This window comes from Dromiciops gliroides, chromosome 2, assembly GCF_019393635.1.
Source record: "Dromiciops gliroides isolate mDroGli1 chromosome 2, mDroGli1.pri, whole genome shotgun sequence".
NCBI lineage: Eukaryota > Metazoa > Chordata > Mammalia > Microbiotheria > Microbiotheriidae > Dromiciops > Dromiciops gliroides.
Window position 1 is genome coordinate 521,974,365 of NC_057862.1, and position 140,098 is coordinate 522,114,462.

The following is a 140,098-nucleotide window of genomic DNA, read 5'->3' on the forward strand; positions in this document are numbered from 1 at the left end:
ACTCAAAAATTACTGGAAACAATTAACAACTTTAGCAAAGTAGCAGGATATAAAATAAATCTACATAAATCATTAGCATTTCTATAGATGACCAACAAAGTCCAGCAGCAAGAGATAGAAAGAGAAATTCCATTTAAAGTAATAGTAGACAATATAAAATACTTGGGAGTATACTTGCCAAGACAAACTCAGGAACTCTATGAACACAATTACAAAACACTTTTCACACAAATCAAATCAGATCTAAATAATTGGAAAAATATCAATTGCTCATGGATAGGCTGAGCTAATATAATAAAAATGACAATTCTACCTAAATTAATTTACTTATTCACTGCCATACCAATCAGACTACCTAAAATATCTTTTATAGAGGTAGAAAAAATAATAACAAAATTCATCTGGAAAAACAAAAGGTCAAGAACATCAAGGGAAATAATTTTTTTTTAATGCAGAGGAAGTTAGGTTAGCTGTATCAAATCTAAAGCTTTACTATAAAGCAACAGTCATCAAAACTATCTGGTACTGGCTAAGAAATAGAGTGGAGGATCAATGGAATAGGTTAGGCACAGGAGACACAGTAGTAAATTACTTTGGTAATGTACTGTTTGATAAACCCAAAGCCTCCAGCTTCTGGGATAGGAACTCAGTATTTGACAAAAACTGCTGGGAAAACTGGAAGATCATATGGCAGAAACTAGGGAGAGACCAACATCTTATACCTTATACTAAAATAAGATCAAAATGGGTACATGATGGGGGCGGCTAGGTGGCGCAGTGGATAAAGCACCGGCCCTGGATTCAGGAGTTCCTGAGTTCAAATCCGGCCTCAGACACTTGACACTTACTGGCTATGTGACCCTGGGCAAGTCACTTATCCCCCATTGCCCTGAAAAACAAAAACAAAAAACAAATAACAAAATGGGTACATGATTTAGACATAAAAGGTGATACCATAGGTAAATTAGGAGAGGAAGGAATAGTTTACCTCTCAGATCTTTGGAAAGGAGAATAGTTTATGACCAAATAAGAGATAGAGAATATTATGAAATGAAAAATGGATGATTTTGATTACATTAAATTAAAAAGATTTTGTACAAACAGAAGCAATGCATCCAAAATTATAAGGGAGACAGAAAATTGAGAAACAATTTTCATAGGCAGTACTTCTGATAAAGGCCTCATTTCTAAAATATATCAAAAACTAAATCAAATTTATAAGAATCCAAGTCATTCCCAAATTGAGAAATGGTCAAAGGATATGAACAGGCAGTTTTCTGATGAAGAAATCAAAGCTATCTATTGCCATATGAAAAAATACTCTAAATCACTATTGAATAGAGAGATGCAAATAAAAACAACTCTGAGGTACCACCTGACACCTATCAGATAGGCTAATATGACAAAAAAGGAAAATAATAAATGTTGGAGAAGTTGTGGAAAAATTGGAACACTAATGCATTGTTGGTGGAGCTGTGAACTGATCTAACCATTCTGGAGAGCAGTTTGGAACTATGCCCAAAGGCTATAAAGCTTTGCATACCCTTTGACCCAGCAATACCACTATTAGGTCTTTTTTCCAAAGAGATCATAAAAAAGTAAAAAGGACCCACATGTACAAAAATATTTATAGCTGCTCTTTATGTGGTGGCAAGGAATTAGAAATTGAGGGGTTGTCCATTCAATTGGGGAATGGCTGAGCAAGTTGTGGTATATGAATGTAATGGAATACTATTGTGCTGTAAGAAACAATGAGAAGGCAGAATTCAGATAAACCTGGAAGGACTTGCATGAACTGATGATGAATGAGATGAGCAGAACCAGGAGAACACTGCACACAGTATCAACACATTTTGTGTTGATCAACGGTGATAGACTTCATTCTTCTCAGTGATTCAATGGTCCAAGATAGTTCTAGAAGACTCATGATGGAAAATGCTCTCCAAATCCAGAAAAAAAAAGAGCTGTTGAATCTGGATGCAGAACAAACCATACTATTTCTATTGTTTTTGTTTTTCTTTTTGACGTTTTTCCTTTTTGCTCTGATTCTTCTCTCATAACATGTCTAATACAGAAATATGCTTATTTTGATTGTACATATATAACCTATATCGGATTACTTGCTGCATCTATTGAGATAATCATATGATTTTGGTTAGTTTTCTTATTGATGTGGTTGATTATGTTAATAGTTTTCCTAATGTTGAACCAGCCCTGCATTCCTGGTATAAATCCCACCTGGTCATAGTGTATTATACTGGTGATCACTTGCTGTAATCTCCTTGCTAATATCTTATTTAGGATTTTTGCATCAATATTCATTAGGGAAATTGGTCTATAATTTTCTTTCTCTGTTTTGGCTCTGCCTGCTTTTGGTATCAACACTATATTTGTGTTATAAAAGGAATTTGGTAGAACTCCTTCTTCAGCTATTTTTCCAAATAATTTGTATAATATTGGAATTAATTGTTCTTTAAATGTTTAGAAAATTCACCTGTAAACCCATCTGGCCCTGGGGATTTTTTCTTAGGGAGTTCATTAATGGCTTGTTCAATTTCTTTTTCTGATATGGGCTTATTTAAGGATTTTATTTGATTATATTTGATTATATTTTTGTAAATATTTATCCATTTCATTTAGATTGTCAAATTTATTGGCATACAGTTGGGAAAACTAAAAAAAAAAGAATGGAGTAAATTGAGCCTTCCTTAAAATGACAAGCAATATTTATTTAAAATCAAATGTATAAATTAAAAAATTTTTGTATAAACAGAAGTAATGCATCCAAAATTAGAAGGGAGGTAGAAAGCTGGGAAACAATTTTTGAGGCCAGTACTTCTGATAAAGGCCTCATCTCTAAAATATATAGGGAACTAAATCAAATTTATAAGAACCCAAGTCATTCCCCAATTGAGAAATGGTCAAAGGATATGAACAGGCAGTTTTCTGATGAAGAAACCAAAGCTATCTATTCCCATATGAAAAAATGCTCTAAATCTCTAATGATTAGAGAGATGCAAATAAAAACAACTCTGAGGTACCACCTGACACCTATCAGATTGGCTAAAATGACAAAAAAGGAAGATAATAAATGTTGGAGAGGCTGTGGGAAAATTGGAACACTAATCCATTGTTGGTGGAGCTGTGAACTGATCCAGCCATTCTGGAGAGCAATTTGGAATTATGCCCAAAGGGCGATAAAGCTGTGCATACCCTTTGACCCAGCAATACCACTTTGGGGTCTTTTTCCCAAAGAGATCATGGAAGAGGGAAAGGGACCCACATGTACAAAAATATTTATAGCTGCTCTTTACATGGTGGCAAAGAATTGGAAGTTGAGGGGAGGCCCATCAATTGGGGAATGGCTGGACAAGTTGTGCTATATGAATACAATGGAATACTATTGTGCTATAAGAAACGATGAGCAGGAGGAGTTCAGAGAAACCTGGAGGGTCTTGTGTGGGCTGATGATGAGTGAGATGAGCAGAACTAGAAGAACATTGTACACAGTAACATCAACATTGAGTGTTGACCTACTGTGATGGACTATATTCTTCTCACCAATGCAATGGCACAGAAGAGTTCCAGGGTACTCGTGATGGAAGAGGATCTCCAAATCCAGGAAAAAAAAAAAAAGAAGAACTGCAGAGTATAGATGCTAAATGAACCATACTATTTCTTTTGTTTTTGATGCTGTTGTTTTTTTTTCTATTTTGAGGTTTTCCATCATTGCTCTGATTTTTTTTCTCTTATAACATGACTAATGCAGAAATAGGATTAATGTTATTATGTGTGTGTATATATATATATATATATATATATATAACCTATATCAGATTACCTGCTGTCTAGGGGATGGGGGAGGGAGGGGAGGGAGGGAGAAAAATCTGAAATTGTAAAGCTTGTATAAACAAAGGTTGAGAACTATCTTTACATGTAATGGGAAAAAAATAAAATACTTTATTAATTTTTTTAAAAAATAAAATAAAATAAAATGTAATCATTAACTGCAATAGGGATAAACAAGAAGCCTTCTCAGTAAGTTCAAGGGTGAAGCCTGGATATCTACTATAATTATTATTCAATATTGTATTAGAAAAGCTAGATATAGCAATAAGACTAGAAAGAATATTCAAAGATTAAAATCAGTAATGAACAAAGAAAAAAAAAGAATAGGACCATTTCACAGACTGAACTATTGCCCACAATCACTCAGACATAACACTGATCCATATAAACTTCAAAACAAATCTTATGGGGCAGCTAGGTGGCACAGTGGATAAAGCACCGGCCCTGGATTCAGGAGGATCTGAGTTCAAATTTGGCCTCAGACACTTGACACTTAATAGCTGTGTGACCCTGGGCAAGTCACTTAATCCTCATTGCCCTGCCCCCCAAAAAATTCTTCATTAGATCTCACTCCAACATATACTCAAGATTTCCAAACTGTGTGGAAATAAAAGTTCCTAAAATGTAGAGACCTAGCAAAAGAAAGCAAACAAAGTTGAAACAAAATGAAGTGCATATCATCTCCACCATCCTGAATGCTGCTGGCCTGTATCAAGGTTGCTCTCAGTCTATAGAGGGTAATCTGTCATCCTTGAACTTTTATTCAACTACACAAAAAAGCAATCTTCTCCTACCTTTGCAGTAGTTCCCAGAACATTAAACACAAAAGAATAGTAGCAGAACAGAAACTTGTCCTGGGACCATTTCAGTGAGATCTAAGTTCAGATCCTGCTTCAGATATTTACTATCAGTATGACCTTGGGCAAGTCACTTAAATGCTGTCAGTTTCCTCAACTCCAAAATACGGATAATAATAGCATCTCCTTTGCAGGGTTGTTGAGAGGATCAAATGAGATATTTGCAAAGCTCCTTGCACAGTTCCAATCAGCTAGGTGGGCAGCTAGGTGCCACAATGGGTAGAGCGCTGGGTCTGGAATCAGGAAAACTCATCTTCCTGAGTTCAAATAAGGCCTCAGACAATTACTAGCTGTGTGACCCTGGGAATGTCACATAATCCTGTTTGCCTTGGTTTCCTCATCTATAAAATGAGCTGGAGAAGGAAATGGCAAATGACTCCAGTATCTTTGCCAACAAAATTCCAAACAGAGTCACAAAGAGTTGGATGGGAATGAAACGACTGAACAACAAACAAAGCATGGTGCCTGGAACATAGAAGGCCTGATATATATGTTCATTCCCTCCAATCTCCAGTACACAGCAGGTGCTTAATAAATGTTTATTGAGTTATTGACTTGCCCAGGGTCAGATAGGATGTCTGAAGCAGGATTTGAACTCAGATCTAACTGACTCCAAATCTATCACTTTCTCCACTATTCTGTATACCTAGGGGAGAGGGACTTTCTACATTGAGAATTCTACACCCTGATGAAATCAGTTCTGAACCCCTCAAAAAGTACAGAAAAGATGAGGTATGATTATTAGGAAAGAGAATCCTAGAGACCACAGCACTCTACTAACCTGGACACTCCATGAAAAGAGAGATTGTACTTTCATCAGCACCTAAAACTATCCCCTGTATACAGTAGGGCCTTAATAAATATTTGTTGAATGAAAATACAAATTAAAAGTAAGGTCTTTTGGACTATATTCTCCCATGGTGGCAGCCATTGATTTCTAGGTCAACACTGAATGACCTAATTAATATGTGTGAAAGGGTTGGGTAAAACTTGTTCAGTCAGCTTCAAGAAGATGACATGTGCAAAAATGCACATGTTACTCTGGCAGAGTAGCAGAACTCCAGGAAGAAAGAACTTCCCCACCCCCGCCTGGCCTCCTCCCCATCAGATTCGGGCTCTGCCTGCCAGGAACCCTTGTTACTAAGTTGAGTCTTCCCAGCTTAGACCCAAAGAGGAAGCAGCAAGACAGGGGCTCATCGTGTAGGCTATGTGATGTGAGGAGTATGGCCAGAGCCAGACTATGGCATGCTCTGGGGATGCCACTGACAGGAAACCAGGTGACAGGAAGCTGACCTTAGCTAAAAAACTACATTCATTCTTTCACCAGCCCCTCCTCCATGCACAGTGTGGACATGGTCAGGGACAGGTCTGTGAATGAATGGCACATTGTTCATCTCTCAAGGAATTACAACCCGGGAGCCACACAAATTTCTTGATGCTATTTCAAAGAATCTAAGCCAATACAAAAAGCATCTATTGAGAATTTCCTAAGGACAAGATACAAAAGGCAGTGTGGCATAGTTGATAGACTAGAGGACTTGGAATTGGGAAGACACATCTCCTGGCTGTGTGACCGTAAGCAAGTCACTTATTTCAGAGGTGTCAAACCCAAGGGTCAAATGGGGCTTTGCAACTCTCCAGATTAAAACATAATTGGGGGTCAGCTAGATGGAGCAGTGGATAGAGCACCAGCCCTGGAGTCAGGAGTACCTGAGTTCAAATCCAGCCTCAGACACTTAACACTTACTAGCTGTGTGACCCTGGGCAAGTCGCTTAACCCTCATTGCCCCACACACACACAAAAAATGTGATTGGGAAATCTTTAACAAAATAAATTAAAATGTCAAAGAACATAGGTAATATTAACATGTGGTTTTCTAAATTGATACCAAGATCCAGGGATTTTTATGTATGGATTAGTAGCTCCTCTTTCTATGAGTTCATCACCACTGAGTTACTTAACCTCTCATGGCCTCAATTTCCTCATCTGTAAAATGAGAGAGGGATGACCCCTAAGTTCCCTTCTATGACCCTATTATCCTATGAGTAGATTAAGATGCTTTTTGTTCTTGGTCAATCGTTTTAGTTATGTCTGACTGTGACCCCATTTGGGGTTTTCTTGGCAAAGAAACTGCAGTGGTTTGCCATTTCCTTCTCCAGCTCATCTTATGGATGAGGAAACTGGAGCAAATAGGGTTGTGACTTGCCCAGAGTCACACAGCTAGTAAATATCTGAGGTCAGATTTAAACTTAGGTCTTCCTGACTCCAATTCCAGTGCTTTATCTACTACTTTATCTAGCTTCCCCTAGAGTAAGGTGCTAAAGACTTTTTATTTTGGTGTAAACCTATGATTTCACCAGTATAGGAGTTTCCTGATGAGGAAATTCCCTCTTATTAATAGAGCAGCTCAGCAAATGTTCTCTAATTTACATATAGTCTTAAAGAATGAAATGCCTGGGGTACTAAAGAGTTAAGTGACTTGCCCAGAGTTTCCCAGAATGCAGAGGGGCCCCTGTACAGTCAGGGTGTGTCAGAGGGATGGCATGAACCCAGGTCATTCTGACTTCAAGATCTCTCATCCATGACACCACACTGCCTGTAAGGAGAAGGACATACAAAGACAAAACTAAAGACAGTCCCTGCCTTCAAGGAGTTTACCTACTACTTGGAGTAGGTATTGAAGTAAAATAAAGATCATGCCAAATAAAAGAGTACAGATGATAAACATCTAAGTGGGAAGATAATCAAAGTACCTTGTAGTAGATCTGTAAAGTGAGAATAGTGATATTTATACTACCCATCTCAAAAGATTGTTCTAAAGTAAGCAGTTCATAAACCATAAAGCCTTATGTAAATATGAGTTCTAACCATGGAATTTTCAGAGATTGTGAGAAACTCATTTCTCACAAACAACTTTAAGAGGTCAGCAGTATATTATTATCCCCATTTTATAGAGAAGAAAACAGAGACCCAGACTTCAACTGGCAGAGTAGTTCAATTGGAAGCATACAGGTGGGAAGCTAAAATTGATGATAGGAAGAATGTAATTTCCCCCACCAGCATTACCATTAGAACCCTGAGAGAGTGAGATTTGGCACTGACTACTCTCTCTAAGAACTCCAGATCCCTCAGCATGAATGCATTTTGGATGAGCCAACCAACCCAGAGATGGAGAACCTAGAGCAAAGGGGGATGTTGGTTCCAGGTCAGGGTTACATAAGGATCACCTTAACTTTCTAACAGTCTATCTATTAAAAGAGCAGAATGGGCTCCTTAGTGAGGTTCAGAAAATCAAAGAACCTCAGAGTTAGGAAGGAATAAGGTCACCTAATCCAGCCTATACCTGGAGAAGAATTCCTCATACCCCATACCAAAATAGTCATCTAGCCTTTGATTAATAGTCGCCCCTCACTAGCAAAACAGAAGCTAGATGCCTGGTTTTAGAATATTTTGTAGAAGAATAATAGGACCATAGACTTAAAGCAAGAAGGGACTTAAAGGTTATTAACGTCCAACCCTCTCATTTTATAGATGAAGTAACTGAGGCTCAGAGATGAAATGTTATGTCCAAAGCCAAAAAGATAGTAAGTGTCAGGGGTAGGACTGGAACCCGTATTCTTTTATTCTAGACCCTCAACCCTTTCCATCGGTCCATATTGTTTCTTTTAAAGGGATTCTTATTCAAGTATAGTTTGAACTAGATGGTTCTGAAATCCCCTTCATCTGTGAGTCCTTAATCCCTTGAAAAGATGACCACCAAAGTACTCTCCAACTCAAATTCCCTGGGATTCCAAACTGTTCCATAATATTTCCAAGATATATGTGTATATGTGTATAGATATACATGTAGTTTAAGAACTACACTAAAGAAATGTTTATAAATCTAGAACTCCATAGATGAATTACAACTAAAAGAAAACATCTCTGGGAAATGAGATGGCTGTGATTATCTGGACTCTCTCTCTCTCTCTCAGAAAATTCACTTTTTTTAAGAGAGATTTATGGGTTTTTTAATTAATTTATTTGTGAATCAGTAAATTTAAGCAAAACGAAACAAGTTGAATAACAGAATCAAGGAGGCTATAACCTCCAAGAGTTCCTTTGATGTAAGAAGCACTGAAAAAGTCTGTATGTTTAGAAACTGACGTCAATACCCTTTCCCTCTGCCCAGTAAAAAAAAGGAGCTTCAGTGTGTACTGCCAACATTCTAGAGTTTAAATGCTAGCTTTTAGTGCTTATGGTAGGTAAAGTTGGGTTAGTTCTAGTCTTCTGACAAAGGCATCATAGACTAGTGAATAAAACACTGACTTGACCTCAGAAAGACCTGAGTTCAAATCCTACCTTGGACACCTCATATGTGTCATTAAAGCAAATCACTTAGAGTCTCAGTCTCAGGTTCCTAATCTGTAATAGCACTTCTCTTACAGGGTTGCTATGACGGTTGAATGAGATAATGCATTTAAAGTATTTTGCAAACTTTAATATGCTATATAGATGTCAGTTTTCAATTCCTGGCTCCCCCACTTATTAGCTCTCTCACCTTGAGTAAGTCACTTTTCCTCTCTAAAACTCAGTTTCCCATCTAGGGAATAGGGATTGTAATGTGCACACTATCTACCTTTTAGGGTCACTCTGAGGCAAGTCTTTTTGAAGGCAAATTGTCACATAAATGTAGATTATTATTAGAACCAAAATGTGGTCTAGGAAAAAAGAAGCCTGAATTTTTATTCAAAAGACCTTCATTTACATACTGGCCTCAGACACTTACCAGCTGTGAGACTCCTGGAAATCCACTCGATGCCTATTAACACAGTAAGGGTCTGGATAGAGCACCGGCCCTGGAGTCAGGAGTACCTGAGTTCAAATCCGGCCTCAGACACTTAACACTTACTAGCTGTGTGACCCTGGGCAAGTCACTTAACCCCAATTGCCTCACTAAAAAAAAAAAAAAAAAAAACCACAGTAAAGGTCTCCCAAGGCTCTGTCCTGGACCCTCTTCTCCTCTCCCTCTAAACTATTTCCCTTGGTAATCCCATGTTCTCCCATGGATTCAATTACCATCTCTATGCAGAGGATCTACTTTCCTAGACTGTACCTTTCCGCTGACCTCCAGTCTTACATCTCCAACTATCTATTGGACATCTCAAACTGGATGTCCTGTGCACATATTAAACATATCTAAAGCTGAACTCATTATCTTTCCCTTAAACCTTCTCTTCTCTTGAATTTCTCTATGACTTCTATCACCATAGACAGCATCACTATCTCCCAGCCACTCAGGTTCACACTATACATGTCATCCTCAATTCCTCACTCTCTCTCACCTCCCACATCCAATCAGTGGTAAACTCCCATCTATTTTACTTCCATAACATCTCTCCTATATACCCCCCTCATCTCCTTTGCTGCTGTCACCATTCTGGTGCAGGCCCTCATCACTTCATACCTGAACTATTGCTAGATGCTGCTGGTGGGTCCCCCTGTCACAAGTCTCTCTACACTCCAGTCAATCCTCTACTAAGTTGTCAAACTGACCTTCCTAAAATGTAGGTATGACTTTCTCACTCTCGTAGTTGATAAACTCCAGCAGCTTCTATTACCTCAAGGATCAAATATAGAATCTTCTTTGAGTGTTCAAAGACTTTCATAACCTGGCTTGTTCCTACTTTTCCAATCTCATTATATATTACCCCTCTGTACCCCACGACCAAGTGCTCCATGATCCAGTGACACCAGCCTGCTTGCTGTTTCCTGAACAAGACATTCCATTCTTTCAACTCCAGGCATTTTCTCTGGCTTTCCTCCATGCCTAGAATGCTCTCTCTGCATCCTCATCTCTATCTTCTGAATGCCCTGGTTTCTTTCAAATCTCAGCTAAAGTCCAGCCTTCTGTAAGAAGCCTTTTTCAGTCCCTCTTAATTTTAGTGCCTTGACTCTATTGATTATCTCCAACTCTGTGTGTGTGTGTGTGTGTGTGTGTGTGTGTGTGTGTGTGTGTGTGTACACATTCCTGTGTACACACAGGATCTTCATTCCTGTGTATACACACATACACACTTTTTTGTTGAGTTGTTTTAGTCCTATCTAACTCTTCATAACCCTATTTGGGGTTTTCTTGGCAGAGATACTGGAGCGCTTTTCTATTTCCTGCTCCAGCTCATTTTATAGATGAGGTAGATGAGGAACTGAGGCAAACAGGGTTAAGTGATTTACCCAGGATCACACAGCTAGTAAGTGTCTGAGACCAAATTTGAACTCAGTTCCTCCTGAATCCAGGGGCAGAACTCCATCCACTACACCACCTAGCTGCCCATCTATATCTATATCTATATCTATATCTATATCTATATCTATATCTATATCTATATCTATATCTATATCTATATCTATATCTATATCTATATCTATATCTATATCTATATCTATATCTATATCTATATCTATATCTATATCCATCTACATCTACACCTACACCTACACCTATACCTACACCTACATTTTATATATTGCTGTTTGCCTGTTATCTCCCCTATTAAACTGTGAGCTCCTTGAGAGTAGTTTTTTGCCTTTCTTTGTTTCCTTAACATTTAGCACAGCAACCTAGGAGGGGCTTAATAATGCTAGTTGACTGATTAACTAACTGACTCTGGGCAAGTCATCTAATGTCTCTGAGACTCAAGTTTCTTCATTCATAAAATATGGCTAACACATGCACTACCTACCTAGCCAGCCTGTTGTGAGGAAAAGGCCTTATCAATTGTTAAGTACTAGGGGGAAAAAACTGTTAGTAATGGACGAAGCAGGCCAAGATGAATGAGATTTTCCCTGAAAAGACCAAACAAACTGTTAGAATGGAATGTTTGACCTCTGGCTTTAGGGACTTGGAGTCCAGCCTGAAAAAAGACACCTTCAAAGCTCTGAGGTCTACCCCAGAAAAACACTGCCATCAGTCAGTGGAAGAGGGTGAGATGATTCCAGGGGCGCATTGGTTTTGCTCTGGTAAGAGAAAGCATGGCCACTGAGACCACAGTTCATTTTGCTTGGCTGGGGTTGTCCTCTCCCAGATGGGAAGGCGAGCCTCATTCCTGATTACCTGGAGCCATTTGGATCCCCGGAGTCTATGACAACAGTTTTAGTGAAGTGTTTTTACAGCAACCTAGTGGAGAAAGGTCAATGTTTTTCAGGTGAGGAAATGAGGACAACAGGAAGCCAAGAAGTTTTTCTCAAAGTCACGGTGAGTCAGCTGTAGAGTTAGGACTTGAGGAAAATGTATCCTGAGTCAGGGACCTTCGCTAAGCCCACTGAGTCACACTTCCTTCTGCGAAGTCCCAGGGAAATGGAGTGGGGGTGGTTTAAAAAGAAAATGGAGAAGTAATAGAAGTTTCAAAGAAACAGATTTCAGCTCAAAGAAAAGACACATTATCCACCAAGAAGTAACCCAAAATTGAAATGGGTCGCCTCACAGGATGATGCATTCCCAATATTGAAAGTCTCCAATAAGAGGCTAGATGACCAATTATTGAAGATGTTCTAAAAGGAAAGTTGGATTAGATGACCCTTTAAGGTCCCTTTCAACTTTGAGATCTTATGATACTATGAAGTCCACCTAAGTGAGCAATATAAAAACTACCCCCAGTGAGCAGGTGGAGCTACAATTTATTAACCTTTGCAGTATTAGGCATTCTTTAGAATCACAGAATGCAAGGTCTGAAATGATCCCAGGGTCTTAAGATTTAGAGACATAAAAGCTCATCTAATTCACAGATAGGGAAGCTGAGGCCCAGGGAAGGGAAATGACTTGCCCAAGTTTATGTACTCCAGTCAGAGCAAAAATTTAAACACAAGTCCTTGACTCCCAAAATTCAGTTCTTTTTCCACTGTACCACACAAATTTGCATGACCTTAAAGATCATTTTTCTAGAGGCAAACTGAGGCCCAGAGAGAGCAAAGGGCTTGGCTGAAGTCATAGAACTAGTAAGGTGAAGAAAGAGCCAGGAATAGGAATCAAGTCTCCCAACTCCCTGGCCAGGGCTCTTTCCACTACCTCATATTGTTTTTTGAGGCTAACACTGTAATTTCCTGTTTCTCCTTCCTTCTCTCTGTCCTTATTTCACCTGTCATCAGAGATGTTGCTTGTTGGTTAGGAATGTGTCATTAATAAGAAGACCTGGTCTACATAGTAAGGGTGAGAGCCCACCACTAACTTCCTGGTAGAAATCTCAATCTGGATAACCTTTGGCACCTCAAACTTAACATGCCCAAAATCTTTCTCCATAAGACAGTCTTTCCTACAATCTTTCCTAGTTCTGGAAGGTGCATCACCATCTTCCCAGTTACTCAGGTTCATAATCTTGGAATTGTCTTTTACTCTTACAGTTCTTACATGTCCCTCCCACCACCACCTCATATCCAACCACAGGTCAAATCTTGTCAATTCAACCTCCATAATATCTCTCGTTTTCATCAAGCAAGTATTAAGTGCTGTTTGCCACACATGGTCCTAAGTTCTGGGAATAAAACAAAAAAGTAAAAAGCTGTCCCTGCCTTCACATGGCTTATACTCTAATGGAAACGACATATTTGTGTGTGCAAATATGTGTGAGTGTGTATGTATGTATGTGTAGATATACATATATACATATGTGTGTGTTTATACACATACACATACACACACACATATGCTGAGTTGATGAAAGATAGTTTTAAAAATTGACCCTCACAGAGTCATTACTCTATTCAGGTTTTCCTCACTTAATGCCTAGAGCAGGTCTTCCATTTTTCAACGTCATTCAACAAGTGTTTATTAAGCACTGACTATACTAAGTGCTGGGGATACAAAGAAAGGCAGAAAAATGCAGTTCTTGTCCTCCAGGAGTTTCTGGAGGAGACAAACATGTACCCTACCAGACATTTTCTTAGAATGTTTTTAAATACATAAAATAAAGCACATAGGATTCCAAAGGAAATCAACTCTAGTGAGATAGTTTTCAAAATAATTTAAAATAAAAAGTTCACAAAGTCTAGGTTGAGAACCCTGAGCCTAGAATATTATAATACCCCCTAATTAGTCTCCTTGCTTCCAGCATCTCCCCTCTCCTCTCCAATCCACTCTTCATACAAATGCTAAAATAATCTTTTTAAGGGGAAAGTCTTAAAATGCCACCCCTCTATTCAAAGACCTTCTTATTGCCTAAAATATTAGCTCCCTAACTTGATAATTAAGGCCCACCAAAATCTAATCCCAACTTATCTCTCCAGCCTTCTTTCATATTACTTCCCTTCATGCTTACAAGCAAACGAGTTCAGTGGAGGACAGCAAGATTATAGTCTGATACGTTCCAAGCTGAGAATAGTCCAGAAAAGGGAGAGACAGTTTGTTGGGAAGGTAGAACACAACTTCGAAGCTCTTGTTGGCATCTCCAGAGAGAAGGAGAAAGCTTTGATATAGGCTAACAATTGTCTAAATTATTTGTCCACAAGAAAGGAAAGGGACGAAACATTTGTTGAATAACTGCTATGAGTCAGGCACTATGCTAAGTGCTTTACAAATATTATCTCATTTGATCCCCACAACAACCCTGGAAGGTAGGTGCTAATATGATCCTCATTTTACAGATGAGTTAAGGATTTTCTTAGGATTACACAGCTACTAAGTGTCTGAGGCTAGATTTGAACTTGTCTTCCTGACTCCTGGCTCAGCACTCTATCCACTGTACTACCGAATTGCCTCCTAGCAAAGGTTCCTTGTCCTTCCACATAGTGCGGTCCACTCATTTATAGCAAAAACTTGCTAAGACTGCAAGAGACATAAGCCTATCTTTATCTGGAAATAAACCGCATTATAAAGGTACTAACTGCAAATGAACAAGATTTAAGGGAGAAACCATGCAAGATGTGATAGGAGAATTGTTGTTGTTTGTCCTTCATTCTCAAAGAAGACCATGACATCCGGGTAATGTCATGACTTGCACTGAACTGGATTTAAGAGAGGGAGGGCTGTGCAAGGTCACTAATCTCAATCTTTCCTCCAGAGCCATCTGGGTCCGGTGGCAAAATATAGATCAGAACAACTGGAGATGACCCCAGATGTTTAAGGTAAATGGGGCTAAGTGATTTGTCCAGGGTCATACAGCTAATAGTTGTCTGAGGTAAAATTTGATCTTAGGTCCCCTTGACTACAAAGGCCAGTGCTCTATCCACTGTGCCACCTAGCAACTCCAATAAGGGAACACGCAGAAGTGAAGAAAGGATAAATTCACCAGGGCCATTAGCAATATTCTGTCCTGGCAAATCATTCTTTAAGGAAGTCAATGAATCAGATAAGGTTCCAACCACTTGTAATTATATTCAGTTGGAGATAGCAAGTCCTTTCCCTTGTAATTAGCTAAGCCCTAACACTCTCATGCATACCCTTAATAAGTCCCAATACTCTCCAAGGGACTCAAAAGCTCCCCAATTCTCAGACCCAGAAGAATGTACAATAAAAACAATATTGTAAAGACAAATGACTTTGAGAGACTTAAGAGCTTTGAAAAACACAATGTCCAACTACCATTTCATAGGACCAATGATGAATCATGCTACCCACCTCCTGACAAAGAAGTGCAGAATGAGACATAGATTTTTGGGAAATGGCCAGTGTGGGAATTTGTTTTGCTAAAGTAAGCATATTTTCATAAGGGTTTTCTTTTTCTTTTCCCAATGCAGAAGGGGAAGTGGAAGAGAGAGAAAATAGATTTTGGTTCATGAAGATAATTAAATTTAAATAAACATTTTGGAAAAAAAAGAAAAAGTTCACAGTTCTCCCCACAGCTTCCACCTTCTGTCATACTCCAGTCTCTCATTCCAGAACTATTTTTCTTTTTGTCAATAGGAAATACATCTATAACAAGAGGTAAGACACAAGACTTATGGCCCTCAAAGGGGCTGAAAAGACAGTGAGGTTTCATAGACCCCAGCTCCTTAAACTTAGACCCCCATATGGGATCACATAACTGTATTTTTTTCGTGAAAAATTTGGCAACAGTAAAAGATTATGTGTACCTATTTTATATACTATGGACCTGTGTGCTATGTAAAAATTTCTCCAGTGAAAAGGGGTCAGGAATAGAAAAAGTTTAAGAAGCCCTGCTCTAACTTGATGGACCTGGAGAATGACATCCATAGTTAACCTAGCATTTGACAAAGTATTGTTTTCAAGGGGGAAAAATAGGGGATATAGATTAGACAATACTGCAATTAGTTGATTCTGAGCTGGTTGAATGGCCAGATTAAATCTTTCCAGACTTGTACATGACTCCCCTTCACACAATGTGAGGTCCAGACAAACTGGCCTTTTTGCTCTTCCTTACCCACATACCCCACGTGCTATACCTCCATACCTCCTCCCTTCCCCATCTTAGAATCTCTTGTTTCCTCTCAAACTCAGCTCAAGTGCCATCTTCTACATAAAGTCTTTCTCAAGCCCCCCAGCTGCTGGTGCTCTCTCCAACAAAATTAACTCATATTTGTTTTGTATTATATACATCCATGCTGTCTCCCTCAATAGGATAGATGAGACCTGACTCCTGGCATATAGCAGCCACTTAATAAATGCTTGTCCTTAATGGTTCAATGATAATTGATAGGAGATCTCCAGGGAAGTGCCCCCAAGGATCTCTTCTTCGCCCTTTGCTATTTAACATCTTTATCAATGATTTGGATAAAGGCCTAGGTGGCATGCTTATCCAGTTTGGAAATGACACAAAGCTGAGAGAGATAGCTAAAGCACTGAATAACAGTCAGGATCCAAAAAGATCTCGGCTGAATCTGATAAAAATCAAGTCACATCAACAATAATTAATTGAGCACTTCCTATGTGCCAGGCACTGTGCTAAGCACTGGGAATACAAATTCAAGCAAAAAAGAAAGATAGTTCCTGCCTTCAAAGAGCTTACATTCTAATAGGGGGAGAAAATGCACAAAAAGGAGCTGAAAATGTAGTGGAGGCAAAGGATGTGCCAGAGCCAGTTCAAACTAGCTAGTGAATGCCCAAAGAGCTATGAAATGATGTCTTCCCTTTGACCCAGCATTACCATTACTAGGTCTGTATCCTAAACAGTCCCCCCCCCACCCAGAAAAAAAGGAAAAGGACCTATATTTATAAAAATATTCATAGCAGCTCTTATAATGATGGCAAAGAATTGGAAATTGAGGGAATGTTCATCAGTTGGGAAACAAACAAGTTGCAGAATATGATTGTGATGGAATACTATTGTGCTATAAGATGATGAGCAGGATGGTTTCAGAAAAATCTGGAAAGACTTACATGAACTGATGCAAAGTGAAGTGAACAGAACTAGGAGAACATTATAGATAGTAATTGCAATTCTTGTACAATGCTCAACAGTGAATGACTTAGCTATTCTCAGCAATACAAAGATCCAAGACAATTTTGAAGGGCTTTATACACCTCCAGTAAAAGAACTGAATTCAGATCAAAGCATGCTGGGGTGTTTTTTTTTTTTAACTTTCTTTATTTTTCTTATTTATTTGGGTTGGGGTTTTGGGGGGGGGGCTCTGTTTTCTTTCACAACATAATTAATATGGAAATATGTTTTGAATGCATTTGAATAACCTTTATCAAATTGCTTGCCTTCTCAATGATGGGGGAAAGGGAAGGAGGGTAGGAAAGAATTTGGAACTCAAAATTGTAGAAGAAGGTTAAAAATTGTTTTTGCATGTAATTGGGAAAAAATAAATATTTTTTTAATTTAAATTAGCTAATGAGAGCCAATTGTTAAATTTTCAAGGTGATCATTTACACCCCAGAAATCAAGAAATGTTATAAATCAGGATTTAATCTATTGTTTTGTTGATTATATAGACTTAAGAAAATGTTAATAATGAGCCTGGGTGGAAGGCTTCGTATCAAAATCTAAAAACCAAAGATGGCTGGTCTGGACTCTTCCCCAAAATAGAAGTTCCAAGAAAAATTCAGCAACAGGAGAAGAGGGCCATATAGGCCAAGGGAGAAAGCATCTGAGGTAGCAAAGTCCCATCTCCAAAATAGATGCCCATAAATTGGGGAATGGCTAAACAAAGTATGGTACAAAATGGTAATGGAATATTATTATGCTATAAGAAATTATTGTTATGAACACAGAGAAGCATACTAGCTTCTGACTGCCCCCTCCCCCAGTATGCCCTCCCTTCTTTTACCCCTCCCTCCTTATCCCCTTCCCCTCCTACTTTCCTGCAGGATTAGATAGATTACTCCACCCAATTGAGTGTGTATGTTATTCCCTCCCTGAGCCAACTCTGATGAAATTAAGGTCTTTGAGCCAATGAGTGTAAAGCTCATTCATTGCCCAGTTTAGATAGATTACTCCACCCAATTGGGTGTGTATGTTAATTCCTCCTTGAGCTAACTCTGATGAGATTAAAGTCTTTGAACCTTTTCTGATGAGTGTAAAGTTAATTTTCTGCCCTGCTCCTCCCTCATCTCTCCCCCCACTCCATAAGCCCTTTCCTCTTTCATGTGGGATTTCACCCCATTCTACCTCTCCCCTTCCCCCTCCCCCAGTGCATTCCTCTTACCCCCTCAATTTTACCCTAAAGATGTCATTTTGGGACAGCTAGGTGACACAGTGGATAAAGCACCCACCCTGGACCCAGGAGGACCTGAGCCCAAATCTGGTCTCAGACACAAGATACTCACTCACTGCTCAACCCAAGACATGTCACCCAACTCCAACCCCCCCAAAAAAGATTAAAAAAAATACTTTACAGATATTATCCCTTCATAATCAATTCCCATGTGTGCCCTCTATCTAAATTTATTTCTATCATCTGCCCTAATACTGAGAAAGTTCTTATGAGTTATATTTATCATCTTCCCATGTAGGAATATAAACAATTTAACCTTTTAACATCCCTCTTAATTTCTTTTTCCTGTTTATCTTTTTATGCTTCTCTAGGTTCTTCTATTTGGAAGTCAAATTTTCTATTCAGTTCAGGTCTTTTCATCACAAATCCTTGAAAGTCCTCTTTTTCGTTGAAGTCCCATTTTCCCCTTGAAAGATTATACTCAGTTTTGCTGGATAGGTGATTCTTGGTTGTAATCCCAACTCCTTTTCCCTCTGAAATATATTCCATATCCTCTGATCCTTTAATGTAGAAGCTGCTATATATTGTGCTCTTCTGACAGTGGTTCCACAGAACTTGAATTGTTTCTTTTTGGCTGCTTGCAATATTTTCTCCTTGACCTGAGAGCTCTGGAATTTGGCTAAAATATTCCTGGAAGTTTTCATTTTGGGATCTCTTTCAGGAGGTGATTGGTGGATTCCTTCAATTTCTATTTTAGCTTTTGCTTCTAGAATATAAGGGCAATTTTTCCTGACAATTTCCTGGAAGATGATGTCCAAGCTCTTATTTTGATCATGGTTTTCAGGTAGTCCAATAATTTTCAAATTGTCTCTCCTGGATCTATTTTCCAGGTCAGCTGTTTTTCCAAGGAGATATTTCACATTGCCCTCTATTTTTTTTATTCATTTGGATTTGTTTTATTGTTTCTTGATTTCTGATAAGGTCATTAGCTTCTATTTGATAAATCCTAATTTTTAACCAATGATTTTCTTCAGAGAGCTTTTGTACCTCCTTTTCCATTTGGCCAATTTGGCTTTTCAAGCGGCTGACTTTTTTTCATGACCCTCCTGCATCACTCTCATTTCTCTTTCCATTTTTTCCTCTACTTCTTTTACTTTATCTTCAAAGTCCTTTTTGAGTGCCTCTGTGGCCTGCGACCAATTCATATTTTTCTTGGAAGCTTTGGATATAGGAGCCCTGATATTGCTATCCTCTTCTGAGGGTGCACCTTGATCTTTCTTGTCACTAAAGAAACTTTCTATGGTCCTTACCTTTCTCTGTCTGCTCATCTTGCCTATCTTTTTTTTTAATAAAATTTTATTTTCCAAAATATATGTAAAAACAAATTTTAACATCATTTTTAAAAAAAAAAATTGTTCCAACTTCTCTTCCTCCTCTATTCCCACCCCCCACCCACTAGAACTCAAGCATTTCAAAATAAATTATACATGAGTAGTCATGGAAAACATTCCCACATTAGCTAGGTTGTGAGAAAAAAACAGTCAAAAAACTCCCAAAACTTCAGACTGAGGAATTGTCAAAGAGAAAAAAACATTTTTTTAAAAAATGTGTTTCCAGGGGCAGCTAGGTGGCGCAGCGGACAGAGCACTGGCCCTGGAACCAGGAGCACCCGAGCCCAAATCCGGCCCCAGACACCCAACACCCACCAGCCACATGACCCCGGGCAAGCCACCCAACCCCAATTGCCTCACCAAAGAAGAAAAAAAAAAAAGAAAAGAAAAAAAATGTGTTTCCATCTATTTTCAGATACTATCACTTCTTTCTCTGTAGATGGGTTGCCATTTTCATAAGTCCTTCAGGGTTATATTGGAACATTGCCTTGCTGAAAATAACCACATGCTTCCCAGCAGATCATTTTACACTATTGCTGTTATTTTGTATACAGTGCATTTCACTCTGCTTCAGTTCATGTAGGTCTTTCCAGGTTTTTCTGATAGTATCCTGTTCATCATAACCTAAATAAAGTACCTTAAAATTAACAAAGAATTTTCTTCATATTAGCCCAGCAAAGTAGGTACCATATTTTTTGCCATTATATTCAATCATCATAACTATTTCCCTCCATCCTATTCCCTTCCCATGATATTTACTCTATTTTCTATTTTCTTTTAAACTATTCCTCCTCAAAAGTGTTTTACTTCTGACTGTCCCCTCCCCAACTCTGTACTCCCTTTTTTTTCACCCTTCCTTCCTTATCCTCTTCCCCTCATACTTTCCTGTAGGGTTAAATAGATTACTCCTCCCAACTGGGTGTGAATGTTATTCCCTCCATGAGCCAACTCTGATGAGTTTAAGGTCTTTGAGCTAATTCTGTGTTCCAAATTTTCTTCCTCCCTCTCTCCTCAACCCTCCCTATGAAATCAAGCAATTCAACATGTCATACTTATGCTGTTATGCCAAACATCTTTACCTTCCTTGAAAGTATTTTGCTTTTTACTACTCTCTCCCCGAATCTGCCCTTCACTCCTTCCCCTCCCCCCCCATCTCCCTCCCCTCCCTCAGGGCAAAAATATATTACTATGCCCACTTGAGTATGTATGTTAGTCCTTCTTTGAGTCAATTCTGATGATATTAAGGTTCACTCACTCCCCAACTCCTTCCCCCTCTTTCCCTCCCCTCCATAAACTTTTTTCTTATTTCCTTCATGTGAACAACCTCTCCCCAGACCATCTCTCCCCTTCCCCCTCCCCCAGTCTATTTCTCCTACACCTCAACCCTATTTTAAGGATGCCATTATGGGTTAGTTAGGTGGCACAATGGACAATGCACCAGCCCTGGACCCAGGAGGCCCCAAGCCCAAATCCGGCCCCATACATAAGACACCCCACAAAGAACAAAACATAACATCCCTTCGTATTCAGTTCAGATCTGTGTCCTCTGTATTATCTTCCCATATAGGAATGTTAACAGTTGATCTTTTAATATCCCTCATGAAGTCTTTTTCCTGTTTATCTTTTTATGCTTCTCCAGGGTCTTGTATTTGAAAGTCAAATTTTCTATTCAGTTCAGGTCTTTTCATAACAAATGCCTGAAAGTCTTCTTTCTCCTTGAAGTTCCATGTTTGCCTCTGAAAGATGATGCTTAGTTTTGCTGGGTACGTGATTTTTGGCTGTAGTCCCAGTTCCTTTGCCCTCTGGAATATCATATTTCTCTTTCCATTTTTTCCTCTACTTCTTTTACTTTATCTTCAAAGTCCTTTTTGAGTGCCTCTGTGGCCTGCGACCAATTCATATTTTTCTTGGAAGCTTTGGATGTAGGAGCCCTGATATTGCCCTCCAGTCCTTTAATGTAGAAGCTGCTAGATCTTGCTTTATCCTTATTGGAGCTCCACAGTATTTAAATGCCTTTTTTCTAGCTGCTTGCAATATTTTCTCCTTGACCTGGGAGTTCTGGAATTTAGCTATAATATTCCTGGAGGTTTTCCTTTTGGGATCTCTTTCAGGAGGTGATTGGTGGATTCTTTCAATTTCTATTTTAGCTTCTGCTTCTAGAATATCAGGGCAATTTTCCCTCACAATCTCTTGGAGGATGGTGTCTAAACTCTTGTTTTGGTCATGGTTTTCAGGTAGTCCAATGATTTTCAAATTATCTCTCCTAAATTTATTTTCTAGGTCAGCTGTTTTTCCAAGGAGACATTTCACATTGCCTTCTATTTTTTCATTCAATTGGATTTGCTTGACTGTGTCTTGGTTTCTCATAAGGTCACTAGCTTCCATTTGTTCAATCCTAATTCTTAGGCAATTATTTTCAGCAGATAGTTTTTTAATCTCCTTTTCCATTTGGCTTTTCAAACTGTTGACTTTTTTCTCATGACTCTCCTGCATTGCTCTCATTTCTCTTTCCATTCCTTCCTCTCTTTCTCTACATCTTCGTTCTATCTCTCCTACTTTCTCTTCAAAGTCCCTTTTGAGAGCTTCCATGGCCTGAGACCAGTTCATATTTTTCTTGGAAGCTTTGGATGTTGGAGCTTTGACCCTATTATTATCTTCTTCTTCTGAGGATGTATTGTGGTCCACCTTTCCCCCAAAGAAGTTTTCAATGGTCTTCTGCTTTCTCTGCCTACTCATCCTGGCTTACTATTTCTTGGCTTTTTACTCCTTAAAGTGTAGCGCTACCTCCAGGACACACTGTTCGTGCTACAGCGTGGCCCAGGGGGTGACTGGGCTTCTTCTCAGCCTGCCTGGCTTGTGAGTAATCACAGCCACTTTCTCTTTGACCCGGAATCAGAAGTCTGATTGAACTCTGATTCTCTATGGTCGGAAGCTTGGCGTGCTTTTGCCCCTCCCCGACTTGGCCACCACCACTCGATTCAGTCCACTGGTTCAGACCCAGGGCGCTTTGCCCCAACTCCAGTAGATACTTCCTCCACTTCACCCCAGCCTACCGCCGAACCCCCTCACCAGTCCGTAATCGGAGCCTCAGAAGCTGCTGGTGCTGAAGACTCTGACATGCGCTGGAAGCAGCGTCCCTGGCTGGGTCCGGACCGCGTGCTGAGCTGTTCAGCCTGATCAGCAGGTGATCAGAATTGCCCTCTTTTGCAGAGAAACAGTCTCACTCTGTCCTTATGTGCATTAGGCTGTTCTGGGTTTTGATTTTTACCGCATTATTTGGGCGTGAATGGATGGGTTTATCTGGAGCTTGTGGGAGTCACAGCCTCTCCTCCGCCATCTTGGCTCCGCCCCCCCCCCCTCCTTGCCTATCTTTTACTTGACTTTTAACTCCTTAAAGTGGAGCACTGTTTCCAGGCTGCACTGTCCCAAGCTTCAGGGGGTCCCAGGTGGTATGATTTAAGGAGGGGTAGGTTCTTCACTTGCCTGACCTGTTCCCTGGTCTGTAGATAATCTCAGCCCAACTTGCTAATTAACCAGACAGCAAAACTTTGTGTGCTGTGGTTGTTAGCTCCAATGAGCCTGTGCCTCTCCCCTACCTGGGCCACCACTACTCAAGCCTACTTCCTGGTTCTCAACAGGGGTGAAAAACCCAAGTTCTGCCTCAGCACCATCAGAGATCCCTGTAATCTCCGCCCCCGCCAACTACTCAGCCCTCTCACCAGACCATGAGCTTAGTTCCAGACAACACTGGCTCTGCAGCTGATTCAGAGTCTCCTGGGGTCTCTTTCCCTGGCTCAGCCTGCCTGGGACTGGATCTGTGTCAGCATGACCTCAGGGTTGGGTTCCACTCCTGCCCTGGCACAGCAGCTTCTCCTGCCTACCTTCTGAGCCATCTTTGGTTAGAAAATGGTCTCAGCCCAAATGATCTCAGCCCATTTTTTTGTGGGTTTTGCTGCTCCAGGAATTGTCCTATGGGATTATTTGGAGGTTTTTTGGAGCAATCATGTCATGAGTTTCAAGAGCTTACTGCCTTTCCTCTGCCATCTTCAAAAGATTTTTTTAAAACCCAACACTATATAGTCCCTGTCCTGAAGCTGGATGGGGTAGGGAAAGTAGGAGGTATGGGCAATTATGTCCACAAATAATATTACTACAAGTTAGAATCTGGATCAAACAGAGAAGCATGGTGGGTCTTCAAGCAAAAGCTTTAAAAATGAGGAAACCAAGGCCCAGATATGCCTCAGACAGGATTCTTATTTAAGTAGTAAATTGGATTAGACTTCTAGGGAGGATGTGTGGGACAGTTGAAAGGATACGGAATTTAGAGTCTGAGCACTAAGCTCTAATTTTGCCTCTGATACTTTTTTTTTTTTTTTAGTGAGGCAATTGGGGTTAAGTGACTTGCCCAGGGTCACACAGCTAGTAAGTGTTAATTGTCTAAGGCCGGATTTGAACTCAGGTACTCCTGAATCCAGGGCCAGTGCTCTATCCATTGCGCCACCTAGCTGCCCCACCTCTGATACTTATTACTGTGAACAAATTACTTAACTCCCCACAGCAGGCCTCAGTTTCCTCACCTGTAAAATAAGTGGATAGAAGTAAGTGGCTTCTAAGGCCTCTTCCACCTCTAAATCTATGCCCCTATAATCTTCTGAGGTCTCTTCCAACTTAGAAATTCTGTGAAGACACCCATGCCCTTCAATACCTATCTCTTGATGCCAAGCATTGGTAGTGGCATGAGAGCCCCAGACGGAGGAGAATTACTATGAAAAGCCTTATTCTCCCTTCCAAGGATTTGGGGTGATATTATGCTGGAATAAAATCAAAACTGTCCTGGAGTCAAAAGATCTGAATCTTGGTCCTACCTCCTCTACTGATATTAGTTAAATCATGGAGTCATTGAAGTTTCCACATCTATAAAATGTTTGGCCAAGAAGATCTGTCCTTTACAACTAACTCTTCACAACTTTACAACTAACTAATTCTCTCATTCTTCATGTCCCTTGATGCTGGGCTGAACTGGCCATAAGTCTGGACCACTGGAACAATTCTTAAGTTTAAAAAAAGGAAACAATTGAGCAAGCCTTAAAAACATTAAAAATAATAAAATGGGATAGAGCACCAGCCCTAGATTCAGGAGGATCTGAGTTCAAATATGACCTCAGACACTTAACACTTACTAGCTGTGTAACCCTGGGCAAGTCACTTAACCCCCATTGCCCCACAAAAAATAATAATATTAATAATAAAATGTACTGCCAATGTTTCTTTCAAACAACAACAAAAAAATAGAACATTGAAATGTAGGAAACTTGGTTTTCCAAATGAACCTTCTCGATGAGGTGAAATACTCGAGCATTAAATGGCATATTATAGATAATTGAGGCTCCTTTCCAGTCATATCAGAGCTGGTGAGCCTCATTCACAGTCACCCTTCTTAGCAGCAGCTCAGGAAAATCCTCTTGGAGCCATTTCTCCCAATTTCCATTTGAATGTTTCCTTCCAAATGGGCTACCTTCTCTTGCAATGGAGCTGAAGGGAGATGTCTCCAGATTCTAGAAAGTTCATAGAAATGGATATCTCTCCTTTTGGCTAATTTTGCGTAAGAAGAGTTGAGCCTCTTCTCCATCTTTTATTTTCTGAATCCAAAGCCATTTGTGACTTGGGGCAGGCTACTTAAGGGTTTTTAAGGCCTTGGTTTTCTCATGAGTAAAATGAGGGGATTTAATCAGATGATCTATTAGAGGCTTCTTTTTGATCTGGGGCTGCTGGTTCTAGAAATTGTTCTAAAACCAGGGCTAGATTTCTACTTCAGGAAGCCAACTGTCATTTTGTCAGGAAGAATAGAAAGAGCACAGATTTGGAATCAGGTTAGGCTTCTTACCTCTGTTACTTAATATCTATGTGACTCTGAAGGAGTTATTTCTCCTCTAAGGGCCTCAGTTTCCTCACTTGTAAAATGGATATAGTGGACTAGGTAATCTCTGTGGTCCTTTCCAATCCCAAATCCTATGATCTTCAGGAGAGCAAGAAGGACATCCCTTGATGCACTGATGAAAGGAAGAAAAGAGATCCTAGTTCCCTGACCCTTTTGCTAGAGGTAAAATGAAGAGGTCAAAGCCAGCTTTTTTTTTTTAATTAATTTTTTTTTTGCAGGGCAATGGGGGTTAAGTGACTTGCCCAGGGTCACACAGCTAGTAAGTGTCAAGTGTCTGAGGCCAGATTTGAACTCAGGTACTCCTGAATCCAGGACCGGTGCTTTATCCACTGTGCCACCTAGCCGCCCTGCAATAACTGTCTTTTATCATCAACAATAGAATCTTCACTTCTAACAAGTCAGGAGAGTTAAGCAAAGCAAATTAACATTGGTCGTATCTGAAAATGTTATGTCTCATCCTACATTTATAATACACCTCCCCCCTTCCAAGAGGCATGCTTCATCATCTGTAGTGGGAGCAGGCCCGTAATCCCTCTTCCCATGCAAGTTAAGATAGTTTTTCCTCTAAAGGTGGTAAGAGCATTCCCAAGATGTGATTTGTTCAAAGGACTAAAGCTTCAAGCTATTCAAATCACTTTGTGGTCATCAGAGTACAAAGCAAGAGAAGCTTCAGATGCTGGCCTATGACTATATATATATATATATATATATATATATATATATATATATATATATATATATATATATATATATGGACCACTATGGTGGTTGTTGTTTGTCCTTCATTCTCAAAGAGGACCATGACAGATGTCATGACTTGCAGTGAATTGGATTTAAGCGAGGGAGGGCTGTGCAAAGTCACTAGCCTCACTCTCTCCTTTAAAGACATCTGGGTCCAGTGACAAGATATACATCAGGACAACTGGAGATGACCTCAGATGTCTGAGGCAATTGAGGTTAAGTGACTTGCCCAGGGTTACACAGCTAGTAAGTGTCAAGTGTCTGAGGTCAGTCTCCAGGGCCAGTGTTCTATCTACTGCTCTACCTTGTTGCCAGACCATTATGTTCAATTCAGGCAAGGAAGCTTGCTCAGCAAAATCAGCTCAAGGTATCCTCCACATCTATCCTTGTTAAATAGCTTTGGTGTGATTGATTAAATCTCCTTTTGTTAATTATTGAGTTACTATGAGTGTTTCATTTCAGACCAATATCAAATGTAAACTACCAGGGCATTGGCTTGAGTCAGAGCCACCCTAGACCATCATCTATCTATCCTTTAAGCTTACAATTGGTCATTACATTCATCAGAGTTCTAAAGCCTTTTAGTATCAATTATTGTGGTTACCATGTACACTGTTCTCCTGATTTTGCTTACTTCACTTAGCATCATCTCATCTCAGTGCAAAGGTGGATGCTAACCCCTTTTCCTTCTCTGAGCCAAAATAGCCAGCCTCTGCCTCTGTAATAAAATCCTTAGGTGGCCAAATCAAAGGTAACAATAAATTTAATTGGTTTTGTAAGAGCGATTTAGGCCTCCATTTTTATGTTCCCCTTCCCCTCACCCAACCCCAATGTCGCCCTATCTAAGGTTGTTTTGAGGACTTCCGTACCTCCACCTCTTGTGAGTCTCATCTGGCAAGCATAATTATAGGATGTGCCTTTTCTGTTGGTAGAATCTTCCCTGGCCCCACTGGCATAACACAAAGCAAAATGACAGCTGGGTTTCTTGGACACTCTGTTCTCCTGACTCAGGGTAATTATCTCCCTTCCTCCTATGATCACAGACTACTCCAAAAGAAGACTGAAACACACTGCTGAAGTGTTCAAAACTGTTTATCTGGGCCAAACAAGAGTGTGTGGGAGAGAAGAGAGAGAGAAAACCATCTCCAGTTGTAGCAATCAGATTGTTTGTGCCAAAACAAGGGTGAGTCACCAAACAGGCTGCCAGCCAGCAGGCACTGAGATAGAACCTGGAGCCACACCCTCCAGAATCAGAATTGTATTCTGTGATCTAAGTGGGAAAAAATGTACCTGCTCAGTGAACTAACTAGAGGAGGAGCTTTGTCATTAAGGCAATTTGGGTAGAGCCGTGATTAGAGATGGACCAACCTGCCAAGATCAAAATCAAAGTCACCTCCAGCCTTCACACAGCCCTTTCAGACTATCTCCCTTGTCATTGTCCTTTCTTTATCCAGCTGGTATCTCTGAGCCATGATGTGGCCTGGAGTCTTTGTGGGGAAAGCACCTGATGTTTAATCAAAATAATCATAGTAATGGTCTTTAAAAATGCTGATGATGATTAACAAAGTTGACAACAACAAAAAAGGAAAAAGGCAAATGTTGAAGGAGTTCTGAGAAAGCAGGCACATAAATACACTGTTGGTGCAGCTGTGAGCTGGTCTTACCATTCTGGGAGGCAATTTAGAACCATGCCCCAAAAGTGATTAAACTGTACATACTCTTTGATGCACCAATACCTCTAACTGGTCCATACCTCCAAAAGAGATCAAAGGAGAAAGGAAAAAGACCCTTATGTACAAAACTATTTATAGCAGCTCCTTTTTCTGGTGGCAAAAAAAAAAAGCAAACAACCTAGAAACTAAGGGAGTTTCCATCAATTAGGGCAGCTAAATTATAGGGCAGTTAAGTGGCACAGTGGATAGAGCCTTGGAATCAGGAAACCTCTTCCTGAGTTCAAATCTCACCACAGACATTTGCTAGCTGTGTGACCCTGGGCAAGTCACTTTACCCTGTTTGCCTCAGTTCCTCATCTGTCAAATGAACTGGAGAAGGAAATTGCAAGAAATACCAAGAAAACCCCAAAATGGGGTCATGAAGAGCCATCCATGACTGAATAAGAACATAAACAAATAAATTATAGTATGTGAATGTAATAGAATATTATTGTGCTATAAGAAATGATGAAAGTAATAGTTTTGTAGAAACCTGGGAAGACTTGTATGAATTGAGGCAGAGTGAAATGAACAGAACAATGTATACTATAACAATAACATTATCCAAAAAAAACAAACAAACAAACTTTGAAAGGCTTAATGTTAACCCAATTACCAAACATGACTCCAGAGGATCAGTGATGAGGAATGATACCTACATTGGGACAGAGAAGTAATGGACTCATGATGCAGAATGACATATATATATATATTTTTTTTTTTTTTGGTGAGACAATTGGGGTTAAGTGATTTGCCTAGGGTCACACAGCTAGTAAGTGTTAAGTGTTTGAGGCTGGACTTGAACTCAGGTCCTCCTGACTCCAGGGCCAGTGCTCTATTCACTGCACTACCTAGCTGCCCCTAGAAGTACTTTCTTGTTGTTTTGGGGGGGGGGCAGGGCAATAGGGGTTAAGTGACTTGCCCAAGGTCACACAGCTAGTAAGTGTCAAGTGTCTGAGGCCGGATTTGAACTCAGGAACTCCTGAATCCAGGGCCGGTGCTTTATCCACTGTGCCACCTAGCCGCCCCCGACATATATTTTTTAATATGGCAATATGGGAATTTGTTTTTCTTGTCTGTTTATTTGTTACAAATGTCTGAAGTATTTTTCCCCTTCTTAATGAAAGGGGAAGGAAGGAAAACAAATGCTTTTTAATTTTAAAATAAATTTTAATTAAAAATGTTTAAATTTAATATTCATAAACTCCCCACCCCAAGAAAGGTATGCTCTGTTCTATCTCCATTGTCTCCCTTGGAGCTCTCTGGAGGATGATTGTTTTGGGACAGGACATAGACCCTGACTAAATCCTCATTACCCCTAGGACCTGACCAACTGATATATCAAAATTTCCATGGAATTCTCTAATTTGAGAAAATCACTTTGAAAAATTCCATCCCATCTAATTGCAGTTACTATTCAAAACAGGAAGCAGCAGGTAGGGAATCCATCACCTCTGGCTGTAGATGGAGAGGTACTCTCTAAACCATTTTGTGACAATCTGATTTCTCCTAAAACTACCTCTAGGTTGAATCTGAGGAACTCGTCCTTGAGGATAGAAATCTGGAAACTCCTTGTTGCTAGATATTTGATTGTTTTATGACCTTAATATATATGACACTGAGAAAAGCTGCTAAGGAAAACCAAAAGCAAATAGTCAATTATTCAGAAGATTTTAGAAATGGAAGGGACCCACAAACACAGAACACTGGAGTCAGAAAGGCCTTTAGAACATGTAAGATCAAAACGAGAAGAGACTTTAGAAAATAGAATGTCAGTATTGGAGGGCACCTTAGGATTCATCTAGTCTTAGGACTCCTTAACCTGGGGTCCAAGAATTTGGTTTTTTGGTTTGTTGTTGTTGTTTACATTTTGATAATCTTATTTCAATATAGTTTCCTTTGTAATCTTAGTATTTTGTTTTATGTACTTAAACATGATGTTCTGATAAAAAAAATTCATAGTTTTCATCAGATTGCCAAAGGGGCTTAAGATACACCAAAAAAAGGGGTTTAAAAACCCCTGATCTAGAAGATATCTGACAACTTGCCTTCCACACACACCCTTCAGGCTGTACAGACTGAGAAAGATAGACTAAAATATATAGTATGTGCTAAAAGGCTTAGTGCAGTTTTCATATATAAGCTTAGACTTTTGAGACACCCTGTGTAAAAAGGAAATGAAACCTTAGATAAAAGAGGAGAGAAAGAATACCTAGCTAACATCAGGGAGTTGCAGTGTCTAGATCAAAAAGACAAACAAACAAAAAAAACAAAAACACGCAAAAAAAAACCTTCCATCCCAAGGTACTTAACCCTCATTGCCCTGAAAAAAAGAAAGAAAGAAAGAAAGAAAGAAAGAAAGAAAGAAAGAAAGAAAGAAAGAAAGAAAGAAAGAAAGGAAGGAAGGAAGGAAGGAAGGAAGGAAGGAAGGAAGGAAGGAAGGAAGGAAGGAAGGAAGGAAGGAAGGAAGAAAGAAAGAAAGAAAGAAAGAAAGAAAGAAAGAAAGAAAGAAAGAAAGAAAGAAAGAAAGAAAGAAAGAAAGAAAGAAAAAGAAAACAGACAAGAATTTTCTTCAAGCTATAGAGGGGGAAATAGTAATCCCTGGGAACCAGAATGTAGTCAAGAATAGATTATTCCAGATTAAGCTATTTTTCTTATAGGTTTACCAGACTGGTAAATCAGGGGAATGATGTAGGTATGGCATACTTGATTTCAACGAGGCATTTGACAAAATCTTCCACACTATCTTCATGAACAGAATATCCAGATATGGGGTAGATAATAGCAGAATCGAGTGAATGACTGGAACCAAAGAGTATTCATTAATGGATCTGTACCAATATGTGGAGGGTGTCAGGTGGAGTGCTCTAAGGAGTCTGTCTTTGGTCTTCTTCTGTTCAACATTTAAATCAATTATTTGAATGAGGGCATGGTGAATAAAGTTGTATGAGGATGTGTTTTATGATGATAAATATAATATGATGATAAAGTCGTTTGATGACTTTTTTTTGGTGTGATAATTGGGGTTAAGTGACTTGCTCAGGGTCACACGGCTAGTAAGTGTCAAGTGTCTGAGGCCAGATTTGAACTCAGGTACTCCTGACTCCAGGGCCGGTGCTCTATCCACTGCACCACCTAGCTGCCCCTGTTTGATTACTTTAATCTCTCTGAGCCCAGGTTTCTGCATCTGGGGATAACAATGCTAGACCCACAGGTTTGTTGTGCTCAGAGATGTGCTGATAAATATTTGACAATTGTCTCTCTGGGGGAAAAATGTATATATGTAAGACATGCTTTTAAGCTTAGTCTTCATTGTTAACATTTTCTCCATCATTTTTTAGGTCTAGATAATAACAATAAATCAAATCCTGATTTGTTGATTCCCAAGGTGTCAATGTTTCAAAGGTCTAAACTGAAAATTTTGACTATCAGCTCTTGGAAGCCTTTTTGACCTGGCTCCAGCCTACCCCTGATTGTGATGTTTAAGTGAGATAATGTATGCACTGTTCCTGGCACACTTTAAGGCATTATATAAATGTTGATTATTATTACTAATAGAGATGATTTGCTTAACAAATTCAAAGATTACACAAAGCTAAGAGCAATAGTTACCACAAACAACAGAGTGAGTATCCAAAAGACTTCAGGAGGCTGAAACAATAGGCCAAATTCCATTAGATGAAATGTAATAGATATCATTTTAAAGGCTTACTCTGGGGTGCAAAAAACCACCCTGATTACAGGGGAGGTGTGGCTAAAGAACAATTCATGTGAAAAAAACATGAATGGTGTGGCTAAAGAACAATTCATGTGAAAAAAACAACCCTGGAGGTTTGAGGAGAATGAAAGTTCAATATGAGTCTATAGTATAGTAAGACAACCAAAAAGCTAACTGTTCTAAATTACATTAATAGATACTTAGCATCCAAAATTAGAGAGGTGGATGGATCCAAAACCAAAATACTGTGTTCAGTTCTAGGCCAAACTGTCAGGGCCCCACAATTTCTGACATCAAGGGTTGCATGACCTCTAACATAGGGCATGCTTGAAAAAATAGGGACAAAGTCAGAAGACATCATTATGGATACATCTATTGCTAACCTTGCCACTCAGAGTTATCCCCAACTCAGTGGCCTTTTGCCGTAGGCTATACCTTGAATCAATGTGATTCTTTTCTCTTTTTTGTTTTCTGGGACGTTGGTGGAGGTAACTTCATTAAGTTGTTCTTCAGGCGTGCATGTTTAGTTTAGTAGCTGTGCAAGCCTGCCTTATAATTTAAGCCATCTTTTTTCATTAAATGTTTCCCTTATTGTTAGACTTGCAAAAGCAACTAAATGCAAAAAGTAATGTGCTTATAATTCTGTACAGAAATGTTGAGCTAAATATAAGGTTTTACAAAACAGACATCCACTTGCAAAAAATGTTTGGGTGTAACATGCTAAAGTGAAATCTGCAAAATTTAAAAATAAAGACTATTTATTAATACAAAAAAAATGGGGCAGCTAAGTGGTGCAGGGGATAGAGCACCAGCCCTGAAACTCAGACACTTACTAGCTGCGTGATCCTGGGCAGGTCATTTAACCCTGATCACACTTGAAGTACAAACTTTCCCCAAAAACTCACTTAAAAGAGGGAAACAGGGGCAGCTAGGTGGCGCAGTGGATAGAGCACCGGCCCTGGAGTCAGGAGTACCTGAGTTCAGATCCGGCCTCAGACGTTTAACACTTGCTAGCTGTGTGACCCTGGGCAAGTCACTTGGCCCCAATTGCCTCACTAAAAAAAAAAAAAAAAAAAAAAAGAGGGAAACAAACAGACAGAAGGGAAAGGTGAGCCAGGTGATGAGGATCCTCAGAGCTGTGTTGCTTGTTCATATATAGATCTCACCTGGCTCTCTGACTGTCTTATTCTCCCTTCTGTTAATATAGTTTGCAGCATAGGAGTCAGTTTAGAAATGCTGCCCCAGAAAGTGAGACTAGCTTTGCTTTTATATACTGGCTACAGAAAGCTTCTTGGAGGATAGAAGCTGGTGACCACATCAGGAAAACTGGCAATAGCTACTCTCTTTCTGCCACTGACAAACTAGGCCATGTGCAAAAGAAGATGACCAAGACATTGAGACAACTAGAAAGCATTACACAAGAACTTGGGGGATTTATTCTAGGAAAAAATGTAGATTGACAGAGACACATACACAGATATAGAGACAGAAGAATAGGATAAGATACGATAGATGATTTTTAGGTGAGTGGATAGGATAGGTGATTGATGGATAGGATGGATAATGGAAAAGATAAAGAGCAAGCAAGCATTCATTAAGTGCTTACTAAGAACAGTCTATGACAAGTGTCTTTAAATATCTGAAGGAGTATCATGTGACAGATAGATTAGATTTGTTTTGCTTGAGCCCTGGGGACAGAACTAGAACAGATGAGGAGAAATTGCAAGAAGAAAGTTTCAGGCTTGATATAAAGACAAACTGACTAATACTTAAACATATCGAGAAGTAGAATGGAATGACTCAAGAAATGGTAAAGTCCCTATTACTGGAGGTCTTCAGGTAGAGGATTAACGCACAATAGAGGGTTAATAAATGTTTGTTTAATTGAATTAAATGACCACCTATCATGGCTGTAGTAAAAGGGATTTAAATCTGGCTAGACTACCTCCACCTCTGATATATATATATATATATATATATATATATATATATTTTTTTTACAGGGCAATGAGGGTTGTGACTTGCCCAGGGTCACACAGCTAGTAAGTGTCAAGTGTCTGAGGTCAAATTTGAACTCAGGTCCTCCTGAATCCAGGGCCAGTGCTTTATCTACTGTGCCACCTAGCTGCCCCCCCACCTCTGATATTCTTGAAGTCTATGTGTAAAAGTTTTCTTTTCCCAGAAAAAAATCAAAGGTCTTCTACTTTATCTCTCTGAGCCTCAGTTTCCTGTTCTGCAAAACAAGGTGATTAGACTAGATAAACTAAGGTTCCTTCCAGCTTGAAATCTATGATCTCATAAACTATATTTTATACTTTTTCAGTATTGCCCAGTTGCTCCCAGGAAGACTGCTTAGTATCTTAGCATTATGGGTATTTATTTGCCCTACCCTAACAATTAACCAATGCTTAGCTAGCCTGGTGCTTATTTCCAGTTTTCCTAGTTAAATAAGCAAGTGAAAGCCAAGGACCTTCACCTGTGTCCTCCAGAGTCCTGTCATTTTTTGTCAAAAAAACATAAAACCTGAGCACTATCTATGCCCTTAACAAATTGTCCATTCATCAAATAGCCTGAAAATACGCATATAAGTAGAATCTCTCTGAGTAAGACCTTAATTTGTTTTGTTTTGTTTTGTTTTGTTTTGATTCCTTTAGTTTTTTATACCACAAGCATTTCCCAATATCTCTCCTTTTCCCAATAGCACTGTCCTTTGTCACAGAGCATAATAGTTAAGCACAACCAACCACATAGTGACTGCGTTCAACAGCATGATCAGCTTTCTTCTTTTTTTTTTTTAACATATAAGGTATTTTATTTTTTCCATTACATGTAAAGATAGTTCTCAACTTTTGTTTATACATGCTTTACAATTTCAGATTTTTCTCCCTCCCTCCCTTCCCTCCCCCCTCCCCTAGACAGCAAGTAATCTGATATAGGTTATATCTATATATCTATATACATATACATATATCTATACACATATATATATATCCATAATAACATTAATCCTATTTCTGCAATAATCCTGTTATAAAAGAAAAAAATCAGGGCAGTGATGCAAAACCTCAAAATAGAAAAAAAAAAAAACCAACAGCACCCAAAACAAAAGAAATAGTATGGTTCAATCAGCATCTATACTCCACAGTTCTTTTTTTTTTTTTCCTTGAATTTGGAGATCCTCTTCTATCATGAGTTTCCTGGAACTCTTCTGTACCATTGCATTGGTGAGAAGAATATAGTCCATCACAGTAGGTCAACACTCAATGTTGATGATACTGTGTACAATGTTCTTCTGGTTCTGCTCATCTCACTCATCATCAGCTCACGTAAGACCCTCCAGGTTTCTCTGAACTCCTCCTGCTCATCATTTCTTACAGCACAATAGTATTCCATTGTATTCATATACCACAACTTGTCCAGCCATTCCCCAATTGATGGGCACCCCCTCAACTTCCAATTCCTTGCTACCACGTAAAGAGCAGCTATAAATATTTTTGTACATGTGGGTCCCTTTCCCCTTTCCATGATTTCTTTGGGGAAAAGACCTAAAAGTGGAATTGCTGGGTCAAAGGGTATGCACAGATCAGCTTTCTTCTTACATAGACCTACCGCCAAGAGAAGAGGGTTAGGGTTTGCTATCTCTACTCTGAGTTCAACTGCCTTTTAGAGTTGTTTTCATTTATATCAGAGGTGTCGAACAAGTAGCCAGCAACACTCCAGACTGAGCCCAAACCAGATTAAAGGCTGATTGGCATCAATTTAACAAATTAAATAAAAATACAATAAAACATAGCTCATATTATATTTTAGAAATAAGTCAATATGCAGTCTGCGGAGATCCTTATGTACACTTTAGTGACCCCTGTTTCAGTTCGAGTTTAACACCAGAGACTTACATCACCATAGTCACCATGGATTTCGTTCTCCTGGTTCTGCTTATCTGAACTCCTCATATTCATCTTTTCTTATGACACAGCAATATTCCATTGTTAATATACATTACCCATTCGATTGTTGCTCGATTGATGGGCATGGGACCTTTCTTTTCAACTATCTTTGATCTTGAGGATGCCTTCCATTCAGCCCCCAAAGTGGTTTTCTTCTAAAGCATCTCTAAGTCCAATCATGTCATTCCCACACTTGACACATTTCAATGGTTCCCTTTTTCCTCCAGGATCAAAAATCCTCTTTTGGTATTTAGAGCCCTTCATAACCCTGCCCCTGCCACATGACCTTCCTGTTTTCTTATACTTTATACATACACACATACACACTCTTCAATCCAGTGACACCGGTCTCCTTGCTAGTTACATCTCTGTATTCTAGGCATTTTTTGACTCTCCCCATGCCTAGAATTCTCTCTTCATCTTTGACTACTGGATTCCCCGGCTTGCTCCAACTCCCAAATACAACCCCACTGTCTATAGAGAGCTTTTCCTAATCCCTCTTACTTCTAGTGCTTTCCCTCTGTTGGTGTTGGTGGTTGTCCTTCATTCTCAGAGAGGCCCATGACATCAGGGTGAGAGTTGGATTTAAGTGAGGGAGGGCTGTGCAAGGTCACCAACCGCACTTTCTCCCTCACTATCTCCTCCAGAGCCATCTGGGTCCAGTGGCAAGATATATATCAGGATGGCTGGAGATGGCCCCAGATTTTTTTAAGACAATTGGGGTTAAGTGATTTGTCTAGGGTCACATAGCTAGTATCTGAGGTAAATTTTTAACTCAGATACTCCCACCTTTAGGGTCAGGGTTCTATCCACTGTGCCAGCTAGCTGCCCCACCCTAGTCTATTATTACTTATGTAGATGGCTACCATTGTTATAGTAGAGAGGAAGTGAGACCATACACAGTGAGTGGAAAGAGTAGCCAGGTCTTAGAGTGAGTAGAACTGGATTTCAGTCTGAGCTTGAACCATCAGCTACATATGACCCTTGGCCAATCATTCCCCCTGCTGAAACTTAATTCCCTCATTTGTGAAATGAGAAAAAATAATACCTCACTGTGGGGCAGCTAGGTGGAGCAGTGGATAAAGCACTGGTCCTGGATTCAGGAGGACCTGAGTTCAAATCCAGCCTCAGACACTTGACACTTACTAGCTGTGTGACTTTGGGCAAGTCACTTAACCCTCATTGCCCCACGAAAATAAAAAATATAATAAAATAAAATCTCAAAAAAAATCCTTGAAAAATAATATCTCACATGTTCATTTCTAGAGAAGTACTTTTTGAACTTTAAATCCTATAGAAATCTAAGTTATATATATCCTCTACTAGACTATAAGTTCCCTGAGGAGTTTTCTTTTTATCTCCTTTAGGGTCCACTGCAGTGTTTTTTCATATTAGGAACTTGCACTGACCTCCTAACAAAATATATTTGTTATGTATTTCATACAGGTAAAGAATTGTTCTCAGCTAGCTATCCAGTGGGAAGTAACTTGCAAGGACAGTTGGGTCCTTTGAGTATACTGGCCAAGGCTTCCAACAGAAGGTGGAATTTCAGCTGTCTTGAAGGAAGTCATAGAAACTGAGGGGTGAAGGTAAAGAGGAAGAGTAGTCAAGGCAAGGGAGACAGACATTGCAAATGCATGAAGTCGGGGGCAGCTAGATGGTGCAGTGGTTAAAGCGCTGGCCCTGGATTCAGGAGTACCTGAGTTCAAATCTGGCCTCAGACACTTGACATTTACTAGCTGTGTGACCCTGGGCATGTCACTTAACCCCCATTGCCCTGCAAAAAAAAACAAAAAAAAACAAAAAACAAAAGCAAATGCATGAAGTCAGGAGATGGATGGGGTGTTGTGTGTGAACAGTGACAAGTAGGCCAATGTAGCTGGATAATACTTCACTTGGGGGAATAAGGGAGAAGACTAGAAAAGTAAGAAGAGTTCTGGTTATACGAATAACTTTTTTTTTTTTTGGTGAGGCAATTGGGGTTAAGTGACTTGCCCAGGGTCACATTGCTAGTAAGTGTCAAGTGTCTGAGGTCGGATTTGAACTCAGGTCCTCCTGACTCCAGGGCTAGTGCTCTATCCACTGCACCACCTAGCCACCCCTTATATGAATAACTTTAAACTCCAAACCAAGAACTTTACATTTGACAAAGATGGCAAACCACAGAAGGGATATTCAAACACAGGCCACACAACCAGAGCTGGAAATGACCTCTAAGGTCATCTGATCCAACTCCTTCATTTTACAGATGAAGAAAATACGGCCCAAAGAAGTTCACTGACTTGCTCTACATCACCCACATGGCAAAGAGCAGAACTAGGATTAAAGCCTGGGTCTTCTGACTACAAATCCAGTGTTCTTTTGACTGGAAGACTCCAAATCTCCTCTAACTCTAAATCCAGTGCTTTTTGCACTAAGTTAGGAAAGAACAAGAGAGCATCTGGTCCAACCACTTGAGGACACACTGTAAGTGACAGAACACAACACCAACCAGTGTGTCCATCAAACCATACAGTGCTGGCACACTGCTGCAGGACCATCCAGACTCAGAGGCAACAGGTTGGCATATGCACATCAGCCTTCTCATGCTCAGCTCCAGGTTTCTTCCTGCCAGCTGAACTGGAAATGCCACCGAAATCACATTCTTATGATATCTCAGAGCTGTTGCTCCCATGCCTTGCAGGCATAACAAATGATGATTATTACTACTATAACTGTCCATAATAATAGAGGAAGAGATGGGAACACAGCATTTCCAACAACTCAAACCCCACAGTAATAACTGTTTACCTCTGAGACATTAACCCATTGACCTTCGCCACACCCTTGAGGGGCAATCAGTGTTGTCAACATTTTACAGAAGCTAAAACCAAGGCAGAAAGACCAGTGGTTTTCCCAGTCTGCTGAAGGGTAGGGCATCAGAGCACACTGAAAATTCAAAAGCTCTGAAGCTGGCTGAATGGACCAGAATTTGTGCCCCAAAGGGTCTTACAGCCAGGCAGTTCTGGATTTAAGGAAGATGAGGGGGATCGTTTTGTTCATTCTGGACCACTAGGGAAGATGTGGATAGGGTATCATGAGTCATATGCTGGAAGTGGCTGTTATTTATTTTTTAAATGAAAACAACATACTAGAGGTCTTCAGTGGCTCTGGAGTCAGAGGAAATGGGTTCTAATCTTGACTTTGATGCTTACTAAAATCCCACCTTTGGGGCAGCTAGGTGGTGCAGTAGATAGAGCATCAGCCCTGGAGTCAGGAGGACCTGAGTTCAAATCCGGCCTCAGACACTTGACACTAGCTGTGTGACCCTGGGCAAGTCACTTAACCCCAATTGTCTCACAAAAAAAAAAAAAGAAAGAAAGAAAGAAAAGAAAAAAGAAAGTCCCACCTTCTACAAGAAGCCTACCTTAATTTCACTGCATTCCTTCTTTTTAGTTTCCTGTTAACTGGTTTTGTATATATTTGTTTACATGATGTCTCCCTCATTAAACTGTAAATTCCTTAGCGCTGGGACTTTTACTTCTTTTTGCATACTCAGCATTTAGCACATAGCACATAGCAGGTGCTTAATAAATGTTTTTTATTTTATTTTAATTGAATTACTACTTGTCTGAACTTGAGGAAGTCTTCCTTGGGAAGTGATTTAAATGAAAAAGTTAGACTAAAGGGCCCCCAAGGTCACTTCCCTGCATAAAAGCTATGATCTTCTGATCTACGACCCCCCCTTCCCCCTCCCCAACAGATTATAATCTCTTTAGGGTAAAGTCTATTTCTTTTTTTTTTCTTTCTGTCCCCAGGATCTAGCATAGAGCTTAGCCCAAAGTACAGTCTTAATAAATTATTGATGAAATTGTTGAAGATAATCTGAGCGTGGAAATTAATGTGTAAACCCTGAAAGGGGTCAATCTGATCCAATTAAACAATTGGATTCACTTTCCTGGGTTTCCAATTTGCACAAACCACTCCCCACCTAGAACTCTGATTGCCTCAGATGTACTCCTTCATCTACTCTATCTCAAAATTCTACTCTTCCTTCAGGACTCCACTTACATACCCTCTCTGTAAAATTTTCCCTTGTCCCTTCCTCCTTCTCCCATGGAAGGGTTAATGATCTCTTTTCCTCCACCAATTTTCCAAGAGTACTTTATCTGGACCTTTGTTTTACCAAAATCACAGACTATGTTGTGTTAGACTTACCTGTGATCCATGTCATTTCCTCTCTAGAATAGAATGTTAGTACCTTAACGGGCAGGGAATTATTATTTATCTTTCTATCCCCAATAAAACCTTGTAGTAGTAGTGGTGGTGGTGGTGATAGTAGTGGTAGTAGTAGTAATGCCTAAAACAGCCATCTGAGGGAGGAAGGGAGAGAGAGAGAGAGAGAGAGAGAGAGAGAGAGAGAGAGAGAGAGAGAGAGAGAGAGAGAGAGAGAGAGAGAGAGAGAGAATTTTATGGGGCAGCTATGTGGTTCAGTGAATAAAGCTTGGAGTCCAGAGGATCTGAGTTCAAATTGTCATGGGTGAATTGGTTCTTGGATATCCTCAGTAAAGAATTATACTCAGATACATGTTCCAATCAGGGATAAAGTAAAAGTTTTTTGGGTTTGTTTTTTTTAATTTCGCACAAGGGAATGTGACCTGGAGGAGAAGTCTAAGACTTTAGCTCTTGGGGAGGACAAGATTTAAGCCATCTTCCTCCCTGAGCCAGAGAGAAGACCATGCTTTTATAGGGGGTAGATGGAGAAAAGTTGAAAATGAAGAATTACAGCTTTTGGGGGGCAGGGAATACTTGAAACAGTGAGATCACATTCCTGAAATCCACCTGATTAGAATTTGGCTTCCTGCCATTAACTTTTATGGCCCCCAACTTCCTTAGTACACTTGATATATCTGCCCCCTTATCAAGTGGTTTTGTTTTCCACAGGAAAAGCATCCTCAGTCTGACCTAGGTCCATGACAAAATCCAACTCAGACACTTACGAGCTGTGTGGCCCTGGACAAATCACTTAACCCTCTTTGCCTCAGTTTCCTCATCTGTAAAATGAAATAGAGAAGGAAAGGGCAAGAAAAATGCCAAGAAAATCCCAAATGGGGGCACACAGAGTCAGATGCAAGTGAACAGCAACAAATACTTTTTATATTAATCTCCTTTAAGGTAGTAGGCCTCTACCAGTCACGGATGACCATGGATCAGCACCTTGAAGAACCACAGGCCACAGTGTGGCTGTGCAGTCCACTATGGGAGCCGCAGCTCCTGAGTGACTTATAACTGGTAACTGCAGCATCCCGTGTTGTATCTACCCCATGAGGAGTAGCTGGAGTGTCCTCTCCAGGGCACTGGCCTCGGCCAATCAATATGGAAAACAAGCTGTTGCCCATGCAGCAGGTTTTCCCTCTCCGTGACATTGGTGAATCCAAAGGAGAGGCAGAGCCAATACAGTTTGGCACCAGTGATGCCGCAGCAGTTGCCAGAGGGATGTGATGTCCAACATCCAACTGCCTAAGGGATTCAGACTCCTGATTTTTCCTCGGGGTTAATTCCCGAAGCCTTTCCCATATATGGGTATAGCCAAAAGGCAGTAGAGGTTTAAAATCAGGGTTTCCTTCCCCTAGGCAGGTTGCCTGCCAAGGCTAATGAGCCCCACCTGCCTGAAGCAACTGGTTTTAAGGCGCCAGTGACTCGCCTTTGCCCCTTCTCCTGTTAGTGGAAACCTTAAGGTAGGTACTATTATTATCCTCAACTTACATCTCAGAAAATTGATGCTGAGTGAGATTAAATGACTTGCTCAGAATTAAGTATCTGAGGCAGAATTTAAACACAGGGCTCACTCTGAGTCCAATACTCTATTCACACTACCATTACACAACAGGCACCTAGTAAATATTTGTTGAATGAATTTGATTTTTTTACATTAAATTTGGTTTTCTAATTAACAAAAATCTATTTACTCTTCCTCTTACCTCTCTCTTCACCCCACTGAGAAAAAAAGAAAAACAAATTCCTTATAATAAATATGCACAGTACAAATTGTGATATGTGAATATAATAGAAAATTACTGTGCTATTAGAAATTGTGTGTGTTGAATGCAGAGAAACATGGAAAAATGTATATGAACTGATGCAGAGTAAAGTAAGCAGAGCCAAAAAAAAAAAACCAGACAGAGTAACTACCATTACTAAATCTACTAAATGGAAATGGAAAGAACTACAAACAAACAAACAAAAAAAGTAAATGTAACAAAATTATAAAGATCAAGCAGTACTCAAAGGAAAAGATGCGAGAAAACATCCCCAACCTATCTCTTTGTGGAGGTGAAAGTTCCACAGTGTTATACATTGCATGTGTTTTTAGATTTTCAATGTATTGATTAGTTGTACTAACTTTTTTCCTCTCTAAAATATATTATTTGTCATAGTAATTACAAAGGAAACCAATAATACTGAAATACAATTATCAAAATCTATTAAAAAAAGACTCTAAGGTAAGAACCATCTTTTTTTTTTTTTTTTTGGTGAGGCAATTGGGGTTAAGTGACTTGCCTGGGGTCACACAGCTAGTAAATGTTAAGTGTCCGATGCCGGATTTGAACTCAGGTTCTCCTGACTCCAGGGCTGGTACTCTATCCACTGCGCCACCTAGCTGCCCCTAGAACCATCTTAATAAAAAGAGACAGCATATATATAGGAATGGTGGCCAAGGTAGAGTGCTTAGGTTTAGTGCTTTGCAATGGTGAGTGGAGCCCTAGGAGAGTAGATTGACATATAGTACTGATCTGATTGAGGCTCCAGCTCTAGAAATCTGGGATTCTCCCTCCTTAGAGGCCTTTAAGCAACAATTGGGATGACCACCAGTCTGGAATGTTATAGAAGGGATATAGGAATTCAGGTATGGGTTGGACCAAGTATCCCTTGAGGTCCAATCCAATAAACATTTATTAAGTGCCTACTGCATGTACTAAGTGCTAGGGATACAATTAATAAAAAGAAAGACAGTTCCTGCTCTGAAGGAGCTTACAATCTAATAAGGGGAAACAGCACAGAAAAAGAGTCAAGAAAGAGGAGGATATTAAAAGGTACATGGTGCAGGAGGCATCTTGTTCCAAGGAGTTGGAATGAGGAAAGTCACCAGATGCAGAGTTCAGTGAACAGAAAAGTTCCATTTCTGCCCTCTGCAAAGGAAGGCATTGGGAGGAGTTCCTTTCCAAATCAGAGACTCTGTGATTCTGTAAACTTAACCGATCTTCCCCTCCTAACCATTGCACTGTATGAGTAGTAACTGTGCCAGCAGACAATGTGCCTGAGTGTGCAGACCATAGAAAAAGAAATATGCATGCATGTATACGTATATATATGTATGTATATCATGCACATGTATATAACACAAAAAAGGAAATTAGTCAATTTTATTCATACAACATTCAACATTTACTAAGTGCCTATTGTGCATAGGGTGCTGTGCTTGACACTCTGCAAGACATAAACTTTAGATAAGATCAGGTTTCTGTCCTCAAGAAGCTTACATCTTCACAGATATCATATCACCTGAGGAAGTGTTTTGGGGTGAAAAATGAAGAAAGTTACAATTGGAGCCCCATCCCACCCCCAACTTTCTACATAGCTTCAGTTTAAAACTGAGGGAAATTTGGAACAGATCCTGTTTTTAATTCCTCATTCACCTGAAAATTAGCATTCTCCAGTCCTAGGGGGAGAAATCCAAGCAAGACAATCAGCCTGTGTTTGTATCTGTATAATACCCCATCACAATAATTAGCCCATTTGAAGCCTAAGGAATAATATAGTTCTTATCTCTTTGGTTTTAGGTAAAGTTCTGAGTTCAGACACAAATTGTTCTGTGTTTCTAGTTAGGAACATTGCTAGCACCTAGAAAGAGGCTGGGCTTTCAGTCTAACTTTACATTTATATCTATCACTAATTAACCCTTTCACTCCTTTGTGGTGGAGAAAAAAACTCAGTTTACTGGAAGCATTTGTGTAGCAAAACAGTATGTTATATTATAGCATCTATGTATAGACAGGCATTGGAAAGAGAAGTTGGGGAAAGACATCAGAGGGACATAGTTGACAAAAATAGGAAAATGACAAATCCTGGAAGGGCTGTGGGAAAACTTTTACTTTAATACATTGGTTGTGGAACTGTGAACTAGTCCAACCATTCAGGAAAGCATTTTAGAACTATGCCCTCAAAGCTATTAAACTGTGCCTTGATCCAGCAATACCACTTCTTGGTCTAGCCCCAAAGAGATCAAAGAAAGCAGAAAAGCACTCATGTATACAAAAATATTTGTGGCAGCAAAGAATTGGAAACTGAGAGGATACCCATCAATTAGAGAAATAGCTGAACAAGTTATGATATATGAATATGATGGAATACTATTGTGCTGGGAAGATTTGTAAAGTGATGTGACTGAGAACCAGGATAACAGTTTATACAAGAACAACAACATTGTAAAGATGAGTAACTCTAAAAGACTTAAGAACTCTGATTAATACAATGATCAAATACAGTGCCAAAGAACTTATGATATTACATGCTATCTACCACAAGATAGAACACTGATGGAGTCTGAAGACAGACGGAAGCATATTTTCCCTTTTTTTCCTTCCTCCTTCCTTCCTCTTTTTCTTTCTTCTTTTCTTTCTTACTTGACCTTTGACAAAAATTGGATGTAGAGTAGTTGGCAGTGTTGCATGATGGAAGTGCTAAAATGGCTTCCAGTTCCAGCTGTCTAATTAGCTATATGACTTGGGTTAAGTTTCTGGAGTTTACAAAACACTTTCTTCACAATAACCCTGGAGCTAGATAATACAAATATTAATATCCCCATTTTCCAGATGAGGAAACTGAGGCTTCAAAAGGTTAAATAACTTATCCAGAGTCACACAGCTCATAAATGGACCAGTCTGGAATCATAACAATTCCTGGTGAAGATCTACATGTTATTTCTAGACCTTAATTCTCACTAAATCACAGATTTAGAGCTGATGGAGGTTTAGAGGTCTAGTCCACCATCTTCATTTATAGAGAGGAGGGTACAGACCCAGAAAGGGAGGTGAAACTTGTGGTCATATATACAGAAGAAACCAGTTCTTGTGATTCCCTGTCCAGTGCACTTTCATCTACTATTCTCAGGGCCTTAGTTTCCCCATGTATAAAATAATTTATTTATTTAGAACTTTCCCCAAGTTACATGTATAAAGAAATTTTCACATCGATTTTTAAAACTTTGTGTTCCAAATTCTCTTTCTCCCTTCCTCCCCCACCCTTAAGAACTCAAGCAATTCAATATAAGCTATGTATGTGCAGTCATGCAAAACATTTCCACATTAGTCAGGTTGCGAAAGAAAGCAGACAAAAAAACTTTAGAAAGAGGAACTAACAAAAAAATTATACTTTAATCTGTATTCAGCTACCATCAGTTCTTTCTCTGGAGATGAATTGCATTTTTCATAAGTCCTTATCCTAATCTCATCCCACAAGTTGTTCAGCCTTTCCCCGAGTAATGGGCATCACCCCAATTTCGAATTCAACTTTTTGAAAAATCTCTTTTAGGATACCAACCTAGTAGTGGTATTGCTAGGTTGAAGAGTATGCATGATTTTATAGCCCCTTGGCCATAATTCCAAATTGCTCTACAGAATGTTTGAATCAGTGTACAACTTTACCAAGATTGTATTAATGTCTCATTTTCCTCATATCCCCCACAACATTTGTCTTTTTCCTCTGCTGTCCTATTATCCAATCTAATAGGTATGAGATAGTACCCAGAATTGTTTTGACCTGAATCTCTCCAATCTTTAGAGAGTTAGAGCATTTTTTTTCATATAGCTATAGGAGGCTTTGATTATTTCATCTGAAAACTTCATGTCTTTTGGGGGCGGCTAGGTGGCGCAGTGGATAAAGCAACGGCCCTGGATTCAGGAGTACCTGAGTTCAAGTCCAGCCTCAGACACTTGACACTTACTAGCTCTATGACCCTGGGCAAGTCACTTAACCCCCATTGCCTTGCAAAAAAAACTTCATGTTTTTTTATTATTTTTTGATCAATTGGGGAATGGCTCTCATTTTAACAAATTTGACTCAGTTCTCTATGTGTTTGAGACCCCGTGTATAAAATAAAAGACTGTATCCCTAGCAGAGTATAGGATCCAGGACATTTAAATGGGTGTGTCATTCTCCCCACCCCCTAAAAAATCATGTACAACACATTTATCCACTACTTAACACAGTTCTTGGCACAAAAATTTGTTAACCAACTGACTGGTAAAATTCAGTTAAAATGGACATTGAAGGCAGCCTTGAAGAGGAAAAGAAGTTCCAAAAGGATAATATATAACTCTGGGGATGTGGTACATGAGAGGAGTTCTTCTGATTAGCCTAGAGAGAACATTTTGTCCAGAAAACCCTCTAATTTCTCTAACCAGGGATCTTGCCCTCAGTTCTCCCCATCTCTTAGACCTTGTTCTGTGTCCATGGAGCTGACTGCTACCCAGAAGAAAACTGGAAGCAGTCCAGGCAGATTTATAGTCCATACCACATAATGCCAAGGCCACTCACATAGCAAGTTGCTGAATACCACTGGAAATCTGGCAATCCTCTGCTAGTTGGAAAAGTGTAACTGTCAGCTTGGAAACTCTGTTCAAGCTGACTCTTCCTGAAAATGAAAGATGAGAGTATTGTGCATTTCCCCTTAGGCCAAGCGGTGACCCTCACGACCTTTGGGCTGAAATTCCCGGCCATCATGTGTATCTATTTAGTGCTGTGTCCATTGCTGGTCCAAAGCTTTGTATAGACCCATATCATCACCCATATGTCCCATGATCATTTCTTGTTTTAATAGAACGACAGGAAGAGTTCTTGACAGGATAAAGTCTAGGCGCTCATTAGCTGGGGAGAGCTCAAGTCCTAAATGTGGGGTAGTGAGAAGATCACTAGATGTGGAATGAGAGGACTTAAGTTTGAATCCTGACTGTCACTTGTGGAATATATGATCATGATCAAGTCACCTCCCTCTCTTGGTCTATGCCCTTCTTTATCTAAGTGAGGAGGGTAGACTAGACCTTTAAAGTCTCCACCAGCTCTAAATCTATGACTCAATGAGAATCAAGTCTAAAGGCTAGGAACTAACATATAGATCTCCACCAAGAATTGTTATAATTTCAAACTGGTACAGGCCCCAATTATAACAATTGCTTCCAATAATACTTGTAGCGGGCATGTGGGAGGGAGGAAATATGTACTGGAGCACACCCATGGATGGGCCATTTCAACAGGGTCATAGGCTTGTGCTTCGGAAGTACTCAACAATCCTTTACCGGCTCCTTGGTCCCCAAGACAGAAAGGAAAGTAGTTGTTTAGCCCCTGAAGCAGGAGGAGCCACCCCCTCAGTTAACTTTAGGAGAAATGATTCCATCCTCTCTCCACCTTTCGCTTCCTACCTGTATAGAATTTTGAGACTCTGGACTCTCCTTCAGGCTTCTAGGGGAAGGGGAGAGGAGATCAAAGAAGGAAATCTCTCTTCCCTCCCCCTCTCCCTCCCCTCAGAAGCTATGGCAAGTGCTCACACATGACAGAGAAAGCTTGTGCTTATCTAAATGAGTCTAAAACTAAATTCTCAAGTCCTTGCCCGCCTCTTCTGCTTTGTGTTTCTTTCCATGAACACAGATGACTGAATAGCATTCCTGAGGTGAATGTTTCTAGCCTTGGAACTAATCTCATAAGTGTGAAAGCTTAGAAGCTCCCGAATCTCAATTTTGATTGCCCAGAAAGAGATGATTTCTTCAATAACTTTGCAGTGGAGATGACCTTTCTTTCATAAAGATGTTGTTGTTCTTGTCTGATCATTTTTCAGTCTTGTCTGACTCTTCATGACCTCATTTAGAATTTTCTTGCCAAAGATACTAGAGTGGTTTGCCATTTCCTTCTCCAGCTCATTTTGCAGATGAGGAAACTGGGGCAAACAGGGTTAAGTGACTTGCCCAGGCTCACCCACCTAGTAAGTGTCTGAGGCCAGATTTGAACTCAGGAAGATGAGTCTTCCTGACTCCAGACCCAGCACTCTATCTTCTGCACCACCTAGCTGTGCTCTTCAGAAGAATAAGGATACTAAGGACGAAAGGTCTAAAAAAGCTAAAGTCACACCCTGGTCCGCTAGAAGATATGGAATGTGATCACATTCATCAAACAGGAAAGATGCAAAGTGAATGGGAAATGCCTGTTCAGCAGTCTCACAAAGTGTTTCATGTTTTAATGGTTTAAGTACCAACCTCCTGGGAGAGAATAATAGGCCCAGGCCATGGAAGAGCTCAAAAAGGATTTTTCAAAAATCAAGTATGAGAGGAAGGGGGCAGCCAGGTGGCACAGTGGATAAAGCACTGGCCCTGGATTCAGGAGGACCTGAGTTCAAATCCAGTCTCAGACACTTGACACTAACTGTGTGACCCTGGGCAAGTCACTTAACCCCCATTGCCCTGCAAAAGAGAGAGAGAAAGAGGGAGGGAGGGAGGGAGAGAGAGAGAGAGAGAGAGAGAGAGAGAGAGAAGGAGAGGTAGGAAACATTGGAAAGAGAAATGGGAGTGATGCAAGAAAATCAATAAAAATGAGTCAATAACTTTGTAAAGGAGGCACAAAAATGCTAAAGAAAATAACACCTTAAAAAAGGAATAGGCCATTTGGTAAAAAGAGCTACAAAAATCCAATGAAGAGAAGAATACCTTGAAAAAGCAGAATTGGACAAATGGAAAAAAGGATATACAAACATTCACTGAAGAAAAGAACTACTTAAAAGGTATAATTGGTCAAATGGAAAAGGAGGTACAAAAGATCACTGAATCTAAAACAATTGCAAAGAACTCATGATGAAAAATGTTTTCCACATCCAGAAAAAAAGAACTGGGGATTCTTAATGCAGATTGAACCATACTGTTTCTACTTTTTTGGTTATTTGAGATTTTTCCTTTTGTTCTTAATCTCCTTTCACAACATGACTAATGCAGAAATATGTTCAATGTGATTGTACATATAGAATCTATATCAGATTGCTTTCTGTCTTGGGGAAGGGGGAGGGAAGGGAAGGAGGGAGAAAAATTTGGAACTAAAAATCTTTTGAAAACAAATGTTATGGAGCAGCTACATGGCACAGTGGATAGAGCACTGGCCCTGGAGTCAGGAGGACCTGAGTTCAAATCCAGTCTCAGACACTTAACACCTACTAGCTGTGTGACCCTGGGCAAGTCACTTAACCCCAATTGCCTCACCAAAAGAAAGGAAAAGTAAAAGAAAACAAATATTGAAAACTATCTTTACATGCAACTGGAAAATAATAAAATACTTTTGCAATTAAAATTAATTTAATTTAATTTTAATGTTAATTTTTTTAAATCACTAAAAATAATTCCTCAAAAATTAGAATTTAGCACATGGAAGCTAATGACTTTATGAAGAAATAATAAAACAAAATCAAAAGAATGAAAAAATAGAAGAAAATGTGAATTATCTCAATGGAAAAACAACTGGAAAAAAAAAAGAAAAACTACTAATCTGGAAAGTAGATCCAAGAGAGATAATTTAAGAATTACTGGACTACCTTAAAGCCCATGATCAAAAAAGAACCTAAACATCACCTATCAAGAAATTATCAAGGAAAACTGCCCTGATATCCTAGAACCAGAGGGTATAATAGAAATTGAAATAATCAGGTGATCACTTCATAAAAGAGATCCCTAAAATGAAAACTCCCAAGAATATTATAGTCAAATTCCAGAGTTCCCAGGCCAAGGAGAAAATATTGCAAGCAGCAAAAAAAAAAAAAAGTTAAAATATCATGGAGCCACAGTCAGGATAGCACAAGATTTAGCAGTTTCTACATTAAAGGATCAGAGGGATTGGAATATGATAGTCCAGAGGGCATAAGAACTAGGATTACCACCAAGAATCACCTACCCAGCAAGATTGAGTATAATTTTTCAGGGAAATAAGTGGATATTCAAAGAAATAGAGGACTTTTTCAAGCATTTCTGATGAAAAGATCAGAGCTGAATAGAAATTTGACTTTCAGGGGTGGCTAGGTGGCGCAGTGGATAAAGCACTGGCCCTGGATTCAGGAGTACCTGAGTTCAAATCCAGCCTCAAACACTTGACACTTACTAGCTGTGTGACCCTGGGCAAGTCACTTAACCCCCATTGTCCTGCAAAGAAAGAAAAGAAAGAAATTTTACTTTCAAATAAAAGAATCAAGAGAAGCATTAAAAAAAACCAGGAAAGATAAATCATAAGGGATTCAATGAGGTTAAACTGTTTATATTGCCACATGGGAAGATGATACTTGTAACTCCTAAAAACTTTCTCATTATTAGGACAGATATGCAGCTACATAGAAGGTATGGGTATGAGTTGAATATTATGGGATGATTATCTAAAAAAATTAAATTAAGGGATGAGAAAGAATCCCCTGGGAAAGGAGGAAAGGGGAAGATACAATGGGGTAAATTATCTGACATAAAAGAGGCCTAAAAGAGATTTTACAGTGGAGGGAAAGATGGGGGGGTACATGAACTTTACTCTCATTATAATTGTCTCAAAGAGGTAATAATATATTCAGACAGTTGGGTGTAGAAATCTATCTTACCTTCTGGAAAGTAAGAGGAAAGGGGGATAAGAGAAGGTAGGGGAGGGCTGATAGAAAGAAGAGCAGATTAGAGGAGAAAAAAGTTAGAAGAAAGACAACTTTGAGAATGGACAGGTGAAAAGAAAGAAAGAGTAGGATAAACAGGGGGGAAGTAGGATGGAGGGAAATACATAGTAATCATTACTGTGAAAAAAATTTTACAGCAAGTTTTTTCTGATAAAGACCTTATTTCTCAAATATACAGAAAATAGAGTCAAATAAGAGCCATTCCCCCAATTGATAAATGGTCAAAGGATATGAACAGACACAAAGTAATCAAAGCTATCTATATTCTTATGAAAAAATGCTCTAAATCACTATTGATTAGAGAAATGCAAATTAAATCAATTCTGAGCTACCACCACATACTTATCAGATTGGCTAATATGACAGAAAAGGAAAATAACATATGTTAGAGGGGTATGAGAAAACTAAAACATTAATGCATTGTTGGTAAAGTTTTATACTGATTCAACCACTCTGGAAAGCAATTTAGAACTATGCCCAAAGGGCTATAAAACCATGCATACCCTTTGACCCAGCATTACCAGTACTAGATCTATATTTCAAAGAGATAAAAAACACAAATATGTACAAAAATATTTAAAGCAGCTATTTTAATGATGGCAAGGAATCAGAAATTGATGGGATGACCATCAATTGGAAATTGATGGGATGACCATCAATTGGGGAATGGTTGAACAAGTTGTGGTATATGATTGTGATGGAATACTATTGTGCTATTAAAAATGACAAACAGGGGCAGCTAGGTGGCACTGTGGATAAAGCATCAACCCTGGATTCAGGAGGACCTGAGTTCAAATCTGGTCTCAGACACCTGACACTTACTAGCTGTGTGACCCTGGGCAAGTCACTTAACCCCAATTGCCTCACCAAAAAAAAAATTACAAACAGGATACTCTCAGAAAAATCTAGAAAGACTTGCAGGAACAGATGAAAAGTGAAATGAGCAAAAACAGAAAAACATTGTACACAGTAATAGCAATATTGTATAACATACTATGAATGACTTAGCCATTCAATGATCCAAGACAATTCTGAAGGATTTATGAAGAAAGGTGCTGTTCATCTCCAGAGAAAGAACTGGTGGAGCCTGAATGCAGATCAAAGATATTTTTTCTTTACTTTTGTCTGTGTTTTCTTTTATAACATGACTTACATGGAAATGTGCCTTGCATGAGTACACATGTATAACCTATATCAAACTGCTTTCCTTCTCAATGCAGGAGGCAGGATATGGAGAGAGGGAGTGGATTTGGAACTCAAAATTTGAAGAAAAAAAGAATGTTAAAATTGTTATTAACATGTAATTGTTGGAAAAAATAATATATTAATTTTTTACAGGTACTGGAGTGGTTTGCCATTTCCTTCTCCAGCTCATTTTATAGATGAGGAAACTGAGGAAAATGGGGTTGAGTGACTTGCCCAAGGTCACACAACTAATAAATATCTGATGCTAGATTTGAACTTATGAGGATGAGTCTTCCTGACTTCAGGCTCCAAGCTCTATACACTGCAAAACCTATCTCATGCCACCTAGCTAACTAGTTCCCTAAATGGGAACTTATACAATGACAATAGCTCACATCTCTATAACATTTTGTAGCTTACAATATGCTTTCCACACAACAGTCATGACAATAGTTTTATAGATGAGGAATCTGAGGCTAAGACAAGTTTAGTGCCTTGTTCACGGTCACATGGCTAGTAAGTAGCAAAGGGAAGACAGACATAGATCTCCTCCTCCCAAGTCTCCTTGTCTTTCCATTATGCCACATGTTTGTATTTTTATAGATCCTCACTTTAAGGACCCAGATGGTTCTAGGAAACTCAAGAGACATCAGGCTTTGCTAGAAGTCTACCCAATATACAAAACATGAGCACAAAACAGGTAACACCATGTAGAAGGCTGAGAGAAGCCTGCCAGATGTTCCTGGCTGCACTTCTGAGTTAAGCCGAGGTCATGTTGAAGAGCGTCCTATCCTAATATTTATTTTATTATAGTAAAGGTTCCACTTGTATGTATATATTTAAATATAAACATACATACATATGTTCAGTGTTTAAGGACCTGCAAGTGCTATCTCCATTGACACATGGCTGAACTCCCGTTTATGCCTCAGTATGCTTCTGGAGGAGTTACAGCAGAAGAAATCCATCCCTGTGTAGCCAGCCCTCTGGGTGACAGGCTCTCTGTGCCTACCCAGTCTAGTTCTCTGATTACAGACATGAGTCTACAGTCAGGACCAAATACGAAGCCTCTTTCACTTTGTAGAACCTGCCAGGGTTTATGCTCCTCTGGCATAACCTTCTATGGAATGGAATAGAATGCAATGTAATGCAATGCAATGGCAAAGTGTCTATTAAAGGCTTACTACGTGCCAAGCACAATGCTCCAGATATTTCCTGCTCTCTAAGAACCTGTGTTCTAATTAGGGGAGACAACATATACAAAAGGATTCTGTTACAGGACAGAGGGAAAGGTCTGGTGGTCCTTAGAGCATAGAGGCAGGGCTGACGACAAATCCAGGCATCCTTACAATTCTGCAGCAGGGACTCCAGAGGGAAGAATAGCAGAGCAAACTGGCAAAGCCCACTGGTCCCCTATCTTCTGGGAATTAAAGCTGGTGACTCCTTCTTCAAGCAACACGAGTGACTATGTCTCTAACCAAAAATTGGGAAGGAGCTATTGGTGAGAATGGGGCAGGAAGGGGGGAGTCGGCATCCAGCTGGAAGAGCACATCCTGGCAGCAACAGAACAGTGGGAGATAAGGCAAGAGAAGGAAAGGGCTCTCCAGGTCCTGTTCCTGTTGTGCCTACAGAGCTCATTGGGAGATATATCTCTATCTCTATAGAGATATAGAGATAGATCTATATATACACACACATGCATACACACACATATATATGTCTGTATGTATGTTGTATAGGTATGTGTATATGTGAATGTGTATATATACCTACATATATACATAAATACATACATATATAATAGCTAGATATTGATAGATAAATATAGATATAGATAGACAGATTTCCCTTTCCTTCTCTTGCTCATTGGGATCTGGACCTCTCTGGGTATACAAGAGAAACATTGGGGAACCCAGCATGATCTATTCTCCATGACAAAGGATCTGAGAATTTAGTGAATGATTGTTTGTTTGGATATGCACATATACCTGTATATGTTTGTGTACATATATATGTTTTGTAGTGTATATTTGTGTGTATATATACATGTTGTATATACATGTACACATATGTGTCTGTATATACTTCCAGTACATTTAGACTATGTTATATATCTGTCTAGCTATATCTAGCTACCTATATTATATATATATATCCAGCTAGCTAACTAGCTATGTCTATCTCTATCTATCTCTATCCTTGTCTATATAGATCTAATATATATCTAGACAGACAGACGGATGGATGGATGGATAGTTGTTTTGCTTTGGTCTGAACCTTGCTTTCATCAATCAAGGAAACCCCTGATGTAGAAATTCCTTTCATGAAAAGCAGAAACTTCTAGCTTTGATTTCTTTGGGCCACTAAGAGAGGATATAACTTATATATGATCACATAATTACTATGTGTCAGAGGTAAGATTTGAACCCAAGACCTCCTGACTCTAAGGCCATCCTATTATTCACAGTCTTAAACTACTTCTGTGGATGTGTCTACGTGTGTATACAAATATGTTCATGTGTGTATGTTTGTGTGTCTCTGTATATGTATCTCCAGCACATTGAATAGATCTTCCATGGAGGATTTATGGATGTGGCTCTTTGTTCCTCTTAGCTCCTGGTGCTCTCTTAATCCCTGCCACCTACTGGACTCAGATGCTCCTGGAACTGGAGTGTCTCCCCAGTCTGTTTCTACTTACTGGTCCTGGCTTGCTCTCTGGAGAGGCTTTCCTTTCATAGCAGGTGCTAACTTTTCAGTTCTAGCACTATTTCAAAGCAAAATGAAGATAGTAAATATCCTCTTTTTGACCCCCTAGCCACAAATGTAATATCCTTAAGGGTGGAAACTATACAACTTTTACACATGTATCACCCACATTTACCACAAAATTTCTTAAACTGTGGGTTGCAACCACATATGGGGTCATGTAACTGAATGTGGGGGTCCTGAAAAATCTGGCAGAAAATGTTTGATTAGTATGCCTATTTTATATACCTATGTACCTGAGGTCACATAAAATTTTCCCGGGGGGGAAAAGGAGTTGCAAGTGGAAAAAGTTAAGAAGCCCTGATCTTGCACAAAGATTCCATGAAAGAAACAGATTGTTTATACTACAAATGGTATAAGAACTAACTCAAAATGTATCCGGATGATGAGTTTAAAATTTTTCTTTTCATTTCATTAGTTCATCTCTGGTTTCTTAGATTTCTCTTTCTAGGATTATATTTTTACATTGTTCTATTTCTTAATATGATAATCTGAGTATTTTTCATTTTGCAAGCACTAACAACTTCATTCATCTTTTCAGTTTTATGTATTTGATGATTTCCTAGATTTTTTTTAAGTTGTATGTTTGGGAGCAGCTAGGGGGCACAGTGGATAAAGCACTGGCCCTGGATTCAGGAGGATCTGAGTTCAAATCCGATCTCAGACACTTGACACTTACTAGCTGTGTGACCCTGGGCAAGTCACTTAACCCCCATTGCCCCAGCCCCCAAAAAAAGCAAAAAAAAAAAAGTTGTATGTTTAATTCATTAGTGTTGATTTTTCTCATTTGTTAATACAAACATTCAGATATAAAAATCATTTAAGTTTTTAAAAACCAACCACTATGTGCCAGGCACTGTGCTAAATGCTTTACAACTATTATCTCATTTGATCCTCACAGCAACCCTGGGAGGTAAGTGCTATTATTATTTCCAATTCACAGATGAGGAAACTGAGGCAGCCTAAAAGGTTAAATCACACAACTCGCAAGTATAGCATTTAAAAATAATAGCTAACATCTATATAGTGTTTGCTCTATGCCAGAGACTTTACAATTATTACCTCATCTCATCCTCACAACAACCCTGGTAGGTAGGTACTATTATCATCCCCATTCTACAAATGAGGAAATTGAGGCAAGACACTAGCTGACACTGTTTCTTTTTTTTTTCTTTTTTTTTGTAATTTTTTTTTTAGTTGAAACTGTTTCTTTATGAACTGATTGGGCTCAATAAGGTAGCTAAGCAGTTCAGTGTATTGAATCAACACGTGGAGTCTGGAAGACCAGAGTTTGAATCTTACCTCAGACACTTAGGTAGATAGATAGATAGACAGACAGATAGACATAGAGAGAGAGAAAGATAGAGAGATGATAGAGAGATGATAGATATTGATATTTTATATGTACATATACATATATGTATGCATGTATGTGTATATGTGCATTGTGCATGCATGAATGTATACCTTCCTATACACACACTTCTGTGTGATAAACACACACACCCTGTGCAAGTCATTTAACCTCTTAATCTCATCATCCAAAAAATGGGTATAACCTCAAAGGAATTTTGTGAAGCTCAAATAAGAAAAGCTCTTTGCTAACCTTAAAGTTTATACAAATGCTAGCTAATATTATTAGTTGTCTTAAAGCCTAAATCAATCCTCCTTTTATTATTAGCTGCCACTATTCTCATTCATTAACCTCCCTTCTCCCTTCCCCCTCCCCCCCAATACACACTATTTGTGTTACCCCAGTTCTGAATAAAGAAAACCAGAGAACAAGAAATGGTTCAGACTGTTAGTCATCCTATCTCTGACACCAGTATCCATGGACATCCGGAGACTTTATCACACAAGCAGCAGACCTGGAAGTGCAGACTGGGCATGGGAAGGGCTGGGGGACATCCTAGTCGAGTTAGCAGTTCAGAGCAGTGAAAGGCCTTTAAAGAGCCCTGGAACCAAGACCAAAGTTGGCCACAATCTCACAAAAGCTCAGATACTGGAAGCTTAACGTTTTGTGACATTATGATTCTGTAATTCTTAAGAAGTGTCATTTGTCCTTCCCATAGTACTAAGAATGTAATACTGACATTAGTCCCTAACCCCTGAAAATAAATTCAGTGCTCACTACTGTTGCAACCATTTCCACTTGGTTTGCAACACTCAATGGATCTTATTCAGGAATAACATTACCTCATACATGTTAAAGAACTCACTTTGTAAAGACAAGAGGAGAAGACAGTTTTGTATTTTGTTTTTAATTAATTAATTAATTTCTTAAAGCACAGAGACTTATTTATTCTTTTTTTTTTCAGTGACAGTTTTGTTCAGGCATGAGTCATCCCTTGGCAGGTCAAGTTAGCTGGGGTCGTGGAAGTACCCATTGTGTTTGGGTCTTTCTTCAAGATCCAGTCTCACTTCCTAAAAAGTAGGAATGGAGGGAGCAAAGATCAGGAATTTCAGACTGGAGCTAGAGAAAAGAAAGGTGAGGCTCTAGCAAACGCATACTGTATGAATGTAAAGTAAAGCAACTAGCAATTATGACAAGCCACACATAAAAATCAAGTCTATTCCTTTATACTTTAAATTTATGTACCATGTTCTTATTGTTAATAATAATAATAGCCCATATTTATAGAGCGCTTCGAGGTTTGCATTCAAGCTCAGAGGCTTCTCAGATGTTCACTAAGCTTATTCAAATTAGAGAGGAAAAGCAGTGCAGGAGAAAAACTGATGGGACAAAAGCCCTAGGTTTGTGGTCCAGTTTGTGCCACATACTCTCTGTGACCTGAAGCAAGGCCACTTTCTTTGTCTAAGTCAATAAAATCAGGAAGTTGTACTTGGAGATCTCTAAAGTCTCATCAAGCTCTAACATTCTGTGTTATGAGTCTGTGGTTCTTAAGAAATATCACTTGGCAAACGTTGCTGCTGCTGCTGTTTTCCAGTGAGAGATAAGAGAGGGTTTGAGGATGGAAAGGCAACAGGGATGAGATTAGAATAGAGAGAAGAAAAAAAGATAGATATTTAGGCATTTTTTTAAAAAATGCAGAGGATGCATCCCCTGCCATTAGCCCAATCATTTCAGATGCTTGACTCTAAACCAACTCAGCCTCACCATCTGAGAGATTGCAAAGTCATAGAACTAGAACCAAAAGGGAACTTGGACCATAATACTTGTCTGTCTCCATTTGTCATCTTCTTGACAATCTATTGTCAATCTATTGTGAAAATATTGTAATTGCTGTTGTTCAGCTATTTTCAGATCTCCAACTCTTTGTGACCCACTTTGGGGTTTGCTTGGTTGAGATGTTGAAGTGGTTTGCCATTTCCTTCTCCAGCTCATTTTACAGATGAGAAACTGAGGCAAATGAGGTTAAGTGACTTGCCCAGGTTCACACAGCTAGAAAGTGTATGAGTTCAAATTTGAACTCAGATCTTCCTGACTCTAGGCCCAGTGTTCTATTCACTGCACCACATAACTGCTCTCTGAAAATATAAGTACATTCTATGGCTGAGTTTATTTTTCAAAGTCACATGTTCTGCTCATTTTTACACTGTACTAAAACTTATCAAACAAAACAATACAAATATGTATGCAGTCTCAAAAAATTGTCTTATGTGTCGTTTCTATTTTTCCACAAAATTTACTTGTCAATTTTTAAATTGAGATAAGTTTTAATGTCATTAGTATTTTGATAATAAAATAATGGACTTTATGATGAAATATTCAATCAATGTATGCCTCAAAATAAAAAACAAAAGTACTGGGATGCATTCCTTAATGAAATGTGCTATAAATAGCTATACTTATCAAATTGCACTAAAGCTTAAACAAAATTGAGTTTTACCACAAATGGTAAAGTCAATAAAATGAACTTTATTACTCAAAAAAAATGCAGAGGACAGAAAGGTTACAGAGAACCATAGACAACCATGAAAACTTAAGCATATTGTTGTTGTTCAGTCATATTGGACCCTTCATAACCTTTTGGACCATACTATCCATGTAGTTTTTTCTTTTCTTTTTTTGTGGGGCAATGAGGGTTAAGTGACTTGCCCAGGGTCACATAGCTAGTAAGTATCAAGTGTCTGAGGCCGGATTTGAACTCAGGTCCTTCTGAATACGGTGCTTTATCCACTTCTGTGTTGTTTTCTTGACAGATATTAGAATGGTTTGCCATTTTCTTCTCTAACGGATTAAGGCAAACAGAGGTAAGTGAGTTGTTCAAGGTCACATAGCAAGTAAATGTCTGAGGCAAAATTTGAACTCAGGACTTACAAACTCCAGGCCCAACGCTCTATCCTGAGCCAACTACCTGCCTCATATTCTATATTTATAAATAAAATCAAGCTGTATATAATAGATGCCTGCAGTTTTATGTATAATCCTCTTCTGTCCCACTCAACAAATGAAAAAAACTAGTAAATGTTTAACGACTACCTCTCTGTTACTTGTAGTGACTTGCCCAAGGTCACACAGCTAGTAAGTGTCAAGTGTCTGAGGCCAGATTTGAACTCAGGAACTTCCTGAATCCAGGGCCAGTGCTTTATCCACTGTGCCACCTAGCCGCCCCCTTTTTACTTGTAGTTTTAATCCATATTATCAACAGTTTCTCCATCATTTTATTAGAAAATTAAAAAAAAACAATAGATTGTCTAAGCAGTCAAAAAACAATACATTAAGCCCTGATTTGTAGAGTCTGGCAATTTCTGGGATATAAATGCTCATGCTGAAAATTTAATCATCAGTTCTCAGAACTGGTACCAACTGGCCCCAGTTTGCCCCTGCCAAATGCCCATTTTGTTTAGTGCTTGTTAAGCTCATAAAGGGAAAACAAAAACAAAACAAGAAATGTCGCTTGTCACATGAGGAAGTTGGTGGTTCCTTACACCACAATTTTCAACAAAACCCAAACTAACATTTTCATTTGTTCTTGCTCCCTGTTCTGACTTCTTTTGAAAGCCTTTAGTCTTACTGCCCCAAGCCCAGGATTCTTCTGCCACCTAGTGCTGAATCTGAAGCATGGAAAAGACCACTTTCTAATTGAATTCAAGACAGAAGTTCCCATTTAGGGGTCACCCAGAGGAAAGTAATCAGTACAGTGAATAGAATAGGGATGACATGGAGAAATGGTAGAAGGGACTAGTGATGGGTAGGCTGGAAAAGAGTACTCTTAGGAGGATTATGATCTAACGAACTGTTTTGTGGAAGAGGGATTAAACATTCTGAATGTCCAAGGAACTGGGCCAAATAAGTATGAAATATAGGGAGGGAAATACCAGTTTAATATGAAGAAGGACTTCTGAGTGTTCCATCTCATATGACCTAATATATATAAAGCACTTTGCAAACCTTAAAGTGCTTTTTATTTGTTTGGGGTTTTTTTTGCAGGGCAATGGGGGTTAAATGACCTGCCCAGGGTCACACAGCTAGTAAGTGTCAAGTGTCTGAAGTTAGATTTGAACTCAGGTACTCCTGAATCCAGGGCCAGTGCTTTATTCACTGCACCACCTAGCCACCCCTTAAAGTGCTTTTTAAAGAAAAGTTAGCATTATTTTTGAAAAATTATTCTTTTTTTTTTCTTTTAGAGGCAATTGGGGTTAAGTGACTTACCCAGGGTCACATAGCTACTAAGTGTCAAGTGTCTGAGGCCGAATTTGAACTCAGGTACTCCTGACTCCAGGGCCGCTGCTCTATCCACTGCACCACCCAGCTGCCCCGAAAAATTATTCTTATCTTCAATAGAGATAAATTGTGATAACAGTAGTAGTGTAAGAACTGTTCAGTAATGGAATGGGCTTACCTTGAAAAGTAGTCTACCTTTCCAGGCTCCACTCCTGACTTTCTGTATCTTTCCATCCTCAGATAGCAACCTTCTTACCCTGAAAATGACTCTGTCACTTGGCCTTTCCCTTTGATTTTGTGAGTCTCTGGCCTAGACCACCATTTCATGAGGCACCCCAGGCCATGCTCACTCCATAACTTTTTTGATTCCTCATTCTTTGAAATTCTCCCACTCCTAGTCAGTAGTCCTCTTCCCTCTTAATCAGCTCTTTTATGTATTGTCCTCTCCCATTAGAATGTAAGCTCCTTGAAGGTAGGGAATGTCTTTTTGGCTTATGTTAGTATCTTTAACACTTTACACAGTGCCTGGAACTCAGGAAGCACTTAGTAAATGTTCTTTCTATCTAGCTATCTAGCTATGGCTCTATTGATCATTTGATCATCTATCTACCTACTTCTTATAAACTAACCCTCCTTGAAGTTTACTAAAAATCACGGATCTGCATTAAAAATATTGCAGATACTTAGGAGAAAATTCCCTTTGTGTACCTCTGAATAGAGGCAGCTAGGGGGTGTAGTGGGTACTTCTCAATCTATCCGACTCTTCTCCATATTCTCCTGTCAGTCTTCCACAAAGGATATGCCTGTTGTGCTGGGGATCATCCTCTATATCTCTTGACATTGTGTGGATCCCAAGGGAACAAATGAATTTTCCATTGGTTACCTTATTCTCACTACATGACCAGCCCACCTCAACTGTCTGATGATAACATCTTTTATACAGCTTTTAGTGTGTTGGTATGGATGAAAGCCTTTTCACATCTACCATGTTTCTCTCCATTGTCCTTTGAGTGACTCAAAACTAATTCTTTGGAGTCAGTGGTATTTCATGACTCATAGTCACATAGCATCACTGGTAGAATATTAGTACAAAAAAGATAGATCTTTGTTTCAAGATTGGGGTCATTAAAAGCACTGAACTGTCAAATTTTCCAAATGCAATGCAGCCTACTCTCTTCCTACTCTCCAATTCCGGTCCCAGCTTATTGTCCATCTGAAGTATCTTTCCAAGATATGTATAATAATGGAATAACACTGTGGGCTGCCCCTTGAACTACACATCACAGTCTGAACAATAGGCATTCTTCCTCCGCTTGTTTGTTGTGGATAGGCCAAACTCTTTTGAATGGTTATGAATTTCATTTTCAAGGCTAGAAGCTATCAGCATGTCAACCACAAACAGGAGCATTTGGAGAACCGCATAATTGATAAAGAATTACTCTTTAACTTGTTGTTGATCCTTCATTCTCAAAGAGGACCATGACATCAGGAGATGATGTCATGACTTGCAGTGAGTTGAATTTAAGTGAGGGAGGGAAGTGCAAGGTCATCAACCTCACTCTCTCCTCCAGAGACATATGGGTCCAATGGCATCAGGATGACAGAAGATGGTCCTGGATTTTTGAGACAATCAGAGTTAAATGACTTGCCCAGGATCACACATATAGAAAGTGTCAAGTGTCTGAAGCTGAATTTGAACTTAGGTCCTCCTGATTCCTGGGCCAGTGTTCTATCCACTGTACCACCTAGCTGCCCCTTCTTTAACGTGTATTCAGTACTGGGCACCTTCCATTGACAGTAACAACATCTTTTGGCAGACATATTTGTTTTCCTATTCTATGTCTCACTTAATATGTATAATCAGAGTCATCAAAGTTATCTCTGCAACTTGTAACTTCTCTAAAGGTATATCAGTTTTAACATATGCTTGGGGACACACATTATTGGAAGACAACCATTAAGGTAGCATTTTGTTCAGCAGATCAAATGCTTTTTTGCCAAAAAGCAATAAGCACAATGGGATCCAGTACTTTTCAATGTGACTTTAAAGATATACTCTGGGGGCGGGGCGGGGGAGGGGCAGCTAGGTGGTGCAGTGGATAAAGCACCAACCCTGGATTCAGGAGCACTTGAATTCAAATCTGGCCTCAGACACCTGACACTAGCTATGTGACCCTGGGCAAGTCACTTAACCCTCATTGCCCCAGAAAAAAAAAAAAGATATATTCTGTTATAGAAAATTGTTAGTGAAAGCCTAACTGTACTCTTTTCTTTTAACTTCCAATTAAAATAAAAAATATTATTGATTATGGCTTTTTAACATCACTGTTGCTTTCTAATTTCCCCCAACCCTTTCTCATAAAAGAGAGAGAAACAGAGGGACAGAGACAAAAAGACAGAGACAGAGACAGAGAGACAACAGAGACAGACAGAGAGAGAGAAAGTTAAGCAAAACAAACTGACAAAGACCACAATTGCCACATTCTTCATCCATAATTCATTGCCCCTCTTACTGAAAGACAGGAAATATATTTCATCAGTCATCTGGAATCAAAATTGTTCACTACATTAATATGAATTCTGATGCATTTTGGTTTGTTGTCCTTTCAAAAATAGCATTATGGTCCTTAAGTACAATGTTTTCTTTGTTCCTTTACTCTTCTTCAATTCATACAAATCTCCTCAGAGTTTCTCTGAATTCCTCATATTGGTTGTTAGTTAATGAATTATTTATTAAGTGCTTATTGTATGTCAGGTACTGTGCTAACCACTGGGGATACAAAGAAAGACAAAAGATGCTGTTCTCAAAGAACTTACAGTCAAATGAAGGAGAGAACATAAAAACAACTGTGTACAAACAAGATAGATATGGACTACATTGGAGGCATCCCACAGAGGGAAGGCATTAGTATATTACATTCATAAGCCACAATTTGTTTAACCATTTCACAACTAATAGGCACCTGCTTTATTCCCAGTTTTTGGTTACCACAAAAAATGCTGCTCTGTATATTTTGGTGCATAATGAAACCTTTTCCTCTACTTTTGATCTCCTTGGGATATATAGGCAGTATTGATAATACTGGGTCAAACTGAATGAGCATTTTATACCTTGATGATTCCATCTAAATGCTGGACCTTCCAACCAGTATGAGGATCAGTCAGTGACTGCACTACCTTAACTTAAAGGCTACATGATGGTGTCATGAAAAGAACATTTGATTAGATGGGATAAAAGAAGGAGACAAGGGGAAGAAAAGTCCTTATGCTCTCATTGCTTCCATTCATAGGAGCCCATCCTGGGGGTGAAGTGTGATCTTCACCCTCTGGATACAGAAGGGAGAAGGAAAAAAGAGCTTGCCAGATTTGGAGATTTAGAAATGTAGGCAACCAATCAACGATGTGGTAGGGGGATGCAAAGACCTCCATGTGGCAAACTGGAGGTGCTCAAACATACCCCAGCTACACTAGAAAGCAATCTGGCACTATTCCCTACTACTACTACTTCTACTTACTAAACCATGTTTATACCCTTTGACCCAGCAATGGCAATATACTAGACTTATCCCCTAAAAAGATAAAAAAAAAAATGACAAGGGACCCATATATACAAAACTATTTATAGCGATTCTTTTTGTAATGGTGAAGTAATGGAAACTAAGGGAGTATTCATCAGTTGGAGAAAGGCCAAACAAACTATGGTAGATTAATATGATGGAATACTACTTGCTGTAAGAAATGATGAAGGGGACAGTTTCAGAAAAACCTGGGAAGACTTCGATAAGCTGAAGCAAAATGAAGTGAGCAGAACCAGGAGAACAATGTCTACAGTAATAAAAACATTGCAAAGACAAACAACTTCAAAAGACTTAGGAATGATGATTCCAGAAGTTGTCCATGAAATATGTCACCTACCTCCTGCACACTCACCCTAATTCAGGTTGCAGAATGATTTGTTTTTTAAATGGTTGATATGTGAATTGGTTTTGTTTGACTGTGCATATCTGGGTTTTTTTTTCCCCTTCCACTTTTTTTTTGGGGGGGGAGATATAGGAAGGAAAGTAAATAGATTTTTCTTCATTATCATAAATATTTGATTTTTAAAAGATAAGCATTGGATAAAATTCTTGTCACTGCATCAAAGGCTAGTAATTAGCAAAAAATAATCCTTTATATTTATTTCCCATGATTGCAATAGTCTTGATTAAGAACAACTTATTTGCAGGAGATGGCCCAGGGATCAATTACCTTGCTATCCTAGCCCATTACTGGGGATAATACTGCACTACTGCTTTCTCATTCAATGCCCCAGTTATCTCCTCTACATAATCTAGGTGTCCAGAGTGGGGATAAGGGAGGAGTAGGAAGCCTGGGGCAGTTAGGGTATTTGAAAAAGCAGCATAGGTGAGTCATGAAACTTACCCTTGAATTCTGGTGGGCTTCACTTATTAGACTATATAGTCTTGGGCTTTAAGCTTTACCTTGGGAAAGTCATTTACATTTGGAGAATGCTAAAATTAGAAGGGACGGTAAGGGTCAACTAGCCCAAAAGCTTCCCATTTTAAATAGAGGAAACTGAGGCTGAGAGGTCATATACTTACTTAGTAGCAGCCCTGGATTCAGGAAGACCTGAGTTCAAATGCAGCCTCAGACACTTGACACTTACTAGCTATGTGACCCTGAGCAAGTCACTTAACCGTAATTCCCTCAAACATCCAGGGCCATCTCCAATCCTCTTGATGTATGTCATACCACTGGACTCCAATGTCTCTAAAGGAAAGAGTGAGGTTGGTGATTTTGCCCAGCCCTCCCTCACTTAAATCCAACTCACTGCAAGTCATGACATCACCTCCTGATGTTATTGTCTTCTTTGAGAATGAAGGACAAACAACAATAATATATTACCTAGCAAAAATATATATTTTATAAAACAATAAATTAAAATGAAATTTTGAAAGTATACATGGAGAATATCCAATCAAAAGTATTGCTTGAGTTATATAAAAAGCTACTTAAAGAATTGCTAAGTGGGGGCAGCTAGGTGGCACAGTGGGTAGAGCACCAGCCCTGGAGTCTGGGGTACCTGAGTTCAAATCTGGCCTCAGACACTTAACACTTACTAGCTGTGTGACCCTGGACAAGTCACGTAACCCCAATTGCCTCACTAAAAAAAAAGAAATTTGCTAAGTGGGGAGGCTGGGATGGCGGGGGGAGGGGAGGGTGCAGTGGATAAAGCACTGGCCCTAGATTTAGGAGGACCTAAGTTCAAATCCAGCCTCAGATACTTGACACTTACTAGCTGTGTAACCCCAGGCAAGTCATTTAATCCTCATTGCCCTATAAAAAAAGAAAGAAAGAAAGAAAGAAAGAAAGAAAGAAAGAAAGAAAGAAAGAAAGAAAGAAAGAAAGAAAGAAAAGAATTGCTAAGTATAAAAAACCTTCTTTGATAGGAGATGTTGGTGCTACCTTCAGCTATTGATATATTTAAAACAATGCTTGGGGGGGGGGGAGCTAGGTGGCACAGTGGATAAATCACAGGCCCTGGATTCAGGAGGACCTGAGTTCAAATCCAACCTCAGACACTTGACACTTACTAGCTGTGTGACCCTGGGGAAGTCACTTAATCCCCATTGCCCCGAAAAAAACAAAAAAAACAAAAACAATGCTTGGAAAATCATATGCAGAGCAGCTTCAGATGGTTCTCCTTGCAAATAATATTGTGGGAAGGAGAACTTCCCATATATGTCTGCAAACCTTTGATCAAATACATAAAAAATACGATTTTCTAGTTCCTGTAATGCATACTATGTGTCACCCCAAGATGGCTCTCCCAGGTTCCAGGCACCCTGTAGGTCCACACTCCTAAATCAATAATCAGTCAAAGGATACAATTGGTCAAATCAACATTTATTAAGTTCTTTCTAGGGGCAGCTAGGTGGCGCAGTGGATAAAGCACTGGCCCTGGATTCAGGAGGACCTGAGTTCAAATTTGGCCTCAGACACTTAACACTTATTAGCTGTGTGACCCTGGGCAAGTCACTTAACCCCTGTTGCCCTGAAAAAAAAAAAAACTTCTTTCTATATGACAGGCACTATACTAAACTAAGGATACAAAAAAAGGAAGAAAAAACCCACCTAGTTTCTGCTCTCAAGTAGTTCATGATCTAATGGGGGCTACAACATGCAACCAACTAAGTAGAAACAAGTTATATGCAGGATAAACTGTATACAATCTTAAAGGGAAGGCATTGAGATTAAGGAAGAAATCAAAGCATATCCATTTACTTAAATTATAAAGAAAGATTTACAATAGAACATTCTAGCCCCTACCCCCTCCATAACCCTAGGGTATCTCTTCTGCAAATATACAGGCTATCACTACGGAGAGTGAGAAAATCCTGAGGTTGAATTATTGATCCCCATTCCTGGGGTTGACTTATTGATCCCCATTCCCCATACTGTTCAGGTCCTAAAACTATAGCTCACAAGCTGCACCTTTGAATTGCACTGCAAATAGATGAAGCAATAGAGCTAATTAAAGATGCTCATTTGATTATAATATAGTGCTGAAATGGATTTTAGGGAAGGTCTGTTACTTTGCAAACTTAGCTAAAGCAATACCATATCCAGAGAAATTTTTGGCATAATCTATATATTTTGAGTGATAAACATATGATGTTGAAGGAGGGAGAGTCGATATTTAGAATGTAAGTTCTTTGAGAGAGGGATTGTTTCATTGTTGTCTTTATAACCCCAGCACCTACTAGGTACCTAGTAGCCTTTCAATAAATGCATATTGATTAAGTATTGATCAAATATTATAGGTTCAAGAACATTAACACATGGTGGGACATTAATACAATGGAACATTAATACAACATATTGATGGAATATTAATATAATGTATTAATGGACATGTGAATCTCACCAACCATTATATAAAATAATTTTTAACTGTGCAGATGGGCTAAACTAGGTTGAGGCTAAGCAACTGGTCTCAAAACCATTGCTGAGTTGGGGGAGGGGGGGGGACAGTGGGGGGGGGTGTCTATCCCAAGCATGTGAAGACTTCCTTCCCGAGGAATGGGCAGATGTGAACAATTTGTTCCAGTAGCCATTAAGGTGGCTGAGCCAAATGCTGTGGAGCACTTAGAGCTTGGTCAGACAACAACCACACTGAGGTCATTCACTACATCCTGAGCCATCCACAGTCTCTTGAATTCTGTCTTGCCACTGGACTTTGATGACTCTGAGAGTGAGGCTGACAACTTTGTACAACTCTGCCTCACTTAAATCCAATTCACACCGAAGTCAAGACATCACCTCATGGTTTCATTGGTCCTCTTCAGAACAAAGAATAAACAATAGATACTGGAACATATTTTCTTTGCCCTATTAATCAATTTGGCGGATTTTTCCTTTTCTTACTTTCGTCACTGAAAAACATTATTTGTTATGTGGGTTGGCTCTCTGGGAAGGGAGGGAAAGATATTAGGGAACGTTACCGTTATGTTTTGGTCAGTGATAGGGGGGGAAGTGGGGTACGGGTTTGGTTAGGGGATGGGGTTGGGGTTCTTAGGAATTCCTCTTTAAAGAATTACACCCTCTTGCACACAAAAGTAGTTAGAATAAGGTGGTAGTTTATTTAGGGGCAAGGGAAGGGAAGGGTGGGGGGAGGGAAATCATGAAAGAAATCCTTGGACTTCTCATGGGGAGATAGGCACAAAGTACATGGCTCAGAGGTACCAAATCTCCTCGAACAGGAGACTGGAAGGTACTTTTATAGAGGACTGATGGGGGTGGACCATCTGCCTGTGTAAAGTTCCTTTAGTGAGGGAGGATCATCCCCCACTGGTGGTAACTGGGGGAATTGTGTGAGGAGTGGAGGACCATGCCACACTGGTAGGAATTGGGTGAGGGGTGGCTACAGACCTCTCTTCAGGACACAAAGGCAGAAGCCACACCCAAATTTATCTCCCCAGGGTAAGGGAGACCAGAATGAAGGATTGGAATCCGAAGCTAGCTCAGTCCAATTTGGTTCAGCTTATCTCTCTAGGCTTTATCTGTCCTCTGGTTTAGTTTCTCAAGGAGAAGGTTCCTTGATGTGCCCCAGAGAACTTCTGGGGTGCTCTGCGCCCCATGACATCAGCTTTGTTTTTAAGCAAAATAAATCAAAAGTTTTTAAAAAGATCTTAATCTAACCACTAAGTGGCATAGGATCTGGTGACCTTATAGAAGCCTACTCCTCATAAGGTATTACAACTCTAAAGGCTCCAAAACTCTTAAAGCCAGGCAAGGGCTTTCAATTGCTATATATACGTGTAAGTGACAATGTTTGCTAATCATAAGCAGGGAACCTGGTGAGATGAAGGTTTAACGCCTGGGTTCAGATCCCAGGTTATCCATTTGCAGTCTGAGCCACTCATTTCGCATCTGTGGTCCTCGGTTTTCCGGCTTGTAAAATAAGAGGGTTGCCCTACATGAGAAATGCCCTGAAAGGCCGAGAGGGAGACCACCGGGCCACTAGAGGCACAAGCGGCCGGAGGGGGCGCTGCAGTTCCTCTTCTCCGCCAGCGTGGGGCAGCACCTCCCCGCGCAGGTAAGACGGAAGGAAGGTTCCTTCGGCCAGGACTCGCTGGTTGGTTGGGAAGCGCCGCAAGTGACGGACGCCGGAAGTGGGCGGCCCGAGGGGGGCGGGGCCGCTCTCGGGGCTCCATGTGGTCGCCGGGGTAGTGTGCTCGGGCGATTTGGGCAGGGAACGGGGCCCGGGGGTGGGTGTGTGCGCCATGGCGGAGTCGCAGCAGCTGCGGGTGCAGGAGGCGGTGGACACCATGGTGAAGGGGCTGGAGCGGGAGAATATCCGCAAGATGCAGGTAGCGATGGCGGGAGGGCAGGCGGGAGCCCTCCCCCGGGATCAAAACCACTGAGTCATGGAAGGGCCCTTACGTAGCCACCGAGTCCAAACCCCCTTATTTTGCACACGGGAAAACAAGCGCAGGGCGCCAAGTCCAACCCGCTCCCCTTTACAGTCAGGGAAACTGAGGCGTAGAGCGTTAAATACACCCCCTCGCCCCGTGAGGTGCGCAGAGCATCAAGTCCAATCTCCCCTAATTTTACACGCAGGGAAACCGAGGCTCAGAGCACCAAATCCACCCCCCGTTTTACAGATGGGGAAACTGAAGCACCCAGACCATCTAATACAATTCCCCCTCCTTGGTTTACGAAAGGAGAAACTGAGGCGCCCAGAGGTGATGGGGAGGGAGCCCGCCCAAGGTCACCGAAGGGCGAGAACCCTTTGCCCCCTGACGGGTGCCTCTGGAGCCCGCGTGGAAGGAGCGCTGCCCGCCAGATCCCGGGACCGCACCGGCTGCAGTGACCTTGGACGGGTCACTTCCCCCTTCCCTTCTGAGGCTCGGTTACCTTCTTCCATAAAATGGAAATGATTGTGTTTTTGAGTTTGGTGGGGATGAGGTGGGGGGCGGGGCGGCTCAGAGGAAATCCTCCCCACCTTTACAGTAGTTTAGGGACTGGGTCCTACCGGGAGAATCAAAGTCTTAATCAGCCATTAAAGCCGAAGGCCGTACATAGTGTGCTGGCTCTAGTGCTGTTTCAGGGACAGCTGGTGACTGTTCTCCTGTGTCCATGTCCCCTCTTGCATGCCTGCCCCTGGGAGGGGGCGGCACTGCTTCCATCCTCCCAGGCCATCGAACCCCCTCTCTCTGGGTAAGGAAAAGTGGCAGAGGGGCATGGTACTCGGCTCGGGCCACTTGGGGTTTGGAGGTGAATTCAAAGTTTTTGAAGCTTGAACTTCGACCGTGGACAGTCATCAGGTCACTAACCTCTGTGCCCAAGGTCCTAAGTTGTTAAGTCCTTGTGGAGGGAGCTGGGCGGGGTGCTCATTAAACAAGTATGTGCTCCCCAAGGGCTTGCCTTCCCTCCCCCCCCATTCAGTAGATATTCCATAAATGTTATGGGATTTGAAAATACAAGCGTGCATATTAGGTATATTTTTACTCAGAGTGGGGAGCTAGTGGATAGGGCACTGGCCCTGAAGTTGGGATGACCTAAATTCAAATCTTACCTCAGACACTTAGTAGCTATGTGGCCCTGGACAAGTCACCTAACCCCAATTGCCTTAAACATCTGGGGCCATCTCCATTCATCCTGACTGACTGACAGACAGACAGACAGACAGACAGATAGATAGATAGATAGATAGATAGATAGATAGATAGATGATAGATAACCCTCCCTCACTTATATCCAATTCACTGCTAGTCATGACATCACCCCAGTGTCATGGTTCTCTTCCCAGAATGAAGGACAAACAACATTTTTACTCAGAAAATGCTTCATGCTACAAGTATTTCCTTACCTAGGGAATAATGGGGTAGGAATGCAGTGGAAGTGATAAAAGAATGGATAAGAGCCCTTGCTCACAGAGGACTTGAATACCCCAGGGTAAAGGCCTTAAGTTTTATGTATGACATTTAAGTAAATCCTTTGCACACATGTACACCAAGAAAGTATACACAGACCCTTTGCAGGAATGCCTTAGATTGGGAACTATGAAGAAATCACTTCCCATATACTGACTATGACTGTACCTGAAAACCAGGTCATAAAGTTCTTAGATTGCCTGCTCTGCTGGACACAATGTCTACTCAAGGGACAGTTGTTGGTGAAGTGGCACCTAAATCAATTTAGTGACCCTTTGACTCCTGGGCTAGATTCTGTATCCATCCCCTGACCACCTGCACAGATTTAATATACAAAACTAAACTGCCTTTTCTATAATTCCTTCTCTACTCAACAACCATTCAAAAAGTATAAACTTGATGACAACAAAGACTGTATTTTATATAAACTTTGTATCTTACTACTGGGGTACCTGACAGTGCTCTAAAAGTGGTTTAAATATTATCTCATTCGATCCTCCCAACAATCCTAGAAGATAGACGTTCTCTCCATTTTACAGATTAGGAAATTGAGGCACAGAGAGGTTAAGTGATTTGCCCAGGGTCACAAGGCAGAATTCAGATCTTCTGAATCCAGGTTCAGCCCCTCTCTCCACTTTGACACCTAGCTTTGTAGACTTTAAAAACCTATGTAAATGTCAATTACTTTCATTTGGAGGTTTTTCATATGGAAGAATTAGAGTTGTTTTTGTTTGGGCCTTAAGGCCCAGAGTAGGTGCTGTGGGTGACCACTGAGGCTGGTTTGGATTTGATATAAGGAAAAACCTCCAAACAATCAGACATCCCAAAGTGTTGTGGGCTGGGCTGCCTTGGGGGTTAGCAGGGTTAGAAAGTCCTCCATCACTGGAGATCTTCAAATGAAACCGCACAGTCTGTGGGGAAATTGTAAAATATATTCCTGTTCAAGTATGGGTTGAACTAGATAGCCTATGATTTCACTTCTGGCTTTGAGATTCTGGAGTTTACCTGTTCTATAAGTGGGAGGGATGGATTTTTTAGTGAATGGGTGATAGGAATGAGAAAGTGGTCTAAACGTATCCTTTTTCCTCTTTTCTGCTATTACTAAATCTTATTCCATTACAATAGCTTTGTGTTTACATAAAATTTTAATGTCTCCCTAGTATCTTTACTTCACCTCTCTATGATAGGTACTGTACAGGTATGTTATCGCCCTTTGACAGATGAAAACATTGATGTAAAGAGGGATTAAGTGTTCTACCCATAGTCACACCGTTAAGAAGTGTCATTGGCAGTATTTAAACCCAGGACTAATCTAACTTCAATCTTGCATGTTTCCCACCAAAAAACAAGGGGCCGCTAGGTGGTGCATGTTTCCATACAGCAATACTGTGTCTTCAGTGTCTTTCAGTTTGTAATTTTTTGCATCTCCTTCACCCAAGGCTGACTTTTTCCCTTCTGTGTCTTTCCTAGGGCACCATGTTCCGATGCAGTGCCAGCTGCTGTGAGGATACCCAGGCCTCCATGCACCAGGTTCATCAGTGCATTGAGCGCTGCCATGCACCATTGGCCCAAGCACAGGCCCTTGTGACCAGCGAGCTGGAAAAATTCCAGGTAAGAAGCAGTTTAGCTGTTTACAGAGGAACTTCCTCATCTAGGTAGTACCCTGTATGGAGGACTCATCATCTCCTCATCAGAGATGACAAGCTTTTAGTTCGAAATTCTATTAATTTCTGTCTCTATATCTGTGTCTTGATTCTGTTGAGATTTATGTTAGTATAGGCAGTTTTCATATTTACGGTAGCTTATCTTCCTGGAAGAATGATATAAAGTGTGACAAAAACCTGAATTTTATTTTCCCATAGAAACTATTAGAATCATGTACCTATTCAGAAACCTGATGACCATTTTTTAACAGAAATGATCATAAGCAGCATACTTACTTAGTTCATAGTATCTGAAGTTAAAATGAATTTTATTTATTCCAATCCTCTGGTTTCACAAATAATGAAACCAAAGACTAGCCACAGTAAGTGACTTGCCTGAGGTCATACAAGTATAAAATGGCGGACCTGCCATTTTAATTTGGATCCTCTGACTCCAGACATGGCTGAATACATTATATAGTACAAATTTATCAATTTTCTCTATAAAATGGGGAGTTGGGTCAGGAAAATACACCACTAGAAAAGAGAACTGCTGGAAAAACAGAAAACAATCTGACAAAAAACCAAAAAAACCCAGGTTTAGCATAGCATCTTACACTGTATGCACTACAAATTCCAAATGGATAAATAATCTTAACATAAAGGTCATCTGATACATTAAAAAATAGAGGAGAATATAGATTATGGGAACATGTATAACCAGACACAGGATATGTGAGATTGTGAAAGTCTTTTTTATATAAAATTTAAGAGCTTTTGCATAAATCAGTTCGGAATTAAAGAGCTACAGATTGAGGAAATACTCTATGAAATGTCTCCTATATTTTTTCTATTAAATATTTTCTGTAACTGACATTAAAAATCTATAGATAACACAAATGTATTAGATCAAACAAGTCAGTTAAGTCGGTCAGCATTATATTGAATACTTACCACTACTGTGCTAAGTGATAGGGATACCAAGAAAAGCCAAAACAGAGCCTGCCCTCCGGGAGCTCCTTTGGTGGGGAGGAGACTACAATATGCAGATAACTGTGTACACAAAAACAGACATAGATAGGATAGATTTGAGATCATCTCCTAGAAAAGGCACTGAGTTTAAAGAGGCCTAGACAAGGTCTCTTATGGAATTACCTGAGATTTGAAGAAAGACAGTAGGTGGATCTGAGGATATATAGCACCCCAAGCATACCGTAAATACCCCATTAAAAGGAAAAAACAACCCTCAGCCTTCTCTGGTACAAAGGAAGAGCCAAAAAATTTTACTCGGATTTTATAGATTGGGAGGGCCCTCACCTGTACAGGGGGTGCCAAGTCTTAGTGAAGTTATAAGCTTTAAGAGCTTATTATGGGGGCAGGGTAGGTGGTACAGTGGATAGAGCACCAGCCCTAGAGTCAGGAGGGTCTGAACTCAAATCCAGCCTCAGACATTTTTTTTAGCTGTGTGACCTTGGGCAAGTCACTTAACCCTGATTGCCTCTCCCTCAAAAAGCTGATCAGTATTAGTGTCATTATCCTATTTATTATTGTTACTGTTACTTCACAGGGCCGTTGGGAGATCAGATGACATAATGTATATAAAGTACTTTGCCAACCATACAGTGCTACATACACTCTCCTCCTCCTCTCCCCCTCCCCCCAGTTGGTGAATGACTTACTATGGTATATAAAAGTGAGGAAATGAAAAAAAGAAAATTAGGCTGCTTGGTCCCTTATACACTTGCATCTAAGACTAAGAATAGTTGGCAAACCCAGTGTAAACTTGGAACTTCTTCCTCAGTCCCCATGGGGGAAAAGCCATTTTGAAGCAAACCTATAAAATGATGGGGTTAGATTAGATTTCTGTGATCCATTCCAGCACTAAAGAGTGGAGAGCCTTAGATTTAGAATGAGATGTCCTGGGTTCTAGTACAAGCTAACATTTAGGTGGTACTCTAAGGTTAGCAAAGCACTTTGCATGTCATCCCCATTGAGTTTCACAACAGCCCTGAAGGGTGAGTGATATTATCTCCATTTCACAGACATGAAAAATGAAGCTGAGAGAGATAAAGTGACTTGCACAGGGTCACATAGATCCAGCACTCTAACACACTTCCGGCTTTACAATTATTATCCTGTGATCCCTGAGCTTTATAAATTTATTTGCCTCATAATTCCTGCCTTAAACCATAATTCCTGTCTTAAACCAGAGGACAATGCAAAACCTTTATCAGGGATATAGGTTTTTAAAGGGTTTCTTTCGGTGGCTATTCACAGATATCTTTGGGGGTCCCTGAAGGTGAGGGATGCTTTCTCTTAACTTATCCAAATCCTACCCATCTTTCAAGATTCTGCCCAAGTCCCACTGCTTCCATTTACCATTCCCAATTGAGAGTTGGGATGGGAACATTAGAACTCAGTCTGGTCTAAATTTCCCCCCATGTAGGAATTCCTTCTACAACAACTGGGTAGAAGATGGGGATATAGTGTCTAATACTATTCCAACTCCTAGTAATCTCTTCCATGTCTGGGTTTCTAAAACACAAAAAAACTATCACTCAGCACTTGAGTAAAAATATATGGTCTTATATTTTTCCTTTCCTGTATGTTTAAGCCTTGTCTCCTAACTGGATTTTAAACTTGAACACAGGGACACATTTAGTGTCCTCTACAAGGGTGGCCAGAATCACAGTTTAATGGGACCTTAAAAGTTATCCTAACACCTCACTTTTCAAATGAGGAACCTGAGGGGCAGCTGGATGGCGCAGTGGATAGAGCACCGGCCCTGGATTCAGGAGTACCTGAGTTCGAATCCGGCCTCAGACACTTAACACTTACTAGCTGTGTGACCCTGGGCAAGTCACTTAACCCCAATTGCCTCACAAAACCCCCCCAAAAAACAAAAACAAAAACAAAAAAACAAATGAGGAACCTGAAATCCAGAGGGATGAAAGAACTTGAACCTGTCTTCCTACCCCAAATCTAGGACTTTACATAATAGCTGCTGTTTTTTTTTTTTTAAATGTTATTAATTAATGATTGCTTTGTCACCATAGCAAGGGACAAGAGGGAATCCATAATACCAATGTTGTGGTTCAATGGGGTGAATCAGACAATACTATTGGTTCCCCTTTATGACTGATGCTAGCCAGTGATACGTGTTGTCTAATTTCTGATGCTCCTGATTACCAAAACAGGGTCCCTCTCAACTACGATCTGACAGATCATATTGCGTTTTCCATATTTCCTTCTCCTGGCAAGTTAGCATTCAGGAAGTACTGTTTGGGGGGGAGGGGTTGTGGGGTTTTTTGTTGTTGTTTTATGATTGTTGTGGTTTTTGGTGGGGGGGGCGTTGATTAATTGATTCAGGGATGTCTGGTTTGCTACCTTTTTTGTTGTCTTTTTCCCTCTAGTAAGTCTAAATGCCATGGGATAAGTTGTGGACTTAGAAGCTCAGACAGGAGAGAGAGATCACTAGGAGCACATATAAGCAGACACTTTATAGCTCTCCTCTACGCCAGATATATAACAGTAAAAAAAGGGAAGAAGTTAAGAGGAGAGGAAGAGCAATGTACTAAGGCCCATATGGACAAGTTTCAAAATTTACAAAGGTTTTATCCAAGGTTTATAGCTCTGGTGCTAAAAGGGATGTTAGAGGTCATCTAACCCCATCAATTTAGAGATAAGGAAACAGACCCCGGCAGCATGGGCAGTAAGCACTGAGGCCAGGTTTTGAACAGTCTCTGACTCCAGGGCCCATTGCTCTTCCCTTATCAAGTTGTTGATTAGGGATCCTTGGACTAACTTAACCTCCCAGTGCTTGCCAGGAAAAGTATTCCGAGCAAATGGGCTTATTTATCCCTTGGGCTCCCATGTGCTTTGCTAATAATGTTAAGGTTATTAGCTGCCACCATGTTACCAGGATAATAATTATATAATTAGGGTTTCTGATTCCAGGACCGTCTGGCTCGATGCACCATGCACTGCAATGACAAAGCCAAAGACCTGATGGATGCTGGGAGCAAGGAACAGCAAGTGAAGAGGCAGCTGGAGTCCTGCGTGACCAAATGTGTTGATGACCACATGCACCTCATCCCCACCATGACCAAGAAGATGAAGGATTCCCTGGCATCTATTGCAAAATAGAGTCGTTGTCAGTAGTCATCAGGTGGGAGAATGGGTCTGCTTTAAAAATGTATGGAAACTTTACCTTTCAGTGAAAATTTAAGAATGAAGAAATGGAGGCTGTAGGCAAGTTTAAGAAAATCTTTTATGGGATTTTGGCATCCGCCTCTTGGACTCTGTTGGTTCCATTCTATGTTTTAACCCATAGGTGAAGAAATGAGAGAAACTGCTTCTCAGGTCTGGATTGGAGGTAGTGTGGGGAGGCTAATAGTACCCCAGGCCTGTCCTGTCAGTGAAGATGCCCCCTGTTCTGTCTGTTGAGCCCTGATGGCTTTCAGCTGGTTCACAGGTATTTCAGTTCCTGAATGCTGAAAATAGCCCCTTGGCATTGGGTGAGAATTAGCACTTCTCCCCAACCTACCTCCCATCTGGTATGGAAGCCCTGCGGCAGGCCGTCCCACTTTTGTTAGTGCCAACTTCATGTCCACCTGATTCAGCCATTTCCCATATACCATAAAGCAGCAGCCATAAGTTCACTACTGACTGGAAAAGAGAAACACGGCTGTGCTTTTCTCCCCAGCACAAGAACCTGGCATTCAGAGGGCAGTTTGGGGAAGGAGGGTTACTTGGGTTAGAACACTGAGCAGCTCCTGGTGGTCTTTCCTTTGATGAGGACAGTGCTCAGGACAACTTTCAGCTGGGACACCCAAGCAAGAAACATAAGAGGGAAATCTCCCACCAAGCATGTGAAGCTGGTTCCTTACCTTAGCTTCTCTGGCACTGCTGCTCAGGTTACCTTTTCTTCCTCTTCTGGAAGGTACTACAGGGGCAACACTTCAGTAAAGTGTTCTTTTTGAGAATAATCATTTTTAGGTAAGGCCAGGAAAGCCTCTTCTTGCAGAGCAATCTTAAGTCTCTTGCTTAAGGGAATGGTAGATGACTGGGTTTGGGGAAAAGTTAGTTTTCCCCAAAGGACAAAATATGTGATACCTGACCCGGGTCCTGCTGATTTGCCCTCTTCAACAGAAGCAAGTTAAGAGGAGCCTCTGAGAACAGGAAAGGGTAGGACACAACTTAAACTTCTGGGGCATGGAGCATATTGCAAGGCATGAACTTTTTTTCTACCCCAGAGTACAGGAGGCAGCTGACACCAATTAACCCATTATCACTGTCAGTTAAAACTCATGTCAGTACCAGGCTTTATGTTGGAAAAGATCTTGTTTTATTATACCAACTTTTTACTGAATGCAGTTAACATAGCCTTCCTGTTCAGTTTCAAGGCTGTGTCATATTTTCCTAGTGGTTGATTCAGAAACAATAAATACAGTTTGACTTTTTTTTTACTTCACCCATTAGTAGACTGCCTTTCTCTTACATCTAGCCAATGATGTCTTACCAGTTTGCAGTGTTTTTCTCTCAGTGTGTGAAGAATGCATTCATACAGGTGTCAGAAACATACCATTTACAGCACATACAAAGGAACTTGCCCATTTACACCTAAACCAAATTCTGACATGAAGTGGAAGTGTTGTTCATGCCTTCAGAAAGAGTGCTAAAGCAGGAATCAGCTGTGTGGCATCTGGCACAATGAGACTTGTTTCCTCCTGTGAAAGGGAACTGGACTAGCTGGTCATCTTTGAGGTCTCATTGAGAGGTGCCATATCTCACCATTCTACGAAGGGTATGAGGCCTTAGGTTACTCTGATTTCAGGTAAGCAAGGTGAAATTCACATTTGGTGAGAACACATTTCCCATATGACACTGGGCTGAGTCACTTCATTTCTCTGGGCCTCAAATTCTTCACATAAAATAAAGTCGTTGAACTAAATCTCAAGATCCTTCCAGTTGTAATAGTGTTAACCTTGAGGCAAGGAGTTTACATGTGAAATGTTCTGTTTGTTGGGTTCCCCGTCTGTAATCAGGGAGGCTGGGGTATTTCCATGGTGAACACGGAAGAGATGGCCAAGGAAAGGATTTGTCAGGGAGCCCTTTTGTATTATTTGTCTACCCACATGCTTGGCCCAGCAGGAGATGCCTGATGAATGCTTGTGATTGGTGGTTAGGCCTCTAGGAATATGGCTTATAGAAAGAAATATAGACTGATAGACCTATAGCTGACCTAAAGAAACTGGGAAACCAGAAAGATAAAAATGAAGTTATCCACAATCACTGACTAGTAATATTGTTTTGATTAGATACATTTTATCATGTTAAGGAACTCAGTACCTATTCCTCTAAATGTTTGTTCTTACCATTAATAGATTGATGACCATTTTGTATTTTTCTCAAACTAAAATCCATGAGGGGAGAATTTATGAGGGCAACTTGGACAAAATAAGAAACAAGATGTGAGGAATAATTAAAATCACAACTATCAAGGTATTATGAATAGATACATAATTGTAGCTTCTTTATGAAAACTCGTTTATTTTATAAAGTAATGGCAACATGGAATAATGGATAAATGACAATCTGCTGATTTGCAGCATTCAAAAAAGAACAGGCCAAATCTACTGAAATTAATACTAGTAAATTCAAAGCCTCACATATGGGTTCAGAATATCTACAAGTATAAAGCAGAGAAGGGTTAGTTCCATTGTTCTCTGGAACCGCTCAGATCATAGCTGATGTACTTTGTATGGTTCCGGATTGTTGCTATTTAGGAAGAACATTGACAAGCTGGAAGATGTCTAGAGGAGGTAATCAGGACATGACAGCATACAATAGTATTTATACAATGCTTTAAGGTTTACAAAATAGTTTGCCTCTTTGTCTCATTTGAAACCAACACTAGGAAGGTAGGTAGGCAGTTAATCCGATGGTTTACAAAAATGGAAGAGTTATATTTGCCCAAGGGGTTAGCACAATCAAACCCCAATCTTGATTCCAAGAGCAGCACTTTAACCTCTAGTAACCAAGGATGTTTTGCTTGGAGCAGAGAACGGGAGACATAACTGTCTTCTTCAAGTAATATGGAATATGGAAGAAGGATTGGATTTGTTCTTGTCCCCAGAGGGAAGATTTCCACCTGCCCACTCCCCTCCCCCCCCCAATTATATAACTCTCCTGCCTCATTATTGTGATGTCCGTGCCTGTTAAGTCCAAGAAACTTCATGTTTGTCTTAAGAAGATCATCCTAGCTAAATTCAGAGAGGCTTATCACCATACTGACCATTTTGTAAGTGTAGTGAGCACTCAAGCAACTTCACTGGGCGGCCTGTTTCCTCATCTGCAAGATGATTTAGATGCATTAGGTAAAAATTGCACAAGAAATTTAGGCTTGATGTCGGTGAAACTTTCAAAAAATTAGAGCTATCCAAAAGTGAAATTGACCGCCTCAGGAGGTAGTGGATGCCCTTTGGGAGGTCATAAGATGACTTGTTATATAGTAGAGAATTTTTTTTCAGATTTGTAAAGTTCTACCTACACATAGGTACATAAAGTCAACTTGTGAATTGTCGGGGGAGTGGGGGACTGGTGATTAGATGGCAGCTGTTAAGAAAAACATCTGGGTTTTAGTGAGTTACAAAGTCAATATAAATCAGCAGTGTGATTTAACCAAAAAAGTTAATGAGCTTGAGCTGCATTAAAATAGGAATGTTAGTAACTAGTAATTATATAGTACTTTAAGATTCACAAAGTGGGGGGCAGCTAGATGGTGCAGTGGATAGAGCACCGGCCCTGGAGTCAGGAGTACCTGAGTTCAAATCTGGCCTCAGACACTTAATACTAGCTGTGTGACCCTGGGCAAGTCACTTAACCACATTTGCCTCACTTAAAAAAAAAAAAAGATTCACAAAGCGATTTATGTGTTATATCATTTGATACATTCAACAACCCTATGAGGTAAGTGATATCTCCACTTTACATTTGATAGCTTTGTCCCAAAGAGGAGATATTAGACTTGTTCTCTGGTCACAGAGGGCAGAACCAAGAGCAATGGATGAAAGCTGGCAGAGGCAAATTTAGGCTTGATATCAGGGAAAACTTACTAAGAAACAGAACTGTCCAAAAGTGTAAATTCTTCCTCAGAAGTAGAAGCTATCTAATCGAGATGATCACTTGTCAGCTATATTATAGTGGGGATTTCTTTCATATAGGTTAAACTAGATGGTCTCTTAGGCTGATTTATTCCTGGTGGAGCAAGTTATCCATTCTGATAAATCAGATCTTTTGAGCATTCCCTGGTAGAATATTTTTGAGGTTCACAAAATTACAATCCCTGCACAGTCCTTGACATTGATATAAGCATAATCCCACCCCCCCACCACCTCCCTTTGATTATAAGATTCTCCTGCTTTCTCACTGTGACTGGTAGGTGGATCTGCCTCCCATGCAAACAAAGCCCTAGAGGCTGCATATTTGTAATAAGAGGATCAACCTACCTAAATTCAGAAAGGCTCGTCACCGCACTGGCCACTTTGTAAGTGTAGTCAGCACTGGACAGCAAATTCACTGGGCCTCAGTTTCCTTATCTGTAAAATGAGTTAGACTAGATCTCTAAGCGCCTTTCCAGTTCTAGGTCCTTTATAGTCTGTCCTATTCAACGTTTCCTAATTTCAGTAAAAGACATGTTCAGGATTTAGAGAAGCATGGTGTGGCGTCGAAATAGCACGCACTGGGAACAGAGACCTGTGTTTGAATCCTTTCCACACTGCTTATGCCTCAATTTCCCCCTCTGGGTATGCGTCTCCCTTTCCTGTAGGAGATGACAGTCTCATTCCGCGATGAAATCCTACAAACTGTTCAATTACTGGGCTAGTTCCCAACTCCGCCCACCGCAGTGGCAGGGCGCATGCGTGGCAGGCTTCGGTTGGCCGCCCCGGCGCGAGGCAGGGCTCCTCGGTTTATGATTGGTTTCCCGAAGCCGGTGATGCCAGACGTAAGGTGGCGTCAGTGGCGGCAAGGAGAGCGTGAGCAAAGCGGAGGCTTGCACCGGGAGGAGGCGAAGGGCTGCAACTGAAACAAGATGAGCAAAGCACACCCGCCCGAGCTAAAAAAGTGAGTACGGTGACCTGGCTGGTGAAGGGCCCGGGGATTCAGCTCAGGCTGCACCGAGTAGTCGGTGAGGGAGGCCTAAGGAAGCCCATTAGAGGCTTCTGCTTCCCAGCATGCGCAGCGTTCCCGGCCTTCCCTCCGACCCTGGCCACGTGGGGCGGGGGAGGGGCGCGCGCGCGCGAGATTAGACTCTTACGGTGTCTCGCTCTCCATTCATTCTTTCCCTGAGTAGTGGTTGTTGAGTGGCTTCAAATTTTGGAGGCGGTTTTGGGTGCGGCGGGGTGGCTGGACAGATAGCGAGGCAATTCAGACATTGCATCTGCCCTGTTAAAATTTCTTCAGGACTTCTTTGGAGCTTAAAAGAAAAGCTTACTGATTTGAATCGCTGTGTAATCGATTTGGAAAATGGAATTTAAAACTAGATGAGAGTTTAGCATTCCAACCACTTTATATGATTGCAGAGTAAACTGAGGCTCAGAGAAGGACAATGACTTGTCAAAGGTGGTTTAAGCAAAGCCATATTTCCCAGATTTTCATCGCATGTTGATTTTTTACCTCTCACATTTAGGGCATTTTCTTTTTTGTAGCACTTGTTATGGAATGGTGGAGAGATGCCAGTGCTGAAAGTGGAAAGAGTACGTAGCACCTAATCAGATAGGAAGGCACACCCAATCCTAATCTAATCCAATCCCTTCATTTTACAAATGTGGAAACTGAAGACCAGAGGGGAAGTGGTTGAACCAAACTCCCTTTTATATAAGCGCTATGAAGTACTGCTCATTGTTTCTCTTCTTTTTTTCTAAACGTCTGGATCATTTGTTTTAACACTGCCTTCATTCGGGGCAGCTAGATGGCTCAGTGGATAGAGCACTGGCGCTGGAGTCAGGAGTACCTGAGTTCAAATTCGGCCTCAGACACTTAACACTTACTAGCTGTGTGACCCTGGGCAAGTCACTTAACCCCAATTGCCTCACTAAAACAAAAAAACATTGCCTTCATTTCCCCCAATATATTTAATTCCCCTTCCTACCCAAGAAAGCAATGTTATGGGCCTAACACCCCAGAAGTTCTCTGGGGGGTAGATCAAAGAACCTTCTAGAGAAACTAAACCAAAGGACAGACACACCTAAAGAGATAAGTGGCCCCAGATCTGCGAAAGTGATCAACACATCAAATTAGTTTTATTGGAAGTGGTAGGGGCAGCTAGATGGTGCAGTGGATAAGGCACCGGCCCTGGATTCAGGAGGACCTGAGTTCAAATCCGAACCCAGACACTTAACACTTACAAGCTGTGTGACCCTGGGCAAGTCACTTAACCCCAATTGCCTCACCAAGAAACAAAAAAAAGAAAAGAAAAGTAAGTGGTAGAAGTAGCATTTCAACCCTCTTTTTGCCTCTCCCATTCCACATACAAAGAAACTAAGCTCCAGAGAGGAATCGGAGATAGGACTGTAATTTATCACATAGATGACTAGGGGAGTGGTGGTGCCACTAACAGAAATAGGGAAGGCTGTCTAATAGCAGGTTTGGAAAGAAAGATAGATATATTGGAACACTTGCTTTAAAGTGCTGGTAAAGCAAGGAGGTCTGGAGCAGCTAGGTGATGGAGTGGGTAAGGATGCTGACCCTGAATTTAGGAGAACTTGAGTTCCAGTCTTACCTCAGATGCTTCCTACTTGTGTGACTCTGGACAAGATACTTAACTTCTGTCTGCTTGTCTCATTTGTAAAATGAAATAATACCATCGCCTACCTTTCAGGGTTGTTATGAGCATAAGATTAGACATTTGTGTGAAGTGCTTTGCCAAGCTATGGAAACCCAATACAAGTCACAGATGAATATAAATTCAGGAGTCAGTCTCAAAAGTTATGGAAGGTGGAAGTGAATTTGATAGCAGAGATCGTGAATATGAAAAGGAAAAAGGACATGGCTCAGTATAGAACCTTGGGCAGGAGGAGAAAAAAATCAGGTGAAAGAAGTCTGGTGAGGCAGACCCCTCCAAAAAAAAAATTTGGTTTGGGCAAGTAGGATACCATTGGTTAAGTGGTTAGGTAAGAAAACCAGATTGCATGTGGTTGAGTAAGTGAATAATGAAGGAGCAAAGGCCTCTTGTTTAGGCAACTCAAGAAGTTTAGTCCCTAAAAAGTATTCCTTGTCCTCAGGACTCAGCTGTTCGTTGTCATTCTCAGTTCTCCGTTTTCCTTGTGTTGTACTTGTGTCTTATCCCATTGAAACTAGGTGGTGAAGTAGATGGAGCCCTTAGCTGAGAGTCAGGAAGACCTAAATTAAAATCCAACCTTTGTGACCCTGGACAAGTCACTTAACCTCTGCCTCAATTTCCTCAACAGTAAAATGGGAATATAAAAACACCTGCATAACAAGGTTGTTGTGAGGATCAGATTAGGTATTTGTGAAGCATTTAGCACATTGCCCTGTACGTAATAGGCACTGTGTAAATGCTTGTTTCCTTTCCCCTTGAATATAAGTTTCTAGAAGCTTAATAAATATTTTAGGGAATTTAGGAAAATAGGATTATAGCTTAAGGGAGTAGGAAAGGTTTTGGTTTAGTATTTCAAGATTGGAAACTACCTAAAGCATATTTGTAGTTAGAGAGAAAGAATCCTGTGGGGAGATATGGTAGTAATCTAAGTACCTTGAAATCTATTGGATTGGGAAGCAGGTGACCGGGCTCCTGGGTCTAGGTCTGCCACTGTGTAACCTTGCGCAAATCACTTTACCTCTGAGGCTGTTTCTTCATCTAAAAATAAGGGCAGCTAGGTGGCGCAGTGGATAGAGCACCGGCCCTGGAGTCAGGAGTACCTGAGTTCAAATCTGGCCTCAGACATTTGACACTAGCTGTGTGACCCTGGGCAAGTCACTTAACCCCAATTGCCTCACCCAAAAAAAAAAAAAAAGGATTAGTGTAACCTCATCTAAAAATAAGAACTTTAGAATAAAATGATCTCTAAATTAATTTCCAGTTCCCAACAAACTTGTAATAAGTAACTTACTATGTGTGAGACAGTATTGGGGATAGAGAAACAAAATTAACATCCCTACCCTCTAGGAACTTAGTCTACTGGGAGATACAATGTGTAGATATAAGTTAAAAACAAGTAATTCGAGGAGAAAGAGAGCATTAAGAACTGGAGGGATCGGGATAAACTTCATAGAGAAGAGAGCACTTGAGTTGGGTTCAAAGCAAAATGAGAATCCTGACAAGCAGAGATGAGGCCCTGCAGGGGGAGGGGGCATTGGGGCTGATAAGAGATGATTGTGTAAAAGTGGGGTGTAAGGTAACAGAGCATTAGGGCATTTTGACCAGAATGTAGAGTACATAAAGGGAAACAACATTAAATATGTTTGAAAAGGTGTGTTATTGACAGCCCACCTCAGGAGTTTGTATACTAGAGTCAGGAAGGAAATACTTTTTGAACTAGAGTAAATCAAATGGAATTCTGGAAGAGCTGGGAAGGGATAGGATTAAGGACACATTCCAAGGGCTCATAACCTTGGGGGGAAAGGGAGACTGAGATAGAGAGAAAAGCTTATTGTAGATGGGTTTTGAGATATGGAGGGAAAGGAACCAGATAGCACTAACTTACATTTACAGGATGCTTTAAATTTTGCAAAGCACCTTTGTGGAAAAGTGCTGGAAGAGGGCAGGTAGTAGTTATAAGACGCTAGATGACAACTGGGTAACAGATCTTGTCAGATTAGAATGTTGTGCAGGATCCAGGAAGATGGAATTCTATAGGGAAAAATAAAGTCTTACATTTGTAAAGTTGGGGGAGGAGGTTTGAGCTCAAGGCCACGATAAAGGAGAAATGGTTAATGTCATATCTGTGCTTTTTTTAGTGGACTGCATGGGAGTCAGCAGTATGATATGGGAGTCAAAAAGCTGGTGCAGTGTCGGGTGGCACTAGGATAGATGGACATTGCTTCCAGGAATGGGAGATAATAGTCCCTCTACTTCTTGCTCACCAAAGACCACCAGTTTATGGAGGAGATTTTTAAGCAGGAGCTGTTCCAGAGGACATTCAGTCCCAGACAGTAGAACCAAGAGCAATGGATAGAAGTTGCAAAAAAGGCAAATTCACTCCTAATCAGGAAAAATTTCTGTGAGAAAGTAATGGGATTTGGCAGACACCCCAAGGCCCTGCCTGGAGATAGATCTAGAACTGATTAAATTGGGTGACTGAGAACTTTTTTTTTTTTTTTGGTGAGGCTATCAGAGTTAAGTGACTTGCCTGGGGTCACATAACTAGTGTCAAGTGTCTGAGGTTGGATTTGAACTCAGGTCCTCCTGACTCCAGGGCCGGTGCTCTATCCACTGTGTCACCTAGCTGCCTGAGAACCTACTTAACATTGATTAAATCAAGACTCAGTGGTGGAAGACTGGAGGAAGAACTAGACCAGGCTGGAGCTGTAGACTAGATAGGCCTTTTCTTTTTTTTTCTTTTTCTTTTTTTTAGTGAGGCAATTGGGGTTGAGTGACTTGCCCAAGGTCACACAGCTAGTAAGTGTTAAGTGTCTGAGGCCGGATTTGAACTCAGGTACTCCTGATTCCAGGGCCGGTGCTCTATCCACTGCGCCACCTAGCTGCCCCCTTTTCTTAACTTTTTGAACTCCATGTGTTCTCTTTTTACTAATACCTGGTATGCTTTAATAAATACTTAATGCCCAAAGACTGGTGCTAAAGCTTCTAATTTAAGATGACCACACATCACATAACAAAAGTGCAATGGTGTAGGGTTCCCTCAGCGAAGGTCTTCAAGCACAGGCTAGATGAGTGCTGTCATGTAAGTTATTAAAAATTCAAGTATAAGATTATATTTGAAGACCTCTGTGCTCTCTTCCAACACTAAAAATTATTGTGAAGACCCTGGTTTGGGAGCAGGAAAGGGAAAGGTAGCGATGGGAATCTGGGTTAATGTCACAGATAAGAATAAAAGTTCTTAGCTGAGCCTGTTTTCTCATCTTTAAAATAAAGAGGCTGAGGGGCAGCTAGATGGCGCAGTGGATAGAGCACCGGCCCTGGAGTCAGGAGTACCTGAGTTCAAATCCGGCCTCAGACACTTAATACTAGCTGTGTGACCCTGGGCAAGTCACTTAACCCCAATTGCCTCACTAAAAAAAAATTTTTTTTTAAACAAAGAGGCTGAACTTAAAATAATCTTATTTTATGATCTAAGTATCATAAACCCATGTAGGAAAAAATTAATAGGACACAACAGGTTATCTACTCTCTCCAGCTCAATTTTTTTCTCATTCTTAATATTTGCTACTACTAGAATCAGTCCTGAACTTCTTATAGATTGATTAAAAAGTTGCTTGTGTCATCAGCTTATGTCATTGCTTTTCTCTGATGTTTGTGGAATATAAGAGAGCTATTTTGGGGGGTTTTTTGGGGGGGGGTTGTTTTTTGGTTTTGTTTTGGTGAGACAATTGGGGTTAAGTGACTTGCCCAGGGTCTCACAGCTAGTGTCAAGTGTCTGAGGCTGGATTTGAACTCAGGTCCTCCTGAATCCAGAGCCGGTGCTTTATCCACTTCAACACCTAGCTGCCCTGAAAGCTACTTGTTTTGAGGGTTATTTCAGGCTACTGGTATAAATCAATTAAACATATTTGAATTCCTCAGACAATTGCTAATCCAGTCTTCATCAGTAACTTTTTACACCAGAGAAAAGACCTTTTCTTCCTTTGGACTGATTGATTGTAAACAAAAATATTTTGGAAATTGAAAAAAGTAGGAAAATCTAATTTTCTAGTTAGTGAACATCTAAAGGAAAAAGGTGAAAACAGAATGAGTAACAATATAGTACTTTAAGTTTCTAGTGTTAACCTGGCTGAAATGTTCATTTTTAACAGTAGAAATCAGAGAATTCACATTTATAACTTAAACTCTTTTCCCCCACAGCCTATTATTTGTTTTGTTTTAAATCCACATGTGCTGTTGGAAAACATCAAATTAAACTACTGCTTTAATATAAAGTAGTACAAACCATGGATGACCTTTATCTCTGAATCTGAAGAAAAATTAAAGTAATTTCAGACAAGACTATTTGGGGAATTTACATTTATATAGTGTGCTTAAGATTTATTAAAAAATAATTCATATAGTGATTTGGAGTTAATTTGACACTCCAGCTTCCCCAGCAAAAGATAAGTGTACCAATTTATGAAGCTCAGGTACCTTCTTCACCCCTCCCTCATGAGATTTAAGCAAGTGACTACTGCATAGCTGGTAGTTGGGTTTTTTTAAGACAATTCATTCTTGTTCTGTAGGGGAAAAAAAGTTTGGAAGTGTTATTTTACTTTCCCCCTTTTGCTTTTTCAGATTTATGGACAAGAAGCTATCATGTAAGTTATTTAAGATGATTTTACTAACAAATGTTTTGTTTTTTTTTTATGTGGATTTGGTGGCAGTATCAAATTCAGTACAGTTGGTTAAAATTGAAATAACGTGTACTGAAACGTTTAACTCAGTTTCAGTAATTTGTATGGGCATAGAACAGCAATCTATGTTAAAGTCATACTAAGTACACATTAATACATTATTTTAGGGAGAATGTTTAAAGTTCAGACTACTTGAATTAATCATCTCTTATAGCCTTTTTATAAGTTTCACACATAACTGATACGCTTGTGGTTGTTCTGACTATTCCTCTTACTAAGATACTTTCTAGACCCTCCAGGGATAAAACTTGATCAAGTCCAATTTGTTTCTGAACATAATGAAATAACTTAATTTACTTCTTAAAAAAATCACTAATTCAGACTTTAATTGAGACCAATTGAATGGAATTTTTCTTTTTAGTAATGTTACTTTTTGAAACTTTGGTGAACTGCTTTGGCACAGTATCTTTAGGCAAGAAGTGATTGAGTAATATCACACACATATTTTTGATTTGTGTTACTTAATATTTTATATCCAGGATGTAGTGCTGAATCAAACAAGATAATAAAAGCACTTTGTGAACCTTAAAGCAATATATGAATGTTAGTAATTATTATTCATTTTTTTTCCTTAGTGAAATTAAATGGTGGGAGGCATGTCCAAGGAATATTGCGGGGGTTTGATCCATTTATGAATCTTGTGATTGATGAATGTGTAGAGATGGCACCAGGTGGGCAACAGAACAATATTGGAATGGTGGTAAGTAACAATTTTCAGGATAATTGTAGTTAGTGTTTATTAAACTTACCAGGCACAGTGCTTATGTCATAAACATCTCTTATATAATCAACTTGTGGAATATAAGAAAGCCACTCATTTTACAGGTCATATGAGGCTACTGGGGGTAGATCATTTAAACATAACTGGATTCCTCAGAGATTATTACTAACTCATCCATCATCTTCAGTAATTTTCCGTATCTGGAAAACAAGATCTCTTCACTTTTTTGAAGGTGTTTCTATAGATGGACTTTCTGGTATCTTTCAAGCTCATGTATAGACAAATGAAAAGCAGATGTAGTCAAGGTCCAGCCACTTGATGGTTTATCCCAGGCAGATCTTTTAAACTGTAATAAAACCTAGTTGTCTAGAGGTCAGATTTCCTAACTAGATCTGCTACTGAATTGTCTACTTTCGTGTTGTCCTGTGCCCCGGGGGTGGGGGTGTAACCCTTTCAACTTCTACCCCTCTTAACTTTAAAAAGCCTTAATTCGGGTGTGACTCAGTTGCTCTAGATAATTTGGTTACATGCTTATATACAAAATGGTTCTTATAGGCCCCAGAAACTCATAAAAAAACACTCTCTGGCGTGAAGTCTAAGGACAACAAGTAGTTTTCAGCTAGAGAATCCGTGATAGAGGTGGATTCCATTCTTAGTGTTTTGTGATTTGGGTTCCATGTGCTGCTTTACTAACAGCCTTGCTCTTTCTTAGGTAATCCGAGGAAACAGTATCATTATGTTAGAAGCCTTGGAACGAGTTTAAGAAATGAAGCACCATTGATACCGTATGCCTCTGCTTTTCCTTTATATCACACCAAGAGCCTCTTTTTTTTCTTTTGATACATACAGTTAGTCATTGTATATTCTGTTTAACTTTTTGAAAATAAACTTTTTGTAAGATGTTTAAATGCTTTCTTTCTTTTGGGTACTCCTTAAAGGAAAACCACATGATAATGATTCCTTTTCTTTAATTCTTTAGCTTTGTTTGATGAACCGAGTTAAGGATAATCAGAGTTCCTTTAAATTTAAAAGAACTGTTAAACTGAAACCCAAGAAGTAATTTAAAATATTACTACTATGGCCATTTTGGCTTTTGTATTCTATTTACACTTCTACAGGTAAAATAAAGACACTGGACAGAGTGGCATATTTGTTTATTTTCAGTTCACTGTGAGCAAGAAAAAAATATGGGGGTGGGAGATAAATCCTTAGCCAGGCCTTAATTAGGTGAAAACTCCACAGGAAATCATTTATATGGTTGTTTTTTTGGTGGGTTATTGGGGTGGAGAGCAAGGTATAAATAGTGTCTCTTCCTCTAAAAGCTCAGGCTAGGATTCTTATCTGGGTTGCAATATTTAGGCCCCTGAGTTAGAATTATGAAAAAAGCGACATGGCCTAGGCCTGGCTTTTTAACAATGTAGTAAGCGTGACAAATGGGATAAAATTTGTTCTATGGTGACATAGCACTTCCACAAATGATCCAGTCCCACCATTATCCAGAATAAGAAATGTCATGAAGAAAATCAGCACACAGATCTTTTAACCCAGAATCATTCTGTTTTGCTATCAGCCCTTTGAACACCAGTTCTCACAAAACAACCCTCTAAAAACACATACTAAGGCTCCACTGCATCATAAGCAAGAGTTAGCTGTTGATAACTGGCTTCCCTGGTATAACTATTAACAGCAAGAGCAAATCCTATTTGTCCTTAATGTATAAGTTTACAATTGATGTGCTATCTCAAAGAAAAAGCAGCTAAAAGCAGTGTTAATGATAGGCATGATCTTACTCAAACCTTGTTATATTACAGTACTCATCAAACTTTAGCATATACATACAGGATGTCATGCTCTATATCCATCATCTGTAAGAATCTATAAAAGGGGAAACAATAGCTTTTTTAACCCAATTCTTGATTTTAATAATTAGCCTATAAATAGACATAGCACCCTTTAACAACCACATTATGTGTAAGCTCAATTTTTGCTATTAAAGAATGTCAACCGTCTATCCCCAGGACTTTGCAAATGTTATATTTAAATAATGATATCCACTAATTGCTGCCCAGTATTACATAGTTGTGAAAGGCAAAATTAACTAACTTCTGTGGTAGGGTTGATTATCATAACCCTTTGGAGGGCTCTTCTTAGTGCTTTGTTGATAACAATTCCCTAACGTAATAAAGCAGTAATTCAAATTTGCTTTTTGTATACAACCTAAGTTTTTGCCAGTTACCATTCATATAACTAATTCTAATTAAGTACTTGCTCTTCTACTCTGAAGGTAGGTAAACTGGGAATTGGCTCTAGCAGAGTCTAGCAGAGTTTTATGATTCTTCTCCTGCAAAAGCTGAGTGGCAGCTCTTTCAAGCTTCATTACATCAAGTATTCCAATGCCTTCCCAAACCCCTAAAGTTAGAGGAAGCTGGAGAACCTTAGGAATATCTTTTTCATGTCTCAATGCACATGTTTTCACTTATTTCTCTTTACTATTTTTGGAGTTGATTATAACAGGATTTTATATGAACACTTAAGCAAGCTATTAGCAAATCTATTTTCCCAGGTGCATACTAGCCTACCATGGGTTTATCACCCATTGGCTAATTTTGATCTCCTTGCCCTCTATGGTCAGAGCTTTGGAGGCTGTAGCAACCCTCCTGGGTTATCCCAGAACCATATAAGAACACACCTTTGTTAGGAATTAAGAGCTGAAAGGGATCTTGAAGTGTGAAGTCCAACTCTGCCATCTTTATAAATAAACTGAGGTCCAGAAAGGTTACAAAGCTTCCCAAGGGTTGACACAGCTAGTATCTGAGGCAGAATTCAAACCCAGGTGTTACTCCAGCATTGTCTGCTACACCATGCTGCAACCTGGTCTAATTCAGACATGTTTGGGCTTGCTCCAGCTTTTAACCCAAATTCTTCAGATGGAAGGCTGCTGTAGAAATGAGATTTTTCAGTAGTATCCACTGGGGCGGAACTTTTAAAAATTCCCACTTAGCTACCTACTTTTAAAAAAATACAAAGACAATACAAACAGTTTTAAAAGCGTACATTTCTAGAGTACCTTTAAAAGAATTTTCAATTTCATGAATCTCAAAGTGGACCTGTGAAATGCTCTACTGAATAACACTACAGGGAAATAGTGGTTAAGTCAAACTTCAGAGATGGATTTGAGAATAGAAAGATTTCTTGATTCCCCAAATGACAATAATCCTTACTCACTTTTGGTTCTCCTTCAAGATTGAATTCTAGTGACTTCTGCCTTGATATCTTAGAGGATATAATATTTTTAAAAGTACCTGAGCCTTATCCTTTAAAAAAGAAAAAAAAAAGCACAATAGCGTGATAGAATCAAGAATTTGGCCTTCAAAGAGGGTGTTTGGCAATGGCACATTTACAATGAAGAGGGATAGGGCGCATTGTATTAGAAAAGAAAATGAGTTTATCATTACTGATAGCTTTCAGGTAGTAAATTATAAATCTCAGAACTAGAAAGGAGAGGACCTTAGAGATTATCTCATTTCTCAGATGAGACTCAAAAAGGACCTTGTGCCCAAGCTCACACAAACTAGGAACTCTTGCCTCCAATTCCTGGGCTCTCTTCTTTACTACAACTTTTCCAAATTTGAGGAAGATTTTAAATTAATTGTTAACTAACACAATTGGTATATCAAATTCCTTACTTTTGCACCTAGTTTTATCCTAGACTGAAAAAGGTCCTCAAAGATTTATATAGTAGCTTTAAAGACAGAATTATGGGCAATGGTTATATGTTCATCCTTGAGTGAACCCTCTGCCTCCTTCAGACCCATCATTGATTAGTTTTGTTCAAGTAAGAATAATGACAAATTAATCCAATGCCAACATCTCTGGTTCAAAGGGACTCTCAACCCTTCTTGTCATCTTGGAATTTCATCTGGAAGTATGGGAGGGAGGAGGGAAAAAAGGTGTTGGTAACGATTCAAAGCTCTGTTTTGAGTTTCTCATACAGTCCTTCTTGGTCAATCATCTCTGTATTCCCATACCAACGATGGTAGGCAAGGAGTGCTGCATTATGGGCTGCAATGGCACTCATTTCCATAGCACTTGCTGCCCACTCTATGCCATTGAGATAGTATATTCGATCATGGAGTATGATGGGGGGGCACTTCTCTGGAGGCTTATAGTGAGGGTATGCATTCCATTCCTGTTCCTGTACAGAATCATAAGATGCAAATAGCAAATTAAGTTGCTCCTTGGTAAGAGACTCTGAGGAAAAGATTTTCCAAACAGCTAAATCGCTTGCTGGCTTAGACTGAAAATCAGCCTCTCTTTTTACAGGGGACACCACTGAGATGCTGTTAATAAACAAATGTGGGTTGTCGGTGGTTAAGATGTCAGTGAGATGAAAGGTATCAGTTGTCGTTAAGCCAAAGAAAGATGCATTCACTCTCCCATGAACAAAAGTAGTCACCAAGTGATGGTAGTATTGGTGAAATTCCGGGATGGGTGGATCAAAGTTTAGAAAACTGATATTGGACATTTTGCGGTTCAGTGGAGCAGCCACCATGACAATGTCATAAAGGTCCGTGTTTATCCCTGAATTTGTTTTATAGGTGATTTCATATGCTTTCTTGGTTCCTCCTGGAGGGGAAAATCACATTTTCATTAAAATGTTTTGTAACAAAGAATGACAACACACTATTTCACAGTGCCTGGAAAACCATTTTTACAGGATTGGCTTTGACTCCTACACTACAAGGAATTCAGTAATTTTTAATCCTTAAGAGATAAAAGACTTCTTTGGCCTCCCCTCAAAAGAACAAATCAGGAGAGAAATTACAATGCCCTGTCAACAAATGCCAAAATATCATAGGACTTTTACTTTGGAGGATAACATCATAATCGGGGGATAAAAAGGATCTCTTCTTATATATTAATACATTTGTGATTACATGCACATCATCAACATCATTCTCCATTGGTTCTCCTATTTCTCCAACAGTCTCTTCATGATTACTCACCCATCCCCACCCTTTAACATGGGTATTTTCTCAAGGAGACAGCCTCATTGAAGTCTTGCCTCAATCTCTTCAGATTCCCAGAGCACAATATACTTCTCTAATGCCCCTTTTGTGTGATGTTGAGGATCATAGTAATCTGTGTATTTGTCATTATGCTTCCTGAGACTGAGCTCCATGGAAGTAGGGACCGTGCCTTAAATTTCTTATTCCCCCCAAGACCTACTATATAGTGCTCTGCATTAAGTAGGCACCCAATAAATGCTAAATATCAGAGGGCACTCACTACTAAGAATCTCACAATGACCAAGGATCTCAAGCCTCTGAGTGGACTAATAGATAGGCCCATGTCATCTGGCCTTAGAAACCACTAGATTCTAGCGTTAACCACATGCAGATTATCTTCTAGATGTACTTCACCCTCTGCCATCTTGAGATGAGGTTATAGAGATGGCGCTTCATGTTTGTTTAATCTTGCCTCTAGGGACCCAAACACTAGTGCTGTCATCTGCAGCCATCGAGACTCAGAACCATCAAGGGATCCAAAGCCTTCTGGAGCAAAAGGCCCCTAGAAGGCCGGCACTACTGGGGACTGTACCATGTATGGGGTAGCTTCTGGGTATGCCTTCTTTCCTGCTATCTTGGGATGACTTAGAACAGAATGTGACTTCATGCTGCCTCACCAAGATTTGCAATGAGACCCTCCAGAAGCTGATGCTGCTCCCCTTGCACCAAACATCAAGCTCTCTTACCACAGGACCTTGGAGAGTGGGGCCACCAACTAATTGGTTTTTGCCCTAATCCTAAGGATAGCATATTATACCTCCTGTTCTTCTCTTTTTTTGGGGGGGAGGGGCAACGGGGGTTAAGTGACTTGCCCAGGGTCACACAGCTAGTAAGTGTCAAGTGTCTGAGGTCGGATTTGAACTCAGGTCCTCCTGAATCCAGGGCCGGTGCTTTATCCACTGCACCATCTACTGCCCCATCCTGTTCTTCTAATCCCTATGATCCATAGTCCCCAATTTACTGAAACAGAAGCCCTTTTCCAATACTGCATCTCCCTATATTCTTCTCATATACATTTTCACTCCATTCCTCTCTAGGACCCAGCTTCTCACTCTCTGGACTTCTTTCCCCACAATTCTCCAGGAGCCTTCTCAACCTAGAAGATTCCTCCACCACTGCAACCTCACACTGAAAGATGCTTTAGTCCCTGTGGCCCCTTCCTCTGGTTAATTACTCCTCCAAGAACCTCAATTCTAAGACATTGAGCAGCAACACTCATTCCTTTATTCCTTTCTGGGCCCTGCTCCTGACTCTCCTCATTTCTTTCTCCACCATTCACCTCTGTTTTTCAGCTTCCTTTGAATGTGTAGTCTTCCCCCCCCCCCCTGTTAAGCTCCTTAAGGGCAGGGATGGACGGTCACTCTTGTTGCTTCTACTTGTATCCCCAGTGTTCAGCACAGTGCCCTGGCATATGGACAGGACTTATCCATCTCAGTCCTGCCTCTCTGCAGTCCCTATAATTCACTCACTTCCTATTCTACTGTGTCCTCATGCAGCATCATTAACCAACTCGTTCCATCTCATACTCTGTCCGTCTTCTATGACTGACAGAAAGCTTGGTGTTTCTATTCTCACACTCCTGACACAGAGCCTAGAGAAGGGGTCAGCTCAGTTGTCCTTCCTGACTGATATTTGCCCACCTCTGCTATATCATCACCCTTACATTTTGGGCATCTGTGCCCTATCACTGTTTTGGGCTGCCGATCTTTAACCCTGATTCATCCTCGGGACTCACTCTCTCTGCTCCTACTCCCATATTTTTGAAAGTCAGGCAACTCTGATGAATGAGTCCATTACAAATTCATTTTATCTAATTGCATGTGACCTAAATATTAAGTCATACCATAAAAAAAGTAAAAGAGAATTGGAGCAGGTGCCTTTGTTGGCTATGACTACAGTAAGCTTTCTTATGCAAAGAAAGGATAAAGACGGCTATCAAAAAAGTTAAAACAGATCATTTTGATTCCATGAACTTAAAAAACTTTTGGATTGACAAAATCAAGATGACAGGGATAATGGAAGGGGGAAAGGAAAAAATTTGCATTAAATAGATCTGATAAAAAACAGAAAATTAACATAAATACCTAAGACCAAGAGCCATTCTTTTGTTTTGTTTTTTTAGGCAATTGGGGTTAAGTGACTTGCCTAGGGTCACACAGCTAGTAAGTGTTGTGTCTGAGGTCAAATTTGAACTCAGGTCCTCCTGACTCCAGGGCCAGTGCTCTATCCATTGCGCCACCTAGCTTCCCCAAGAGCCATTCTTCAATAGATAAATTGTCTAAGAATGCAAACAATTTTCAAAAGTACTGCGAACTAGGGGTAGCCAGGTAGTGTAGTAGATAAAGCACCAGCCCTGGAGTCAGGAGGACCTGAATTCAAATCCAGCCTCAGACCCTTGAGACTTACTAGCTGTGCGACCCTGGGCAAGTCACTTAACCCTCATTGTCCTGCAAAAAAAAAAAAAGTACTGCAAACTACTAACAACCATATAAAAGACTGATCCAAATAACTAATAATGAGAAAAAGGCAAGTCAAAACAACTCTGAGGTTTCACTTCACACCCAACAAATTGTCAAAGGTAACGGAAAACAGGAATAGTCTATATTAAAGGGACTTGAAATACGGTATCACTAACACACGGTTGGTGGAGTTGTAACTTGGTCCAAACATTCTGGAAAACTAATTAAGTTCACTAAAATGTCCATATCTGTTGATCCAGAAATCCCAGAGTTAGACTTATGTCCCCAAAAAGGTCAAAAATAGAAAAGGAGGTCTCTGTATACACTAAAATCATCACAGCCCATCATCTGGGGAAAAGCTAAGCATGAGATATAATACTATACCTAAAAAAAGTCATGAATATGAAGAATTTGGAGAAACATGAGAAAAACTTATATGAACAAAGTGAAAGAAGCAACAATGTGAAATAAGGAAAAAATAAAATACACAATAATTACATGGAAAGTGGAAAGAACAATAGTGACAACAGCGACAACAGAGAAATTTTTTAATTTTAACAACCAAACTTGGCCCTAAAGACATGAGAAATTTCCTTTTCTGTAGAGATAAACATCACATATACTATCAGACTTGGATGATGTGGTGGTGGGGTTTTGTTGTTGGGTTTGGGGGAGTTTGGGGGATTTTTTTTTTGGCCAAACTGCTTTTTAAAAAAAACCATTCATTATTAAAAAGACTGGCTGAGATTGGTTATCTCAGAACCACGCTCTGTGCCATGCCTTCTCCCCATGAGAAGAAGCCCAAGGATTTCTCTCTTGGTTTCCCTTCCCCAGCCCCTAAATAAACTATTATCTTATTCTAAAAAAAAAAAAAAATTGGCTATCTGCGTGGAAAGAAAAATCTGGACATGTAGGGAAATGAAGGTGATACAAAAACAGAAGTTCGTCTCAATTTTTTAAGACTAATTTCATTTCTTCTTTTGGCAAAGATCATAGGAGCCTATAATCCCAGAAATGGCTAGACCTAAAGGGATTAATGGTTTGATGTCAATGTGGATAGGAGTCTATGGTGCAGGCTATGGGTATATATGCTTAGTTAGCCCCTTGCTATTTTGGGGGGGGGGCGGGGCAATGGGGGTTAAGTGACTTGCCCAGGGTCACACAGCTAGTAAGTGTCAAGTATCTGAGGCCGGACCTGAATTCAGGTTCTCCTGACTCCAGGGCTAGTACTCTATTCACTGTGCCATCCAGCTGCCCCCCATATTTTTGTTTTTTTTTTAACCAGTAACTCGGTCATAGCTAACTTACAAGACTTGCAGATAACACAAATAAATCTAGGAGAAATAACTAATATGTTGGCTGACAGAGTCAGGATCCAAAAAGGTACTGACAGGCTAGAATATAGGACCTAAATCTAATAAATGGAGAGCTGATAGGGATAAGTGGAAAGTCAAACTTGTGTTCAAAAAGATTCCACTTCACTAGTATAAGATGGTTGTTGTATGGGATGGCTCTCTGGGAGAAAGGAAAAGAAGACATATGGGGAAAATTTAGGGAATATTAATAAAAATTTTCAATGTGTTTTTTTTTTAATTCAAGCATTAAGATGAGGAAGTCATCAGTATATAGCTGTTCTTCTAAAAAACATCTGAGGGTTTTAGTGAACTGCAAACTCAATATGAAACAGCAATAGGATATAAGGAGAACTCAAGATTTATTTATTGTCATAGTGGTCAGGACTGAGTAGGTGATAGCGCCATTATACTCTGTCCTGATCAGATCTACATCTGGTCTGGGCACCACATATTAGGAAAAAACATTAATAAGACACTGAAGAATATTCAGATGAGGATACCCAGGATGGTGAAGACTTACAGCACAAGATGAGATCTGTGCCTGTGGAAAGGGTGGAGGAAGACAGGACATGAAAGAAGTCTTCAAGTATTTGAAGGACTATCTTGTAAAAGAAAGTTCAGATTTGATCTGTTTGGCCTCGGTGGTCAAAAGTAGGTACAATGTGTGGAAGTTAAGAAATGCAGATTTCCTCATGGTGTAAGGAAAAACTCCCTAACAATTGTTGTTGAGTTGTTTTTCAGTCACGTCCGACTCTTTGTGACTCCATCTGGGGTTTTGCCATTTCCTTTTCCAGCTCACTTTACAGATGAAGAAACTAAGGCAAAGAGGGTTAGGTGACTTGTCCAGGGTCACACAGCCAATAAGTGTCTGGTTAGATTTGAACTCAGGAAGATGAGTCTTTCTGACTCTAGGCCTGACATTCTACCCAATGCACCACCCAGCTGCCCTAAAAATTAGATCAATCCAAAAACAGAATAAGCTTATTCAAATAATATGTTCCTCTTGTCAAGTGAAGATTATAGGACCACTCACTCATCAGGGACCTTGCTCATGTATAGGTTGGACTAGATGGTCTCTTGAGATAGGTCCCTTCTAATTTGAATTTTGTGATCTTGGCTTTTCACATTAGTGAGAAAATTAAGGCTATCGATCATGAGTTTCATCTCCCCTACTCAAAACCTCCAAAGCCATCTAAATCTTTTATCTACCCTCTGCTGCTTTGCTCTAGTCTCTGAGGAAGAGGTGGGCTTTCTCTTTACCAAGGCCAACTCCTCTCTCTGTGCCCATGATCTCATTCCCCTCCATTTCTTTTGCAAGTCAGCTCTACAAATTATTCTCCTTTGTCTTATTTTTAACCTCTCCTTATCCACCAGTTCCATCCATGATGCTTTCAAATGTACTCAGGGATTCCCCATCCTTGAAAAACCTTCACCTGAAAAAAAAAAAAAAGAAAAACCTTCACCTGACCCTACCATCCTGAATTTATTATCTTATATTTCACCTTCCTTTAATTATCATAAGCTCCCAACAATATGGCTTCTGACCATCCAACTCTACCAAACTGTTCTCTCCAAGATTATTAATATAAATCTGGTGACCTTCTCTTAGTCCGCATCCTCTTTAACCTTTCTTTAGTTCCTGACACTACTGATCTATCTTCTTGATATCCTCACCTCCCCTGACTTCAGGGACATTGCTCTTTCCTGGTTCTCTTCCTCCTTGCCTAACCACTTTTTTCAGTCTTCTTTATTGGTTCACCATTTAGCTTCTTTCCCCTTAACTCAGCTGGCCCAGCTCCTCTCCTTTTCTCTCTTTCCATTCTTTCCATTACTGAACTCATGGCTCCCATATTGTCAATCAATCATCTCATCTATACAGAGGCCTCCAAAATCCATATATACAGCCCTAATCTCTTTTGAAATTCAGTCCCACAATTTCAACTGGCTATTAGCTGTTACATCTCCCTCTCTCAAATTCTACATGCCAAAAATTCAGCTCACCCTAAAAGAGCCCATTTTTCTATTTTTGTAGAGACAATGGTAGTAACCCCAATCACTCACATTCTTAACCTGATCATCATCTTTGACTTTTCCCTCTCCCTCACCACCCACTCCCATATCCAATCCATTGACTAATCTTGTTGAGTCTACTTCTATATCTCTTTCATAAGTACTATCATCTTCATGTGCACCCCTACCGAATTCAGACCCTCAGAATTTCTTGCCTTTTAAAAAACCTTTTAAAAAATGTTTAGAGGTTCTCTATTGCTTCTAAAGAAAAAACAGAACTACCTTAGCCTCACATTTAAGATCCACCACAATCTGGCTCCAACCTACATTTTCATTCTCATTTCAAACAACTATTGTAATCATTTGTTAACTGGTCCTCCTACTTACACTACCTTCTCTTCAAGTCACCTTCTAGATAGTTCCCAGTGTTCTCCTCCCAAGACACATCTAACCATATATATATATCACTAACAATAAGAAAATTTTCAATTGAAACCACCTTTCAGATATTACCTTACATCCACTAAAATGATAAAATCATCAACAACAAAAAAAGATAAAACAATTTCTATGTACAATTGGTGAATGGCTGAACAAATTGTGGTTCATTAATTTAATGGAATATTATAATGCCATAAAAATATTAAATCTGAAACATACAAGGAAATTTAGAAAGAGCTCCACAAAAAAAGTAGAATGGCAGACCTAGAACTGTGTACACATAGCCAATTGTTTTTTTAAAGAAAGCAAGCCAAGGCAGGTATAGCAGAATATCAGATCAACCAAGCAGACATAAGATAAAAGCTTTTGTTTTTTCATTAGTTATTAATTCATGGGGCAGCTAGATGGTGCAATGGATAAAGCACCGGCTCTGGATTCAGTAGGACCTGAGTTTAAATTCAGCCCCAGACACTTGACACTTACTAGCTGTGTGACTCTGGACAAATCACTTAACCCTCATTACCTGTAAAAAACCCCCACAAACAAATGAATAAATTAATGAATGAATGAATAAATGAATAAATAAATAAGTTATTAATTGATTTGTGTCTACCTTTTAAAAGAATCTTTTATACAATATTCTCATCTCTATTTTATTTATTACACTATTTGTTTTTGTTGATAATTGTTTATAATGAAAAACCTTTTAAAAATGATTAGAGGTTCTCTATTGCTTCTAAGGAAAAAAACAGAACTACCTTAGCATCATATTTAAGATCCACCACAATCTGGCTCCAACCTACATTTTCATTCTCATTTCAAACAATTCATCTTTGCCTTAGTCACCCATTTACATCTAGACCCATTTCCAACTATCCTTTACTCTTCAACCATCATCACCCCTTTTCTATCTGGAACCATAATCAAATATATATTGCCATTGCTAGCAAGAAGGGTGTTAATCTCCACTTTGGCTCTACTGGCCACATGTGTGACAAGCCAAACTAAAACATCCTTCCCTAGTCCCTAACCTATTACCTGTGTATTGTCTCATTCTATTAGAATGCCAATCTCCAGAGAACAGGAACTACCTCTGTGTTTATCACAGTGTAATAGGAATAGTAATCACTGAATAAATGTCTTTTCATTCATTCATTCACCTTTGTATTCTCTATGTGATGGTCAAATCAGTTTAGGAGCTGTTGCCTAAAACTGACATTCCAACTTCCCTCTACATATATTTGCCCGAATTGTCCCCCACTACTAAAATCCATTTATAGCTGCTCTTTCTGTGGTGGCAAAGAACTGGAAATCGAGGGGATGCCCATCAATTGGGGAATGGCTGAACAAGTTGTGATATATGAATGTAATGGCATACTATTGTGCTGTAAGAAATGATAAGCAGATGGAGTTCAAAAAAACCTGGAAAGACTTACATGAATTGATGCTGAGTGAAATGAACAGAACCAAGAGAACACTGTACACAGTATCAACAACAGTGTGTGACGATCAGCTGTGATAGACTTAACTCTTATCAGCAATACAATGATCCAAGACAATGCCAAAAGACTTACGGTAGAAAATACTCTCCACATTAAGAAAAAGAACTATGGAGTCTGCAAGTAGATTGAAGCATACTATTTTCACTTTTGTTGTTGCTTTTTTGGTATTGTTCTTGTTTATTCTTTCTTCTGTTTTTTTTTCCTTTTGTTCTGATTCTTCTCTTACAACATGACTAATGTAGAAATATGTTTAACATGATTGTAATGTATAAGCTATATCAAATTGCTTGCCGTCCTTAGGACTGGGGAGGGAAGGGACAGTGGGGGAAAAAAAAAGTTTGACCTCAAAAAAATCTTTACATGTAATTTGGGAAAAAAATTAAGGGAAAAAAAGGAAAGAAAACCCTAAATGGGGTCTTGAAGAGTGAGATACAACTAAACAACAACAACTACTTCATCTCTAATTCTCAGAATATTTAATCTTCTTTCAGGGCTCAGGTCAGATGCCACCTCTTTTTTGAAGCTTCAGGTCATTCCATCTCACTCTTCAACCTCTAGTTGTTAATATTCCCTCTGTCCTCAAATTACCTTGAATTTACTTATGTAAGCACAGATTTTATACTACAAGTATAATGTAATGTTTTTTGAGGGTAGGGACGTTTAATTTTTGGTTTTGTATCCTGCATGTCTAGCATATAGTAGGTGCTTAATCAATATCTGTTCAATTGAAATGAACACATAACTGTATAACCTATATCAGATTGCTCAGTCTTAGGGAGGGGGGAGGAAAGGAGAAAATCTTACAAAAATTTGTGCAGATAACTATATTTAATGTAAATATATTGAAAAAAGTTCAGGGGCAGCTAGGTGGCGCAGTGGATAGAGCACCAGCCCTGGAGTCAGGAGTACCTGAGTTCAAATCCAGCCTCAGACACTTAACACTTACTAGCTATGTGACCCTGGGCAAGTCACTTAACCCCAACTGCCTCACTAAAAAAAAAAAAAAAAAAAAAAAAAGTTCAAAACTATTAAGATTTTTTAACAAAAAGGAAATGAACACATAAATGGTAAATTTGGGATGGGGTGGAAAGGAAAAAAAAAGACTTCTCTTGTTGCTCCCCCACCCCCATGCCTTCCAAGCACTAAACAATCATCTTCTGGAAGAGAAGGTTAGCAGGAAAACAATTGAGAAACCTGCAGAGAAGCTTACCTGTCTTTGCTTTCTCCTCTATGTGAATAACTGAGCCAGAGATCAAATGAGCTTTGGAAAACCGAAGGAGCTCTTCACAAACACGTTTATTTCCACCTTCTACAGACCACAACCCAGAATCCGTGGCTGACAAGGATACCGCACCTGTCAGAGGGGGAAAAATTGCTTTAAAAGGCAGGCAGGTCACAAAAGAAGGCTTCCATCCATGTACTCTCCCCAAATTTGTCAGCATTGTTCCACTGCTCAGAATAGCAATGGGATGAATGAAATCATATTTAAATCTTTCATAGTTCCTCACTCAAAGACTCAGGAACAAGGAGAAGGCTGACTCTATGTGAGTTTATTTCCATTAGGTATTTGCTAGGCTTTCCTTAAACAGAGAGCCAAGAAACAGATTGTCCTCTGTTCTTCTTGGCCCTTCTGTGGTCTTGTGGAACAAAAGCTATTCTCTCTAACACAGAGATGATACAGAGGGGCCGGGGCCATTGCAACCACAGCCATAATCGTTTTACCAAACACATTTCTTTGAGTATATCCAAAGTCAATTTAATGTGCTGGCTTACCTACAAAGCCATTGATGCTCGTGCTCTGGCCAAAATTGACCCTCATGGCGGGAGTAACAATCTCATTGAGGAATTTCTCTGAGAAGCCTGCTTTCTGTAGAGACTGGAGAATGGTCCGGTTGAGCATTCCAGTGAATTCATCCCCTCCTAGGGCATGCAGCAAGCCTTCCACACTACTAAAAGAGTAGTCGTGGGACTGATAGCGGTAAATCCTTCATTGAAAAGAGGGGAAAGGGCCATTAAGCATCAAAGAGAATAATTCCCAACCCCACAGCTCATGTTTCCAGAGGCTGTCAGCACAAGAGGGGTGGGCAAGGTCTAGGGATGGAAGAAAGAAGGAAAAAATGGCATCATGATATCAAAAGACAACGAGAATATTTCTAGCCCGAGTCCCTCTCCCATGTTTCAGTACCTGGTCTCCTACTGCCTGCTGGCTATAGTTAGCTTTTTTTTGTTCTACAATCACCAGACATTCAACACATTCCTAAAACCAAGTTCATGTTCTTCTGCAAAAGGGGGGAGGGGAGGGGGCGAACAGAGAGGAAGAAAGGTAGGGAGAGAGGAAGGAAGGAAAGATGGAAAATTCTCCTTACTTTCCTAATTCTTTCAAAGGTTTTATTATCTTCTCCCTGTCATCTGAGCTAAGACTCATCTTTGACACCTCCCTAACATTCATAGCCAGTCAGCTACCAATTTCTATCAATTCTTCTTTCAAAATATCTCATTTTCTTCTATTATATTTCCACAGATCATGGATTAGGGCAATAATAGTCCTCCTTGACTCAAATCTCTTCCTCATACAATCCATCCTATATATTATTACCAAATAAATCGTATTGAAACACCCTTCCAGCAGGTCAGTTTTCTACTCAAAAGCCTGTGGTTGGGGCAGCTAGGTGGTGCAGTGGATAGAGCACCAGCCCTGGAGTCAGGAGTACCTGAGTTCAAATCCGTCCTCAGACACATAACACTTACTAGTTGTGTGACTCTGGGCAAGTCACTTAACCCCAATTGCCTCACTCAAAAAAAAAAAAAAGCCTGTGGTTCCTGTTGCCTATAGCAGAGTTACCAAACCAAATTAAAATGTGATTGAGAAATGTTTAAACAAGTTTTAAAAAACACAATGCAATATAGATAATGCTCACTTATGGTTTTCTAATTCACTATGCAGCCTGCAGGGATTCATTTCTATTTGAGTTTGACAAGACTGGCCTACAGGATCAAATCCATTCCTCTTACTCGGAGATTCAAGGCTTTTCTTTTTTTTTTTTTTGGTGAGACAAGTGGAGTTAAGTGATTTGCCCAGGGTCACACAGCTAGTAAGTGTCAAGCATCTGAGGCCAGATTTGAACTCAGGTCCTCCTGACTCCAAGGCTCTATCCACTGCACCACCTAGCTGCCCCCAAGGCTTTTCATGATTTGGTCCCAACCTACCTTTGTAAACTTACTTCCTACTACTCCTTTAGATGAACCCTTCATTCTATCAGAGTAAATGTATTGACTGTCCCCCACCTCAAAGCCTTACATATTTCCATCTCTGCATTTTACAAATCTATCTAAATATCACCTATCTTCAAGTCTGCTCTCTTCCATGAAACCTTACCTGATCTTCTATCAAAGGATGCTAGAACTGGAGCTAGAAGAGACTTGAGAGATCATCTAGTCCAAAGACATCAAATTCACAGTCCATTGACCACAGATGGCCTCCAAAACTCTCAATGTGGCCAGGAACCAGATTAAAGTGCCATTGGGAAGTGATTTTTTAAAATTAAAAAAAAAAAATGTAGTACAACAAAGATACTGTTAATTTGTGATTTTCTAAGACAATATGTAACCTGTGGAGATTCGTTTTTATTTGAGTTTGACACAACTAATGTAGTCTACTTCCACTCCCACCTATTTTATAGATGAAGCTGAGACCCACAGAGATTAAGGGACTTGCTAGAATTCACACAGGTGGTAAATGAAAGAGCTGGAATTATACTCTAAATCCAGCTTTCATGGAACACCACCTCCTCCTACAGAAATTCAAAAAAGAGAAGGAAAGAAGGAGACAGAGAGCATGCATTCCAAGTGCTATAGAAAAAGATTTCATGAAAGAGGTGAATATTGGGATTTGGGTACTTTGAAAAGGGTGAAAGGCCCCATAGAATTGCCCTGGAAAATTCCACAATAGCAAGGAGAAAAGAATGAAAAGAAGAGTGAGTGAAACTATGGAGCGGCTGGGAAACCAGTCAGTTAACACCTGACTTTCCCTCAAAAATGAATCACCCCAATGTACACTAGTCTGCCCTGATGACTTTATCAGTAAGTCAACAGAAGCCACTCCTTGGTACTTTACCCAATACATTCTAGCATTTTGTAAATTATTATTATTATTTTTTTTTTTGCAGAGAAATGGGGGTTAAGTGACTTGCCCAGGGTCACACAGCTAATAAGTGTCAAGTGTCTGAGGCTGGATTTGAACTCAGGTCGACCTGAATCCAGGGCCAGTGCTTTATCCACTGCCTAGCTGCCCCTCTAAATGAATTTTTGTTTTGTTTTGTTGTTTTTGTTTTTGCAGGCAATGGGGGTTAAGTGACTTGCCCAGGGTCACACAGCTAGTAAGTGTCAAGTGTCTGAGGCCGGATTTGAAATCAGATACTCCTGAATCCAGGGCCGGTGCTTTAACCACTGCACCATCTAGCTGCCCCTTCTAAATGAATTTTTAACAAGGATCCCAGTGTCCCCCATGAACTTCCCTAACGGTTCTGTGCACAAGCGTGCGCACACACACACACACACACACACACATGCACACATGCACTATGAAATCGAGGGAAGACATACTCCCTAATGACTACCAATGAGACAGCAAGATACCCTGAAGGAAAATGGATTAGCCAAGCCAATTTCAGGGGAAGTCAATGGACTCTTTTTTTGGGCAAACCTTTTACCACTTCTACGACCACCCCCATGCCAAAAATGTGAGCAAAGCTTTAGGCATCTGTGCTATTCAAAGAAACTGAACATTGATGAAAGTATCTTGCAATTATATGAGATTCAGATTGGGCAAGAATTATGATGAGATGAAACCCAGGTGAACCAGGTGCTTCCAGCTTCCCCTCTGACCCTACATTCACTTGGTAATTCCCAGCCCTAACTTGTCCCAACCTGGGACTTCCCCAAATATTCCAGGGGGTACTGTGAATTTTGAAAAGAAAATTCTGACTTGCTTTAATAATATAAATACATTGTACAGTACTTTTCAACCAATCAACAAACACTTTTACTATGTATTCACTATGTGATGGCACTGTGCTAAGTGCTAAGGATACAAAAAAAAGCAAACAGTACCTGCCTTCAAGGATCTTATATTCTAATGGAAGAAACAACATGCAACTAGATACATGCAAGATACATTTATCTTGGGACAACTAGGTGGAACAGTAGATAGAGCACCAGCCCTGGAGACAGGAGGACCTGAGTTCAAATCCAACCTAGGACACTAGCTGTGTGACCCTGGGCAAGTCACTTAAACCTGATTTCGAGGGGGGGGGGGAGATCTTATCATGTAATCAAACCGTAAAGGACATCAGATGGTCACAACTCCAAAAGGTTTGGGAACTGTGACATTTTAGTGTAAGATCCTTAGAGAGTCAAGACTCATTCTTTGTGGCTACAGTACCTAGCATGCAGTAGATATTGCATAAATGTGTGCTGGTTAAGTGAATTAGATCAAAACACAATTTCCAAAACTCTGAGACTCCTCTTGAGACATGTTCTTTTGTTGCTGGTTGCTGGCTCTTGTTTAAGGCTTATTCACTGCTACATTTAGGCCAAGAGAGGTTCCCCCTCTGTTACTCAAACAAGCAATTCCCTACTTGCTGAAAACCATCCAGAGATAAGGTCCCCACACAGCAGCCCAGCCCGGCTTGCCTGGCTTCCAAGACCTGTAGGAACAAGTTACCTACAGACTTTGAAAAGGAGAACTTTGTCTCAGGGTTGATGAGTGACTCACAGACACTTGCTCCTTCTAAGTAATGTCTTCAATGGCCCTGACAGATCGTTTGGAAGAAAATCCATTGTAGTGAGACTTCATGGACTCCAAAGAAACATCAAAAAAATCATCTAAATTTCATATACCCAGAAATTGAGGCTTGAGAAAGAAATACATCTGTGATACTTATCAGGAGGTTGAAGAAATAACAGTATATTTATCCCACCTGAGCTAAGGAGCAAGTTACATTACATGGTGTGTAATTTGATATTTTGGCATCTAGTTTATTCACTTGGCAGAGCAATTGTGGTAATAAATTATCGCTCCTGCCTTCATCTTGTAACCACAGGCCCCTTTCTCCACAGAGTACAAAATTAGCCATTCCAATAAGCATGTATCTCCAACCCATCCATAACCCTAACCCTGAACTAGTTTCTAACCCTAACCCCACCCCAAATTGGGATATGTCTTGAAAGAGAATTAGGTTGTGGGTAAATATTCAGTCTTTTTTTTTTTTTTTAGTGAGGCAATTGGGGTTAAGCAACTTGTCCAGGGTCACACAGCTAGTAAGTATTAAGTGTTTGAGGCTGGATTTGAACTCAGGTACTCCTGAATCCAGGGCCAGTGCTCTATCCACTGCACCATCTAGCTGCCCCGTAAATATTCAGTCCTATTAAAAACTCAACTACATAAGACCTGTAAAGAGGCAATCCGGTACTGTAGAAAGAACACTGGACCTGGGAGTCAGGAAACAAATACAGATTTAATTCTTGCTGTATGGCCTTGGATAACCACTTCACTTCTCTCCTGAAATGCCATTACCCAATGATTAGATGATTACATCTCCTACCACAAAGGGTCGGGTGAAGAAAGCATTTTGTAAGCTTTAAAATTCTACTAAAGATGACTCACTCTTCAAGCTGCTGTGGTTGCTGACTGATTTCATCATGGTGACACCGCCTAACATGGACCAGGCTAGAAAGCCTACACACCTTCTAGCCCTGGTAGCCTGGCTTTAACAAGCACTACCATATTCCTCAAAAACATTTCTCCAACCAGAACTATCCCCCTCCACTTGGTGAATGGAGAAAAATTCTCCAGTGGTCACTACAATTTTCATGACAGTTTTACACATTCACTGGGAAATCTGGGAGACAAAATCCAGAAACTGGAACTCCAGAAGTCCATAAAATTCAAATTTTAAAAAATTTAATGATAAAACAATTACCTCATAAACTTGTCTAAGATATCTTCTACCCACATATGCATCCGGAGGAACTGAAATCCATAGTGCCAGACGAGCTTAATCATGTTAATGATGAACCAACTGCTCTCTTCAAACACAAGATTCTCCCCATTATAAATGCCCATGAGGCCATCAGAAACCTGAAGAGAGGCAAGATCTGCAAAAACAGAGAGAGGGAATGCCAGTGATTCATCTGCATCTTGGGCATCACTTTAAGAAGTAGTCTAATACAATACTTGCATAAACAGATGGTTCATGCAGGACCAAGAGGACGATGGATTTAATGATAAGGAAACTGAGACAGAGTTAAGTGACTTGCCCAGGGTCACATAGGTAGGAAGTGTCTGAGGACAGATATGAACTCAGGAAGAGGGGTCTTCCTGACTCTAGGCTCAGCACTCTATCCACTAAGCTACCCAGCTACCCAATGACCATAATGCTATTAAAAAAAAAAAAAAACACCAAAAGACTCCAGAACTCAGGTCAATGTAGTGACTAACCACAACCTGAGAGGGCTGATGCTTCTCAGATTCTGAATGGAGGTGGAATGAGGCACACGTTTTCAGACATGGCCAATATACTGATTTGTTTTGCTCAACTACCCTTATTTGTTATGACGGATGGTTCTGTTGAGGACAGGGGAGTGATTAGAAAGACAGGGAAATGGCACTATTTTAAGAAAAAGGGGGCATCAATAAAACCATTTTTAGCAAGGGAAATCTATCAGAAAAAATAAAAACCAAAACCTCTGTATATCTAGAAGCTCACTGTAGAAATTCAAACTTTCAGAACAGGAGCTAAGTAGGGATTTCAAATAGGAAATAGTCTATTCAAGCAATCTATTAGCATTTATTAAATACTTACTATATGCCAGAGACTAATATTCATAGAATCTTTAACATGCAGAATTTGCGCATAAACAGAATCCTTTTTCCAACTTCCCTTCAATATTCCATCTCTTTTCCCCTCAACTCCTGCATGGCTAAACCACTTGGAACCTCAGCTCATCTTCTAACTGTGACTCCACGCTTTCCATTTCCCCCAGTAGGCATTTCTGGCATTCATACTTTGGCTCCTATTTGCTGCCACCTCACCCAGGCTGACCAGACTGAGACTGTAAGTATGTGTATGTATGTGTACCTGCATATATGTGTAGGCTGCAAAAAGGGGGGAGGCAGGGAAGGGAGGGAAGGAGGAAGGTAAAGAGAGAGAGACAGAGAAAAGTAGAGAGAGAATGCACGGGGGGGGGGGGGGTGATGCCAAAGGGAGAACAGCCTCCTAACAGAAACTTACTTTTTCTATCAATGGCTTAGGAATCAGAAAACTGCATTTCTAGTCCTGGCTCTGCCACTAACGTGACCTTAGACAAATCATTTATCTCCTCTGGACCTTGGCATCTTCACCCATAAAATGAGAGGGTTGAACAAGATGATTTCTAAAGTTCCTGCCAGTGCTGAAGCTGCATTACATAATCTCCAAGAAAACCTCAGGCACACGCTTTGTGATGTAGCCTAACTCAGTTCTGTTTTTATACATATGTGTGTATGCATCTATTTGTGAATACACACACACACACATATGTAGACATAGTTAGATGTAGATATAAATATACATATATTTGTTGTTGTTGTTCGGTTGTTTAGCACTTCATGACCCCATATAGAGTTTTATTGGCAAAGATACTGGGGTGGTTTGCCATTTCTTTCTCCAGTAGATTAAGGCAAACAAAGGTTAACTGACTTGCCCAGGGTCACATCGCTAGTGAGAGTCTGAGGCTGCATTTGAACTCAGGTCTTCCTGACTCCAGACCTAGTTTGCTACCTACTGAGCCACTTAGCTACCTGTGTGTGTGTACACACATATGTATACATACATAACTATGTGTATACACACACACACATACATTCCTTTTGTTGGAGTGAACTTTTACTCCCTGATTTTTGGTTGTTGTTGTTGAGTGATTTCAGTCGTGTCTGACTTTCCACAACCCCTTTGAGGTTTTCTTAGCAAACACACTTGTGGTTTGCCATTTCTTTTTCCAGTTCATTTTACAGATGAGTTACTGAAGCAAACAGGGTTAAGTGACTTGCCCAGGGTCACACAGCTAGTAAGCATCTGAGGCCAAAGTGCTCTATGTACAGCACCACGTTGCTGCCCCAAGTACCAAATATTCCTTGGTACTTCTGCTTATTGATCCCAATTTTGCCCTCTGGGGCCACAGTTTCAGTCTAATCTCTTTTCCATACCAGAGCCTTTCAAATAAATACCTAACAAAAAATAAACCATCACATCCCCCTTAAGTCTCCTCCAGGCTCAATATTTCAAGCCTTCCCTCCCATTGCACAGCGGATGGTCCTTCCCTGGGGCTACCCACCCTCCTCTGAATATGCTCCAGTTGGTCAATGTTCCTGCAAATATGGGACATTGAGAACTGACTGCAAAGACTCCAGATGCCATCTGACAATGGCAGGGTCCACTGAATCACAGAACCAGGAAATGCAAATGTTGGAAGGGACCTCAGAGGCTGAAATCCTGCCTCTGCCAACTCCTTTGTGTGTGACCTTGGCTAAGTCACATGGCCTCTGAAGGTCTCAGTTTCTTTATCAGTAAAAGGACAGGGTTAAGATTAATGAACACTAAGGTCCCATCAAGCTCAGATACACTGTTATTCTTGATTGCTATTAGCTTATACCCAGAGAAAGGAAATGAAAAGTCCAAGAAATAAAGCAGTTTACTAAAAGCCAAAGGCTTAGCAGGTATATTTGGGTTTGAATAATTTAGACTGATGTTCTCTTACATTTCAATATTAACTCTGTCATAAATATTTGCCCAAAACGTAGCCAGTATTGTGGGCTTAAGGTACTAGCCTCCCTGAAAATTTTTCCAATTAATGTTTAATTGAATTTACATGTATGTCTGCTCTCTAAATAAAACATCTGCTATTTGATATCTGGTAACCTACTCATCTGCCATTTTGTTCGGTTCTAGAGCCAGGCAGCATGAGGTAGGTGAAAACAAAAGCAGTTTGGGAGACCATGGTCCTGGGTTCAAATCACGGGTCTGCTATTTACTATCTGCATGACCTTTGGCAAGGTCTGAAGGCAGAATATTTCCCAACAAAAAACAGAATGGGAATTAGTCTATTCTGCATCACTGAATACTCAGGATAAAGTGAATGAAGAATAATAAATGAAGAATAGTTAAAAAAAAAAAAGAAAGAAAGAAAGAAAGGGGCAGCTAGGTAGCACAGTGGATAGAGCACTGGCCCTGGATTCAGGAGGACTTGAGTTCAAAGCCGGCCTCAGACACTTGATACTTACTAGCTGTGTGACCCTGGGCAAGTCACTTAACCCCAATTGCCTCACAAAGAAAGAAAGAAAGAAAGAAAGAAAGAAAGAAAGAAAGAAAGAAAGAAAGAAAGAAAGGAAGGAAGGAAGGAAGGAAGGAAGGAAGGAAGGAAGGAAGGAAGGAAGGAAGGAAGGAAGGAAGGAAGGAAGGAAGGAAGGAAGAAGGAAGGAAGGAAGGAAGGAAGGAAGGAAGGAAGGAAGGAAGGAAGGAAGGAAGGAAAGAAAGAAAGAAAGAAAGAAAGAAAGAAAGAAAGAAAGAAAGAAAGAAAGAAAGAAAGAAAGAAAGAAAGGAAGAAGGAAAGAAAGAAAGAAGAATAATGAATGAAGAATATAATAATAATAATAATGAATGAATGAAGAATAATAAATGTTCATCCCTTGCACTGTTTCCCCAAATCCTCCTCATTTCCTGGGCTGTGTGTGAATACACACACACACACACACACACACACACACACACACACACATATATACACACATACTGGTTGTTGTTTAGTCGTTTCAGTCATGCCAACTCTTTGTGATCCCACATGGGGTTTTCTTGACATAGATATTCCTAGCCCAGACTACACCACTCCTCACCTTTGAAGAGGAAGGCTAACAGTGTGGTAGAAAAGTCAGAAGACCAGAATTAGAATGCTGCCTCAGGCATCTGTGAGCTGTATGACCCTGGGGCAAGTCACTTAATCTCTCTCTGCCTCAGTTTCCTCAGTGGTAAAACAGCACCTACTTTACAAGGTAATTGAGAGGATTAAATAATATAATATCTGTAAAGCATTTTGAAAACTTTAAAATGGCAGTTAAATGCTAGCCATTATTCTTACTATTGTAGATGCAACATGATGTAGTATATAGAGAGCAAGTCATGAAGTCCCAAAGACCAGAGTTCAAATCTTATCTCTAACATTTGACTGTAGGCAAGTCCCTTAATCTCTTGGTGCTCCAGAAAACCATGTATCACTATAAATTGCAGAGAGAAGTTGCCGACCTACACTGCTAGATGGTATTTCCCCACATGGGAGTCCTCTACGTCAATGAAATCACAGATGTAGTACCTATCCCAGGCATCATCATCATCCTCATTAATTATTATAATTAATTAATAATAATTATACAATTAATCATCAGTAAATACAATCTTACATAGTAGTTGAACATATAAGTAATAATATTTATACAATTTATAAGTGTATTATATATCATTATTGTTATTACTGTTATTAATACTTTGGGAAGAATCATAAGACCTAGGGTTCAGAGTGGGCTGGCACTAGAAGTGTCTCTACCCCTAACTGGCTGCATGACCTTGTACAAATCACTTTACTCCCCTGACACTTCTCCATCAGAAAAATGAGGGGATTTCCCGTTCTCAAATAACATGACTTTAAGATGCAAATGAACACACCCGGCAGTTCCGCCCCCCACCCATAGCTGCTCTCAATCATTCAAAGAAAAGAATAACACACCCTCCCCACAAACACATTTCCCCAAACATGACTTTGGGTTGCTAGGGAAAGGTGAAAGATGATGGAATTTTTTTCCAATTCTTGGGAGAGGGGAATAAAAAACTTTAAAATGTTAGAGTTTCAGTTCCATCAGATAAAAATAGCCACAGGTCACCAGATGACATCATCCTAATCATTCTAGGTCTCTAAGAACAGAAAAACCCACATACCCAGTTCCTTGACAAAGCGCTTCATATGCAGATTTAGGGGATGTATGACAGAACCCCCAGCCTCGTAATCTTGCCCTTCCACGTTGAGAGTAGCCAGGCGTCCTCCAACCTTTCTTCTCTCAAACACATGAATCTTCACTTCTTTCCCAAATTTCTGCCGTAGGTAGTAGGATGCTGAGGTACCACCAATTCCACCTCCAATAACAGCTGGAGGGGGGAAAAAAAGTAATGAGAATTCTATTTCTTCCTGATATTAAGGTTAACAGGCGGTTTATCTTTTTGTTTTCAAGTTTTGATATTGTTGTTATTGTTTTTGAACAGATCTGTGATTTTACTTTTATAGGGAACTTTCTATTTTCTATTATTTTAATAATCATTGTAGGGCAGCTAGGTGGCGCAGTGGATAAAGCACTGGCCCTGGATTCAGGAGGACCTAAATTCAAATCCAGGCTCAGACACTTGACACTTAGTAGTTGTGTGACCCTGGGCAAGTCACTTAACCCTCATTGCCCTGCCAAAAAAAATTAATAATCATTGTATATTTAATTTTTATAGTTTCCTCAGTGTATGAGTGTATGTAACTCCCTTTACCAATACAGATGGGTAAGACTTCTCCAAATTACTGTCTTAAAGAGAGTCACCTGTGGCCCCGAGAAGTTAAGGGACTCACCAAGGTCACACAGCCAGAATGTACCAGAGGCAGGGCCTGAATCTAGCTCTTCCTAATGCTGAAGCAGGTTCTCTCTCCACTATACCACACTTTCTTTCTTAACAGTTTTCACTAAGGTACAGGTTAAGAAATCTAGAGTAGAATAAATAAAACAGTGGATCTGGGGTCAGGAGACTCAGTTGTGCAATCCAGATCTATCATTCACAAACTGTGAATAAATCATTTAAGATGAACTTTGTTTTCCTCATCTGTAAACATTCAATACAACAAACATTTATTAAGCAACTATGGGCTAAGTGCTAGAGAATAAGGCTCACACTACTTACCTTACAGATCATTACAGATGAAAGGAGAAAGGTAAAGCGCTTTGTAAACCTTAAAGTGATGCCAACATTTCTGTTATTATTAATGGGAACTAATGGGCATGAAAGACTCTTAAAACTGTTGCTGGTAAATAGATAATGATATTGGCGACAGAGTCAGGTAGCAAGAAGGAAGTGGGGAAAAAAACCAATCGTTTTGGAGTCAAAGGTCTTGGGTTTAAAACTTGGCTCTACAAATCATTAAATTTTCAGTTTTAATTTTCCTCATCTGTAAAATGAGTGAGTTGGCCAAAACAAAAATCTTCCAGTTCTAAATCTATGAGCCTTTGAATTCTAGACTATGGGTAGGCAAACTAGGCTTAGGAAGGTGGTATGTGCAGGAAAGTGCAACAAAACACTTTTTAATATTACTCATTACAGATGAAAAGTTCCCCTTATTATATTGATTTGGTATAATTTTGTTACATTTATTATATGTACAAAAATATTTATAGCAGCTCTTTGGTGGCAAAGAACTGAAAATAAAAGGTTTGTCCATCAACTGAGGAATGGCTAAACAAACTATGGCATATAAATATAATTGAATGTTATGGTGCCATAAAAATTAATGAAAGGAATGGTTTCAGAGAAACCAGAGAAGACTTTAGGGACTGATGCAAAGTTAAATGAACAGAACCAGAAGAACAATTTATACTATAACAAATGATAGAGAACTTGAAAGATTTAAGAACTCTAATCAGTGGGGCAGCTAGGTGGTGCAGTGGATAAAGCATTGGCCCTGGATTCAGGAGGACCTAAATTCAAATCCGGCATCAGACACTTGACACTTAACTAGCTGTGTGACCCTGGGCAAGTCACTTAACCCTCACTGCCCCAAGCAAAAAAAAAAAAAAAAAAAGAACAACTCTAATCAAAACAATGGTCAACCCTGCTTACAGATGACCAGTGATGATGAATCTTAGCCCCATTCCTGACAGAAAGGCACTTTTGGAAATGGCCAGTTTGGGAATTTGTTACATGGGCTTCTTTTTCTTTGTCTTTTTTCCAATGGGAAGAGGGAGAGGAAGATAGGAAGGAAAGAAAATAAATGCTTGTTAACTGAAACAAAATTTAAAATATTACTCGTTAAGTGCACAGATAATGTTTAATAACAGAAAATCCCACTATCCACAGCACAGAGAGATTTATTTTGTGGTAAATCAAGTTGTATCCACTTACCATAGAGGTTCAAAGCCTCTGATGAACCATAGGGCAAAATACATGAGGGGTTGGGAGGGGAGTAGGGAGAAGGGATTGTGTAATTTTCAAACCTTGTGACCAGAAGAATAGGGAAGAACAGTAACAGACTTTTAAACAAAATACTCCACCCAATACAAAAGCAGAGATGTTAATCAAATCCAAGAAACAATATTGTTTTTTATGCACTTGTCAAATTTCTCCCTGAGAACAGAATACACAATACAATACCTGGTACCATATACAACTTTGGCAGAGGAGGCCCTCGTTGATGGGACAGCCTTGAATGTGGGGTAGAATGTAACACATTATGTTCTGGGGATAAATTTCTCTAGTCTTAGCCAGTCTGGTCCTTAAACAACAGACATACTATAGAGGCGGTCCATCCCGGAGCTCACATTCAAGCTTTTCTAGCTTGGTAGGTCCTCACAAATTTTGCTGACATACCCCTTAGGGAAAGTAGGGTTACACTCCCACTGTGACGAGGCACTGAAGGAAGCACTTTATGGAAGTACAGAGACACACAGATGTTAATGACTACACAGTATACCGTTTCAAACAAGAGAAAGGAGAGGTAACCAGTAAGGTAATCTGACCCAAGACAAAAATAGACCTATCTAAGGCAACTGGAGGATCAGGTTCAAACAGAGTCGGGGCAAGGCTAGTCAAATGGGCCCAGAGGCCTTGAAGGGAACAAATTCAACCCGACTTACCAAAAAATAAATACCTAAGTGCCAGGAAGAACTTGTGTATGTGTGTACATTAGGGGATTACTTATCAGAATAGAGACCTGGAGGTCTTTCTGACTCAGTGACTCTCTATTTCCCCTATACTATGTTTCCTGTCTAACCCTGGGCAAATCACCTTCTCAGTGGCTTAGGCAACTCTCTTAAGACAATAAATTGCAAATAAAGAAAGCACAAATCTGATGCAAAAAAGACTAATATTAAAATATGCTACTTACTTCATTCCTCTCCTCATTTCAGCTCTGTAGCAGCTGCATACCTGGTCCCCCATGGTCTAAAAGGCCTTTGTTACCACCAAGAACCAGGAAGAACTAGCCTCTGGACTCCCTCTCTTCTGTATCTAAATGATTACTTACGTGTTACTCTAGATCTAGGCAATTCACATTGCATAGGAGTATGCAAGGGGTATCCAAAAAACAATCTGTGCTCCAAGCTGGTAACTGACTCCAAAGAACTGAGGAAAGGGTTCTGAGGTCCAAGATACAAAACAAGGTGACCTACTTCTGTGCTCCTCCAACGGCCAGAGCTCCTAACATGTGCCTGAGTTTGGGATCATCAGGAGAGGCAGTCTAGTATGGTAAAAAGGAAAAAAACTATCCCACATCCTAGGTTCCAGGACCAGCTCAAAAACTTCCTACCTTCCTCACTGTTGTCAAGTCTGCCTCCGGCTAAGCCTTACTCATCCTCATCTGTAAAACGGACAAGTTGGTATTTGCATGGGCTACTACTTCAAGGGGAGTCTTGCAATGAAACAATGCATTGTATAAACATGAGTTACTATCATGTGTGCTTGCAGGCCCTCACGCGGCTGTCTCTGCTCCCCTATTCAGGATGATAAAGGAGTCCACAGGCCTGGGTAGCCTTACCTGTGTGATCTAGGACCTATTCTCCTTCCCTCCTCTCATCTTCCTTGATTCCCGTTTCTTTACCCACAGAAGTCTGGTTCACATTCTGTAAAGCGGGGAGGGGAGAAAATATCTAGGATTTTGAGCTGGCAGTCAAGAAATCGTCTGGAACAGGCCTGCTGCTTTACAGATTAGGAAACTGAGGCTCAGGACGGAGCCTGGATTAGCTGACCTCTAAGGTCACTTCCAGCTCCAGACCGAGGATCACATAAACCTCCAGGACCTGTTCTTCAGCCCCATCATCTGGCACAGAAAAGTAGAAAAGCACATTGCATGTGGAGTAACCGAATGTCAGAGTTGAAAGAAACCTTTCTACATTGGTAGGAGTTTCCTATATACACCAAAGAAATCCCAAATCGGAAGCAAGTTTGTTGTTTTGTTTTGTTTTTAAAACAGAGTAATGTTAAAAATGTGGCCCTCACTCCTCTGCTCTTCTAATTTCATCTCCTCTGTAGCAGCTGCCTACCTGGCCCATTAGACAGAGAAGGAAAACTGAGGCCCAGCGCATTTAAATGATTCACCTACGATCACACAACCTGGCAGGGCTGGGAGTCAGACTAACCTCTATCTTCTGGCTCCCAGACCAGCGATTTTTCCTTTCTACCAGGGCTGACCCTAGAATCAGAGCTAATCCCGACTCTGCTACTAACTAACTAGCTTGGATGGTTTGGGGGCAAGGGGCTTCCCTGTTCCGGGCCTCAGTTTCCCCATCTGTATCCGATCCCATGCTGGAACAGAGAGTCATGGGTGACCGGCTTTAACGTTTTATTATTTATTTTATTTGTTTATTTATTTAATTTTTTGCAGCTAGAGCACTCTGCCCCGGGGCCGGGCCTGCCTCTTCCAGCTCTGGGCAAAGGCTGTGCAAAAGGTGGCTGCGCCGTGAACGCGAGTGGGGGCTGGGGGATGGGCATGCACTCGTCCTTTCCTCCCTCCCTCAGCATGCCCGGCTCTCCTACCAATCTTTTCCGGTGGGGCGCGCAGCTCTCCCAGGACCGGGCCGCAGAGTAGCAGCAGGAGCAGCAGCAGCGGCGGCGGCAGAGGAGGCCCCGGGAGGCCCCGGAAGGTGGTCAGACGCCCCAGGAGAGCCCCGCCGGCCGGGCGCGCGCACCGATCCCCTTCGCCTTCCATGGCCTCACACGCTCGCTCGCTCGCCAGCTCTCGCACTGGTGCCGGCGGGGCGGCCAGATGACCAGAGGGAGGCGGAGTCTGCACGCCCCGCCCCGCCCCGCCCCGCCCCGCCGCTCTTCCTCCCCTCCCCCTCCTTTCTCTTCCCTCCTCCTCCCGCCCCGCAGCCGCCTAGTCCTGGAAACCCGGCCCGCGTGTGGCGCGCATCCGGGAAAACGCTATGGGAGACGCTGGGAGGGTTTGGGAAGCGGAGCAAAAGTAAGGGGAATCATGCATTAATTCCACGAGCATTCAAGAGAGGGAGCATTTCAGAGCTGCAAGGGAACAGAAAGGTCATCTAACCCAACTTAATTATTTTACAGCATTTATTAAGTCCCTAAGGTGTTCCAGACACAGGAAATAGAGGGGAGTGAGGGGAGGGGAAGGAGGGACCCGCGGGAAATAGCTAACGTTTCTGTATAGCGCCTTCAGGTTTTTTATGTATTTTATAGGAAGTTCACAACAATCCTGAGAGATAGGTGCTGTTGTCATCCACATTTACATTTTACAAATGAGGAAACTGAGGCTGGAAAAAGTGAAGTGAATTCCCCGGGTTCCTACAGCTAGCAAGTGGCCAAAACAGGATTTGAACTCCCTTGCCTGAATCCTAGTCAAAAGAGGCCTGAGGATATACTCATGAAAAGACCCTCAAGGGGCAACTAGGTGGTGTAGTGGGTAAAGTACTGGCTCTGGATTCAGGAGTACCTGAGTTCAAATCCGACCTCAGACACTTGACACTTCCTAGCTGTGTGACCCTGGGCAAGTCACTTAACCCCAATTGCCTCACCAAAAAAAAGAAAGAAAGAAAAGACCCTCATGTTAGATGTGTGGATGAGCAATGAGTAACAGTTAACAAGGAACAGTTGGAGAGAGAGGAGAACCTTTGAAAAGTCCATATGGACAATAGTCACTAATGTGTTACTATAAAATAATAGCATTTATATAGCACTTCAAGGTTTTCAAAGAACTTTATAAATATCTCATTTTAGCCTCACAACCACCCTGGGACAGAAATGCTATTATTATCCCCATTTTGCTGATAAGGAAGCTGAATCACTGAAAGGTTAAGTGAGTTGGTCAGGGTCACATAGCTAGGAATCATCTGGGACAGTATTTGAACTCAGGTTTTCCTGACTCCAAGTCTAGTGATCACCTAGCCAGCATTTTTTTTTTCTTTCAGTACAATGCCATCCACCAAAGTAAAAGTCAGGAGATATTTTAGTATTTGTTGGCAAGGTGTTTTAATTTCCTTCCTGGTTTGTTCTACTGTCCAAAGTGGAACAGCTAGTAGGTAGCTGAGGCAGGGCTTGAACTCAGATTTCCCTGACTCTCAAGTCTAGTACTGTTTCTACTAACACATAGGCCATAAGAAGTTTAGGCCCAGAGAAGTGAAGAGGAAGAATCACTGGATTTGGAGGAAGATGGAATGGGTTTGCCCTCTTTGGAACTCAGTTTCGTCATTTGTAAAATGACAGAGAAAGCCAAAAATTACCTTGTATTTCTTTTTTGTTTTTGCAGGGCAATGAGGGTTAAGTGACTTGCCTAGGGTCACACAGCTAGTAAGTGTCAAGTGTCTGAGGCCACATTTGAACTCAAGACCTCCTGAATCCAGGGCTGGTGCTTCATCCACTGTACCACCTAGCTGCCCCCTTGTGTTTCTTTTGCATCTAGTTTGTATTTATATGGACATGTCTTCCTTCAATACACTGTAAGCTTTTTGAGATAGTATCTGTTTGATTTATGTCTTTGTGTGCCCATCACCTAGCACAGTGCCTGGCCCCTAGTAAGTACTTGATATATATTTACTACTCTTTAAGCTACTTGTCTAAGGTTAGGTGTCTAGTAAGCGACAGAGCCAAGATTTTAACCCACATCTTTTCACTTCTAGTCCAGGTTTCTTTCATGTACAGTAAGCTACTTTTTTATTAAGCACCTACTGTCTGCCAATGAAGCAGAAAATCCATAACTTTCCTATCTTCGTTTCTGGAATGCACTCCATCCATCCATCAGTAAATATTTATGAAACAGGCATTGTGCTAGTGGGGTACAAAGAAAAAAAATCCTTGTCTTTAAGGGGAGTATGGTCTAAGAGGCGGGAGAGACACCTTGGGGGAACATAGGTAGAGTATATACAAAATACGTGCAGAATAAAGAGAAGGTAACTTAGAAGAGAAAGCACCAGCACGGTGTGCAGAAAAAGGTTTTTGAGCTGAGTCTTGAGGGAAGTCAGGGATTCTAAAAGAAAGAAGTGAGGAAAGAAAGCATTCTCAGATTGGAGAGGAACCAGTATGAAGGCATAAAAACTGAAGACGGGGCACTGTGTGAAGAAAGGCAAATAGGCTAATGTGGCTGGAACCCAGAATGAGTGCCAAGGAATTATGTGTAAGAAGGCTGGAAAGATAGGAAAGGGCCATATTATGAAGTACTTTAAATGCCAAACAGCGGGGTTTATTTGATCCTAGAGGGAATTGGAAGCCATTGGAGTTTATTGAGTAAGAGGGGTGATATGATCAAGACATGTGCTTTAGTAATATCAATTTGGCAGCTATGAGGAGGGTATGTTGGAATGGGGCAGACTTGAGGCGGAGAGAAAAATGAGGAGCCCATTGTAGTCGTCCAAGCAAGAGGTGAAGTACTGAATCCAGTGGTGGCTGTGTGAGTAGTGAGATAAGGGTAGATGTAAGAGATGTTTTGGAGGTAGAGATAGGGAGATTTGGCAACTGATTAGATATGTGGAGGAAGTGAGTGAAGAACCAAGAATGACACAAGTTTTAAACCCGAGTGACAGGAAGGATGGCAGTGCCCTCAACAGTAATGAGGAAGTTCAGATGAGAGTTGGATTTTGGGGAAAATGCAATGACTTCTGTTTTGGGACATGTTAAGTTCACTATGCCTACAACAGACTTGGTGTAAAATATTCAGGAGTAAGTTGGTGATCAGCAAAGGAACTAGAACTGGTAATACAGATCTGGGATTCCTCTGCACAGAGATGACCATTCAATACCCCCTGGGTGATGATAAGGGTACCAGGTGCCAGAACATGGAGAGATAAGAGAAGAGGACCCAGGACAAAGCCTTGGGGGACACCCACAGTTAGTGTGTATAACATGAATGAAGATCCAGAAAAGGAAACTGAAAAGGAGCAGTCAGACAGCTAAGAGGACAGGAAGGGTCATGAGAGCAAACACAAAAGGAAGTGTCCAGAAGTCCATAAGCACTATCAAATGCTTACTTAAGAGGTCAATTAAAAGATCATTGGTGGGGCAACTAGGTAGTGCAGTGGACAGAGCATTGGCCCTGGATTCAGGAGGACCCGAGTTCAAAGCCGGCCTCAGACACTTAACACTTACTAGCTGTGTGACCCTGGGCAAGTCACTTAACCCCCATTGCCTCTCAAAAAGAAAAAAGAAGAAGAAGAAGAAAAAGAAAAGAAAGAAATGGAAAAGATCATTGATAACTTTGGAGAGAACAGTTTCAACTTATTGATGAGGTCAGAAGCCAGATGGCAGAGAAGTTAGGAGACAAAAAAGAAGTTTAGGCACTAAGTGTAGGTTACATTTTCAAGGAGTCTAGCTGAAAAGAGGATGGCCATAGGATAACTAACAGGAATGGTAAGATTTAAAAGATTTAGTGAGTTATTTTATTTTGTTTTTAAAAATTGGGGGGGGCGGCTAGGTGGCGCAGTGGATAAAGCACCAGTCCTGGATTCAGGAGGATCTGAGTTCAAATCTGGCCTCAGGCACTTGACACTTACTAGCTATGTGACTCTGGGCAAGTCACTTAACCCTCATTGCCCCTCAAAAAAATTGGGGAGACTTGGGCATGTCTGAAAGCAGCAGTAAAGGAAGATGTATAGGAGCAACTAGGTGGTACAGTGGATGAAGTACCAGCCCTGGATTTGAGAGGATCTGAGTTCAAATTCGGGCTCAGACACTTGACACTAGCTGTGTGACCCTGGGCAACTCACTTAACCCTCATTGCTCTCAAAACAAAACATAAAATCAATGAGAAGAAATAGCTAATATGGAAAGATGTTTTGTATGACTTTATATGTATAATGGGTATCATATTGTTTGCCTTGTCAGTGGGTGGAGAAAGGTCTGGAAGGAAAGAATTTAGAACTCAAAAATTTTTAAATAAATGTTGTTTTTTTTTTTTTGCAGGGCTATGGAGGTTAAGTGACTTGCCCAGGGTCACACAGCTAGTAAGTATCAAGTGTCTGAGTCCGGATTTGAACTCAGGAACTCCTGAATCCAAGGCTGGTGCCTTATCCACTGCGCCACCTATCCGCCCCAATAAATGTTTTTTTTTTAAATAAACTAGAAAAATTTAAAATCAATTAGAAAAAAATCAATGAGGAGGGATAAGAGTGAGGGCAATCTGTGGAGAAGACTTGAAGTGATGAGATCAAAGGTACATGTAGAGGAGTTGGCCTTGGGAAGAAGGGCCACTTCTTCATATGAGACAGGATGAAGGAGAAGATGGTGAGGGGATGATATAGAGGCATATGAAATGAAAAGAGGAAGATCTGAGTAAATGACTTCAATTTTAAGGGTGAAATATGAGATAAGGTCCTCAGATGAGATAATGGTATAGGTAGACATTCTTTGAGTTACTTGAGGAAAGGAAAGAATTGGAATAGCTACAGTGATAAGTAGAATAGATCAATAATTAGGGAGGAAAAGGATTGCTTTGCTGCAGTGAGGGCCTAACTGAAATTAGATGACACAAATGTATAAGGGACCCAGTCAGCATGGTGTATTGACTTTCTAATGGTCTATTCTTAATGTTCATCCTTCTTTTTTAATAATAATAATAAACTTTTTATTTAAAGTTTTGAGTTCCAAATTCTATGGCTCCTTTCCTCCCTCCCCTCCTCCATTGCGAGAATTGGTATGGTACCCCCTACTGGAGAGATACTGTAAGGAAGCTCCACCATAAGGATAAAAGACATGTGACTTTAGCATCTGGAAGCTGGCTGATGGAACTTGCATCTGTAGAGCTGCCTGTTAGACTTGTCAATCAAAGTTGCCAGCCAATTAGCTTGGGGCTATGTGTGTGGATGGCCCTGTTTCCAGTTTTGTAGGAGGTTTCAAGGAGAAGCCCGGGAGGAGAGTGCTCTTGTGCCTGGGACCTCGTTTGGAATGGAGCAGAGATGGTGGCTCCCTTAGATAGATAGATGAAGGCATCTTGGCCTCTTTCTCTCTGATCACTAGATTCTAATGCACCTTAATAAAATGCTTAAAAGTCTAAACTCTTGCTAAAGCTTCTAATTTGGGGCAACCACTCTTTAGATTTTAGACATTCTAGCTAGAATTTTAGCCCCTTACAGATGGCAACCTTACACCATCCCTGAGGTGGTAAGCAATCAGATATAGGTTATACATGTGCAATTATATAAAACATTACCATAATAGTCATTTTGTATAATGGGACAATTGGAGTGACGCCACCTATTGGAGAGATACTGTAGGAAAGCTCCGCCATGAGGAGAAGGCGTCTGAGGGCAAGCCATGTGGCTTGGAAGGTCAGTTCCTTGGCATCAGGAAGTGACATTTGCTCATGGGTACTGTCTATCTAAGCTATCAGCCAATTAGCTTGGAGGTGTGTGTGTGTGTGTGTGTGTGTGTGTGTGTGTGTGTGTGTGTGTGTGTGTGTGTGTGTGAGAGATGTTTCCGGTTTTCACAGGAGGCTTGTGGGATGAAGAAGGGTCTCTCTCGCTCTCTCTCTTTTGTCAGGACCTCGTGGGGAGTGGAGCTAAAAATGCTGGCTCCTTGAGATAGATAGATGCAGCCATCTAGGCCTTTTTCTCTCTCTTCACCAAATTCTTATGCTCCTTAATAAATGCTTAAGTCTAAACTCTTGCTAAAGCTTCTAATTTATATAAAAAAATCATTAGATTTTTTAGACAGGATAGCTAGAATTTACAGACAGCAACCATTCAATAAGAAAACTTGAATAAAAGAAAAAAATAAAAGAAAGTGAAAAATAGGATGCTTCAGTCTGTGTTCAATCAATATCAGTTATTTCTTTGAAGGTGAATGGTATGCTTCATCATCAGTCCTTTGGGATTGTATTGGGTCATTGTATTGCTGAGAATAGTTGTCATTCATAGTTCTTCATCAAACAATATTGCTATCACTATGCAAAATGTTCTTCTGGTTCTGCTCACTTTACTATACATCAGTTCATAAAAGTCTTTTCAGGCTTTTCTGAAATTATCCTGCTTGTCATTTCTTATAACACAATAATATTCCATCACAATCATATACCATAGCTTGCTTATCCATTCCCCAATTGATGGACATTCCTTTGATTTCCAATTCTTAGCCACCACAAAAAGAGCTGCTATAAATATTTTTGTACAAATAGGTCATTTCCTCTTTTGGGAGATGTCTTTTTTTTTGGGGGGGGGGGGCAGGGCAATGAGGATTAAGTGACTTGCCCAGGGTCATATAGTAAAAGTCTGGAATGGAAGCAGCTTTGGGGCTTATTTCATGGACCTACCACTTTTTTGGGGGGGGGGAGGTGAGGCAATTGGATTTAAGTGACTTGCCCAATGTCACACAGCTAGTGAGTGTCAAATATCTGAGGTCAGATTTGAACTCAGGTCCTCTTAACTCCAAAGCCGGTGCTCTATCCACTGTACCATCTAGCTACCCCAAGGGATGTCTTTGAGATATAAACCTAGCAGTAGTATTGCTGGATCAAAGGGTATACATAGTTTTATAGCTCTTTGGGCATAATTCCAAATGCTTTCCAGAATGGTTGGATCAGTTCACAACTATACCAACAGTGGATTAAATGCTCATCCTTCTTGACCTTCTACATTTGACACTTTATATTTCTTCTACTTGCACAGCCACATTATGTGAGACCATAAGTTCCTCCATCCTTTCTTCCATTTCTCTTCTGGCATGTCCTTTTCTCCTTTCTTCTCTTAGCATTATCAAAATATATTTTTAAAAAGAATTTATAGGTCTTCTACCTCATTTGACCACCTCTATGACCCCTTATGACATTAATATTCTGAAAGAACCCTTTTATCATCCTCCCTATAAGAATATAAACAGTCCATCCTTATAAAGTCCTTTTTTGATTGTTCACTTGAATTTATATTTTTATTTTTCTTATATTTGTATTTCACAGTGGTACTTTCCACTCTGATTTGGAAGGCAGAGATATCAAACACTTGTACCATTTTGCCCACAACACTGAGTACAGCCTGAATCAGACTAAAATGTAATTAGGAAATATTTAACAAAATAAATAGAGAACACAGATAATGTTAAAATGTGGGTTTTCTAAGTCAATGTATGACCAATGTCTCTTTGAATTTGATACCCTTCTGTAAAGCCATGAATGTTTGCCTAAAGCAGAGAGAACCCTGTGAGCTGAATGAGAACACTCTTCCCTTGCTGACTGGTTAGTTGGTATGGCCTGATCCTTCCCCTTACACTAGCCCATAAAGACTAGCCCTGCCTTCCCAGAATCCTAAGACCAGAGTACACCTCTCCTACTTCATGTCCTGACCACCACTTACATGCTTGTCCAGTGGGACTGATATGGGCAAGGAAAGCTACATACATTCTATCCTCCTGAGTTGTGAATAATAAATTTTTATTTCCAGATCCTCAGGTATTCAGACCCTCCAGTAAGGGGAATGGGCTGAAGGCAGAAATTAGAGGACAACAATTAGACTTAATGCTAGGTCATATCACCTAGGGCATGCTAGAAGTATTAGAAATCCTTGGCCTGAGAATCTCTGAATTCTTTGAAGTTTGCAACAGGGCAAAGAACAGTCTGGAATTCATCAGGGATGAGACCTTAAAGCTGTGTCCTAGACAAGGAGCAGAAACAGAAAGGAACTAGCAGCCTTGTTGCTTTGGCTTCAGAGCCTTGGTTAGGACCAATTTGGACTAAGGTTGGGGCCCCCAGCAAGAAGCAGGGTCACTATGTGGACAGGGCCTGACACTGTGTGCTGTGTAGGGAGCAGGAAGAATAGCCAGATGGCAGATGGGTTACTCTGACCCCAGAGTAGGGTTGAGACTCCCAAAATTAGACTTTATATTATAGTAAGGAATAAGATAGGACCTTAGGCTATATACCTTTTAGGGAGCAGAAAGAAGAGCAACCTTTAGCTACATCACCCTGAATCTATAGAGCCTTTCAACTAGTTGACATGAATTGGGGCTAGTAGCAGTATACTAGAACTCCAACCAGTGACAAACTTGTAATTGTGTTGCCAAGACCAACATCAGAAGCTCAGACCAAGAGGGAAACAATTAAACTTCATGCTAGATCATACCACATAAAACATTCTAACAATTCCTTGAAGAACACAGTTCTCAGTATATGGAGAAAGCAACAGCAGGACCACAGAGAATACAAATCAAGACCAAAAAAAGGTCCTGACATTCCCTACAGAAGTATGGAAAGCCTGGTCCAAATATAGTGCCAATATAGTACAAATGGAATAATGAATAAGAATGGAAAGAAATCTATGATGAAAAGTTGTTGTGGAGCTTCAAAGGACATCCAAGATATAAAACCAGAAGGAAAGAATAACTCCTAAATAACAACATCTACAAGTGAAATGTCAAAGAACAACATAACTTGGTCAAAAGTCAATGAAAATTTATTGGGGGAAAAGCAGGAGTTTTAAAATAATATAAATTTTTAGTTGTTTGTTGTTTTTTTTTGTAAGGCAATTGGGGTTAAGTGACTTGCCCAGGGTCACACAGCTAGTAAGTGTCAAGTGTCTGAGGCCAGGTTTGAACTCAGGTCCTCCTGACCCCAGAGCCGGTATTCTATCTGCTGTGCCACCTAGCTGCCCCTAAAATAATATAAATTTTTTAAGATTTCTAGAAGAAAGAATTGGAAAATAAATGAGAATGATAGAGGAAAGACTTGGAAGGAGAATTAACAGCTTAATACAAGAGGTACAAAACTTTATTCAAGTAAGACTTTCCCTAAAAATTAAAATGGCCCAAACAAAAATTAATGACTACATTATATAATAAGAAATATTAAGATAAAATCAAAGGACTGGAAAAATAAAATATAAAGTGCTTCATGTTTTTTTTTTAATTGACTGGAAAAGTCATCAAAGAGGAAAAAAAATTTTTAGAATCATTGGCTACCCAAAATCCATGAACAAAATAAAGAGCCTGAATACTATATTCCAAGAAATTATGAATGACAACTCTTTTTCTTTTCTTTTCTTTTTTCAGGGCAATGAGGGTTAAGTGACTTGCCCAGGGTCACACAGCTAATATGTGTCAAGTGTCTGAGGCCAGATTTGAACTCAGGTCCTCCTGAATCTAGGACTGGTGCTTTAATCCACTGTACCACCTAGCTGCCCTGACAATTCTTAAATCTATAAGAAACAGGGCAAATGGAAGATATCCCAAAATGAAAGTTTCTAGATCAAAGGAAAAATACTGCAAACAGCCAGAGAGTTTAAGTAGTAAGAAGCTATAGTCAGGATCAAACAAGATTTGGCATCTTCCACTATAGGGGAAAGAGCTGGAAATACATTATTCCAAATGGCAAGAGATAGAAGTTTACAACCAAGAATAATTATCTAGCAAAACTGAATACAACACTACAAAAGAAAAATTGAGGAGGTGGTAGGGTCAAGATGGCAAAGTAACAGGAAGGAATATAGCCTAGCTTCCCCACCAAGGCTCCTCTACTACGACCTAAAAAATCATTACAACCAAAATCCAGAGCTTCCAGGTAAAAGAAAAAATACTACAAGCATGGGGGTGGGGGGGGGGCGGGAGGAAGAGTTCAAATACCAAGGCACCACCATCAGGATCACACAAGACTTAGCAGCCATTAGACAAAGCAATGTAGAGCTTGGAATATCATATTCCAGAAGGTGAAAGATCTAGGCTTATAAGCAAGACTAACTTGCCCAGCAAAACTGAATATGATCCTACAGTGGGGAAAATGGATATTTAATAAAATAGAGGACTTCCAAGCATTTCTGATGAAAAGAACAAAACTGAATAAAAAATTTGGCATATAAACAAAGGAATCAAGAGAAACATAAAATGACCTCCTAATGGATACATGGTTTAGACATAAAGGTTAGACATACAGAGTTACAGCTTAAATAAATTAGGAAAACAGGGAATAAATTACTTATCAGATATATGGAAAAGTAAGAGTTTATGACCATACAAGAGAGAGGATAGGTTCATAGGCGGTAGAATGGAAAACTTTTATTGTATAAAACCAAAAAAGTTTTTGCACAAATACCAGTGCAGCTAAAATTAGAAGAGAAGCAAGAAACTGAGGAAAATTCTTTCATGCAAGTTTCTCTGAAAAAGCTTTCATTATATATATATGTAAAATTTAAAGATATACATGCATATATATGCAAATAGAGAGTGGGAAATTTATTATATAGATACATAAATAGATCTATTACATGTTATATATAGGCATAATAAGAGATCTAATAGATATAATTTATAGATATAGAATATAAGATATATAGAATTATAGAGAGTAGAGTCAGATCTATAAAAATGAAAGTCATTCCACAATTGATAAATGCTCAAAATATATGAATAGACAGTTTTTAGAGGAAAAAATCTAAACTATCAATAGCCATATAAAAATGCTCTAAATCATTAATAATTAGAAAAATGCAAATAAAAACATGGGAAAATTCAGCTTTAATGAAAGAGAGAACTTTCAAGCATTCATAATTTAAGCAAGGTTCATAGGAACTTTGTAATGAAAACATTTCGAGAGAAACTTAAAAGTTAAAATATGTTTGAGTAATCAGAAGGGACTATACAAGTATGAAATGTTTACATTAGAATAAGGGAACAAGAAACAAGTGTTCTCTTAGAACTCTAATGTCATTAAAGGTTATAGTAAACAATACAAAGGCCATTATGTAATGTTTTGATGATCTTAAAAGAAGACAGAAAAGAGGGGAGAGAGAAATGCACTAGAAGATAAAGGGAGAACTTTATATCTTACATCTGGATGCCTATACAATCAAAAATGCAAATTAAAACATGGGAAAATTCAGCTTTAATGAAAGAGAGAACTTTCAAGCATTCATAATTTAAGCAAAGTTCATAGGTACTTTGTAATGAAAACATTTCAAGAGAAACTTAAAAGTTAAAATATGTTTGGGTATGTTTACATTAGAATAAGGGAACAAGAAACAAGTGTTCTCTCAGAACTCTAATGTCATTAAAGGTTATAGTAAACAATCAAAAAAGAGGGGATTAGAAGCTGTCATCACCTGAATCTCATGTTCACCTAAAACAAGTTGAAGTAGAGTAGAACACACATGCACACAAAGAGTTTGCTGTAAAAAATACATTCGATATAGGGAAATAGGAGGAAAAGGAGAGGGAGAGTAGACTCATGGAGAGATTTGTAAAAACACAACATACTCAAAATCGAAACCTGTGATTGGTTGCTAGTCAAGAGGAAAAGAAGAGCAGAAGAATAGAAGCCAATTGCATCAAACTTAGATCATTAATGATCATTAATGCTAAGCTCACTTATTTATTAGCATTTTTTTCTTCTTCTTTCTTTTTTTTGCAGGGCAATGAGGGTTAAGTGACTTGCCCAAGGTCACACAGCTAGTACATCTCAAGTATCTGAGGTTGGATTTGAACTCAGGTCCTCCTGAATCCAGGGCTGGTACTTTATCTACAGTGCCATCTAGCTGTCCCTAGCATTTTTTTCTTAGTAAAGGGAAGCCAAAGAGAAAGAGGAAAAAGTATCAGAAAATAGCATGAAGGGAAAAAAAAATAATTGTAGCTCTGTGAATGGGTTAGCAGAATCAGTTAGAAAGTATAAGCAAACAATATACTGTTTACAAAAAATACATTTGGAGTATAGATAGGTCCTAATTAGTGCAAATATGTATATGAATTCAAATTCACAATTATGTAAAATATGATAAATAGTTTCAGCCTAATGGAAATATGTAGTGTGGATTCAAATAATGTGACCACTTCAGAGAAATATTAATAGTCAGGACCTGGATATATAAAGATTCGCACAGTTAAAATAAGGGTCTGGAGCAAAATCCATTATACTTACTTTAGCAGAACTGAGATGTTAGAAATGGTACCAATTAGCAAAAAACAAAAATAGATTTAATGAATAAAGATAAACCATATTATATTTAAGAGTACCATGTACATTTAATTAATATTAGTTCTTAACATATATGCACCAAAAGGTGTAGCATCTGACTACATAAAGGAAAAATTAAATGAGTTAACAATAAGCAAAACTATACCCAGTAAAGCTCTAACACTTGGAGACCTCAATGTACCCTTTTCAGATGTAGACAAATCTAACAAAAAAAAATTCAAAAGAAAGAAGTTAAATACCAGAATAGAATTTGAGGAAAATTAGAAATTATAGATCTCTGGTGATTACTAAATAGAAACTGAAAAAAGCATACATATTTTTCAGAACTGCATGATATATTTACAAAAATTGATCATGTATTTTGGCATAAAGCCTCACGATCAAATGCATAAAAACAGACATATTACACAGATCTTTACTGACTACAATTAAATTTAATAAAAAGCCTTTGAATAATGGATTAAAATTAATTTTAGACAAAATAACAATCCTAAGAAAATGGATGGTTAAAAAAGAATTACACAAACAATGGATAATTTCATCAAATGAAATTACAACATGGAGATAACATACCCAAATTTGTGGGATGTAGACAAAGTGGTCTTTAGAGGAGAGAAGATTCCTCTTCCCTTAAAGAGAGAAGCAATCCAGAAGCCCCATGATGAAGGGTCCCACTGTCCTGCACTTCTTGCAGGCACCTAAGTCTGTGGTGCTATCTGCTGAGTGTCATTTAAGATCTTTTGAAGTTCATCAATGTTGGCAGTAATATCCCCTAAGTGATTAACATAAGAACAGCAAGATTGATTAATAATAGAACAGGCACCTCCCACCTGGTCCAGCAGTCAGCATATTCAAAGCCATTCAATTTTCCATTGCCATATGAGCCACAGAGTCAATTTCTGCTTGCAACCCTGAAACAGCTACAGTAGTTAATGTTGAACAGCCAAGGTGTCCTAAGCAAGATTCTCCAGTTCAGTAGATAGGTTTCTGACAGAGTCTATTACTGCAGTCACACCTAAACCAGGAATGAGAGCCCACAAGAAGTGACACCCTGCACCATACTTTGCTACAGGGTTGTAATCTCCCCCAAAACTGCTCCATTTTCAATGACACCACCACACTCCCATGTTTCTGTTTGTTCTTATTCCTACAAATCCTGTGGAATGACTTGTCACAACCACTGAGGGGGACTAAATAGGCTATCCCACAAGTCTCATACAATTGGGGGCAGGGGTGGAGAGAAAAAAAAGCAACACCAGCAGAAAAAAAAAACCTTACCCTAGGTTACTAAACCCAGGGTAATTCAGGAATTTTGACAGTTCCATTGGTAAAGTTGTATCCACTGTAGGTGACTGCTGTGAAAGAATAATTATGGTTGTCCTGTTAATTCTTTGTCAGTGCACATGCAAAAGAGGAAACATTATTAGTTTAAAGAATAGTAAAAATAAAATTACACATTTATGCCCACATTTATTCCAGAATCTGCAGTCTTACTTTTGTTTACATACAGTCAGTAGGGGAAGCTTAGCTTTAAAACTAGCTTAGGTCAAATTGTTATGGGTCAATATGTGAAACTTCATCTTAAAAAAAACTTAAGAGGGGCAGCTAGATGGTACAGTGGATAAAGCACCAGCCCTGGATTCAGGAAGACCTGAATTAAAATCTGGCCTCAGACACTTGACGTTTACTAGCTGTGTGACCTGGGCAAGTCACTTAACCCTGACTGCCCCACCAAAAAAAAACCCAAAACAAAACTTAAGAGGCCTAATTTTCATAGAAAGAGGAACATTTCATTTGGTAGTGTTCCAGGAGTTGTCATTAATGACACACTTGACAAAACCACAAGGAGCAAATGGCCCAGCCAATGATGTTGTTGCCCTATACTTGTGGCATAGTGCTTCAACAGGAACAAACACTCAAGGCTCAGGTGAGTTTCTATGACTACACTGACAAATTCAGCCTCCGTACATTCCAGTCACCTTAGTATGATGCAGTTTATGGTCTATTTGGCTATGCATTCCAATAATATGATTACTTAGGACCCAAGTTCATTTTCGGATATATAAGCATCCTCAACCAAATGTGAAGCATTGGAACCATGGACATAATTTGCCCAAGGAAACATTCCCTTCTCAAAGGTGGAATTTAGCCACCAAACAAATCCTATTCTATTTGGGTTTTGGATAGGATTGAGCTACTGAAGTCTTTGCCTGACACCAGCATAAATAAGGTCCCCAGCATTTTTAGGGGCATAAATTCATATGATGTCATTTAAAAGATTTTGTTCAGCAATGGACTCCTCATTATGCTTGTCAGTTTCTCTTTTCCCTAACTAGGGAGCTAGCCTCTTTATGATCTAAGGAGAGATCATTTACGTTATATTTTGAGGAGGCCAGGATTTTGCTACTTCCCAGAGCAAGGGGGTAAAAAGAATAAGAAAAACAGTCCAATTTAACAGGGATTAAAATATTAAACAACTTCAACAGCTCCTCCTAGAGGAGGTTCCTCCATTATACAAGGTTCCTGCTTTTCTACAGTCGAACTCATTAGTTCTTTCAACGTAGCCTACATCACCAACCAATTCCCTTTTGAATTTCAGGGCTTAGAGTCACCTGCTCCTATGTCCTCTGAAGTTTTACTCTCAAAATCTATTTCACTTATTATAAAGGGATTTTCACTAGTCCGATTGTATTTGATAAGAACCATATGGGGTTGTGTCAAGTCTTGAAACATATCACTCTTAGCTGGATCAGGAATATTCTTGTCCCAAGCAACAAAACATTTATAGCATGGTAAACTCTCAGACCACTTAAACCAATAACTATCATTAATGCTAACAGCACAAAAATCCAATTGGGAAACAGCTTCCTCATCCTCCAAAAGAACAATCTGAAGAGTGGGGATTTTTGTTTACTTTGATAGTAATAGTAAAATCAATTGCTAGATTTGTAGGATCATTAATAAAATTATCACAGGGGTATTCACTATCAGAATTAGCATAGGCAGGCTCACTAGAAAGTCAATGTATCAAAAAAAAAAAAAGAAAGAAAGAAAGTCAATGTGTTAAAAAGGTTCTAAGGTATAAATAGGTCCAAGAGTCATTGTGGGAAGGTCACTACTGGTTTCATTGCCAGAGGTTATGGTAAGACCAAGTTGGTGCCCAAATGCTCCCTTTAAGGAAGAGGCATTACCACTAGGATTCTGTGGAAGTTTAGGCATAGATTTAGGCTCATCTCCAGAAAGCAGTTTGCCAAAAGGAAGAGAATTGGTGCCTGGTAAGCATGCACTACCCCTGTCTTGGAAAAACTTGCATATCCATGGGTAGGTTTTAGTAGCAGTATTGACTATGCTTCCCTCACTAAGAAAGGCTTTCCAAGGTAACAAAAAAGAGATCCATTTCTCTGCTTCCAGCATATAATGTTAGGATCACAAGCAGAGCTTCCATTTGGCCTACCCTTGCAATTAGTAGAATAGAAACCTGAATAATGCAAGGGCATTGTAGCCACAATTAGCATCAGATTGTATAATAAGAGAGGCTTATTTCTTCTTCACATCATAATAGCAATCAATAGAAGGCTTCAATCCAGTGAGTTAACTAATTGATCAACCACAACCAGAGAGTATTTAAAAAGACTTGCTGTGGACATAATTATAAAGCCAATCTGTAAGTTTTCAAAAGGAGTGTATTCAAGGGGACAGCCACCAAAGCTGTAGCCTTAAAGGCTAAACAGTCAGGACAGTTAGAAATTATATAGGGGGCAGGGGCAGCTAGATGGCGCAATGGTTAAAGCACTGGCCCTGGATTCAGGAGGACCTGAGTTCAAATCCAGCCTCAGACACTTGATACTTACTGGCTGTGTGACCCTGGGCAAGTCACTTAACCCCCATTGCCAGCAAAAAAAATTAAAAAAAAAAAAGAAATTATATAGGGGGCAAGCAAGGTGATATCAGGAGCAATCCACTCCTGCCTAATTGAACCAGTTATTCCCTTTGTGCCATAATGTCTCCCAGAATGAACTGAAAAATATGCCTGATGATGAAAACTCTGGGGAAGGAGTGATTTACCTTCAGGAGTGACCTAGACCCCAGAGATCTATTTCACACTGTACTGCTGCTTCCATTTTTCAACCTCAGCATCATTGTAGGGAAGAGGATGCCATTGGGTATCATCAGTGTTGACAGGCCTGTCAAAGGTAGAGAACAAAAGAAGGGCCTCCCAAAGCTGCAGATTTAACTGTTGCATCTGCTCAGGCATCTCAAAGGGAAATGGGATCATATCCATTAGTGTGAGCAAAACAGTAAGTAAATGATGACCAATACTCTGGGCAATTTTATGGAAGAAAGAAGGTATTTAATTAAGTCAGAATTGGCAATAACTTTACCGGAAGAAGTCCAAAATCTTCACTGAAACCCTAACATCCCAATTGTGTGGCATACTCCAAAAGTATAATGAGAGTCAGTATATATGGTGATATCCTTCTCAGTGGCAAGGGAAAAGGCCTGAGCAAAAGCAATCAGCTCAACAGCCTGAGCACTGAGGCGAGAAGCGAGTGAAACCACCCAAATTACACTGTGATTAGAGACCATGTAGGCTCCTGTGTAGTATTCACCATTCTTCATAAAGGAGAAGCCATCAGTGTGGAAAATCAAATCTGGATCACTATGAGGCTTCTCAGCTATGTCAATAACAGAGGCCTACTCATGCAGGGACTCACCTGACAGGGAGATCAGGGGGCAGAGTTTAGGATAGAATACATCTTAATGGTGACATTTTCCCTTCCAAGTAAAGTCACTTCGTGTTTAGCAAACCTTTGATCAGAAAAGGTCTGAGTGACACAACAGCAAAGCCTCAACATTGTGAGGACACTGAATGGTTAATTAATTTCCTAATACAAGGCCAGAAGCCTTCTCTACCAGGAGGGTGGTGGACAATCAGCAGACAGGGTGGAGTACTCAAAGCTACACCTTCCAATTTAGCTGAATAATAGGCCACAGGGAGCATTGTGGGTCCCAATGATTTTTTTTTTGCCCAGGGTCACAAAGCTTGTAAGTGTCAAGTGTCTGAGGCCATATTTGAACTCAGGTCCTCCTAAATTCAGGGCCAGTGCTTTATACACTGCACCACATAGCTGCCCCCTGGTCCCAATGATTTCATGAGAACACCAGTAGCCACCCCACCCCACTCCCTCATTCATGCACAAAAAGAGTGAAAGGCTTAGTATAGTCTGGGAGGACTAAAGCTGGAGCAGACTTCAGTACTTTCTTCAGCTCTGTGAGGGCAATGAGATCCTGAGGCTCAAGATGAAGAGGTTCAGGAATTTATTCTTTGGTTAGAGCACAAGAGGTTTAGTAATTTCACAGAATGATGGAATCCACTGACAGCAAAATGCTGCAGTTTCCAAAATGGTCAGTACCTGTTTCTCCGTCTTAGGAACTGACAGCTGTTGAATTGACTGTTTGTGTTTTTGTGAAATAGAACGCATTCCAGCTGATAAAACAAAGCCAAGATACTCTGCCTGAGGCTTGCACCACTATACCTTTGATCTAGAGATCTTGTGTCCAGGAAGATAGAACTGGAGTAAGAGATTAGGACTGTCCCTCTGGCAGATGTCAGCAGTTGGTGAGGCTAGTAAGAGGTCTTTTTTCATCTTGCATTCCTGAGCAAAGTGTCGTTTCTTACTACAACAAAAGCAATTTGGGATTGGGATGTTAAGTGAATGAAAGTTTGAAAGAGACAAGGAGAGATTTAGGTTGGGCCTTTTGTTTGACGACTTCTCCTGTGTCTGTACTGACTCTTTAACCTCATAAACATATTGTACAATCACCTTTAATTCTCCTATGGATTTTTCATGTCAGCCTGGACAATACTTAAGAAAGTAGTCTTTGATCTTAGGCAATGATTAACAAAAGCTACATTAATAATCCTTGCATCTCGTTGGTTTAAGGCATCTAATCTACCAAAGCTCTTTCCATTCTTACATAGCCTATAATAAAACCGGATGGGGTTCTCCCCCTTTTCCTGAATGGTCTCCTGAAATTTGCTAAAATTATCTGGTCATGGGGCAGCTAGTGGATAAAGCACTGGTCCTGGATTCAGGAGGACCTGAGTTTAAATCCAGCCTCCAACACTTGACACTTACTAGCTGTGTGACCCTGGGCAAGTCACTTAACCCTCACCAAAAGAAAAAATTATCTGGTCACTCTGCAAAAAGTCCCATGCCTGAAGTTAAGCATCCCTAGCCTGTTGTAACTGAGCAAACTGTGCAGGTTGGTTAGGATCCCAATGGGAATCTTGTTTTGCCCAAGTTCCCTGACCTCCTAAGCCTACAATCTATTTATTTGTAGTCTCAATAACACCTGTCCTTTCAAATGGGGATAACAAGGTCTCCATGAGGTTAGTAACATCTCCCCAGGTAAAGTTATTGCCAGGGAAGATAGCTTTAAATTGATCAATAGCTGCATTAGGATCTTCATCAAACATAGGTGTGTCTTTCCTCCAGTTAGAGAGGTCTGATTGGCTTAAAAGGATGGTGTTTTTCAATATGCTCAAAACCTCCTCTTGCTGCTTGATGCTCTTTCTCTATGAGAGGCAAGAGAGCAGCAGACTTCCCTATTTCCTGAATTTTTATTAAAGGGGATAGGGAGGAGGACAGAGGGACAGAGAAAGAAGGAGGAAGAAAAAGGTCTGGTAAAGCTGGATAGAGAGACGAGGACTGACAGCACCTCCCAGGAATACCAATTCTAAACTAGTTTTGGGAGATTGCACAATAATATTCTGTAACTTTTTAAGAGTAGAGTAGGCGGGGGGGGGGGGGCAGCTAGATGGCACAGTGGTTAAAGCACCGGCCCTGGATTCAGGAGTACCTGAGTTCAAATCCAGCCTCAGACATTTGACACTTACTAGCTGTGTGACCCTGGGCAAGTCACTTAACCCCCATTGCCTACAAAAACAAACAAAAAAACCAAACAAAACAACAACAAAAAAAGAGTAGAGTAGGCAAATGTTCCATACTTTGGCCAAGAAAATGCCCTTGAGGTCTTTGTATTCTCAAACCAGATCTTACATAATTTAACAGCTCTGTCTTTGGTCATCTGCCGCTGGACAGGGAGTCCACCCTTGTCTCAGGCTACCAAAACTTGCCCAGTGGAGATCCTGCAGGAATGCTTATGCCTGACCCCATCTCTCCTGTGGGCATCCCCAGTCAGGAGCTTCCCCATTAATGTGGAGGTTCCCTCTAAAAGCAAAACAAAACAAACAAAAAAACCTTCTCTAAATGGTCCTTTTCTTCCCCACCAAAGTGGAGATTTCCACTAAAAAAGCCTTTTCTAAAAGGTCCTTTTTCTTCCCCACTAAGTTGGAGGTTCCCTACCATGTAGGTCCTTTCCTACAACTAACACTCAACTATTCAGGATCTGGTTTTTGGTAAATTCTCTAATTCTTCCAATTTTAACTTCAAGATTTAGCCTCTGTGGTCCCAGGACCTGTCCATTAAGGCCTAAAAGGTCCTTGATGAGTGATTATTTATCAAAATTTATACTAGCTCTCCTTTAAAAGTTCCTAAAAACTTAGCTTTGATTTGTTAGTGACAGATTTAGTCACATAGTAAATATCTTAACTAATCAACTCCCAGAAGGAATCAAAGCTGCTTGCCTATGGGACAGGGCTTCCCCAGGAGGTACCAGGACAAGTGACTAGAGTGGTAGCTTTCTAGCCTCAAAATCACTTTATTTATTCACTGAGGAAGAGCTTTTCTTAAATAAAAGGAGGGTGAAATTGCTCCCAGAGTGGTCACATGCTTTGAAAGCTTACCACTGAGGCGGAGAATCTCTCCCCTAAGTATCAGGTCTGGCCCAAATTATTGTTCCCTCTGGGTGATGTCAGCACTCAAATGAGAACTCACTCCCCAAGCCCCATTCATTCAAGGCAAGGTCAGGTTGTAAGGCCCCTGGAATGGATTCCTAGCCCTGTTGTGAGCAACTAAGAGTTCCTCCCTCAACCTATTTAAGGGATTTCTCTACTAATGACAAGAATAATTCAGTTATTTCTTGTTAAAAGAATTTAAAGGCAAAAAATCTATTTCAACTCTGACAATAGGAAGTTTTAAAATAAGCTTAGCTGGCTAGCTGGCTGAAAAAGAGAAACTGTCAGTATCAATGCTGATTCCTACTAGTCTGTTCTGTTTAAAAAGAAAATACAGAAAATGGAGGGGAAAAGAGCATTACCCTTTGTTTCAAGAGTTAAAATTATAGCCATATAATTTTTATAAAAGTAATAGAATTTAAGTGTTCTAGAGTTTATAATCCTATTTGGATTAGCTATAAATTCAAATAGTCCCATTTAGCCTAATTGGGGACCTTCCTTAAAAGAAAAAATAACTTGGGGTAAATCAAGGCAGATTTACCTATCTACAGCTTGGAGCGACTTATCTCAGTCTCAGAAAATTGGGTGCTAAGGGCAAGTAGAGTCCGACCTCCCAGGGCTGGTGTCCTTGGGAGAGCCAATAGTAAAAATTCATTTGGGTGTGCACTTCCTCTTGGGTACCTTGCAAAGGTTGGCCTAAGGAAATGGGGGTCCACTTCATGCCCTCCTACTTGGCTCACCAAAAATGTGGGTCCCAAAATGTCCAATTAAGAAAAACCACTGAGGCAGAGCTCTAAGCCAATAACCAATTACTAGAGGGACTTGACTCCCTCCAATGAATAGGACCTCAAATCTTTCTCATGATCTGAAATGCTCCTTTTCTTAAAACCTTAGTTTTATAGTGCTTGCTTCCCAGATCATAAAGAAGAGGAAAAGTAAAACACATAGTCTCATTGGTTGATAGACGTTCCAGACTGGTTGATCTTGACCTTCCAGGAGAACTGTGATAGATTAGCTGGTAGAAGGTATCCAAACATGGGCATAGTTGAAGGTCTTCCATTGGCTCCATGTTGGGCAATAGATTGAGGAATAGATTCACAGGCAGCTCCTGCAATGTAAAGATAGGGTCACTCCTTGGTCCAGTACTCATAGGACCTGTTGGCTGAGTGCCACAGGGCCATTTCCCTAGCAAAGGAGTGACAAGGGTGGAGGTACAGTCCAAAAATAGCTGGGGGACTTTCCAAGCCACAGAATGGTTCCCACCACCACCACCACCCCAGGCTTGGTCAACTTATTCATCAAGAAAGAGTGACTGTCTAGGGGAGGGGGGAGGGAGGGGAGGGAGGGAGAAAAATCTGAAATTGTAAAGCTTGTATAAACAAAAGTTGAGAACTATCTTTACATGTAATGGAAAAAAAATAAAATACTTTATTAATTAAAAAAAAAAAGAAAGAGTGGAGGTCCTCTGTTCAGCTTTCCACAATTTAGCAAGTGTTTTATAACAAGCAAGTGAACTTATAATCCATTATAATCATCCTCAAATGTAAGATATGTAAAGTATGCATTAATATATGTAATTCCTATACTAAAATGTATATTAATAAATAGGTATTATACTTATAATCACTACCCCCTGTGGAATCACACTAATCTGAATAATACTGGTTAGAATAAAATAGGGATTTCATGAATTATCACAGAAGTCCATAGATTTCTCCAGACTGCCAAAGGGGTCTATGACACACAAAAATATTAAGAACCGCTGTCCAATAAC

At 40.0% G+C, this 140,098-nt stretch overlaps 3 protein-coding genes across 3 annotated transcripts; 2 read left to right on the forward strand and 1 right to left on the reverse strand.

The window, feature by feature from the left end:
* The first annotated feature begins 68,720 nt into the window (after window positions 1-68,720).
* FAM136A (family with sequence similarity 136 member A) lies at window positions 68,721-76,276 on the forward strand. Its single transcript, XM_043987637.1, has 3 exons — window positions 68,721-68,904; window positions 71,941-72,081; window positions 76,071-76,276. The coding sequence occupies exons 1-3, from the start codon at window positions 68,818-68,820 to the stop codon at window positions 76,257-76,259; spliced, it is 417 nt and encodes a 138-aa protein (XP_043843572.1). The 5' UTR covers window positions 68,721-68,817; the 3' UTR covers window positions 76,260-76,276.
* A 4,828-nt stretch (window positions 76,277-81,104) lies between these two features.
* SNRPG (small nuclear ribonucleoprotein polypeptide G) lies at window positions 81,105-89,318 on the forward strand. Its single transcript, XM_043988353.1, has 4 exons — window positions 81,105-81,239; window positions 87,577-87,599; window positions 88,271-88,395; window positions 89,129-89,318. The coding sequence occupies exons 1-4, from the start codon at window positions 81,208-81,210 to the stop codon at window positions 89,177-89,179; spliced, it is 231 nt and encodes a 76-aa protein (XP_043844288.1). The 5' UTR covers window positions 81,105-81,207; the 3' UTR covers window positions 89,180-89,318.
* A 237-nt stretch (window positions 89,319-89,555) lies between these two features.
* On the reverse strand, window positions 89,556-118,335 carry PCYOX1 (prenylcysteine oxidase 1). Its single transcript, XM_043988352.1, has 6 exons — window positions 118,112-118,335; window positions 113,273-113,479; window positions 108,233-108,407; window positions 103,026-103,237; window positions 102,463-102,606; window positions 89,556-93,042 (listed from the first exon to the last, which is right to left on the reverse strand). Exons 1-6 carry the CDS (start codon window positions 118,281-118,283, stop codon window positions 92,381-92,383), a joined length of 1,572 nt encoding a protein of 523 aa, XP_043844287.1. The 5' UTR covers window positions 118,284-118,335; the 3' UTR covers window positions 89,556-92,380.
* Window positions 118,336-140,098: the final 21,763 nt, after the last annotated feature.

Bases quoted from the DNA above. Each gene is read 5' to 3' on its own strand.
- PCYOX1 (XM_043988352.1), bottom strand. From the start codon at position 118,283: ATGGAAGGCGAAGGGGATCGGTGCGCGCGCCCGGCCGGCGGGGCTCTC. The intron at 108,408-113,272 runs GTATGTGGGTTT...CTGTTTTTGCAG, and splicing joins GCGCTTTGTCAAGGAACTGG to ATCTTGCCTCTCTTCAGGTT. The intron at 93,043-102,462 runs GTAAGCTTCTCT...TTTCCCCTCCAG, and splicing joins AGAGGAGAAAGCAAAGACAG to GAGGAACCAAGAAAGCATAT.
- FAM136A (XM_043987637.1), top strand. From the start codon at position 68,818: ATGGCGGAGTCGCAGCAGCTGCGGGTGCAGGAGGCGGTGGACACCATG. The intron at 68,905-71,940 runs GTAGCGATGGCG...TGTCTTTCCTAG, and splicing joins AGAATATCCGCAAGATGCAG to GGCACCATGTTCCGATGCAG. The intron at 72,082-76,070 runs GTAAGAAGCAGT...TTCTGATTCCAG, and splicing joins GCGAGCTGGAAAAATTCCAG to GACCGTCTGGCTCGATGCAC.
- SNRPG (XM_043988353.1), top strand. From the start codon at position 81,208: ATGAGCAAAGCACACCCGCCCGAGCTAAAAAA. The intron at 87,600-88,270 runs GTAAGTTATTTA...TTTTTTCCTTAG, and splicing joins TATGGACAAGAAGCTATCAT to TGAAATTAAATGGTGGGAGG. The intron at 88,396-89,128 runs GTAAGTAACAAT...GCTCTTTCTTAG, and splicing joins AGAACAATATTGGAATGGTG to GTAATCCGAGGAAACAGTAT.